Source organism: Diceros bicornis, chromosome 6 (assembly GCF_020826845.1).
Source record: "Diceros bicornis minor isolate mBicDic1 chromosome 6, mDicBic1.mat.cur, whole genome shotgun sequence".
Classification (NCBI taxonomy): Eukaryota; Metazoa; Chordata; class Mammalia; order Perissodactyla; family Rhinocerotidae; genus Diceros; species Diceros bicornis.
Window position 1 is genome coordinate 79,486,209 of NC_080745.1, and position 119,328 is coordinate 79,605,536.

General features: G+C 36.3%; 1 protein-coding gene across 1 annotated transcript; it reads left to right on the plus strand.

Moving 5' to 3' along the window:
* Positions 1 to 1,986: 1,986 nt before the first annotated feature.
* On the plus strand, positions 1,987 to 56,247 carry CCDC172 (coiled-coil domain containing 172). Its single transcript, XM_058544078.1, has 9 exons — positions 1,987 to 2,306; positions 2,461 to 2,605; positions 2,807 to 2,892; positions 20,163 to 20,279; positions 21,481 to 21,646; positions 34,482 to 34,583; positions 34,931 to 35,033; positions 55,280 to 55,367; positions 56,187 to 56,247. The coding sequence occupies exons 2-9, from the start codon at positions 2,527 to 2,529 to the stop codon at positions 56,220 to 56,222; spliced, it is 777 nt and encodes a 258-aa protein (XP_058400061.1). The 5' UTR covers positions 1,987 to 2,306; positions 2,461 to 2,526; the 3' UTR covers positions 56,223 to 56,247.
* The last annotated feature ends 63,081 nt before the right edge of the window (positions 56,248 to 119,328 follow it).

Genomic DNA, 119,328 nt, shown 5'->3' on the forward strand with positions numbered 1-119,328 from the left:
GTAATCAGCATATATGTCTATAAGAACAAAATCTTAACACTATATAAAGTGTATGAATAAAGCTAGATATAGGATAGCAATATTTTAATATCTTAATGTGTTACTTTTACTCATTATTATGAAACATTTTTAAAATCTAATTGTAGGCTTGCATAATCATGTTTACTTCAACAAATAAAATAAAACAAAAAACCATGCTAATGTCTATAGCTGTGGTACCTCTAAGAGGACTCAAACTTGGGATTTAAAAGCACTGAAATATTCTGGGAAGTGAAGAAAACTGCAGAAGATGAAGAAGCCATTTCTCCCCATTTCCCCTTCCCAGAATTTCCAGCAGCTCTCTCTTCCATACTCCTGTTGAGTGAGGCGACTGGGGTCCCTAAAGGCTGCCCAAATTTCCCTCTGCCAAGTTTCGGTACAGAAAGAGCGTGTTAAATAATAAATGTGAGTTTGAGTGTAACTAATAAAATTGGAATGTTAAAGAGCAGCATGCTTTTGAAAACCAGCCTCCTTGTGAGGGCACTCCCTGTGTAAGTCCACAGGAAATAATTCTGAAGGGAGTGATATTAATTAGTAATATAATTTATCTCCCGGAAGCCCTTTCCTTTGATGGCTGCCGTGGCACAGTTCATAAGCCTCCAAATGAGTCCTCAAAGAAAATGATTCAAACCACAATTTCAGCTTTGTTTTCTGTCCTTAAACAGATAAAAGAGTCAAACTTATTTCAGTATATCTAAATTTTACACATGCATCTGTATGTCGGAGGATTATCAAGTTATAAAAATGTATTTATGAAGAGTTTTCAATGCAATGATAAAACGCTTGTGATGTAATAAGAGGGAAAAGGAGTAGAATCCAAAATTAAATTCATGGTCTCTGGTCTCAGATTTCTTGCTTTCAGATCTCACTCTGCCATATACTAGATAAGCAACCTTGGCAAGATACTTAACTGTTTTGTGCCTCAGTTTCTTCAACTATACTATGAAGGTAATAGCAAAAATCATCTCAAAAGGATGTTTAGTGTTGAGAATAATGCCTGGCCAATACTCAATAAAAAATAATAATAACTATTACTATTACTTATTTACAATATTTTCAAGTTTATAAAGGAAAAATGCAAGGTGAGGAAGATTACCTGGAAGGCAATAACCAAAACGTTATTAATATTTGCTTCTGAATGATGTTTGGGCAATTCTTTTTTACTTCATTACACTTTTCAGTATGTGTCCTTCTATAATAAAGTTTAAGGATTAAGTTTTATGCATACATGGCTTGATGAAAATTAAGGTGGAAATTTGGAATAGGTCAAAATTTATAACCAATTATACTACAGCATTAATAAAATATTAATTAAGTCTATTATACAGGTGATGTGACAGAATTTACATTTACCTTCTTTTACTTAATTCTAAATACATTCTAGCTAGAAATTACTTATTAAAGTTTAGCCAATGTCAATTTAACAGTCAGAAATAAAGTCAAATGTTTGTTATAATCTTAATATTTTGACCTACTAAAACTAATAATATTTTATTTTTTAATTTAAAAAATTCCATGCCAAAGTCCCAAAGGTGCCTTTCATGTTTAAGCTTTAATTAGCAACCACGTTGGTCTCTGACACATATTGCGCAGATATTGAAGTGTTAATATTACTGCAGCTTGATTACAAAAGGCAATGATTAATTTTAAAGCAGACAAAGAAGATATGCCCTGATTACAAAGGAATGATTAAGGCGGAATGTCAGACATTGCACATTTATAGCAGTCTCTGCCATAGGGAAAGGAGAGGACTTTGCAAAAGTTTATATTTAGAATCATGAGTACTTTGTACTTTATAATAGTGAGTGTGCCTTGCAGATGGATCACCCCAACTCCAACTAAGGCCTGAGACCTTTGGGGGCCACACGGCCATAGCAAAACACCTGGACGCAGAATGTGCCCCACGAGACGCCGTAGATTCAGTTCCCGCCAGGCGAGGCCGGCCTGAGGCGCTGGTCCCAGCCTTCGGCCAGGTCTCCTGCGCGCCGTGTTGTTAGCAAGTGCACATTTTGCTGAGAGACAGGGCAGTTGGAAGACTTTCTGTCTGCAAACAGAGGGGACTGAGAGGAAAAGCTGACCACAGAAAGGGCTGCTGCCCAGACCGGCTCTGACGCGAAGGCCCTGGGCCTCCATTTTTATTTGCCGCCAGAACAGGGACGGAAACCCGGCGAGGGCCCGGCCTCGGCCGAGGGAGCTGCGCTCAGCCAGGGGAGAGGCGCAGCGTGAGACCCGGCACGGCTGGACGGAGGGCGCGAGGGAGACGCCGGGTTTGTCCACAGCAACAGAGGCAAGAAGGCTGGGTCTGCAGCCCGGGGCCCTCGGGCCTCACCGCCGCCTGCGTGGCCGTCCTCGGTGTGGGCGCGGGCGGGGAGCCGGCCTGGGAGTCGCCCTGGAATAATCCTTCTTTACTGTGCTTTCCAGGATCCTCGGACTCGGTTATAAAATATTTAAGGGCGAACAAAGGATCGGCGGGAGCCCGGGCCCGAGATGAGTCTGGAGTCGTTGTTTCAGCACATCATCTTCTCCGAGCATCGGGCCGAGGAGGGTCGCCGCCTGATGCGCGGAGGTCGGCGCTGGTCGCTCGCGTGGGCCTGTGGTCGAGCTGGGGGCTTGGAGCAGAGGGAAATCCCGAAGGCAGGGGCAGAGCGGGTAGGGGCCTCTGCTTTCCCCGCCCAGGGAAGGACAGCTGAAAGGTGGCTTCTCACAGACTGCAGAAACGGGGACTTGCGAAAGATTGATGTGTTTAAAGATTTAATTTGTTTTACAGTGAGGTCGGAAATTAACAGATGTCGTGAAAGAATTAAGAAAGCAACAGAGGAGCTGAACGAAGAGAACGTCAAGTTGGAATCTAAGGTATTGACACGTAGAGCATGCTCATTATCACGTGAAAAAGTCTATTTTAACTTGACTTTTTGAGGATGTTTACTGTTTAACTAGTGGTCCTTCAAGTAGGAAGCAGACTACTCTGCTGGTTAGTGTCGTTCCATGTTGTCTGGTAATGTTTCAAGTTCTGAGTCCAGTGACACCTTCGGTTCTAATATGAACTTGTCCTGAAGAAACCAGTGTAAGTAATGAAGAATTCATCGTCCATGTTGTGGGATGCTTGACGTTTTAAAAGAGCACAATGTCATTGGAAAAATAATTGTTCGGTAGGTAGTTGGTGCCGTATATATAAATTTTGAATAATAAATAGTTTAAGAAGTGTGCTTTGTTGATGTAACACCTGAATGTAACTTTCAAAGGTCTCTCTGCCTTTTGTTTTTTAATTCTCTAACGTATTTTGGACATATCTTTCATCCAAAAGTATAATTTTTCCGCTAGCATTTCACTTTTTTCTGCAGCATTTGTCAAGTTCTGTTATTTTATATAGAAGCAAGGGAATCTGATGGCTTCCTGAAGGAGGATTTTGCACTGGTGGGTAGAAGTTTGGAGAGGCAAAGAGAAGTAGTAGACGAAGCACATTTGAGGCAGGGGGAGGATATAAACAGCAGGGAGATATGGCCAGGGCATAGTAGGAGGGAAATCTCCCAAAGCAGAGGGCTGATGTCTGGGAATAGAAGGAAACCATTGCAGGTTTTTGATCAGGGAGTGGTGTGATAAAAGCGGTTTTAGAAAGAGCCCGCTGAGCTCTGGGAGGATGGAGCTAAGAACATCATCCAAATCTGTCACAATGAAGGCCTCGCTATGGGCTGGGGCAGACAGTCATACCAAAATATTTATTCAACTACTGAAGATAAAATAAGCAAGCAGTGTGCAATAGGAAAGCTGTTTGAGGAAGTCTGTTTGCTTAAAACGTCTATTTTAACTTACCACTGTGAGGAATTTCCAGTCTCTTTCTGAATCAAATAATCATAGATTCTTTCTCCACCTGCTGATCTTCTGCTCTTCCTTCCAAGTCTTGCTCAAACATTACCTGGGAAGCCCTCCCTTGGACAGCTTGGAAAAATTTTTTATTATGGCATTCAGCCCATTAGCTTACCATTAAACAACAATAGGCACTTGTGTTTGTATCCCTCGAGCAATATATCTGGAATTTTTTTCTTATGCATATTTTATCCAATGTATCTAATGCCTAGCACATAGTATACATTAGCATTTTAAGTGAATTAATGAGTACTAATAGTGAGATCATAGGGAGAGTGCTGTCTTAAAATAGAATTTGGAACTATTATTCAGTGAGACCTTAGGTCCTGTTTTGCCTGTGAATAGCAGATAAGCTAGCTGCTAACAATAATGCTATAAACTGATGGGATGGGCAAAGCATTAAGAATGTCATGACGTGCCTTTCTTTTTCTTTAAAAAGAATTAAGATAGCTTCAGGATTGGTAACTAGAAGCTAATAGAAGTAAGAGGCAAACATACACAATTAGGTAATGCATAGCTAACCCTTCCTGAGCACTGGTATGCTGGGCCCTGTTCTAAACACTTCACCTGTATTAGCTCCTTTAATCCTGCCAGGGATCCTGTGAGGAGGCACCATCATTAATCCTCCTTTATAGGGGAGGAAACTCAGAGGTTATAAATGACTTGTCCATGGTATATAATTTAAAAAAAAAAACAATTCAACTACCACCGGTGAAAGTAATAATTGAGTAATGACAGCATATTTTATTAAAACAGATTTCTTGAGCTCATCTTAAACCTTTTTCTTCAGGAAATTCACATAAAATAATGTATCTGAAGCTTTTGCATCTAGTTTAGGGCAATATTTTTAAAAGGTCACTGATGTAAGTTTTTGTACAAAATGTATTTTTCCTGGATTCGTGAGGATATTGACCTGACAGATAACAAATGTTAAAAAAAAAAAAAAGAAAAAGATTTACTCTTTGAATATCTTCTTTGGAAAAAAATAGATTTACTCTTTGTAATATTTTCTTTGTTAGTAGTGTATTTTGCTGAAAATGGAAATGTAATTTGTTGATATATACACATACATAAAAAATGTTGATTCAAATATTTATACTAGAGAGAAGACAGAGCAAATCCCTAACGTTGTTTATAAACAATAATTTGCTGCAATCACTAATTAATATAGACTCATAAATGTGCATTGCTTTTTAATCAGCTTATATACATGGGTAATAATACAATTGTATCTTACTAATAAAATTAACATATGAGGTTCACAGTTCATACGATACTAATTTGTAATTGAAATAATTTGATTTGTAATATAGTCAAGATTGTGTGTGTGTGTACAAAGATTTTAAAACTGGAACCACAATTATAATGTAAATGACTAATGAGAAGAGCTGAAGAAGTAATCATAAATTGATGTCTTGTTTCTTTTATTCTTAAACTTAATTATATGTCTGCCAATAACAAGGAATATATTTACTTGAATATTTGACTTGGCATTTATTGACCAATTTATCAAGTGGAAGCAGCATAAGGAGAAACTAGATCATAATTTGAATAGGCTAGTGCTTGAGCTATTTTTATAGTGATAACATTCAGAAAATATTTTGGGCATTTATTTTGGAAGTTGCTAATGGTCAAAAAGTGTATTTAGTAAGTGCAGTATTCATTTTTTTTTCCGTTCCGTAAAACCCAGGTAGCATGTAATTAGAACTTGAATGATAGCATTTGCCTTTCAGGGCTCAATGAGTCCTTTAAAATATATGGTTGCAAAAGTCTCACATTATATAGTATGAGTACTTCGTGAATTGGAGAGCTACAGTATGCCTGGTTAGGTTTGGTAATATGAAAACAGAAAGACGAGAACATACTTTGGATTTGTATTAATGCTTACCAATAAACCTAAAGCTTCTGATAATCAAGGAGGGGTTTTATAGTATTGATGATAGAGAAAATCAAAATTAAGGACTCACAGAACATTTGTAGTGTCTTTTAAGCATCTAAAAGAATATTTTCTGTTTTAAACGGTAGTATATAGTTAAAATTTGGGCATTTAATTTTTATAAACATATTACATAAAACCTAATATAATACCATACTCCCTCAAGAGGAAGTAAATGGAGTCAAGTCTGAGGCTGTTTTGTTTATTTTTGCTTCTCCCAATTTTAATTTATTGCATGAACATCAAAACAATAATAAAATAGTATCTGTGAATTTTTAAAGGAAAATTATATTGAAGTAAGTAACTTAATATGTTTAATGAAGTTATTAATAAGGTTATTTCATCTCTTTGTTCCTCTGCTTTACCAGTTGAGTAGCCTTATGCAAGCAAGGTAATACCTTGAGTTTGCGCAAGTTTCCCTGTAATCGTGTGGGCTACTCATTACTAAAGATTCATGCCAGTCAGGCAGCAGGTTAGGATGAATAATACATGGCCATTGCCTTTGAGGGACTTAGAGTCAAATCAGAGGTATTGCCCCTTCCTTAGAGTGGAGGCTCTGTCAGTTTAGGGTGCTCTTGGTTCAGTTCAAAATGGCTTAAACAATATTGGGAAACTATTGACATATATTTGAAAACCCAACATTTGATTAAGCAGTTATATCGGTTGGAATTGCATCAGGATGCTTATAACAAAAATCTTGCGATGGTGGCTTTACCAAATAAGGGTTTATTTTCTCTCGTGTAACAGGAAGTCTGGAGATGGGCAATCCAGGGCCATTTATTAAAGCTGCTCAATGAAATCCTAAAATAACCCAGCACATTCTGTCTTTCTGTTCCACCATCCTTAGCATGTGGCTTTCATCCTCATGGTCACAGGTACTGCTCCATCCCCAGGCATCATATCTGAGTTCCAACTAGTGAAAACGAAAGGATGAAAACCAAAAGGCTTCTCCTCATGTGACTTTATCACTGTTTTGGTAGTCTCCAAGGACTTAGGCCTGCATCTCAAGGATTAGAATTTTGTCATGTGGTCAACCCTAGAAAATGGATTCTGGGAATATGATTTTTTTCTTTTCAGTTTTGAGCACTTTGCCATAATAATGTGTTCAAACATGTAGTGCTTAACTGTGTGTCAGGCACTGCTCTAAATGCTTTACATATAGTAAGTCATTTAATCCTCACAACAGCCCTGTGAGGTGGGTGCTGTTTGTTAGGAAATTGAGGTAGAGAGAGTTTAAGTAATTTCTCTAGTTAGGAGGAAGTGCAAGGTCGATTCAGACCTAGGAAGGCTGGTTCCAGGGTCCCTCTCATAACCCCTCACACTCTACTGCCTTTTGTGTCTTTTATGTTGCCCAAGTATCTCTAGAACTGGACAGTTGCAGGGCCAAGGAGAGCCAGCAAGCAGTGGAGCACCTGCCTCTCTCTCCTGCTTCAGTCCTCGTCTTTGCTCACATAGACTTTGTCTCAGTTGGATATTTTTAACTGGATATATTACTGCTCTGAACAAAATGGGCATTTTAATTAGTAAAGAAGAATGGTAGAATGGCTTGTTGTCCTTGTGTTCCCCAAATAGTTACTAACAACTCCTGGACTCACATGCTTTCTTGTTCAAAATCAGGGAGAGAAGGAAGTTTCCAGAAGCTTTCTCTGAAAAGCAGGGACATTATCCTTGTCGGAAACCTTCTTCCATCTTATTTCCATGAATTGTGACATATGACTACCCATGAACCAGTAACTGTGGTCAAGGGTAGTAACTTCTCCCAAATTCAATGGGCTCTCTGAGAATGGTGCAGGCTTCCAAAGATAATGAAGTATTTACCAAGGAAAGAAGGAATGCATGTGAGGGAGGCAGCCGCAGTGTCTACAACAAAGGCTTGAGTCCTTAAAACCAGAATGGCAATGTAGAGAGTGCCTGTAGTGGGTTGAAATATTTAAGGTTAATTATTGATTATGTTTATCATTTAATGTGAGTATGATTTATCATATATGACAGAACATAATGCACAGTTTTCCCCTCTAAGTTATCCCTCAGTCAGAAGGAATTGTTTTATGTTGGAGTCCTTAAAAAGTCTTTCATGTTATGAAATGCACTTTAAATTCCTTTATTTTGAACAAGAATTCAATTAATGATAGTTTGGAATGCTTGGAGAAACCACTTGATTGAACTGATAAAAAAGTAGGTAAAGACAGTTAACAGATTTAGTTATTATTTCCTGGGAGTATGACCTCAGAATTCTAAGTGCTGGATGTCATTATAAAAAAGCCACTTAATGATGACCTAAAAAAGGAATTCATAAATCTCTAAAACATAATATTGTGATAAAAAAGCAACCTTTAGAAGGTACATAAGTATGATACCATTTAAAAACATGGAAAACAATAATACGTCTTGTGAGGGATTTATAAATATATGGTGAAAGTATAATGATGTGCATGGGAGTGATAAATAGCACATCAAGATAGTGATTATCTCTGAAGGAGGGGGAAGATAAATGTAATCAGGGAAGGGTATACAGTGCACTTCAGCTGTGCATGTAATGTTTTTTTCCTTAAGCTGGAGTTGGGGACATAGCTGTTATGTTGCTTTAAAAAATAGACATTTTAAAAGTTACAGAGCCATGGCTTTCAGTCTATTCAAAAGGTTGTACAACCATCACGATCTAATTCCAGAACATTTTCATCACCCCAAAAAGAAACCCTATACCCATAACAGTCACGTCTCCATCCCCCTCAAACCCCACAAGCCCTAGGTCACCACTAATCTACTTTCTGTCTCTGGACATTTCATATAAGTGGATTCACACAATATGTGGCCTTTTGTGACTGGCTTCTTTTGCTTAGCATGTGTTTAAGGTTCATCCATGCTGTAGCATGTATCAATACTTCATTCCTTTTTATGGCTGAATAATATTCCATTGTGTGGATATACCACATTTTGTTTATTCATTCATCAGTTGATGGACATTGGATTGTTTCCAGTGTTGCTATGAATATTTGTGTCCAAGGTTTTGTATGAACATGTGTTTTCAGTTGTCTTGGGTATTCCACCTAGGAATGGAATTTCTGGGTCATACAGTAATTCTAGGTTTAACTTTTTGGCAAAATGCCAGACTGTTTTCATAGTGGCAGCATCATTTTACATTCCCATCAGCAATGTATGAGGGTTCCAATTTCTCTATATTTTTACCAACACTTGTTATTGTTATTTTCTGGTTTTTTATTTGTTTATTTTGTTTTTGTTTTATAGCCATCTTAGTGGGTGTGAGGTGGTATCTCATTTTGGTTTATATTTCTGGTTCCCTAATGACATTAATGTTCAACATCTTTTCAAGTGCTTTTTGGTCATTTGACACATCTGTTCCTAACATGAGCTGCTTGATTAATGGTCATGTACATGGTTACAATTCTTCTGTGGGGGGGCCTGGTCTCTGAGAAGTAGCAATCTCTCTTCATATTGATAGAACTGAAATGATTACATTTCTAAATGAAGTGTAAAACTGTACATGTAGCATTCATTGAACTCCTTTTTCTCAACTTTGCTTTCATGATCTTAAGAAAATCTGAAGAATATTTCATGGTAATAGCAGTTTAGAGCAAACTCTATAACAATATGCTGGATAGCCTTTCTGTTCGCAAGTGCTTATAAATCACAAAAGTTGTGCCTTTCCTGGCTTAAATCCACAAAGTGGAAAATCTAATGCACTGTTTCTAATTGTAAAATCTACCAGTGTACCTCTGTTTCTCTCTTTCTTTCTTTCTTTTTTAAAGAGCTACTTTAAATAAATTGTTTAGCCTGAAATGTTAGAAATGTTTTGAACACAAAAAAATGCTTCCTTTCCCAGGAGTGAGAAAATGATCCTCATGTAAAGAATAGTAACTTTGTGGCTCAGTATGCAGAAAGCATTACATTAAAATTTAGTATGCTAACCTTGTAAGACTATAACAGCACAAAAGAATGCCTCTTAAAAAGTTTACCTTTTGATTTGTGATTTTTTGGAAATCAATTAACTATGTTCCTCACTTCTAAATACTCTTCAATCACACATTGAATAATTATTCATTCAACAAACATTCGTTGAGCAACTTCTAAATCACATGAATAATTGGCAAATAAATTATATAACAACTTTCTGCGTTGATTAGAGGGTTGACATCAAGCAACTTCAGCTATATAAATCTAACTGTAAAGTCAAAATTCTTGATGTTCTCATTTAAAAAAAAATTTGTAATTACTTTTAATTTTCTCTGTAATTCTATAAAGAAACCCTTATCACATTTGTCACGAATAATTACTTAAAAGTAATTGACAGGAAATAGACAGAAGAGGTCACTGAATGTCCTTTGAATGTAGCACTGGGCATTTTCTAGTAGCCCACCTGCCTGGGGATAATCTGATTTTCTAAGGGTGTGTACCTTTTTAATGGGTTCTTTTGTTTTTAATTATACCAACTATTCTTCAACCTCAGGGCCTTTGCACTTGCTGTTTTCGCTGCCTGAAATGCTTCTTCCATCAGCTATTAGTGTTTTATGCACACTCACTTCCTTTAGGTCTCTCCCAGTAGGATAGCCAACCATTCTACCGGAATGTGAGACTTTCAGTTTTAACTTCAGGACAGTCCCATGTGGTTCTTGATGGTTGGTTACCTTAGGTCTCTGCTCAGTTGCCACTTTAGAGCTGTGGTTCTCAAACTGTGATCTGCAGATCCATAGGAGTCCCCAAGACTCTTTCAGGAGGTCTGTGAGGTCAAACTAAATTCTTCATAATACAAAGGTATTGTTTGCCATTTTCGCTGTGCTGATGTGCACATTGATGGTGCAAAGGCAATGGTGAGTAAAACTATTGGCACCTTACCACAAATCAAGGCAGTGACACCAAACTGTACTAGTAGTCGTGGTATTCTGCTGCTGCCATGAACTCACAGTCAAGAAACAAAACTCACCACTTGCATGGTATGCCCCAGTTTAAAGTATAAAAAATATTGCTTGTTTTGAAGCTGACCATTGTGTATATGTGTTGTTAATATTGTGTGTGATGAAATGGAAAGTTCACATAAAGGACTTCTGTATTCCAGGATGCAGTGATTGTCTCAAAGGAGAGCACTTGTGTGATTGTTTGAGTTGCGGTATGAATTAGCTATTCTTTTTCTGAAACACAATTTTTACTTGAGTAATTAACAGTAAAACTGTAGTTATTTAAACTTGAGTATTTGGCAAAATTTTTTCAAAATTTAATAAAGTGGCCCTGACATTTGAAGGCAAACAACTGATAATATTGATACTATTCAACCTTTCAAACAAAAATTAGAATTTTGGAAGACTCAGATCTGTCAGCATAAGCTTGACAGTTTCCCAGTACTTAAAGATTTTTCTGATGAAGTTTGTTGGCATTATTAATGAATGTTATTTTTAATGTTGTATTATGAAATGTATCAACTTTTAGAGAATCTGAATAATTCAGTGAAACAATATTTTCCAAATGACCAGCGTGTAATGTTACAAAACCGTGCGTGGATAAAAGATCCACTCAAAGCTCAAGGTAGACCCATGGATTTTATTGTAGCAGAGGATGGAAAGTTCATTGAAATGGTTTCAGGTTCCACATTGCAACTAACCTTTAAGGAACTTCCTACCACTTGTTGAGTTTGGATATGGTATCAAAGAAGAAGACACACAATCATTTGCAAAGGATATTAAAATACCCCTCCCATTTCCAACTACATATCTGTGTGAGGCCAGATTTTCTTCATATACCAAAAATGTTTTCTTCAACCAAAAAACATATTGCAAAAGGTTGAATAATGAAGCAGATATGAGAATCCAGCTCTCTTCCATTACGCTAGACATTAAAGAGATTTGCAAAAAATATAAATGCAACTCCTCTTACTATTATTTTTTTGTTTTGGAAAATACTATTTTTTCATAAAAAGTATATTTATTTTAACATGGAATAGGTTTGTTTTTGTTATTCTTAAGTGAATTAAATGTTTTTTAAATTTCTCAGTTTTAATAGCTATAACTCACAAAAACAATCAAACAAAAAAGTTCTGAATAATTTATGACTTATAAAATGTTAAAGACCAAAAAGTCTGAGAATGGCTGCCGTAGCAGACCCTCCCTGACCTTCGTATATAACATAGCATCACCTCATCCCATCTCTAGCTCTTTTATTCTGCTTTATTTTTCTTTGAGGCACTTATCACCTCTTGATGTATTTTATGTTGATGTGTTTATTATTTGTCGCCCCTCAGTGAAATGTGAGCTCCACAAGGAATACATCTATTTTGTTCACTAGGGTTATTCCCAGTATCCAGAACAGTGCCTGAATCAGTGGGTGTTAAATGTTATTGAATGAATAAATTAATTTGACATTTTTCTCATAGAATTTTCTGTTTTCTGTTTTCCTCTTCTGTGAGTTCTGCTTGTTTCATCTGATGGCTTTCTTACATAGTGGTATATTTTCTTACGAGTTCTAAAATTTTTTATTGTGAACTTACCTTTAGCAGGGCTTATCTTTTCTAGGAGTACTACATATTCCTTAGTAAAAAAGTTTCACCCCTGCTGCCAGGTCCTTGCAGATTTCACCTCTTCAGGACCAGTTTTTATGTTAATTTCTGAGCTCAGAATTTCTGCACTACGTGGATAAGAGATATTTGAATCTCGCATTCATGGACAGTTCAAGCTTGGGGTTGGAGTTTCTCGGGTATGACTCCTTTTCCACTCATGGCTCAATGGAGGCAGCTCACTTACATGGTGCATCTTTGAGCCGATGGATGGAGGTTTGTTACTTCACTTGCGGAGCTGACGTAGACACTTCTTGGTTCCTGCCTTTATCCAGTGAGCCCGGTTCCAGCTCCCTTTGGTCTTGACTTTTGGTCTTATGTGGGCATTTAGAGCCCTAGCCCCTGATGCCTGTACCAGTCTCAGATACCCCGAATTCTAGTACACCATTCTTACCCTGAGTTACCTCTTTGTTTCTGGCACAATGATTTCTCTCTCTTGTTTTGGCTTAGCTATGTAAATGATACATGTTTTAAACACAGTCATATTTTATCCAGCATTTCTCTATATTTGAGTAGAAAATGGGTCCTTCTCACATTTGCTTAGACTGCCATATTAACGAGAATTCTTCACTTTAAAATTCCTTAATGCCTCAACTTCCTCATTCTTAGGTTCTTATTTTTGATTTATCTTTTCATGAGTCTGTGTAATTGTTCAGGTAATTTTTTGGGAAGAATATGTACATGATGGACTTTCAAAGCCACTAACATCTTAAATTTCTTTCTATTGTTTTCACACTTGAATGAAAACTTGTCTGTATATAGAATTCTTGACTCAAACATGTTTTTAGAAGTTTTGTAGATCTAGCCCTATTGTCTTCTGAAATTTATTAATGCAGAAGAGAAGTATTGAAGTCAGCCTGATTTTTAAAAATCCTTTTTAGGTAATCTGTTTTGTTTCATTTTTCTTCCCTGGTTGCTTGTAGAAATTGTTTTTTTATCCTTATAATTCCATATTTGTGCACAGGTCTATCTATTAATTTTGTTTAGAACATGGGTGAGCTTCCCATTTTAGCCTCAACTGTTATCTTCTGGTTTCTTTTTCGAGTACCCCTATTTCTTAAAGCTTAGATCTTCGTTCTCTGTTCTCTGAATCTATTGTCTTCTGTTATTTGCTAGTTCTCAGCAGCCTTGGAGAACTCTTTATACTTTACATCACTGACTCCATCTTTTGCAGTGTTAGTTCTGCTATTCAATACTCTCTGCTGTGTTGCCTTCTTACTTTTTTACATTTCTTGAATTTTCTGTCTGTCTTTTTATCTCAGCTTGTATTTTTATCTCACCCTTATGTTCTTACTTGCTCTTGTGTTTTTGTGGACATCTTTGCATCTGCTTGAGGACATCAAGTAATTGATTAATAAAACTTTTCTCTTTGCACCCTATAGTAATATGTTATAGAGATACACAGTACTCTTTCTCTGTAATCTTTTGGGTAATTCTCTTTTTCTCTTCTGTTACAGTAACTTTTTGGTAGGGTTTATGCTGTTTTTCTGTGTGAACTGTTCAGACTAACAGTTTGCCAACAGATACAATATATAAACTGTTCTTTGTTCCATTCCTGTTTTCTTGACTTCTTGAAGAATGAACTGTCTTCTTAAAGTGAAAGCTGCTGGTTGACAAGTTGATGTGAATATCCCCAACCCAATTTCTAGTATTCTTGTAGTATTCTTGACTGAGGTATGATCTTTTCTTGCTCATGTGCCAGATTTTCTTATTATGAGGAGGAAAATGTATGTTTTAAAGAATCTGACATTTTACAGTTCTTCCATTAAAAGCAGTACATGAAAAATCGCTACTCTCAGCATTCCATTGTTTTATGTCCTGACAGAATAGGAAGATGCAGTGATAGGTAAAATAAGGTACTGCCTGCTGAATTGTCAAATAGCATAGAAGTCACCTTATTTCAAAGCATCTCCCCAGCAAGTGTCTTTCAGATTAAGAAGTATCATTACAAAATGTTCTTGGCTTATCAGTATTTGTGCTTTACTGCTCTTTCCCTAATCAGATTAATATCTAGCTGAATCAGCAGTTCTCAGGGAATGGGAGTTTTATTTGAGGAAAAGGGGAAGAGTAATTTTGGAGTATGAGGGTTATTTTGAGAAGGGTAGATTTAAGTCGGCTATAGACCAATGGATTCAGGAGAGATGAATGGAAGACGTCAAAGGCAAACTGGCTGCTTAGAGCTGTGTGTGATCTCGATGCTGCTGGAAAGAATTTCTCATATAGCCTTTGGTGCTTATGTGATCTTATGAATTGTTATTACCTGAATTAATATTTTAAGATAAGTTGAAAGGCTGCCTACCTCAGCTTCTTTGATTCAGACTAGTTCACATGGCTTTAAATATAGTCCAGTTTCTCCTGGTTAAAATTCTAATCAATTCCTCCCAAGAGAAGATAGAAAAGAGGAAGGAATGGGAGATATGTGGCCACCACAGTAGGAAAATAGATCAGATTGTTACTCTAAAGTGGTCTTTTTCTCTGTAGTATGAGCTCCTGCTCCTCTCCATCTTTATTAGGAGCACTTGCTTATGTTCCTACTGGAAGAGTGGGTTATATTCTCAGGAAATTCTGAGGGCCTTTTACCATTATATGTGGTGAACATTCAGTATACTTTTTTTTTTTTGCAGAGTTGAACTAGCTTTATTGTTTTAACTCTTCGTAAAAGTAATACACGTTTATCGCTAAATATTCCGAAAATAGAGATAGGCAAAAAGCAGAGTGAAGGCACTCATAGTTTCACTGTACAGTTAATATTTTCGTAGGTTTTTTTTCAGAATTGTTTAAGTGCATGTATTTTTTCTTAAATGATTTGCTTTTTTCCATTTATTATATCCTGGATATCTCAGTAAAGGTATATCTAAATAAGCAATTTTTGGTGATTGAATAGTATTCCATTAAATATAAGCTATACTATATTTTAGCTAATTTCCTATTGATAAATATTTACTATTACTATGTAACGTCACTGTGATGACAATCTTGTACATAATCTTTGTGCACTTATTTTTTAGGATAAAATCCTAGAAATCAAATTGCTTTCAATCAGTGGGTAAAAGTGCCTATCCATTTTCGCCTGGGTAAATGTCAAATGTTCCTCATTGATTAGAAGCACCTTCTATATGATATAGTAATGTGTGTGTGTGTGTGTATATATATATATATATATATATATATATATATGTTTGTGTCTGTTTCTAGATATTTTGTACTATTGTATTAATCTGTTTATTTTGGCACCAGTATCATACTTAGTAAATTACATTAGCTTTAAAATATCTTTAACTCTCTGGAAGGACAATCTCTTTTTCATAATTTTCCTGATTCTTTTCAGTTTTTGTTTGTTTGTTCTTCTAGATAAATTTGAGAATGATTTTGTCAAATTCCAAAAAAAAAAATTAGTGGGGTTTTAATTAAGATTATACTAAATTCATGTGGTAATTTGGGAAGGGCTGATGTATTTACAACTCTGACTTCACATTCAAGAACACAGCATGTCTTTCTATTTATTTGTATCTTCTTTTATGTTCCTCAGTACAGGTTTTTTCATATAGCTCTCAGATATTTCTTTTTAAGTTTATTTGTGTTTTCTTTGTTTTGTTTTTGCTGTTATGAATGGGATTTTTTCCATGCTTTTTTCTATTTATTGTTGGTAACTAGAAAAGATACTTAGTTTTTGGTATTTATTTGTTACTAGCCTCTTTACTGAACTCTTTTTTATTTCTAACAGTTTCTCGATAGATTTTCTTTGATTTATTAGGCATATAATAATGGCGTTTGCCTAAACAAATAAAAGAGAGAATTGTGTGTTAGCTTTTTTGGTAATTACATCTCTTATTCTTTTTTCTTACCACATTGCATTAACAAGAACTTCCAGAACAAACTTAAATAGCAGTGGTCTTATCAGGCATCCTGATAACTCTCAATGAAAAGGTGAGAGATGAGCAAAGTCTTGACTGAGGTGAAGGAACAAACCAGGAAGAATCTGGGGAAAGAGATTTCCAGGCAGACAACAGCCAGTGCAAAGGCCTTGAGGAGTAACAAGGAATAAGAAGGAGGCCAGTGTGCGTGGAGAGGAGTGATTAAGGAGGAGACCGGTAGCAGATAAGGTCAGAGAGGGAATAAGGAGTGCAGATCCTGTAAAGCCTTAAGGCTGTTGTAAGGACTAATATTTCCTAATATTGAACCTTCCTTGCTTACTGTATTAGGATTACAGTGTGATAGTGAGTTATTCTTTAAGCATTGCACCTGTGGTTAAGAAATGTATTTATTTAAAATAGATTTACTTTTTAAAAAAATATTAATATCTGTTATTGATACATATTCACTAATGTACTCATGTTTAAAATGTCTTTTATCATAGTCGTAATAAACACATTCTTTCCCCATAATCTTATGAATGTGAAATCTTCTACATAACTCTCTTTATGTTTTCTTGTGTAAAGATGCCTATTATTACTATTGGAAAGAGTATTTAATCAGCAATATATCAGTTTCTAGAGGCTGAGATTATTTTGAACAACAGCAACCATAACAAAGAGTAGCTTTGCTTACTTGGACCCAAACGTTAATTTAAAATCCTCAATCATTTTCAATTTTCAAGTTTTTCTGATAGAAAAATACCTAAAGGCACCCAGGCAGCAAGAATAGTGGAGTCACAAATCATGGCTATGCTGAAACTGACCTAGTTGAGCAGATAAGTCAGCTCACTGGGAAAACTGTAAGCTCCTTTGAAAAATCAAATATCCCAAGAGGAATAAAATAAGTAAAGGGAAAAAAAAAACTTTATTGCTAAGAGAAGCAGAATTACTAGAGTGTTGGCACTGCTATAAATTAAAATTTTCCAAAACAACAATATTTTCTGACAAAGCTTGGCTATTTGATTCTAGAATGTAACTTTAAGGCTGCATGCAAATATTTTTCTCTTCATTTGTAGTCAGAGGAAAGAGAGAGATGAGAAAGAGAAATTTGTTGTTACTACTGCTAGGAGACTTCCACCCTTTACTTATTGTTTGTAGCCCCATAGGATCCCTGGGTAACTCAGGAGATAGAGGCAGTAGTGTCAAAAATATTTGTCACAATTTTATCTTTCTTCTGGTATCTCCCAATTCTGATCCCCACTCGTGACTTTTGCAACAAAGGGGGCTAAGAGAGGTTTCTGATGATAATTTATTCTGTCAAATGACCTCATCCTGTGATCCTATCAATATGTTCTGCGTTATATTTGGAATATTTACCTAAATTTTACACATCAGTAGGTCTGGTTTTCAAACACAAGAATGTGAAAAATAATTTAAGAAATTAGTTGTGATAACAGAAAGAACAAAAGGAACAATGAGAAATACATTCAGCAAATAGGTGGCCACAAGAAGCTATTTTAGTTCCTAAGAGTTAATAATTTATACTTGGTAGAGAGGAACTGGGCAGATCCAAAAGTTTTTGTCCCTTTAGTTCCATTAAAATATGAAGGCTCTCTATTAGTAATATTAGACCCCGTGTCGTTTCTGCAGCCCTAACTTACTGCTGTCTTCAACATGTGAAGCAGCATATTGTAGGCATCTGTTCTTTCTTGACCTTCCTGACTTGAGCTTTCCCAAATTCCTGCCCCTTTCTCTATTATGCCAGTTTCCCCTACTTGCCAATTCCTTTTTGTATGAAATGTTTTTTTCACAGATCCTAAGTAAATTTAAAAATTGTTACTGTAATTTTTCTGTAGTTATTGACCCTTTGGGATTTTTTAAATTGATTAAAAGAGCAAAGCGTGGAAGAAAAAATAAAGGCAAGAGTGTAAGATAGGAAGTGGGACTGAAGAGGAGAAGTAGATTAATAATAAAAGCGAAGCAAAAAAGACGTCAAAGTGGATAATTCACATAAGATTATAGGAGAAGAGGAAAATTATAGATCTTTGAACAACTATCTCCTTTTCAGTTTTGGGTATATAGGTTTCATTTTTCAGGTTATGGTAAAATAGTTCAGTTCAATGCTGGTATATCTAATAGCTTCCTTTAACATTGTTATTTCCCAGTTTAAGAAAGAAGAGCTCAGTGGTAATTTTAGGTCTTGGTTAGTGATAGCTGGAACAGAACACCTTAATTTCTGAGTCCTTAACGTAAGACTTTTCTGAACTTGAATAATAAATTTGCATAAGTCTCATTTAAAAATTCCTCAGTTTGATAAGTAATGATTTCTCCATTTTTGGGTATCAACATAGGTCTTTTTCAACAGATCACTGGCAGAAACAGAATCAGAATTGAGGAATTTTGATTCTGAAATGCATAATACGTGAAATACCTTATTGGGTTAAACCAAAATTTATCCAGCCCAGTATTTCATCTCAAAGCATGTTCGCGGATGTTCATGGTTACTGTCCATAACAGCAACTCTGAGAGTTAGGCACAGACTGCAAGCAGCCTTCTCTCAGTTAGCTCTGATGGACCCCGTATTCGATAATTTTTCTGTTTCTTAAACTTATATGCTTTCAGTTTATATTATTATCAGAGACTGAGTCCCCTTTTAGTTTAAGAAGTATCTCTTTATTATTTTGAAATAGTTTTAATATTTCCATGTTAACATCATGATTTAGAAGAAAGGAAGTCAGAAGACTTGGATTTTAGTCCTGGGTATGCCCCCTAATTAGTTATATAACCTTTGTTAGGGTATTTAACTTCTCTGGAACTCATTTTATTCTCACTTATATGACAAATACTAAATAGTTCTCAAGTATTTTCTTATTCTAAATAAATGTGATAGAATTCTTGATCATACTCTTTTTTTGCCACTGTTATCAATTTCTGTATGATTTTATAGATCTGGCCATATGTTTTCTCATTTCTGTCTTCTCAGGCAGTAAAATACTAACTGCCTTGTTCTCCCTTCTCCCAATTTTAAAGGTGCTTTCTGATTTCCTTTGGTCATGTAAATTGCACCTTTCTAATATTCCTCTGTTGATGTCTTTCTTAAGTTAGAGTTGGTGAGAATAGCACTAAGTACTGAAGATGTGGGCAGATGTGCTATGATATTTTATAAATGTAAGATCATATTTTCTGTTTCATTGTGGCTACTTTTTTTTAATGCCAATATTTCTAGAACATTTTAACCCTATTATTTCAAAATGTCTTTTAGGCCAACTCTTTGCCTCTGGACTAGACTATTCCTAAGCTTTTTACTATTCAGTATCATCTGAGACAGATTTCACAACCTGTCTCTCACCTTGAGGAAGTTCTTATAGCTAACATAAATCTTGCTTTCTGCAATTTAAGTTGAATTTAGTTCCTTTTTCTTTTCTCTGTGGAGAAGGGAACAGCCCCAAACTAGAAATGATGCTTTCTTATGAGGGCCATACTGAATATAGTGGAAAGATTATTTCCAGTCTGGCATCATTTTTAGCTTTTATATATCAAAGCTTCCTGACTTTCATTTCAATATTCATGGTCTTAGGAGATGCTATTCTTTATGACCCAAATGAAATAACAGTTACATATCTAATATTAATGTTTATTATATTTTTTGCTAGTCAGAACCAAATGAGGTACTAAAATAAAAAATGAGTTCTGAAAACCCATTTGTGGACTTTAGCAGATTTATGTTATATTTACTATAACTACAGTCATGGAACTGTAGTTATAAAATGAGATTTTACTGTGAATTTTATTTTGCATTTTAAAGATTAATACAGAAAACCTTTTATACTATATATATCTGCTCTATTAACTAAGTCATCCTAAAATGTCTAATTTGTTTCATTCTGATATTTGTTTTTTCACTTTAAAGGTTCAGGAGTTTTCTGAAAAATCCTTCTTCTTACAGCTTTTGAAAACTCATGAAAATGCCTTAGAAAGACAGTGCAGTGAAATTACAAACCAAAGGATTATGCTTCTCCAAACATTTGTAAGTCTCCAGTCACTTAGAAAAATCTATTTCAGTAACTGTTTCAAAAAGTATTTAAATATACTTAGGTGTACTTTCAGAAAATTATCCATATGCATATTGGCAGGTAGTGCTGTTCAGCTATGGAAAAGTATTAAGTGCTATTTAAAACCAGTTGGTAAGGTAATATAGTTTGAAAGAATTCTATTGGCAGGGATGCAATATAGAAATTATTTGCAATGGTAATAAGCATGAAAGAAACAGTGAAACTGATTTGCATTGCTCAGGCTTTGAGACCTTGGTTTTAATGGTTTTGAAAGGCAGAGAGGTACATACTTAGGCATATTTATGGATGTGGATGAAAAGATAGATTTTGTTTATCTTTTTATCGTAAGTCAGAGCCAACAGCCTCAGTAGTTTTAAATAATAGGGCAGCTTAGCAATATGACTTGTAGTTAACTGACATTTCAAAGAAAATATATTTTAAAATATTAAAAATATATATCTAAAATTAGAATCAACAGAATCAACCACCAGTGGTTATAAATGACATTGCCAGTTTATGAATGTTGCTCATAATTAGTTGACATTCCTTAGAAAAATACAGTAATGTTTAGGTTCTAGCATTGTCAAAAAGTTTAGTTTCTATCATTGTCCGCAGTTTTTGGAAATTCTTATTTCTACTCTATGTTGATATTTTGTAAAATGTAAACTGTTATTTAGAACTGAATTTGAAATGAATATATAATTTTAACTTCATTGTCTGCATTTTAAAAGGTTTCTTTGGCTTTCCTTGTTTGTTTGTTTGTTTGTTTTTTTCTATAAGGCAGTAATTCCTTTGAGTGCAGGTTTTCATTTTCAAGTTTGGTCATTTAATTATTTTATCACTCAATTTTATATTGTAATGACAAAATGGCATATATGGTTGTAAGTTTAATACACAAACACATATATAATGATGAGTGGTAGAATTTCTACATCAATAGTTCTCCCAAAACATTAAGGATAAATCTTTCATGTAAAAATAGTTGGTTGTTATTACCTAATAGCTTCAGTTTTTTATTAATATTGCTGGAGGAGTAAAGCATTTTTGTGATAATACCAGGAAGTATAATTTTACATTTTTGTTGTTAATATTCCAAATGATTGCATTTTAAATAACTAAAGAAAAATATTATTGCAATTAACACCTATATTTGATACTTTTATTTCTGTTTTTCAGGAGGCTACAAAGAAAAAAATAACAGAGGAGAAGGAAAAATTTATTAGGGAAATTACAGACTTCAATAATGAGTATGAAATAACAAAGAAAAGAGAGCTTTTGATGAAAGAAAATGTCAAGATTGAAATATCTGACTTAGAAAACCAGGCAGACATTTTAAAAAGGGGTATGAATACACAGTACCATCTCATTTAGCTGGCATTAATGAAAATAACTTATTTTGAGTCAGTGGATTTTCTAGAAATTTAACTCTTTAATAAGCAAATTGGGTTATTGCATAGCTATTCTTTTACTTTTTATCTTAATTGTCCTAATAGTTATGTATCGTTTATTGTGAGCAGTCTTAAATTCTTTAGAAGTAGGTGTGACATGAGCATTTGGTCATTCATTCAATAAACAAATATCTATTTACTATCTGTTGTATGATAAGTACTGTTCTAGGTCTGGGGGATATAAAACTAAAAAGTGGAGGAGTCATATATGTAAGCAGATATTTATAGTACAATGTGATAGAAGCTATAGTACGGATAAGACTGGTGCTATAATCCTCATTTTACCGTCAATCCAGTTTAAACCAGGAAACACGGTTACACAGTGGGTTGGGGAGAATTTCATTTGAGGAACACTAGTATGCCGGTATTGCAATCTGTGATAAGATCCTGAACTAAAGAAGTTGCCAAAGAGAGGAGAGAGCGAATTAAAGAGATGATAAGGACGAATGACAGGACTTTGTCACTGATTAGCGTAAATAGAAATAGAGAAAGTCAAGGACGTGTCAGTTTTCAAACTTCAGAGATTGCGTAGAATTTGGTACCAGGAAGAAGAGGAGAGGTGGAGAAGCCTGTCTGCACTACAGTCTTTTTCTGGGCAAAAATGTCTATGGCATAAACAGGTGGAGATGTCCAGGTGGCGGCTGGAAATTTGGTTGTGAAGCTGATAAGAGAGATCAGAGCTAGAGTATTAGGTTCGGACTGAGTCCAGGGGAGTTGGTGACATCATTCAGAGGGAAAATGTAGAGGGAACATAGAGGAGGACCAAGGGCCAAAGACAGAAACTGGGATAGCATAGTAATTAAGGAAAGGAAGAGAAGAAGAATGAGACAGAGTAGTCAAAGAGGGCAAAAGGAGAACCAGCAGAGAGGAATATTTTGGAAACCAAAAGCAAAAGTAGTTTTGCTCAAATGATTAGGAGTCAAAATAGGACATTAATTTGACCATCAGAACATGTCAAGAGCAGTATCGTAGAGTTGAGTGGTAGAAGAAGACTGGTTGTAATAGATGGAGGAGTCAACGAGAGTTGAGGACATGGAGAATGAAAATATAAATGATGTTAAATGGACAATGAGTTTTTAATGGAAGCTTTTCTAAAATGTACTGTTCCTTTGATGCCTTTAGTAAGTGGAGGATAATAAACACATTTAACTTTTTTATTGACTTGAAACTATCATTATGAATAATTTATTGTCATGCTTTGAATATGACAATTGTTATTATTATTGTAGGTAATATTTATTAGGCTTATATTGTATAAAAACTACCATCCTCAAGATTATAAACGCCAAAGTCATGTTGACTGAATTTAAATCTTAGTTTCACCACTTAATAGCTGTGTGATTTGAGGTAAGATGCTTAACTTTTCTTTGCCTCGGTTTCCTCATCTGCAAAGATGAGGGATAATAATAATGACCTTAATAAGGTTGTTGTGAGGGTTCAATGAAAGAATAATTGGCACATAATTAAGTTTTCAAAAATGTGAGGATTATACTTTTTTAATAGGTCTTATTTTATAAATGAAGGAAATGAAGTTCTCAGAGATAAATTACTTTGGGTAGAAAGTGTAGGACAGAGGTTCTTAACCATAGATGCACATCTTGGAAGCTTTAAAAAAAGATTAAATGCTTGAGTCTCATCCTAGACCTATTGAATCAGAGTTTCTGTTGGTGAGGATAGGGAACATATTTTTTTTAAAGCCTCTTAGGTGATATTGATATGCACAGCTATTTAATAACCATAAGTGTAAAATACAAAGTTAAATAGTATTAACTTTAGGAGATACTCTGAAACTAACTTTCCTTAAAAAGTCATAGTTATCATCACTTCTATTCAACATAGTGTTGGAAATTCTAGCCAAATCAATTTGGCAAGAAAAAGAAATAAAAGACATCTGAATTTAAAAGAAAGAAGTAAAATTATCTCTGTTGCCAGATGACATATTCTTATATATAGAACCCCTAAAGATTCCACAAAAAAACTGCAGAGCTAATAAATAAATACAGTAAAGTTGCAGTATACAAAATCAATACACAAAAATCAGTTGCATTTCTGTGTACTAGCAATGAGCAATCCAAAAAGGAAATTTATAAGTTCCATTTATAACAGCATTAAAAGAATAAAATACTTAGGAATAAATTTAACCAAGGAGCTGAAAGACTTGTACACTGAAAACTATAAAACATTGCTCAAAGAAATTAGAGAAGACCTAAATAAATGGAAAGACATCCCATGTTCATGGATTTATAAACTTAATATTATTAAGATGACATTATTATCCAAAATGATATACAGATTCAGTGCAATCCCTATCAAAATCCTAACAGCATTTTTTTCATGAATAGAAAAACCCATCCTAAAATTCAAATGGAATCCCAAGGGATCCCAAATAACCAAAACAATCTTGAAAAGGAAGAACAAAATTGGAGGACTCACACTTTCTGATGTCAAAACTTAAATGCCGCAGATTTAAAATGCTACAGTAATCAAAACATCAAAACAGTGTGGTACTGGGATAAGGACAGACATATAGAACAATGGAATAGAATAGAGAGCCCAAATATAAACCCTTGTGTATATGGTCAAACGATTTTTGATAAGAGTGCTAAGAGTATTCAATGGGAAAGGACAATATTTTCACCAAATAGTGCTTGGAAAACTAGATACCACATACAAAAGAATGAAGTTGGGCCCTTACTTTACACCATATACACAAATTAACAAAATGGATCAAAGTCTTAAACTTTAGAACTAAAACTATAAAGCTCTTAGAAAAAAACATATGGGAAACACTTCATGACATTGGATTTGGTAATGATTTTTTGGATACCAAAACCATAGACAACAAAAGAAAAAATAGGTAAATTATATTTCATCAAAATTAAAATCTTTTGCGCATCTAAGTACGCTATCAAGAGAGTAAAAAAACAACCCACAGAATGGGAGAAAATATTTGCAAATCATGTATTTGATAAGGGATTAATATCAAGAATATATAAAGAAGTCATACAACTCAGCACTTAAAAAAATAAACAACCCAATTAAAAAATGGGCAAAGGACTTGAACGAGACATTTCTCCAAAGAAATGGCCAATAAACACATGAAAAGATGCTCAATATCACCAGTCATTAGGGAAATGGAAATCAAAACCACAGTGAAATACCACTTCACACTCATTAGGATGGCTATTATCAAAAGAAATTCAGAATCTCTACAACATGATATTCATAATGTTCAGGATGCAATCCATAATTACTCGACCTATGAAGAATCAGTGAAATATGTGGCCTAGTGTCAAAAGAAAATCGTGAGATGCCAAACCCACGGTGATCTAGATATTGGGATTATCAGATGAATATATATATTCATCTATATAATACTATATAGCAGCTATTATAAACTGTGCTCAATGAGTTAAGGAAAATACATTTGTAATAGATGAAAAGGTAGGTAATCTTAGTGGAGAAATAGAATATGTTAAAAAGAATCAAATGAACATTTTAGAGTTCACTAACGAAGTGGGGTGGGAAGCCAGGGGAATGTGTTTAGTGGTAGTCCTTTTTTCATTTTCTTTTTTGAGATGGGAGATATTTGAACATATTTAAACGCTGATGGATTGGAGCCAGTGAAGAGGTAGTGTCGAAGATCAGGAGAGAAACGAAGTCCCCAGAGAAGTTGGGAGATGGTGCACAAGATGGCAGGACTGGTGGTGGTTTGAGAAGAAAACAAAACAAAATAAAAATCAGGAAACAACCATCGATAGAGCCTTCTAATTATCTGAGTATATATCTCATTATACTTTTTCAATATATTTGGGTGGTAAAATCTATTAACAAAACTGTTAGATCAAAGGAAAATATTAGAAGATTTAATGCCAAATTATGCTTCTTAAAACCCTGAATTAATTAATTTTCCTCCCAACTGTGAAGGAGAGTACTTGTTTTCCTATATTATTACTCATAACATTAGCTATATGGGCATTATAAATAACTTTAATCTTTGCCAGTCTGACAAGTAATAAAGATGTTATTTTTATTGTTAGTTTAATTAACGTTTCTTTGATTTCACATGACGTTGAATTTATTTCTCTGAATTTATTGACTACTGATTTCTTTTTCTGTGAACGATTTGTTCATGTTTTTTGTTCATCTTTCTGTTCTTGTGTTCTTACTGGTTTATATTAGCTTCTTATAAATTAAGAAAGTTATCCCTGTGTTGTGTTATAAATCTTATTTCATAGTTTATTGTTTACCTTTTGACTATACTTATAGTGTGTGTATATGTGTATGTGTGCATGCCCACCTGTGTGTGTCTGAATGCCATATAGAAATTTTAAATTTTTACAGTCATCTTAATGAGTCTTTTCCTTTATGGCTTCTGGATTTTTATCTCCAGCTTAGAAAAGTTTTCTCTGTGTAACATGAATAAAAAAAATTCAGCTATATTTACTTGTAGTAATTTTCTGTTTAATTTTTCCCATTTATATTTCATATCCATCTATAGTTAAATTTAGAGTAAGAGGTCAGGGATTAAACTTTGTTTTCAAATGACTGGTCAGTTATTTAACACTATTACATAGTTCATCTTTTTCCAACCAATTTGAATTTCTATATTTATCATATGTTAAATTCATATTATATGTGTGTGCATGTGTGTGTGTTTCTGTACTCTTATCTTCTCTGCCTACTTTGTTTTGTCACTATTCTAGTTTCATTGTATGATTTAACATCTAGCAGAGCAGTCCTCTCTCCTTACTCTTCACAATTGATTGTCCTGTGTTTATTCTCCTAGATAAAATTGTCTCATTTTATCAAGTTCAAAAAATCTTGTATTTTAATTAGAATTGCATTAATTTTATTCATGAATTTAGAGAGAATTGATAACTTCACAATCTTGAGTCTTCCTATCCAAAAACAAGATACATATTTCAATTAAGTCTTTGCCTTTCTCTTCTTAATATTTCTCTAAGTATTACTAACTACTGTAAATGGGATTTTTCCTTTTGTTATATTTTCTTGCTGGTTGTTGGTTATTTATAGGTAAAATACTTGTTTTCATATTCTAATTTTCTAATAAGCCACCAGAATGAATTCTCTTGTCAGTACTTGATTTCACTGAGTTTTCTATGTGTACTTGGGTCATCTTTAACTAATGATAGTTTTGTCTTTGTTTTCCAGTATTTATTACATTTTAAAACTTAGTTTCATTGGCTGATACTTATAGAGCACTGTTAAATATTAGTGACTGTGTTAGTCTGTCCAGGCTGAATAAAGAATACCGTAGACTGGGTGGCTTATAAACAACAGAAATTTATTACTCACAGTTCTGGAGTCTAGGAAGTCCACGATCAAGGTGCCAGCAGATTCCTTGTCTGGTGAGGACCTGCTTCCTCTTTCATAGACTGCCTTCTTTTGCTGTGAGGTAGCTCCTCAGAGTCTTTTTTATAAGGGCACCTAATCACCTGCCAAAGGCCCCGCTTCCTAACCATCACACTGGGGGCCAAGATTTCCACATATGAATTTTCAGAGGACACAAATATTGTCTTTAGTAGTTGTGATGTTGGATACCCTTCTTTATTACTAATTTTCATGGAAATACTTCTAGAGTTTTACTATTAATCATGATGCCAGATTGAAGCTCTTTCTCTCTTTCTTCTCCTCCTCCCTCTTTCCCCTCTTCCTTCCTCCCCGCCCTTCCTCCTCCGCTACCCTCTCCTTTTTGAGATCATCATATGTGCTTTTCCCACTCTCATCTATTAACATAGTGAACTTTATGAATAAATATCCTATTAGTAACCTTACTTAGCTGTGGTCTCTTAGTCTTCTAATCTATTGCTGAATTCTGTCTGATAATATTTTCTTTAAGATTTTTACATCAATATTTATAAGTGAGATTCATCTTTTCTTGTGTGTGTGTTGTTGACTTAACAGAAAGAATGTAAAAGGTGCTTTCTTTCTCCGGCTGGAAAAATGTAAATACTAGAATTATCTGTTCCTTCAAGATTCAAAAGAATTCACCTGTGAAACCGTTTCTGGTGAATTTTTTTCCCTGGGGATGGTGGTGGAGAAAGCAGTTGTTCACATTTTAAGCAGGTATTAGGGGCCGTTTTCTTCCCAGAGGCGTTTTGGTTTCCATTTGTGTTCTTTCCTGTCAGTGATTGCTCTTCTATTGCTTCTTCTAATTGGTGCCGTGACTTTTGTTATTTCCTGACTCTTGATTTCTCTCCTCTCTCTTCCTTCTTCCCTTGGCTTCCACCTCTGACCTTTCCCATTGATCTTTTAGCCCATGACTTTGATTAGTCAGCCAGTTTCATTGGGTTTTGAATAATATTCATCCTCAGCTCTCCATTGCTTTTTTATTATTTTCTACTACTCAGAATGTTTTTTCCACTTCCAGACATCTTATTTGATTTATTAATTTTTAACCCCAGAGTTCAATTCTGTTCTCATTCCTTGAGGTTGCCAAAATATGAACACCCATATATTTTTTAAAGAAATTATTAGTCCTAGATTATTAGAGTGAACCTCATAATTTAGTTATGTTCTGTTTAAAAATGTCACCATAAACGTAGCAAACTAAGTTCCTAACCTTGTTTTGCCATCCCTGCACAACCTAGTGTTTCTCCACCTTCCAGCCATACCCAATGGCCCTTGCTCTTTGTGCTAAAGCCAACTTGCCTCTTTTGTTCCTTAGATTGTGCCATGCTTCCTCCTGCCTCAGGACTTTTGAATTGCTCTATTTGGAATACTTTTTTTATCCTTTATCTCCTTGGTCATTCTTCTGATCTCAGCTCAAATGTTGCTTCCTCAGTAAATCTTTTTCTGACACATACCCCTTCATCCCATATTAGGTCAGTTCTTCTGGTTGTATTCTCTTCTGGTTCTCTATACTTTTTCTTTAGAGTATTATAATTACTTGTTTTATTATTTGATTCATACCTATCTCCCCCACTAATGTGTAAACCTCCTCCAGGACAGGAACTATGACTGTTTTGCTCACCAGTGTATTTCTAAAATGGTGCTTAGTGCATTCATTCATTCATTCAATAATTTTTTGTGCGTTTTTTGTGTATCAGGCACTGTTCTAGGCATTGGTGATACTGCAGCAAGCGAAAAAAAAAAAAATCCCTGCCCTCATGGAGCCTACATTCCAGTAGAGGAAGACTGATAAAAGTTCATTAATTAATTAATTAAAATACTGTTAAATAGTGATAAGGGCTGAGGAGGAAAAAAAGGAAAGGAAGAGGATAGATTAGGGGCAGGGCTGGGATGCTGTGTGTGTGTGTGTGTGTGTGTGTGTGTGTGTGTGTGTTACAGTTTTAGATGGATGTCCTGGGAAGGCCTCACTGATAGGTGAGTTTTGAATAAAGAACTGAAAGAGGTAAGGGAGTGAGTCAAATGAATATCTAGAGTAAGAGCGTTTCTGATGGAAGAGATAGCTCATACAAAGAACCCCAAAGGGAGATTGCCCCTGATCTGATTTTGAGGAAAAGCAAAGAGCCTAATGTCACTAGAGTAGAAGGAGAGGTAATGAGGTCAGAGAGGTGACAAGAATCCAGATCATTTAAAACTTTGTGGGCCATTCAAAAGACACTTGCTTTTACTCGAGTGAGATCAGAAGCCATTGAAAGGTTTTGAGCAAAGGAGTGAAGGGTGTCACATATTTTTACAGGATCGCTCTGGCTTCTATTGAAAACACACTTAATGGAGGTAAAAGCAGAAACAGAGTCCTAGGAGACTGACAGTAATGGAGACCAGAGATGATGATGACTTGGATCAGGGATGTAGCAAGCGACATGGTGGGAGGTGTTCAGATTCTGAATGTATTTTAAAGATGAACAAGCAGGATTTCATGATGGATTAGATGTAGGGTGGGAGAGAAAGAGACATCTTAAAGTTGAAGCCACGGTTTTTGGCCTGAGCAACTAGAAGTATGGAGTAATTGGCATTCAATGTATGTTTGTGGAATTACCAAATATTTATTCATTTTAAACATCTGGTAATTCATAGATAAAGGGGTCCATCACTTTTGGCTTCAGAATTGTGACTATAATGATTGTCATAACATTTTTCTCAAAATGTCCCCCTTACTCATTTCTCCCAGTTGGTGAATCAGTTTTTCTTGGATGTTAGATAAGAAGCATATTACACTCTTTGCTTGCTAATATCCTTTAATGATAGGCAGTGTAAGTCATATGAGAAGGACAACTCATATGTCAAAAGATGGGAATGAATTTTCATTGTCTTAATTTGGTTTAATATTCATAGCCATAAAACCTAGCTGTTGATTAGAACTTTGTGGGTTTTAGGCAGTGAAAGGAAGTCAAATGTTCTCACCATATCAGTTATACCTCAGTAAAACTGTAAAATAAAAATGATAACAAAATTAATATGAGACAGTAGAAAAGTGGGGAAAAGGTTATTACCACAAACAGATTTTTTTTCCTGTTATGTAAGCTTCATGAGGAATTGACACATTTACTTTTTCTTGGAAGAATCAATTTTGGGATTATGCCTTTTCAAATTAGCCTAGAGAGTCAGGACTAAGAAAAACAATATATTCTCTACCTCAGGAATATTTACATCCAAAATTTCTCCATCATTCTTGCCTAAATTTTACAAAGATATTTTATCATAGAATGTCTAATAAATCAACTAATAATGAGTAAAATATTGCATCATTTTTTGTCTCTTAGAGATTATATTATGATATCATGAAATACTTCAATTAATAGCATGTAGTTATGTTTGTATTTTAAATTTTTATTTTTTAAAGGAACAGAAGAACAAATGTGAGTCTATTAATTTTCTTTTCATAGAATTGTCCATTTTTAATCATCTACATTAGTTGACAAAAACATTGTGGATAATAAAAAATCTTTAAAGTCCATTATATGATTTATTTTAGTTCAGTTCAACATGCTTTCTTGAAAATACACTATGTGCCATGTATGTGTGTACTGTGCCAGGCACTGTGCAAGAATTGGGATTTAAAGATGAATGAGGCGTAGTTCCTGTTTTCAAAGAGCTTGTGGTCTAATGTGGAAGATAGATAAGTAAAAGGATAATTTAAATATTATGTGTAGAACTTCCGCTTATGATTATGAAGGAGCAATTTTATGGAACTTTCCCTCGGAACACAAACAACTAGAAAGCTGGAGGAAAAAAATGTGAAAAACTATTGATATTAAGGACAAGAGACAGTGTAAGACTGTGATCCCTGAGAGAAGGGAAACAAATGAGGTAAGCTCTATGATTACCCCAGCTTTCTAGGTGGATGCAGTTTTTGGACAACAGCACTGGGAGGAGGAACTTAAGCAAAGGAAAGTGGTCTGATTGAGTTGAGGATACAGAGACGGGAGTTCAGGGAGGCTGAGTTAGCTGGAATTTGCAGAACAAGATACCTGAGAAGAAAAAAACTACACCAAGGAAAACCTCCAGAAATATGCATAGAGGTTGCTTTGAGTCTTTCGCTGTATATTACTCTGTGCATACATAAGGAAAACTCCACCAGGCCAAGCGAAGAAAAACTACTGCAGAGTGATCAAGTCAACAATTCTAAGAGCTCACACAGGACTGAGAGACATTCATGTTTCATCCTGTCAGAATGGAAAGCTCTCATTAAACAGAAGAGTCCTGCCTTAATAGTAGGATTAAATTAGCCTTGGATTTAAGGCTATACTAGACCCACTCTTAAAAAAAAATCTTAATTGAGCCAGCCCTGATGGCCTAGCAGTTAAAGTTCAGCACACTCTGCTTTGGCAGCCCAGGATCAGTTCCTGGGTGTGGAACCACACCACTTGTCTATCAGTAGCTATGCTGTGGCGGCAGCTCACATAGAAAAACTAGAAGAACTTACAACTATCTGCTGGACTTGGCAGGGGATGAGTGAGAAAAAAGGAGAAAGATTGGCACAGATGTTAGCATAGGGAGGATCTTCCCCTGAAAAAACAAACAAAAATCTTAAAAACAAGATTTGAACCTGATTCACAAGTTACTTAACTGCCTGCTAAATAATGAGCATCAACATGCTTCGGGGGAAGATAGCAAAACTCAAACATTCAACAAAATAGTAAACACAATGCCTAGTATCCAATCAAAAATCACTAGACATGTGAAGAAGCAGCAAATTGTAACATAGCAAGGAGGAATTTATGTTAATATAAACATACCCAGAAATGACAGAGATGATGCAATTAGCAGAGGAAGACTTTAAAATTGCTCTCATAAATATTATAAATATTCTCAAGGACATGAATTTAATAAAGAGATAAATGGAATATATACAAAATAATCAAAGACAGAAAATGCATTTGACAAGATCTAGCACACTTTCGTGATTAAAAAAACATTCAATAAACAAGGCATAGAAGGGGCTATCCTCAACCTGGTAAAGGGCATCAATGAAAAACCCAGAACTAACGTCATCCTTAATGATGAAAGAATGAAAGTCTCCCACCTAAGATCAAGAAGAAGACAAAGATATTGACTCTCACCACTTCTGTTCAACAGTGTACTAGAGATTTTAGCCGGGACAATCAGGCGAGAAAAAGAACTAAAAGACATCCAGATTTGAAGGGAAGAAGTAAAACTATCTCTATTTGAAGATAGTATAATCTTGTGCATAGACAATCCTCAGGAATCCACAGGAGAACTATTTGAGTTAATAAAGAAGTTCAGCAAGGTTGCAGGATATAAGATCAATGTACAAAAGTCAATTACATTTGTATTTGTGAACAAATACAATTACATTGTTCACTAGCAATGAACAATTTGTAAATGAAATTAAGAAAATTCAATTTACAATAGCATCAAAAAGAATAAAATACTTAGGAATGTATTTAACAAAAATGCAAGACTTGTACACTAAAACTACCAAAAACATTGGTGAAGAAAATTGAAGAAGACCTAAGTAAATGGAAAGACATTGTAAGTTGATGGATTGGAAGATTTAATATTGTTAAGGTGGCAATACTCCTAAAAGTGATGTACACATTCAATGCAACCTCTATCAAAATCCCCAGCTGGCGTTTTGTAAAAATTGACCGATGTGACCCTAAAATCCATTTGGAAATGGAAAGGACCAAGAATAGCCAAAACAATCTTGAAAAAGAACAGAGTTGGAGAACTCACACTTCCTGATTTCAAACTTACTACAAACCTGGTGTAATCAAGACAGTGTGGTACTGTCATAAGTATGGGCATGTAGATCAAAGGAATGTCATTGAAAGTCCAGAAATAAACCCATACATGTATGGTCAATTGATTTTTGACAAGGACGCTAAGACAAGTTAAAGGAAAAGAGTAGTCTTTTTAAATAATGGTGCTAGATAACTGGATATACACATGCAAAAGAATGAATGTGGACATCTACCTCACATTATACACAAAAATTAACTCAAAATGGGTCAAAGATCTAAATTTAAGCGCTAAAAACATAAAACTCTTAGAAGAAAGCACAGATGTAAATCTTCATGACCTTGGATTAGGGAATGGTTTTTTAGATATTCACAAGCAACCAAAGAATAGATAAATTGGACTTCAAAATTGAAAACTCTTGTGTTTCAAAGGATACTACCAAGAATGTGAAAAGACAACCCACAGAATTGAAGAAAATATTTGCAAATCATCCATCTGATGAGGAACTAGTATCCAGAATATATAAAGAACTCTTACAACTCAACAATAAAAAGAAAAATAACATGATCCTAAAAATGGACAAAGGATTTAAATTGGCATTTATCCAAAAATGGTATACAACTAATCACATGAAAGATGCTCAGCATCATTAGTCAGTTGAGAAATGCAAATCGAAACCACAATGAGATGCCACTAGTATGGGTATAATAAAAAAAGGTAGACAATAAGAGTGTTGGAGAGGCTGTGGAGAAATTGGAAACCTCCTACGTTGCTGATAGGATCATAAAATGATATAACTGCTTTGGAAAATAGTTTGGCAGTTTCTCAAAATGTTAAACCTAGAGTTACCATATGACCTGTCAATTCCATTCCTAGGAATTTCAAGAGAATTGAAAATGTATGTCCACACAAGAACTTGTACATCAATGTTCATAGCAGAATTATTTAGAGTAACCAAAAAGTGGAAACAACCCAAATATCTATCATGTACTGATATATGCCCCACCTCCAAATACCATCACATTGGGGATTAGGTTTCCACATATCAATTTGGAGGGGACACAAACTTTGAGTCTGTATAAATGTGTAATTGGAGTCCCAGAAGGTACAGCAGAAGAGAAAAAATATTTGAGAAATTAGGAGATGAATCTTAAAGGATGAATTGGAGTTTGTTGTGGGGATAACAGGAAGAAAGGCATTCTAGGTAGAGGAAACAATATTAGCAATATTGTGGAAGCTTGTAGCCATATACTGTAGTGGGTGCTATGCAGTGTCATTTCAAATATGCTTTAGTTATGAAGGATAGAGTTTTCTTATTATCTCTTGGGAAGTTTGTTTTACTTAGTGATGTTACATTATTTTGAATTCTCTTTTGGTAGTCTAACTATCACGTAACTTATTCTTTTGTATCCAGTTATTGCTTAATGAATTCTGCGCAGTTTATTAGTTTCCAGGTGGCCAAGGGAAGCCAGTTGGGGCTTAAAATGAACCATACGTTGCTTAAATTTTTACTACATGAGAAAAAGTTAATAATTGCTGACGTATTTAAGGCAAAGCCTAAATAGTTAAAATATGGTTTTTGTTTATTTCTAGAAATGAAGTCAATGGAACAAGATAGTGTCCAGTTAAATGAACTTCAAAAACAAAAGAGTGAATTAATACAAGAATTATTTACTCTGCAGAGGAAACTTAAAGGTATTACGTTTATGAGTTAGTTAATTTTACCAATGAGTATAGTTATATACACATGATAGGGCCATATTATTCTTTCAAAGTGTATTAACCTATTGGAATATTATTGGTATAAAAAAGGAGTAGGTAAAACACTGAAATGATCAGTGTTAGATCTGGTATTTTTAATGTCACAAATTTTGTTAAGATCTTTTTTCTGCCTTTAATTGCTATATTAAACTAGAAAAATAGAAATCATTAGTATGTATATTTTACATGAAGCACCAAACATTAAGAGTATTATTCTTGTGAATGAAGATAACCTTTATGTTTAATTTTTAAAAGATTGTAAGAATTTCTTATTTGTTTAGTTTTTGAAGATAAAAGGAATGAAGCCATTTGTACTACCAAATACCTAGAGGCAGAAAAAGTAAAAATCAAGGAAAAGCCTCAAAATGATGCTGAAAGCCTAAGGTAAGAATGGCCTATTATTCTTTGTTATAAAATCTGGTAATTTTTCAAGTTGTCAAATGGATTTCAGCATAAAGCTAAATGCATAGATTTTTTTTAAAGTTCCAGATGAAGACATTATTTCCTTCTCTGTGTATTCTGAAACATGCTAATAAGCAAACACTTCACTGGCTAGAAAGTGCTACACCTAAGTTTCATGATGTATTGAGTTGATGATACTGAAATCAATTTTATCTTCTCTTATACCTCATGGACTCAGCGGTATTCACATCCTAATAGATTAAGACAAAGTATTGGTTCCACAACTCTCCTTTCTGTTTGTTATTCCTAACTTAAAAAAAAAAAAATGTTTGAAATTGTTTCTTATCTTTCTAGATTTCTGGAGAAAAAAATCACAATCTACTATTTTACTTGAAATGTGTTACTCTGGTTTTGTGCCTAAAGAATGAAAGTGTATTTTCTGTATGGAATATTTAGATGCTTTTTATGTACTTGGGTAATTAAAGAATGGCTGATGTTTGAAATGACATAGTCATATACACAAAGAGAAACTCCCCCCCCCCAGTTCATTAATTTGCCTATTATTTATTAATAGTTCAGTGTTGTAGTTGCTGGCTTAATGTTAAAGAAGTTCCTATACTATCTAGGCTTAATATAAGAAAAGAAACCTCATTACTGAATCTATGAAGAAGCAAATGAAGCCTTCTTTCACATAAATCATGTAGGAAATATGTCCACTAGAGCTGAACAAATGCTTCATATTAGCAGTGTATTGCCCTGGCCATAATTTTAGTAGATTGTGAGAAAATATTTGCAATTTAATTTTATGTTAAGTTTTATAAGCATGAAATATCAATCTCCTGGGTGATATGTGTGATGCAGAATGAGTTTCTGTAATGACAATCTGCTCATTGATTTTTTTAACACTTGAAAAAATGGTAATGCCCACTGGTGTCATTATAGTTAGTAGTGTAAGGGCTTTCAATATGAACTCCAGTTTTGTGGGTTTATCTTTCAGTTATAAAAATTTGCCCTGGGTTAAAATTAAACACACAAAGTCTGTTACAGAGTGCTTTTTCCTTCTTAAATGGTGACAGATAGAAAGAAACATCAGTCCACGTACCTACTCCAGTTTCTTTACATTTTAGGAGTTATTAAATGAAATGCCAGTATTTATCAATTCCCACTTTAAATTCTTTGATATGTGTAGCTTAGTTTCCCTACTGGTATGTTTCATAAAGGTTATTTCAAATGTAAAGAGCAGAGTCAAAGTACTGAGTATGAAGATTTTAGGAAAGAGGGCCTTCAGACCCATAATCAGTGCAATAACAAGAAGCTAATGATGGCAAGAAAATGATATGACATTTATTCAACTTTATCATGAAGGCAAAAATTAAGTTGATTTTATCCTTAAATTTTGGAATAGTCTTTATCATCTGTGTGTTCAAATGTATACTGAATTCTGTAATAGTTGCCTTTTTCTTATTTTTTCAGGTTTAACTGCTACTAGTGTGGGTGCTATTTTCATAGCAGGGATTCTCAAACTTGGCACTGTTGACATTTGGGGCCAGGTTATTCTTTGTGGAGGGGGACTGTCAATGTAAGACAATTAGCAGCATCCCTTGCCTCTACCCACTAGATGCCAGTAGCACCCACTAACCCCCAACTGTGCAACCAAAAATGTCTCCAGACGTTGCCAGATGTCCCCTGCGCAGAGTGGGTGTGGGCAAAATCGTCCCCAGTTGAGAACCAGTTTTATTTTAAGGTTATTATAATTATACTTTTATTAAACTTTAACCAGTAAGCAAGTAAGAAAGTTCACCTCTATGAACTTATTGTTTCTACTTTTAGTGATTAGAAAATTTTGATACATATTTTATTCTGTCTGTTTTATTGAAATTCTTTTATAACAATTATGTTTTTTTAAGTTAATCTGCCATGTTTAGGTTATTTGTTGGATTCTGTCTTGATGCCACCCATTAATGTAGAGAACCAGTACTTTACATTCACAGTGGTTTAATGGTCTCTGCTTTAGGTAAGCTTTCCTTATTTATAAATACCAAGATGTCTGTTTATTTAAAAGATTCTATTTTGAAGAGTATGGGATCATTAATTAGCACATGTTAAGGCAGCTAACTTGTAGAATATTGCTATGATTAACAGTTAAGTCAGAGGTTAGATTAATTCATAAGAAGCTTCCCAGAGAATTGTGTAACTATGACTGAGCTAGTTTTTTCATATAGTCTGGGGAGGAGAATGATAAAGCTCAGAGTCTTGAGAGGCCGTAAGCATAGAGGTTAAGATTTACAAATCTCTTTGAATCCCAGCTCTGCTATTTACCAAGTTAGTGACCTTGGACAAGCAGTTTAACTTGTCTATGCCTCAGTCTCCACATCTTTGAAATTAGGTTAATAAGAGCACCTACCTCACAAGACTGTAGTAAAAATTAAATGACTTTATATATATAAAGCCCTTAGAATAGTGCTTGGCGCACAGTAGATGCTCTATAATTATTAGATATAATTTTAATTATATAATTACTCATGATTTCAGTTTTATTTCATATTATCCTTGTGGATTTCATATTCAGTCTTCTTTATTATTTTAAATTTTACCTATCCCTTAAATGCAGAGGGTCCCTAAAGGTTAATCATTGTTTGTCTTCTTAATGTGTTCTCTCCATGGTCTATCTCATCTAGTCTAATGATTTTAGTTATCATCCGTAGATAATTTCCAAATCTTTGTCCCTAATCCCTTTTTCCTAATCTCCAGTCCTGAATTCCCAACAGTCTAATATAAACATAGAAATAGATCTGAAGTGATGCTGCCCTGCTTGAACAAACAAACAAAAACAGAAACAAAAAACCTTATCAAAAGTTCAAGGGCCTTTATAATCTGTGCCTATCCATTATCTCCCTGCATTTCTGTTGCGTACCCTACACTACTAGTGCATCAGAGTACTATTTGTGGAATTCTGAATGTGCCACAGGCCTTCACACCTCTCTATCCTTCTCCTTTTCTTCTCTTTCTTCTCCATTAGCTAAAATCCAACTCGGGCCTCAAGGCCCAGCTTACATGTCATTTTTTGGGGCATATTGCTCAAATCCAAAATGTAGCAGGCATTTTTGACATGTCCACAAATCTCATCATTCTCACCCTACCCCAGTCCATCACCAAGTTGAAATTCTTCCACTTCTTGATCTCCATTGCTAACATCCTAATTCTAGCCACCACCATCTCTCACCTGGATCACAGTAACAATCTCCCCTCTTCTACCTTTCAATCTCTTGTAAACTGAATCATGTCATCCCTCTTATTAAAATCATTCAGTGGCTTCATAATAAACATAATAAAACCTGAACTCCTTAGCGTGGCCTACGTGACTTGTCACAATGTGGCCTCTGACCACATCCCCGATGTTATTTTCAAACATGGTCCCCTTCTCGTTCTGCTCCCTCAAGCACTCCAAGCTTTCTTCCATCTAAGGACCTTTGTACCTTTCCTTCTAAAATTATCTGTTCACCTCTCTGCTTTCCTGTCTCCTGCCTGGTGGGACATACGGCATCCTTTAGGTCTCAGTTGAAATGTTTCCTCAGAGAAGCCCCCCTTACCCTGTGATCTAAATTGCATAACCTCTGTTATTTTCCTACTAGCACCCTGTATTTTTTCCTTTATAGCACAGATTCCATTTTGTAATTACATGTTTATGTGCTTTATTTTGTTAATGTCTCTCTCCACCGTGTGCTCAATATGAGCAGGGAGCCTGTCTACTTTGTTTACCATTGTAGACTCCTGGTCTAATACTTTGGTACATAGCTTGGCATATAGTAGGTGTTGAATAAATAAATGGAGGAATAAATGAATGTGATAAATTATGAAAGCTTTCCTCTACTGTTCCTTTTTCTGTTCATAGAGAAAATAGTTATAATTCTGTTCTATCATTAATCCTATTTTATAATAGTTATGTGTATCAATCTATCCTACTGGACTGGGAACTCCCTCCACTTCTTGTTCATTTTTTACCAGTTTCTGCATCTAGCACAGTCAGGGGCACATAGTGTTGAACAAATATTTGTTCCAGTGATTGAGTCTACATATAATTTTATTTTCACTACAAGGAAGATAAAAGTTCTTCATATATTTTCAGTGTTATTTGCAAAGACATGGCATATTCTAACCACTAGGATAGCCCCATGGAATTCTTTCCACTCTTGATTTTGTCTTCCATGTGGAAAAAGCTTTACTGGTTTAACCTTCCTGGCCCCCTTGCCCCCAACACCCTCTTTTCTTATTCTAAGATCAAGAGGAATGATTCAGTCTGATTGGTGAGTTTGGAAGGGTAAACTGGAGCCCAGCCCCTTCCTTTTTCCTATCTTTTTGGAAGTTGGCCTTCCTCAGAGAGTGTGTGTTCCACTCTGCTCCTCCATCCCTTAAGTTTTACAGTGGTAGGACTCCATGAGAGAAAGCCTGTGGCATCCAATTCTGCCGTTAATGGTGTAAGTAAGGTTAGTCTGATTCTAGGGTTCAATGCTAGTAAGTCCTTTGCTTGCAGATGTAAGCCACATTCTCCTATATCTGCTATATTAGTAGTAAATGTAACATCTTGGCCTCCCTTCTGCCTTCTTTGTTTCTCAATTGGGCAGAATTTAGTCAGGAAAGATGAGTGTTAAGTATTGGACCCCTTCAAATTCCCAACACCTATTATTTTTATTATTATTCAACACCAGGGTCACCAAAATACAGTTCTTGATCATGACTTTTTATTTACTCCAAATAGTAACATACCAGACAACTTGAAACATTTCAGGCATTTTCCTTACCCACAAAATTCTTTCTAGAATGGTTTAACATTTTTTATAACCAGTGTTTGTGCCTGTTTAATACAATAGGAGGTTGGTTTCAGAAATGAAGCTGCAAAGTCAACAACATGAGGTTTTCCTTCTGAACATTTGAAGATAGTGTGGTTTTGTGAAGAGCATATTTGCAATGGAAACTGCACCAAAGTTAATATACACCTGCTACTGAGAGACTCTAAATGCATTTATATGAAGTAGTAAATCAATGCTGTTGCCTCTTCAGTGAAAAAGTCATCCAGTTAAGTTGGTCATAGAGGTCACATTGATGGTCCTTAAGATTTATAAGAAAGCATAAACACATGATGGTATTAAAATACTTCCAACCTCTCTAAAGGATACACAGATAAATACGTATACTTACACATGTATATATTTTTTATTTTGCCAAATATGTATAGACGTTTTTAAATTATGAGAGTAGGCTATGTTCATTGAGTAAATAATTCAAACACTACAAATATGTAAAACATCAAAGTCTCCTCTCTGATCACCTCACTCTAGAAACCCTTGGTGTAACCATTGTTAAAAGTTCAGCATGTATTCTTTCAGAATTTACCTATCTCTGTGTGTATGTGTGCATGCATACGTACATGTGTATGTGTTTAGCAAAAAATGAGATCACACCTACTGGTCTGTAATTTGTTTTATTACTTAGACATTTCCCATGTTAGTTTGTACTGATCAATTTTGTTCTTTTTAATGCCAGTGCATGGAGATGCCATATTTATGTAACTTGTCTCTCATTGATGGATTGTAAGAATTTCTAAATATTCATAATTAGAAACATTTTTATAAATGTATCCTTAAACACTTGTGGGAGTGTTTCTGTAGCATTACTTAGAATAAGCATCATTTAATAGAGTAATAAGAATTGTTATCCAGGCTATGTTGAGAAAATAACGCACATTTACTTTGCAGTGCTCTTTGTTATCAATAAGAATGAACTCAAAGTGGACAAGTGTAACAAGATCTCAGTACTAAAGTTTCTGGAAAATACTGATCAAATAATTATATATCTATAGCCAACCTGTATCATCCCTCTCTTTTTTTAATGTTTATAAAATATGAAAATCCCCATTTAATTCCAGGATCATTCTTAGCTATGTATTTTATTGAATATTTCTGTTGACTCTGCATCTTTTCTGGTAAAACTTCATCATTTATTCATTAACAGAAGTGTCTCTGCAGCATTGATTATGTAGCCTTCAGGCTAATAGAGATCCCCTGTTTTGTGAATTCCTGGCACATATTATAGTTATTAAAGCTTCTAAGTAAATACAGGGGAAATTTTCATGATAGAATCAATTGATTATTTTAAAAGTTATATTCTGATGTAAATGTGCCTGTTTATAAAAGTCCCTAAACTTTGAAATAATTTTGCTCATTGTACAAGCCATATATAATATTAAAGTAATGATTTTCAAAATTCATTAGTATCTTTGATATCATAATACAGTTTTTTAAAATTTTCATATGTTTACCTTTGTAAACAACCCCTTTTGGTATGCAGGTGGGGAAGATGATAAAAAATTTGTAGTAAAAGCAGATGCCTCATCCAGTCAACCCAGGACTTGGAGTAACAGAGATGCTGGCAGGACCCCTCTCTCTTTTACCTCCTTCTCAACAGATCTCTCTGGTCAGCCTTAGACACCTGTGAAGGTTCTTACCTGTCTGCTGGTGGCCTGGACTGAGGGAAGGCATGATTAGAAAATTGAAATTCTGCTTTCACACATTCAACTGTCAGACCTACTTTCAGAAATAAATTGTATATGAAAGAGGATGACCTATGTGTCTTTAAAATAGTATTTTTGTGTTTAAATGGCACTAAAATAATTTTCATATGAATTAATATAGAGAAATAATATTAAGAAAATCAAGCCGTGGAAAAAGTAGAAAGGACTACTTATTAAACCTCTAGTGTGATTAGGAAACCAAAAAAGATAAGATTAATAGACTTAACATGTAAGATTTAAAATTCCATGTGTCAAAAAAGTCATCGACATAGAATGATAGACTGGGAGAAATTTATAGTAATTATAACAAACAAGGGATAACAGTTTATCAAATAATCAACTGATAAAAAAATCAACAAGAAAGCACTAAAATCAATAGTTTTCCACTCATGTATTTATCCAACAAATGTATGTTAAATGCTTACTTTGTACCATACACTATGCAATTTACTAGGGATACCAAGATGAATAAGGCAAGGTAATTCAGTTATCCTGCTTATCAACTAAATGCAGATTAAAACCACTAAATATTATTTTTCTATCAAATTTTGGCAGACATTCTTAAATGCCGTAATTACAAGTGGCAAGAGTGTAGTACAGAGGTAATTCATACATTGCTGTGGCAGTATACAATGCATATATTTGGAATGCAATTAGATGTATATAAATTATTGTAAGCATTTAAAAAATTTTTATGCCGTTTGACCCAATAATTCCACTCATGAGCTCTATCCCAAGGAAAATAATTCTAAGTACAGAAGAAGCTTTATGCACAAGGTGTTCCTGCAAATATTATTTATGGTAGGAAAAAAACAGGAACAACTTAAATGCTGTACCATAAATGAATGGTTAACTGTACTGTAGCCACTTGGACTACTACGTATTTATCTTAAATGGTATTAATTGGCATGTAAATAACTGGGGGAAATGTATATGATAGTGTTAAGCAAAAGAAAAAACTAGGAGGCAAATTACATAATCACTATTATATGGAAACACAAGGCCATGATGAAATATACCTAAATTTTAATAGCATTTGAGTTTGTGTACTAGGACTTTGGGTGATAGTTTCTTTCTACCTAAATAGTATTTGTACAGTGCTATAGCTAAAAAGAGTATTCTTTAGTTAAGGCTTTTCTATGGCACTTAGAGGTAACTGAAAAAAATTTGGAATGATGCAGGAAATCATAAAAATACACAGAACATAAATTTTAGTAAACTAACTAGTAGTGTTGGCCTCGTCCTCGTCATTATTTGATGTTTCAGAGAAGTGACAATAACCAGTGCAAACTGCCCTTAGTTATTGTGCAGTAGGTGAAGGAAGTCCTTCTTGACTCCTGTAGGCAATCAGTCTATGCACTGAAGCATGAGATCTGCTTACCATTATACAGCTTTGGCTAGCTGCAAATGTATTAATATTCATACTATTATCATCTAGCCCCTTTTAAGGCTAGCAACAGCAATCTTTTCTTTAAGTGCAGATCTAAATTCTACAGCTTGATTATATGCTGAATAGTGAAATACTTCCTATAATTTGCTCTAAATGTCCTCTTGAATTTCAGTAGTCTCCCATTCTTGTTATTAGCTAACCAAAGGGGAAAGTGGTCACTGCCCAATTCCAGTGGGCATGAAAGATCTTACAGAACTTACAGTCTGTTTGAGCTGAAAAAGGGGAGGGGCAAGTGTTGATGGTATGGTGGGAAGAAAGATCCCTACCATTTTATTTGAATAGATAAACATATGAAAATGAAGCCTTAAATACATTGTATAGCAGCATCTACAGTACATTGTAACTCTCCTTTTAACTTTCCACTTATTCTTTAAAAATATTTATTACAAGGGATTTTATGCTTGTGTAAAAATCTAATGCTCAAAATTAATAACTTGTTCTATCTTTCCCACTTGAGCATTCCTTCAGAATTCCTATTTACTATTACATTTCTAAAAGTTCAGAACACAATGAACTTCACATATATAGGATATTGTTTCCTCGTCCATCCCTATAGCTATTGTGTTTTTCTTCCCTAACTATATGTAAGTTCTAAAGTATAATAACGTAATGAGCATCTGTGAACTAAACTAGAACATCCCCACTAACTTGCGTTAGCTGTGGGCTCCTCCTGTGTCCCATACTCTTCCTTTCCCCAAATGTAATTACTGTCCTACATTGTGTTTCATTTTCTTGTGTGTGTGTGTGATATAACTTATTTGATTCATTTTCTTGCTTGTATATAATTTTCTTTAAGTTATGATTTATTTAAATTTATGCCATATATTTATATTTATGAGCCGCCTGTTATATATATGCATGCCAAAATAATATATTGGTTTATTTTTTCTTGTTTTTGAGTTATATATAGATGGTATCAGACTGTCTGGGACTTGTTTTTCATTCAACATTGTTTCGAAAATTTACCCATGTTGTTGAGTGTATATGTGTGAATATACCACAATTTTTTTTCTCTTTTTAATGCACATTTGGATTGTTTCCGGTTTTTGTTATCACAAACAGTGCTCTTATCATCCTGGTGCACATGTGCAAGAATTTCTCTAGGATATGTGCCTGGTGGAATTGCTGAGTATAAGTGTATGAATGTTGAACCTTACAAGATAATGACAAACTATTTTCCAAAGTGATTAAACCAGTTTATACTTGCATTAGCACATTATAAAATTTCCCATTGATCTCCAGCCTCTTCAGTACTTTATTTTCAGACTTAGTAATTTTTGCTAATTTCCTGGATGTAAGATAGTATTTTGTGGCCTTAATCTGCATTGCCCTGACTACCTATGTGATTGAGCATCTTTTCTTCTGTTTATGGGCCCTGTGTTTCCTTTTCTGTAAATGCCTCTTAATTATTCTGCCACTGGGTTGTTTGGGTAATTTACTTTTTCTTAGTTTCTAGAAGTTTTTTATTTTCAGTCTTTTAATAATTCTGGATTTTGTCTGTTAACGCATTGAAAATATCTTCTCCCAATTTATGAGGTTTTATTTTTGGTGCTCTTTATGCTGTCGTGCTTGAATAGAGTTCCTACTTTTACTGTGGTTGAAACTATCAGTCATTTCTTTTTATGGTTAGCATTTTTGTATCTTGTTGAAGAACTTTTTCGCCACCCAAGATCAGAAGGATATTCTTCTGTATTTCTTCTAATAGTTTTTAAGTCTTGCCTTTCATATTTAAGTCGTTATCTGAAATTGATTTTTGTTTATATGTTCAGTAAGATCTATTTTTATTTTTTTCCACATGGATAATAAATTGTCCCAGCAGCATTTATTGAGTGGTTTCTCCTTCCTCTAGTGATCTACAATGTCACATCTTTTATAAAAAAATAATAATATATTACTGAATCTTTTTCAGGATTCTATTTTCTATTCTGTTTCATTGGTCAATTCATTCATTTCTGTTCAAAACTGTCTTAATTACTTCTAAATGCATATTATTCAGTTTTAATTATTTAATTACTGATACTTTATAATGAGTTTTTTTTAGGTGGTTGTTTTAATATTAATAGCACAGTAACCAATGCAGACTTAAGTAATAATGAGTCTTGATATAAGGTAGGACACTACTCTTTGTCCTTTGTGTTCATCAGGACTGTCTTGACTATACTTGGCTCTTTGCTTTTTATGTACATTTCTGAATCAACTTATATCCATGAAAATATGTTGTAATTTTGGTTACGATTCCACTCACTCAACAAAGACTTTACGTCTTTGTTAAACTGAGACTTCCTGTCTGTAAACTTAGGGTATCTCAATTTATTTGTCTTCTTTAATATCTTTTGATAAGACTTTACAATTTTCTGCTTATCAACCTCATACATTTTTTGTGAGTTTTAATTTTAGATACTTTGCAGTTTTAATTGCTGTTGTAAATCATGTTTTTTTAATTATTATTATTGCTGGTGCATGGAACTATAACAGATTTTTGTATGTTGACTCTGTGGCCATTATCTTTGCTAAACTTGATTTAAAAAAAAAAATTATTATAGAGCCAGCCCTGATGGCCCAGCAGTTAAAGTTCTGCGTGCTCTGCTTCTGCAGCCTGGGTTTGGTTCCCGGGCACAAAACCACACCACTCTTCTGTTAGTAGCCCTGCTCTGGCAGTGGCTGGCATAGAAGAACCAGAAGAACTTAGAACTATACACAACTATGTACTGGGGCTTTGCGGGGCGGGGGGGGAGGGGGGTGCGGGGGAAGGAAGGATGAAAAAGTGGGGGGAAGATGGGCAACAGATGTTAGCTTAGGGTGAATCTTCCCCGGAAAAAAGAAAAACTTATTATAGAAGATTTAAAGCACATTCAAAAGTAAAAAAAGAAAAACATAATGAATCCTATGTACTCATCTCTCAAATTTAATAGTTATCAATTTATGGCCAATGTTGTTTCATCTATATCTCCACTCATTTTTCTCCTGTGTTACTTGAGGAAAATCATACACATCATATTATTATCTTATTATGTCTCTCTAAAACATAAGAACTTTAAAAAATCATAACTAGAGTCCATTATTATGCATAAAATAATTAACAGCAATTAACTGATATCATCAAATATCCAGTGTTCAAGTTTTCAATTATTTATAAATGTCATTTTTTTGTTTGTCTGAATTAAGTTCCAAATAAGATTCACACATGACAATCAGCTGATATGTCCTTTAAATCTCTTTTAATCTAGAAGCTTCTCCTCCTTTGTTTTTGTTTTCTTTTTTTAACTTGTAATTTTAAGTTTTTTATCCTGTAGCGTTTCCCACAGTTTGGATGTGGTTGATTATATTCCCATTGTATGGTTAAACGTGTCCATTTGACTTACAGATTTTCTGTAAATTGGTAATTGGATCTAGAGGCTTGATCAAATTCAGGTTGAATTTTTTGGCAAAACTATACCAAAAGTGGTAGTGTGTTTTTCATCAAGAGGCTCATAATGCCTAGTACCTGTCCTTTTTTAGATGTTAGTGGCCATTGATGCTCAATTATTTAAAAAATTTTTTTCTGTGGCTTAGACTAAATTATGCTTCAGAAGCAGTCAACCCCAAAATCTCAGTGATTTACAGCAGATGTTTATTTCTTGCTCACACCACATGTCCATTGGGAGTGAGCCACACTTTTCCTCCTCATCTTCATTCTGTGACCAAGTGTGAAGTAGCAGCCCCTAGTGGGATATAGTCAGTTTCACAGCAGAAGTGAAGGAGATCATGATGAAGCATGCATCTGCTCTTAAAGCTTCTGCTCAGAAGAGATACAATTACATGTGCCCGTATTTTATTGGCTAAAACAAGTCATATGGCCAAGCCTGACATCAGTAGAGCAGAAATGTAACATCCTGTAGAGAGGAACACTGACTATAGGTGAACAGCAAACTATCTGCTACAACGACATCTGTAAATAACGAGTTTGTTCTTTCTTTATAGTCATTATGCCTTTAAATTCTTTTCTTGTCTTCTTGTGAATTGGGGCTCCAGTACACTGTTGAATAAAAACAGTGATAGGGAGCATCCTTGTCTTGTTGCTGATTTTAAAGAGAAAATTTCTTGTTCTTTCCCTATTATGAATGTTTTGTTGAGAGTTTTATGGATATACTTTACGTGATTAAAGCAGTTACCTTCTTTTTCTAGCTTGATAAGAGTGTTTTTTTTTGTCATGAATAAGTGTTAAATTTTATCAAAATTTTTTCTGTATATATTGAGAAAATCTTATGTATTTTTCTTTAATCTGCTAATGTGGTGAATGACATTTGTAAATATACAAATATTAAACTATCCTTACATTCCTGTGATAACTCAGCTTGGTTATGGTGTATATTTTTTAACATACTGCTGTTTTTTTTAGTAATATTTTAAGATTTTGCATTTATATTTATGAGTGAGATTGACTTTTTTTTTTTTCCTTTTTGTACTGTTATCGTATGATTTCAGTATCAAGACTATATGGACCTTATAAAATGAGTATGGGGATATTATTTCTTTTTCAGTTCTCTAGAAGATTTTGTGTAAGATTAGAATGATCTATTCTTGGAAGTGTGACATTTTTTAGAACTTACTTCTAAGCCCATCTGAGTCTAGGGTTTTCTTCGTAGGAACTTTTGGACCAGTTATTTGATTTTCCTTAAGTTAAAGTACTGTTTAGTCTTTCTATTTCTTCTAAAATAAATTTTGAAAGTTATATTTTTTCTAGAAATTTGTCCATTTTGCCTAAGTATTCAAATTTATGGCATAAAGTTGTTTACTATATTTTCTCATTTTGGGGAAAGGACACTTTTTTTAATCTCCAAATTTTATTTTGAAAAAAATTAAATTTATGAAAAAGTGTAATAGTTCAATGCACAACTGTAAATTTTTTATCTGTCTGTCTGTCTATCTCTCTATCTTGCTGCATCATTTTAGGTGGTGTTGCAAATATAACAGCACTTGATCCCTAAATACTTCAGCATGTATCTCCTGAGAAAATGAATATTCTTCTACATCCCCACAATATAACTAACACACTTAAGAAATTTAATAATGTTATAATACTGTTATCTATTATACAGTCTATATTCATATTTCTCCTTTTATCTTAATAGTATTCTTTATAGTTACCTTTCCTTTTTTATTTTTTTAAGAGTCTAGGCCAGTTGTTTTGTAGAATGTCTCTCAATTTATATTTATCTATTCCTTTGAGATTAGATTCAGGTTAAACATTTTTTTGGCGAGAATAAAATATAAGTGATATCGTGTCCTCAGAGCATTACATCAGGAGGCATATAATGTCAGTTTGTTTCATTTTTGGTAATGTTAGGTTTGATCCCTTAGTTAATATTGTGTTTGCCAGATTTCTCCAATGAGAAAGTATTATTTTCCATTGATAATTAATAAGCGATATAGAGAATGACTTTTTGAGACCTTGTGCATAGCCTTTTCCTCAATAACCTTTCACTCAATCATTTTAGCATCCCCTAATGATTCTTCCCGGAATCAATTATTACAGTGGTGGTTACAAAATGGTAAGTTTCTAATAATGAGATTCCTTCTTCATTTATTAGTTGGTAAAATTCTGTAAAAAAAAAAAAAGAGAGAGGTGTTCCCTTTTTCTCCCCACCCTTTTAATTTCTCCTATTTAAGATTTTCTGTGGACTCATGGATTTCTTTTTTATTTCATGTGTTATAATCCATTAATCCATTACTGTCATTATTTTTGATGTTCAGATTGTCCTAAATTTGGCCAGAGGCAGCCCTTGAACTCAATTTCTGTGCCTTTTGACATGTTGCCATCAGTTTGTGATCATTTCCTTTCTTTCTTGTGCAACAAGGTATTCTAGGCTCACCTTATATATTACCTACCTCAGCCCTGTGACCAGTTATTTTTTTGAGGAGTCCTGATATCTTTTAGTTGGGAATGGTATTTAGAAACTAAGATTAGCATGCTAGATGTGCTCATTGCTACTGGGTGTCATTGCTTCTGAGCATGTTAAATGGACATAAATAAAAATACCATTTTTTAAAAATTATAAATTTATACTGATCCCTTCCAATGCAAATCCAAAATGACTGTTTTCTCCTCCCTCCGTTCTGTATGTACATCTTTCTTCTTCTAGTGAAAACTCTGATTCTTAACAACATCAATGTAATTATCCATTTCCTAAATCCTACAATATTGCAAAAATAATTTTAGATTTACTAGCTGTATACGTCCATTAACGACAAAAGTACTAAATAAGATTTAAGATTCCTTTGTCATTCTTATTGCCTTACGACATATCCCAGTGAGGGTGTATAGACTACTGTGTTTGAAAATTACTTGAGTTAATTCTTCTTTATTTTTGTCTGTGATTATAAATTTGAAATGCAGTTAGGTTTATTTGTTTCTGTTTGTGTTTAACTGAAGTGTCATTTTGTGTCAAATTTTATGGTTCTTTTTCTCAACTTTATTGATTTAATTTTATTTGTTAAATATGTAAATAAATCATCTGCATGATTCAAAAGTCAAAAGTATATAAAAAGATATACCCTGAGGAGTTTCATTCCATTCCATATCTATTCCACTCTATTTTCACTCACTGCTGTAGGTAACCATTTTCCCTAGTGTCTGGTTTATGCTTCTTGTCTTTCCTTTTGCAAAAATAAGCAGATAAATATATATTCTTGTATCCCTCTCTCTTTCACGTATGTTAACACACTATATATAATCTTTTGTATCTTACTATTTTTCACTTAACAATATATCCTGGAATTTACTCCATATTAGTTAAAACATATTAGAATCATCTTTATTCTTTTTATACTGTTTAATACTCCATTATATGGATGTACTATAGTGTATTCAACCAGTCTCATAAGAATAGACACAGATTGCTTCCAGTATTTTATGATTACAAATAATGTTGCAGTAAATAACTTTGTGCATATATTGCTTTGTGTTTATAGGGTATATTACTGATGTGGAATGGCAGGGTCAAAGAAAAATATAAATGTATTTTTGTTAGATATTGCCAAATTCTCCTCCATTGAGGTTTAACGTTTTGAATTCCCACTAGCAATGTTTGAGTACACCTGTTTCCCCACAGCCTTATCAAAAGAGTTTTATCAAGTTTTTGAAGTTTTACCAATCTGATAGATGAGAAATGATATCCCTGTGTAGTAAATTTGCAAGTTTTTATTATGAGTGAAATTGACCATTTTTCATATGTTTAAAATTGATTTGTATATTGTTTTCTGTGAACTGTCTATTTATGACTTCTCCCCATTTTTATATCAGAGTTTTGGTCTTTTTTTTCCCCTTGATTATAAAATTTCTTTATATATTATGGAGATTAGACTTTTATCTGTGATATATGCGGCAAGTATTTTCTCCCAGATTGTCATTCATCTTTTGACTTTACTTATGTTTTTTGCTTTTCAATTTTTTAAAATGTAATTGAATTTAATACTCTTTTATTGCATTTATATTTTGAGCCATAGTTAGAAAGTCTTTGACCACAACCAGCTTATGAAGGAATTTACCTATACTTTCACTTTGTCCTTATATGGTTTCATTTTTTACATTTAAATCTTTGATACAGTTAGAGTGTATTTTTGTATATGCTGTGAGATACAGATGCAATTTTAGCTTTGACTATCCATTTATATCCACATAGCAAATGACTATCCAGTTTTCCCAACATGGTTTATTAAAGAGTCCATCTTTTTTTTTCCCCAAGAGTCACCTTTATCATATACTAAATGTCCACTTGTCTTTTGGTCTATTTCTGTATTCTGTGTCCCACTGCTCTATTTATATGCCAGTAGTGCGCTGTTTAATTATAAAGGATTAATAGTATGATTTAATATCTGGCAGGGCTAGTCAACATTCTTTGTGTTTTCTTTTCCAGGGCTTTCAATGAAAAAGAAAAACATTCAAGAGCTTTCCTAGAATGTTTATTTTTTTTTAGTATTAACTTTAGAATTGATTTGCCTAGCACCAGGTTAAAAAAAAAAAGGTGTTAATATTTTTATTGGGATCAAATTAAATTTTAATTAACTTGATGATAATTAACATTTCTATGATGTCCTATCCAAGAAGAAGTCATGTTGTCACAATGCTTGTGACATTGATTCTCAGCTTTTCCAGGTATATTGTCAAATCACCCAAGAAATGAGGTAGCTTTATTTCTTCTTTAAAATTCCTATTCCTCTACTTATTTTCTCAGATTAATTTCAGTGGCTAGTTCCTCCATCAAAATATTAAAAAGTAACAGAGACAGTGGGCCTCCTTGTTCCTGAACTTAAGGGGATTGACTTTAGGATTACCCCACTAAGATGCTTACTTTAGGACTGACATGTGTTTTTTATCATATAAAAACAGTATCCATTAACTCTGATTTTTATTGAGTGTTTTTATCAGGAATAAGTTTTGAATATTTCAAAGCTCTTTTCAGCACCTCTGGAGGTGATTACATTATTTTTCTCCTTAGAAATATTAATAAGGTCAATTATATTAATGAATTTCTAATATTGAACTATACATTCATTCCTAGAATAAATCTTAATTGGTCATACTGTATTATTTACTTAATGTGGTTTGAGTTCTTTTTGCTAATATTTTACTTAGAACTTTTGCATCAGTATTCATATATTGGCGAGTGTGTGTGTGTGTGTGTGTGTGTGTGTGTATTATCTTTCTATCTTTATCAAGTTTAGGTATCACTATTACACTTGAAAAGAATTTGACTATTTTCCTTATTTTTTATACTCAGGACCAACTTATATAGTATTGGTATTATCTGATCTCTAAAACTGTTTTTGCTTTTTATTGTTAGTATAGTTCTTTGAAAACTTAATCTGTTTCACCTATGGTTATTAGGTGAGAGATAGTACTTGGAAGGGGCTACAACCTTTAAAGACAAGAAAGAAGCAAGAGGGGAAATTAAGGGCCCTGGAGAAAAAAAAGAAAGTCATAAAATTAAAAAACACAGCAACCCTTACACCCCCAAAATAGGAGAGCCATTGATTTAAAACTTCCTTCAATTCTACAAAGCCAGTACTCTCAACCGTGAGGCTTCAGACCTGTTCTCAGCGTTTTCCTACACAGAGTGAGACTTTCTCTTTCTGAGGGTCATTTAACCTGTGTTTCATCACTCCATATCCCCTTCCTTTTCTTTCTCTTTTCTTCCATTTAATTGCTGCTTCACTCTCTGCATTGGTGTAGACTTCAGAGCTGGTTCTGCTGGATATAGATGTTTATTTCCCTACTTACATGTAATTTCAAGTTTCTAATATCTTTTATTTCCTAGTTAGCTTGTAGGTATGGCTTATGGGTGGCCTTATTTGGTCTTCTTTTTGAGAGATAGTTTTTGTTTAGGCAGTTGTTATTATCCTATGGGAACCTGGATTACTGTCATTGTCTTTTTTTTAAAGACAGGCTTATTGAAGCATAATTTACATCCAGTAAAATTCACTCTTTTTAGTATACAATTCTATTAATTTTGGCAAACACATTCAGTGATGAACCATCACCACAATCAAGATAGAGAATACTTCCATCACCCCAAAATGTTCCCTCTTGCCCATTTATAACCAATGCCAGCAGTCTGCCCTCAGCTTTTGATCTATTTTCTTTTCCTAGTTTTGTCTTTTGCAATATGTCATATAAAATGGAATAATATGCAATATAGACTCTTAGGTCTGGCTTCTTTTATTTAGCATAATGCATTTGAGATTCATCTGTACTGTTCCATATGTTAGAGATAATGGCAGAAAATTTTACAAAAATAATAAAATACTTTAACGCACAGATACAAGAAGCTCAAGAACTCCAATTAGCATTTTAAAAAAGCAAACATGTATGCACATCATATTCAAACCTCAGAAAAACAAAAATAAAAGGGAAAATCATGAAGGCAGAAAGAGAAAAGAAAAGACACAAAGACACATTACACACAGAGAAATGAAGGTAAGAATTACAGTAGACTTCTCATCAGAAATTGTGCAGGCCAGAACATAAGGGAATGACATCTTTAAAGATTGAAAGTAAGAACTGTCAATTCAGAATTCTCAGCAAAAATATCTTTCACAAATGAAGGCAAATTAAGATATTTTTAAACAAATACAAGTTGATAGAATTCCTTGCCAATAGACTACGTTACAATAAAGCCTGTAGTAAGTTTTTCAGGAAGAAGGAATATAACAACAGATAGAAACTTGGAGCTACACAAAGAAATAAAAGCTCCAGAAATGGTTAAAATGATGGTAAATATAAAAGCATTTTTTCCCATTTTTAATTGCAAGATAAATTACTCCAGCAAAAATAGTAATAATATATTTTATGTTTGTAGTATGTGTAAAAGAAAAATGTATGATAACAATAGAACAAAAAAACTGGAGGGAGAAATTGGAAATATACAGTTGTAAAGTTCTTATACTGTAAGTACAGCAGTATAATCTTATTTGAGAAAATACAGTAATAAATTGATGATGTATATTATAAACCCAGTGCAAGCATTACAAAATTTTAAAAATATGTATGAAAAATAAGTCAGTATAGGAGATAAAATACAATCATTAAAAAAATCAATTAATCCAAAAGCAGGCAGAAAGAGAGGGGAAAAAGGAGCAAAGAACAGATGGAACAAATAGAAAACAACTTGCGAAATGCTATATTTTTAATCCAGCCATATAAATAATTATACTAAATGTAAATGGTCTAAACACACCAACTAAAAGATAGAGATTATCATGTTAGATAAAAGAGTAAGACACAACTATATGGTTTCTACAAAAAACCCACTTTAAATATAAAGACATAGATAGGTTAAAAGTAAAAGAATGGAAAATGATATCCTATGCCAGCAGTGTCTGAGAGTTCTAGTTTCTTCATATCCTTGTCAACACTTGGAATTGCCTGTTTTTCATTTTAGTTATTCTGGTGGGTGTGTAGTAGCATTTCATTGTGTTTTTCCTTTATATTTCCTTGGTAACTAATGAAGTTGAGCACATTTTCATATTTTTATTAGCCATTGGTATCTTCTTTTGTGAATAACCTGGTAAAGGTTTGTGTGTGTGTGTGTGTATGCGTGTGCATGTCCATTTTCCATTGTGTTGTCTTTTTCTTATTGACTTGTAGTTCTTCATATATTATGGATTTAATCCATTATTTATTGTCTCTGCTGATTTTTACTTGTAGTGGCTTGCATTCTTATGCTTGGTGATCTTTGATTGTGAGCTCATTGTTTGCTCTTAATCTGTGAGAGGCCTGTGGGTCTAAATATGTTAAACTTTCCTTCAGAGAGGATTTTCTTTTGCTTCTGCTAGTATACAGGGAATGCAAGTGGCCTAGGACCTCTTCATCCTTCTTTTAAGTGGTGGGACTCAGAAAAGGCTCAAGTTGATCTATACATTTCATCTTGTGGCTGGCCCAACTTGCTTAGGTTTGTGAGAGCAATGTTACTCTTACTATCTGCCGTCAGTATCAGCCTCACCTTCCTAGTTGCCCAGTCTCAAGCCCTAGTTCTCTACCCCTCAAGCCATAGCTCATGGCTTTTGCTTATGTTTTTCTTTTTGGAAGGAATGTTAGTCATAATGCTAGAAATGGAAGACTGTTTCTTCACTATTTTTCACATTAAATGTAGATATAAAATAATTTTTGAAAAAAAGTAATTTCAGAATATTCATAGGGTTAGAGACTTAATTAGGAAAAAGGAATATTGATTTTAATTTCTCACTTTTAAATTAAAATATATTTTAATTACATATGTGCATTATAAAGTTAATGTCTAATTTTAGAGCAAGAAGAAATCTCAGAGGTCGTTTTTTTTCTGTACTTAAAATTTTTCAGGTGAGGTTCAGAGAGGCTAAATGATTTAGCCAAGGTTATTCGGCTTGTTAGTGGCCAGGACTAAAACAGAGGTCTTCAGACAGTACTATATTTTTCCCACTAAACCATGTTGCTCTTTTAATTAACCTAAAATTATTGTGTCTATTATTTATTCAGTCTATCTACCTTATTTTCTTTGTAGGAGTTTGGGTTTTTTTTCCCCAAAATTTTATATAATCATTACAGAATTATAGAGAACTAAAATTTCTTTCCAAATTCTTTAGTGTTAGCTTGAAATTCTGATGATAGAAGCTGCATACCTGCCACTATTCATGTAATAAAAGATTACTATAAAAGTTTCTGAACTAATAGGGTGAAATTTTCTTTTAAAACAGACTTAAAAGAGAATTAGAACTTTATAAGGAAGATGACATGCAAAGTGTTTATGAAGCTCTCCAAACAGAAATAGAATTTTTGGAGTTGGTAAGCCATTATTGATTCTTTAACTTCCATTCAGCATTATTTTACCTACTGGTAAGAGTGGTTTTACTGGTGCACATATCATTGAACTAGTGTTTAGCCCTTCACATGGATTTGTACTAGATACGAAAAACAAAATAGCAACAACAAACAAAACTAAAGTCAGAATATAAATCTGTGAAGTGTTTTGAGTTCCTGGAGAGTTAGGTGCTACATAAAGCAAGTTATATTCAAAGAGAATATGTACAATTTCAAACTAAGTTAAAAAAAAATTCAAACCTGACCTCACAACATTCCCCTGACTGAAACTGTTATTAGAGGATTAGTGCACTAAAGGAGTTTAACTATCGTAAAGCTTATAAGCTTTTTGTTTTTGATAGGCATAAATTATACTTTTATTATATTTGATCCTATGATCTCAAGAACTTTGGATGCAGTTATTGGAAACTTATTTTCGGGTTGTGTGGGGGCACTTTAAATTGCTTTTAACCTCTTACTTTGGTTGCTTATAAAAAGAACACAATATTTGCCATGCTCTATTTTAATAGAAGACATATATAGCTAGCTTTAAAGTATGCTAAAATATAGTTTTAATTTAATATTTTACTTGCTTTGTTTCATGTTTATTTTCTATGAACATTTTTTGTTTAAAATGTTCCAATAGGTTATGTTAGGGTTTATATTTTTTTATAAAAACTTTCAAAAATAAAATTTAGAAATGCACAGAGTTATTGTCGTGCTAAATTTACATAAATTTTATGTAATTTCTTTATTAAAAATTTCATTTTCCTCATGAATAATTATTATATGTTTTCGTTTCAGACATTGGCACAGAAAGATCTTCAGGAGAACAAATAACTTGTGGAGAATTGATTAGCTATCTAAGATTTGATCAAAGCATCTTAGAATCAAATCTTCATGATAGATACGTGAATGATACCCATTACAACAGATTCTTGTGAAAAATGTGAGGTCCAGAATGTTGAAAGTTGTTAATACCTAGAATTGGTTTATTAGCACTTTTAAAAAATAGTTTTTTGTTTTGTTACTTGCTTGAACTTTAAGGGTTCTTTTGTGGTTTGATTTGCTTTCTAAAGGAGGAAAAAGAAGTAGATACCGTGTTCTCAGGCTTCTCATGTGTCCCTGACCCTTAAGCTGATCTATACGTTCTGATGTTGTTCATTCTCTCTCTGTTGCAGCTTACCCCAGGTCCAATCAAACACGCATAGGAAGAAATGCTCAGATTATTGACCCAGTTTTGTTGGTGTCATTTCCACCATCAAAGTTGCTTGCTTTCGTTTTAATCCTTCTCTAACCATAAGATGTCTATTGACAGAGGTCCTCTGAGGTTTTCGTTTGCAAAAGCCAGTTTTCTCCACTTTTCTATAGATCTGTCTGTTGAGTTAAGTCTGGGGCATCTGCAGCCATTTTCCAGCAGTTTGTGCCCGCCAGTTTTTTTCCTAATGCTGGTGTTGGTTAGCAAGAAATAAGTCATCTGCTTGGGGAGGTACATAATCTCCTTACAGCCATCAGGAGTCATTTTCGCTGGTGATCTGAAACATTGCAACTGAAAACAGTGTACTTATGTTTAGATCAAACTTGGTATTGCCACCAAATTTCCAGCATCACATCAGTATCTTTCTGCTGTTAGCAATCTTGACTAGGAAGAAACTAGTATATTTTCACTAGTTTCTAAAAAAGTGTGTTGAAACTCTTAAAGGGACTAGATTGCAATAGGTGAGGGAGGGGAACAAAACCTATTGGGGGATATATTTCAAAGTACTGAGTGCAAATGTTAGAATCATGTTTTGTTTTGTGGCTGTAGTCGAATTAGTTTAACATCAAATATGGGATGTTTACAAATGTCTTATATCTACTGATATTAAGGTAGAGTACTTAAGTCTAGTTTCAGAGCAAGTCTTATTTTGGCATAGCTTTTTTGTATATGCGTTTTACACCCTTATTTTTTAAAAATTAGCAAAGTTAAAACTCTCCTTTGAGATGTGTAGCAATTGCCATCTGTTTAAATAATTTGCATTTTCAGAAGTGATTTCTATTTTGATTCTTTAAATATTTAACAGTAAATTATTTTTTCTTAAGAAGAAGAAAATTAACGGTACCAGAGAATTGCAATCTATTTTATATGCAAATATAGAGTAGGATATGGTTATTGGGATTAGTCATGACTTCAGTTCTGTCTTATTTTAGTCCATTTATCTACCCACATTCTAAGTTCTAAGTCTCGTGAACATCTATTATTAAATATGTATCATATTATTAATATGCAGATTGAGTTTACACATAAAGCCTTTTTGACTTAGAGTAATTTTTGTTCATTATTGGTTTTGTAGCTAAAATATTAATGTGAACTAGAGACCTGCCATTTATTTGCATAACTAACATACAATGACTTATATGCAGAATAAACTCTTGCTGATGCAACTGTCCTTTCATGTGTGTGTGTCATATAGAATATCTAGATTAAATATTCAGTAATGAAATCAGGACTCATATGAATTGAATTTGAGAAAAAATGGAAGGTTCAGTATTTTTATTATTTCAGAAGGCTTAAAAATGCATATTTTAAGATTTAAACTAATTTTCAAGTAATCGAATGATTATTTTAGCACTGCATGGTAGAGTAATACAGAGCATTACCCATGTGATACCAATCAAAATAACTGGGACTATTAGAATCAATGTAATCAAAGGAACAAGTTCACTGAATAAAGGAAATACAACAATCAATAGAAACCACAGTGTACGAAACTAAACTGCACTGTCAACATAAAATAGCAGTAGATTAGGTCTGTTCTTAGATTTTTAAGAATTAGTTAATTCATAAAATTCTTAAGTAGGAAAAATAACTGAAATTATCTGGGTAAAAATGTGTCTCAGACTGACTTTAATTACTCTGGAAATAAGACTTTGGCTATACAGAAAGGCAATTTTTAAGTGACTGCTCATTCATTAGGTAAACTCACCAAATTTTCATTACCCTTACTTATAACCAAAGCTCAAACTAACCCAGAGTAACACTGATACTGCTCTGAGGTCCCTGGCTTGCCACCACAGTTCTTTTCTGTAACAGAAGTTCTTTCAGAAACAACTTTTTAATTCACAGCTCTCCGTGGAGGATAATATTGGGATGTGTAGATAGTTTCCTGCATATTTTTCTAGCTGATTAATGGAGTTAGTTGGCTAGAGGGAAAACAGCAACAAAATTATAGGATGTAGATCATGACCACTGGACTAAAAATTCCTTTCTTCCTTCCCTGGCCTAATTATTGAGATGGGAGGAAAAAGCAAAGAGAAAGAAAAGCTTTAAGGTACAGTATGTACAATCAGGAATATTTCTATACTACTCATTGTTTTGTCATTAGTTGTGTTTTCTTCTGTAAAAGAAACAAAAATTGAGGAGCATTTTGTCTGCCTGTCTTTTTTTCCGTGAAACTTGAAAAACCATGATGAGATTCTTAAAAGTCCAAAATAAAGTTGAAATTACTGTATTGTAATGAATTGGAATCTAGAAATGTCTTAAAACAAGAGTCAACTGGGATTGGTAATTTATTGTTGAGTGGAAATTATGCTGTGAAAAATCTATTGAGTCTCTTACCAGAAAGGCAATCAGTAATTCAGTCGGCTAGCTGCAGATGGACAGGGAGCATGCACTGGACAGACCCTGTTCTAAGCTTAGGCTGAGGACAAAGTCCCTTTCTATTTCATACCAATCAATCATACATAACTGTGTCACATTATTATGAATAAGTCATTTACTTGCAGTCCAGAAAACAGTAGCAGTTCAGTGACATGATTGGAAATAAATATGATATGATTTTTAATCCTAGATGTACGAGGGTAAGGTGTTCTGTCATTCAAATATTTATTTATAGTTTAAAATTAGAAATTTGAAGTTGTTCAATGTACTAACAAGTATTTTAACATTTGAAGCTGATCTATTTTAGGTCAATTTTATGTTTCTTCTTGACTTTTTCATCCTAAAATCTCAAATGAAGCAAATACGTTTGCCTCTCAGTGTCTGGTTCAGAACATTTTCTGTGAAGGGAATTTTTTCAGGATGTGAACTAAAAATGAAAAATATTTTTTGTCATTAGCCTGAAGCAGGGATTAGGTCTTGGAGTTTTGTGGCCCTTTTATCTTAAGACACAGATTTTTTTTTTTTTTTTTAATGGAAGAACGGTAAGGATGAAGTTATTTTTGAAAATGTTGGAGGTAGGAATGTATAGTTAGTTGCATTTGTGCTTTCTAAACATAATGTTTTCAAGTTAAGTAAGTTTTTGCTTGGCCTGCTAATGATCACATCATACCAGTGAAGAAGCTTTATTTTCTTATTTACTTTACTGACATTTGACAAAAGAATAATATTGAGATGGCGTTGACGAATATATGAAGGAAATAATGTAATAACTGCCTGTTCCATAAGGGAGAATCAGGATTTCATTTGTTTGTTTTCTGTTGTTCGTCGTACTGCGAGTTATATTCATTAAACATGAGGAAAAATTTTGCAGGGTAATGCTGGTTGTAAGAACATATTTACTTTGATTGGAGGAAAAAAAGAAAAGCATAACAAAGAAAGCCATGACTGATGGTAAAACGCTCTCCTAGCTGCTGCTGTGAAAAGTATCAAGAGCAAACCTGTCAGAGCCACATGCTTATTTAAACAACTGCTTTTGATACATAGCAAATCTATCTTTAAAAGACCTTTATGAAATTGACAGCACCAGAATTCAAATGTCTGGGAAAATAAAGAGTAAGTAAAAATGTGAAATTAATAACAATGACTGATGTAAGTAGCTATGCAAAAGGAGACCCATAGAGTGGGAGAAAAATGATTTTATTTTTTTCTTACAACCAGAAGAACTATAGTACTCAATTAATTCTGAGTTAATTATTTTCATACTTGTAATAAATTGTCATTCTAATTAGTTGGTAAATAAAATCTTGTTAAAATAAAATCCTCTTAATCTACATTTAATAGATGCAAATACAATTACCATGGAATATTTCTGGATATGGCTTTGTGATTGCTGAGAGAAACAAAGTATTTGCAAATTCAAACCACCATTAAATGGTGTGGTTGTTGACAGTTTTCGTGGACTTTAGACAAAGAAGCTCCTGGTTGGAAATGGGTGACATGGGAGTAATCATAGGGTCAGTGTAATGTCAGCTCTAAAATCTGGTGCCAATTAAAATTTGTAAAATACCAAGGTTATATTTATAAAAACATTTTTATCCAATAAAATCAAAGCTCTTTATTGAGATTCTAGTTGGAGACCCAGCATATATCCCAGTTTCTGCAGAAGGAACTGAGATTATGATTGATGATCTGATTTGTGTGAGGTCACAGGGGGCAGTGGGCCTCTTTATTTACAGTTTAACTGCTTGGGCTTTAGTTCGAACAACGTTAAAATATATTGCTTATGAAAATTTGCTTGTAATAAAATCTTACACAACAGGTAAATATTAGAAGATAAGAGAAATTTGACAATCATTTAAATCACCCTTTTGGTATCAGAAAACATTGATTAATCCGAATCAGCACATGTGAATCTTTAATTAACTAAGAATGTCTTTTATAGTCCGTGAGGAGAAAGGGGCAAATCAGTACAAAACAGACTCAAATCAAGTATTATTGAAAATTCACCTTCTGGGTATCTCTTGAAATTAATACCTCTTCACCCCCACGTTATTACACTTTCTACAGATTTTTTTTTTTAGTGCTACCCCGTGGTCGTTGATAATTTAAGGTGATAATTTGAGGGATAGCATTGTCTTAAAATATCAAATAATAAGAGTTATATTCATTCTTCAGTACTTGCTAAGGTAGGAATGTGGACTAACGGAAAACTTGCAGAAAGATCAACATGGAAAAGAATCTGTGATTAACCTGAAATGTGCACTCTTGCTCATTTCTTTCTTTTCCCCTTCTCTTCTTCCTTCCATCTGTTCTTTCATCCTTCCGTCCATCCGTCCTGGCTCCTGGCTTCTTCTTGGAACTCATGTCATACCGCTGGCCTCCTGGCACATTCCTCTCCAGCCACTCTGGCCTTCTCTCTGCTCCCCACATAGGCCCGGCTCACTCTGGCCTTTGGATCGTTTTGGGAGCTGCGTTCCCTCTGCCTAGGATGCTGCTCCTCCTGATCTCTGTATAGCTGTCTGCTTCTGTCATTAGACGTCAGCTGAAACATCACCTCCTCGGAGAAGCCTTCCTTTAAGCAGTCAATCTAAAGTAATCATGTGGTCACATTATCACATGCTTTAATTCTCTTCATACTACTTGTGATTTCTCATATCTTTCTTGTTTGTTTTTCTTCTCTATTTATCACCACTAAAGCATAAGTTCCATGAGAGGAGGGGCGTTGTTTGTCTTATGCTCTACTTTTTCTCAGAGCCTAGAACAGTGTCAGCATATAGGAAGTGTTTAATAAATGTGTGTTGAAATATGACTTGAATTAACTTGTTCATTTAACCTGTATTTATTAATTGAGAATTTAAGTATAAATTATTGATTCTCTAGTTAAAGAAACTGGATTCGTTTAATTTTGATTCACTTTTTTGGTTGAATTACCCTATCCTCTCACTTCTTACTCTTTCTGAGCCTCTGTTTACTTAGCTGAAAAATGATAGTAATAATGTTTGCTAATTTCAGAACCTATGTTGAACAACCAATATAAGCATTGAAAAGAAACTAGAAGAAAATAATGATCCCGTATCTCATCATGAAAAAAGTTTGTGAGTCTCTCAGTGGTCACAGCTTTCTGTTATCAAGCTGTTGATTGGCAGGTAATAGTTACGAATGCTTACTTTCCACCAGCTGCTAGAATAGGAAGTGAAAATTGTAAGTTGCTTGCAAGCTATGAATGTGCATTAGAGTAGCTTAAAAGCATTATTTCTCCATGGTAATAGAAAATTTAGAAATGTGTTTGCTTCTGACTATGATTTATTAAATCTTTCTGGTCTGAAAGACAAAGTGTAAGCAATCCTGTTTTTATTCAGCATCATATTTAGAAAAATGTATGAGTGCCATCTGCTGGATTTCTCTGGTACTACCTTGAACAAGATGATAAAATTGGAGGAAGTTTGGGAGTGACAAATCCTTATAAAAGAATGATCATTCTTTCTTTCCTCCCTCCCTCCCTCCCTTCTTTCTTCCCTTTCTCCCTCCTCCCTCCCTCCCTTCCTTCCCCATTTATGTAGGTATATATTTTAAATCCCTCTATGTAATTTTCAATTTTTGTTTTTTTGTGTGTGTGAGGAAGATCAGCCCTGAGCTAACATCCATGCCAATCTTCCTCTTTTTGATGAGGAACACTGGCCCTGAGCTAACATCTGTGCCCATCTTCCTCGACTTTATATGGGATGCCGCCACAGCATGGCCTGATAAGCGGTGTATTTGTGCGCGCCCAGGATCCGGACCCGGGCCACCAGCAGCAGAGCGCACGCACTTAACCGCTACACCACGGGGCTGGCCCTACTAATCCTATATATACATCCAAAATATAAATTTTGTCCACTTTGCTGTCTATCTTTCCGACTAGAACGTACGCTTCATGAAGGTAGGGATTTTTGTCTTGTTTGCTGCTGTCTCCCCAGTGCCTAGAACAGTGCCCAACACATAGTATGTACTCAAATAGCTTATCTCATAAATAATGGGTTTGCTTTGAGTGATTTTATTTTTTCTTCAATAAATATTTTATAAATTATATTGGTAGGGACATATTCTTGGTGTTTCTGTCAACTCTAATATTTATAATGCTAAAATAAGTATAATCTTTTCATCATTGACACACACTCAGTTTGACTGTATCTCACTCTGTTTTAAGGTGAACAATTAACACCTACTAAACAGGATATCGTGGTAGTTGTGGCATGGGCCCCAAGGAGACCAAGACATGGTCCTTGTGCTTATGGAACTTATACTTCTTCTTCCTGAGGGTTGTTAAGGGGTTGTTATGAAATGACAAAACAATTCACACTCAGAGTTGCTAGATTTATTCCTCAGTGAAATAGGAGGTGAGTTTAGTTTTATTGCACTTTGCTTTACTTTTCTGAAGGGCATCAGTGAAACTTGGCAATGATTCTTGAGGAGTTCTGTATATTTCCTAATCTGTGAGCACTTGACTTGTGTGTGTATTGGTGTTAGAGAGTCCGAGTTCAGAATTCCATCCTTGAGCTTTCATGCGAGGTGCTTTACATAAATCATCTCTAATCTTTACCACTATCCTAAAAGATGAGAAGGCTGATGATTGTTTTACAGCCAAAGAAGCAGAGGCTGCAAGGCTAAGCAAGTTACTAAGATAATACAGCACCAGTTTCAAAGCAGATTTGAACCCAGGACTACCTGAACTCAGTACTCTCTAATAAATGCTACATTTCCCATTTCAGAATACCGGGGGACTGATTTGCCTGGGTTTGGAAATGCAGCAGCGAGCCATCTCTTTCATAGATGTAGAGAGCCATTTACTAGGTACCAGGGATATTTAAACTGCTTCTTCTCCAATGGAGGCCACTACTTCCTTCTTCCCGGCAAGTGTGGAGGTAACTGGAATAGATATATTCATTCCTCTCAGATTTTACACAAGAGTTCCTTCCTCTGCCAAGTGTCATCTGGTACCACCAGGCAAATTGAGCATGCCTTCTGGGCCCCACAGAACTTTTTCTGAATGTGTGTTATAGTATTATCCAGCAGGGGTATAATTATTAGTCTCCTCTGGATTGTGAACTGTATGAAGGCGAGAATTTTCATTCATCTTTTCATTTCGAATCCATACCAAATGCCTTACACATAGTAGGTACTCAATAAATGTGGAAGATTTCATGCATATAACTGACTTCTACTTCACATACTTAATGGGTTGATTAGGTTTTATAGACTGGCCTGGAACCTAATCATTTTTGATACCCTGGGTGAGGGAAGATGTATGCTAAGATTTAAATAACTTAATGAACATTAACTTTTGAACACTAAGGGCCTACCTTTATTTCTTTCTCGAATTCTTGTTCTGGTGATTTTTTCCCTCAGACTCAGGTTTGTACTCAGTACATCCAGTTGCTGTTTGCCATTCACAGTAGCACCTTGATAGTGTTGAAAGGGAAAAGGGGAATACTTACTAGTATGGGAACATTTTAAAAGGAATGGGGGAAGCTTCTTGAAAGAATAGCTGATGACAGACTGCCAGAATGAGAGAAATAGTGTATACATACGGACCAGTGGAAGCAGTTCTTCTAAGGAAAGGATGTTTTGGGTAACTCCATTCTGCAAGTGTAGAAAAAAGCAGACTTGGCCAAACTAAAACAGTGTTATGCAATGATGATGATGTGCTAAACGGGCTACATGTACATGTTTAATTCAGTTCTAATTTCTGTTTTCATAAAACCTCATTAATTAGGTTTAACTGGGAATGTACTTATTTGAAATAGTGGAAAACTGAGTCAGTTTTTGTTCTAACAAAAAAATGTGATGATTTTATTTTTACTTTGCACACTAAATTAATGAGGGTCTATTGGCGTGCTTTAGAGCGTACGATAAGACTAACGATGGGTTTATGTACATTGGCTAGTCAATTGTATTGCTGCTGTGACAAATTACCACAAACTGAGTGGCTTAAAGCAGCACACGTTTGTTATTTTACAGTTCTGGGTCAGAAGTCTGATGTGGATCTCACTGGCAGAAAGCAAGGTGTTGTCAGGGCTGCATTCCTTCTGGAGGCTCAGCTGGTGAGCAGACTTAATTCCATCTGCACCCTTAATTCCTCCTTGCCATGTGACTTAGCGTATTCATAGGTTTTGGAGATTAGGATATGGACATCTTTGGAGGGGGTCGTTATTCTGCCTACCACATCAGTGGTAGATTTGCGTTCTCTAAAACAGGTTAAGCTGTTTTCTAAATTGTGCAGCATATTTTGTGTTAGTTTTCTAAGCAAGTCCTTTTAAATTGAGTGAAAAATTCAGTATTAATTAGTGACATGTTACTCTTTATGTTTCTGTGGCCCATCTCCTGGCCTGCAATAAAGTAAAAACATAATGTAGTTGAGTGATTTTTTTTCCCCCTCCCAGGAAACAGGGTCCTGTAGTCCTGTAACAGAGGCTTTTTGTGGGCAGTTGCAAGCTCGATCTTTCTTTCCTCCTTCTCCATCTCCTCCTCCTCCTGGTTGTTAACATCTCTGCTTTTCCTTTCCGAGCTTCTCCCAAACACGCTTTTGTAATTTTTTCTCTTATTTTTCACCTCTACTCTTGTTGCCCATACTTACTGTTTTATCTCTTTTACTGGATTTCTTCCACTCTTGGGTAGTAAGTGAAGCTGTGTCCCCTTTGTGTTTTAGATTTTAAAACTTGATGATTACTCCCTAGCTGAATCTCCCTTTTCTGGTCAAAATCTTCATTTGGGTAAAAATGGTCCTAAAGAACGTAAAACCTCAGAGTGACCTATATAAACTAAAGCAAAAATATCCACCCTCAAAGTATCCTTTGGGAAAATCACCTTGTTGGTTCAAATGTTTGAATCTGTTTTTATTTAAAAAGACAGAAGATACTGCCAAGTAATGTTAAGTAACAGACCTGTGTGTCTCTGAAGGGTTTCTGTCCTGTTGATTGCCTTGGCAGAAATCCACCTAGTGACTTACCATATGTATCTATAATATTCTTGAGTAAACTTGTTCTTGTGCATTATTCACAGAGCTTTTAAGTATATTATCACAGTCTTCAAGTTAATGAGTATTTTTTTGAAGTTTTGCTCTGGTTGATGCTGTGTGGGTCGCACACACAAACAACCAGATGTGGTCCAAATCTGTGAAAAGCTTAAATTCAAGTATGCTGTGTTGCATTATGAAATCAGCTTTGGTTTTTCTTCTAAATAAATATTTTTATTTGCTTTTAACTCACCTTATTTCAAAATGGTCATGTGATAGCTTTAGAATAAGGCCGACTTGCAGTCCTATTCTGGCTTTGCCCTTCCCCTGTGGCCTTGGGCTAGTTACTTAACTCTTCTGGATTTCAGTTTCCTGCTTGAGAATAAAAGAATAAAGTAATATTTATTTTATCAGCTTGTTGTAAAGATTCTATGAGACAGAGTATATAAAGGAACAAGCATAATGCCAACATTGGGTATACACTCAGTGCATCATGGTCATTTTAATTGTTGTTGGGCAGAAGATCGTATGGAACAGATAGAGAGTACGTTAGCATGATATTAATGTTTTTAGTGTTGCTCTTTATACACAAAGATGGACTTTCTGGTTCATATAATTTGATTTCTTGCTTTGAGTCACCAGAATTTCGCATGTGTTGCTTGTATTCTGGATCCGTGACACACTTGGCTGTGGTGGGGGAGCAGACTGAAGCTGTGGTACAGATTTTCCTGTGCAAACATAGTAGACATCTTTTGCCAAGTCTGAAACAACTAAACTGACCAGCCTAGTGGAACTTTTGGGGATGGTTCAATTTGCTTCCAGGCAAATCCTGTTTGTTTTATACTCTGAGATATAATTAGAGTCTCGGAACATGGTTTACTGGACACTAAAGACTCTTCTAACTTCCTGTTGAAGGTGGCATATTGAACACAAACTTTTACCTCTGCATCTTCCCCCAAACTCCACTAATACAATAGTAAAATGATTTTCTCTTAAAGACCTAAAGGGCAACGGGAAGATAATGTAGAGGAGTTGATAGTGATACGATTTTGGAAGCTGGGAAGTAGATGGATGAGTGGGAAATGCCTTAGCAAACTTGAGAAAGTGGATTCCAAACCCAGAGAGAGAAAAATAAAACCGTCTTGATTTGCCTCTACAGAATTCTCAAAACACTTGGAAATTGGCAGTACTAGATACCTCCAGAGGTGGAGGTGAAGGTGGGACTGAAAACAAAGGGATTAGTTGAATGTATGTTTAAGAAACACTGAAATCCTCGGATCTTATTCCTCATTCCAGCAAGGGAACAGCACCCCCCGCCCCCCAAACCTGGCAGAAGATTTTAGATTTATTTTCTAGAGAATATAAAACAGAAGGTCTCTGGACAGAGGGCACCAGGCACTGTTGGGGATAGAGTATAATTACTGAAAACAGAGAGATTGAGAAAAGCTTACATTCTGAATGTTGTAATCCCAACCCTTTACTCTAACTCCAGTCTCATTTGGGGCAATCAAATTTATATCCTTCAGGCCAGCCACTGGTCTCAAAGTATGGTCCCAGGAGCATACCAGCAGCATCAGTATCATCTAGGAACTTGTTAGAAATGCAGATTGTGGGGCCCTGTCCCAGAACTCCTGTATCAGACACTCTATAGGTGGGGCCCAGCATCATGTTGTAATAAACCCTCCAGGTGATTCTGATGCCTGATACAGTTTGAGAACCACACTGCTCCAAACAAAAGGTTGGAATATTCTTCTCTGAGGAATTTCACAAGCTCAAAAGAAAAGGCTTAAGGAAAGAAGTTTTTCAATGAAACACTTCAGCCGGATGACGCCAGAGTGAAGCTCACAGTTGACAAGCGCCACCCATATGTCCAGAACTTACACTTAACATTTTATAGCCTCTTAAATGGAAGCAGTCAATATTCACAAGACATACCTTTAACATGAAGAAGACCTATCCAAATAGGGGAAAAGCAACTTGGAGGAAAGAGATTACTCAGGGTGATGAAAACTTCTAAAGAATCATTGATATCCTCAGAAAGAGAAGATATTTGCCATTGTAGGATGCAAATAAATGAAATTTAAAATATGTTAGGAGAAGTTTAAAAAAATAAGATTTAAAAAATAAAGTTAGGGAAATCTCCCAGAAAATAGAGCAAAAATACAAAGAGAAGAAAAATGGGAGAGAAAGATAAGGTTAGAGAATCAGTTCATTTTGTTCAACATCTGAATAATAGGAGTTTAGAAAGAGAGAGAAAAAACAGAGAAGAGAAAATTTGCAAGAATTAAAGGATGTGAGGTTTTAGATTGAAAGAGCCCATTAAGGGCCCAGTGGGATCAATGCATTAGACCCACTGTCCAAGTGACATCATCACAAAATTTCAGAATATGGAGGACAAAGATAAGATCCTATAAACTTCCGAAGTAAAAAATAGGTCACTTCCAAGGGATTAGGAGTCAGAGTACTTTGGACTTCTCAACAGCAATCCTTGGATAACCAATCTAACAATTGGTTTACCAATTCACAAAAGAGGTGATGAGAAACTCATAGGTATGGGGAAGATAAATCCCAGGATTGTAACTGTGTACCAGGCCTAGAGAGCAACTAATTCAAATGAGAGCAGCCTCCAGAGAGGTGTTTCCAAGAAGAGGAAATTGCTAGAATATTGCTAGATATGTTGGAACTATTAAGAGGAAATTTAAGCAATTGGGATAGAGTTTTGGTAAAAATCACTAATAAGTACATAGAAAATTAAGCAAATGAAAAAAACAAACCACAAGAATATCACATAACTCCAGAGAAAAGAAAAAGTTGTGCAAGGATGGAAAAGTAATACTAAACATAGTACTAGACAGTTCAGCTGTGGATATTTTCATAATCATATTAGTGTAAACACTGAATATTGATCTAACTGAGTGTGTAACATGACGTTGGAAGGATGGGGTAGTGAAAAGTGTATTTATGATGGTGGCAGACGTTTTGTGAGAAAGAACTAAATTCATATCTTCCATAGTGGAAATCAGTAGATTATGCTAAAACTGGAAAAAATAAGTAGCAACATAAGCATGTTTTGTAGTGACATGAAGGCAAATTCAAAAATAGATAGCCAAAAGAGTTGAAATTATTGCCTGGGAATAGGAGTAATGGGAAGAAAAGGGGAGCAGAGAAGGAGGTACTGATAGTCACCATTAATATAAATAATCTTTGTAGAACTATATTTTGGAAAGTTTGCTTTGTTTATTGACCATAACTCTAAACTTGACATGCAAAGCAAATCTTTATTTTAATATAAATCATAAATCCAGTGGTATGCTAGTAAACCAGGTTTCTGCAGTGGTGGGTAAAAGGGGTAGGGAGCCCTAATTTGTAACATGTTGTAAAGAATTCTACCATGGCCAATTTCAAGCTAACAGTAGTTTAACAGCTGGCTCACAAAGTTCCTAAAATTTAACAATCAGATCTTGCAAGGTGGTGTAAATCAGCTTATAATGACGTCAATAAAAATACATGTTTTTTTTTTTTAGGTAAAAAAGTCCTCTCTGGCTTACATCAAAAGCTCAGGGTTGCTATGTGAAATATGATTCTATATCTTTCTTTGCTGTTGTTTTTTTCTTTAAATTTAAATCCATTTTTGGGATGTAATTCACATACAATAAAATGCACAGATTTTAAGTGGACAGTTTGATTAGTTTTGACAAAGGTAAACACCCATGCAACCACCACCCAAACCAAAGGATAGAACAATTTCATCATTCCAGAAAGTTTCCCAAGTTGACTGCAAGGAGAGTTGCCTGTTCCCACCCCTGCCTCTGCCTTGGGTAACTACTGTTTTGATTATATTTCACTATAGGTTAGTTTTGCCTGTACTTGAACTTTATGTAAATAAATCATAAGGTTCATTAGAATCTGGCTTCACACAATGTCTGTGAGATTCACCTGTGTTGTTGCCTGTACCAGGGGTTCATTCATTCAGTGTACTGAGTATTTCATTGTATGTCCACACCTCAGTGTTTATGATTTATTGTGGATGATGCATTGTAATGAATTTGGATTATTATATCTTCCTTTAAAGAGTGTGTCCTCTTGTCCTGACAGGCATTTAGAGTACTGGTGAATTCTTTTGATCCTGTTAGTCTTGGTTTTGGGCGGTTCTATTTTCATTCTGAACTTAGTCTTAGGGTGTGGTCCCTATACTAAGGCCTTTCTGAAGGTCTTAACTGCACCCCTACTCCCCCACTCCCGCCCGCACCCCCACTCAGGCCTCTGCTCCCACCCAACCACCTGTTTGCGTGGCAGCCTCTTCGCTGGCTGGTATACTGTCCCACAAATTCCAGCTGCTTCAGCTGCCTGGAATTCGAGTCCGGGCTTGCTCAGCTCAGGGAGAGCACCTGTCTCACCTGTCTCTGCTGGGGGCTCACCTCTCTGTGCAACAGGAGCAAGACTGCCCCAGGCTCACCTCCTGCGGTGCCTGTCTCAGAGACCCTGATGCTGCTCTGCCTGTCCTCAGTGCCAGAAAAAGTTGTCTCATATATTCCGTCCCATTTTCTCATTGTTTTCAGTGGGAGAACAAGTCCAGTGCCAATTACTCTCTCATGACTAGAAGCAGAAGTGTGTAGAAGGATTTGACTCTAAGCTATAACTTGGATAAAACTAAAACCTGAAGGGAAAAAAACCAGCTTTTCTCCCTTTCATTGCCTCTTTTGAGAAGAGGCTTCAAATGGAAACTGAGCTTCTATAGGGAGGTGGTGCCTTATCCATATTCGTATTCAAGGACCTAGCTATGGACCCGACACTGTCAGCTCTCAATGAGTGATTTATACTCATGCTTCACTTAACGACAGGGATATGTTCTGGGAAATGTGTTAGGCGGTTTCATCGTGTGAACATCATACACTGTACTTACACAGGCCTAGATGGTACAGCCTACTACACACTCGGGCTATCTGCTGTAGCCTATTGCTCCTAGGCTACAAACCTGTACAGCATGTTACTGTACTGAATACTGTAGACAATTGTAACACAAATAAAAAATACTTACCATTGTGTTACTTTTTGCTTGGTAAAAATTAAAAAATGGTAACTTTTTTACTTTTTAAAATTTTTAATTTTTTTACTCTGTTGTAATAACAGCTTAAAACATGAATACATTGTGCAGCTGTATAAAAATATTTTTTCTTTGTATCCTTACTCTATAAACTTTTTGTTATTAAAATTTTTTTTCTTTTTTTACTTTTTAAACATTTTTGTTAAAAACTTGACACAAACACACATATTAGGCTAGACCTACACAAGGCCAGGATCATTAACATCACTGTCTTCCACCTCCACACCTTGTCCCACTGGAAGATCTTCAAGGGCAATAACACGCATAGACCTGTATTGTCCTTTGATAACAATATCTTCTTCTGGAACACCTGCTAAGGACCTGCCTGAGGCCCTTCTACTTTCAGAAATATGTCCACGGTGGTTTGCTTGGCTTGTTTCTTTTTCATCATAGATTTGCTTGTAAGCAGATGATGAGCGATGAACATTCCTCTCCAGTGATGAAAACCTCTTGGTGTTGGGGTCCATGTTTTCAAAGTTTAAAGGAGCTTATTAGAGTCTGCAAAAGCTTCTGCTAAACCCTTCACTGTGAATTTTGTTGGAGATTCTTCTTTTTCTTCTCCTGCAGTTTCCTTTTCTCTTACCTTTTCTTCAGCTGTGCATTCCTGTTCCAGTTCTAACAGCTCCTCATTAGTCAGTTCCTCAGGAACCACCTCTAGGAGCTCCTCAATGTCATCCTCATCCACACCCAGGTTAAAGTTGTTTGCCATCTCAACCACAGCCTGGTTGATTTTTGCAACCTCCTCATCCTTGGCAAATCCTTTGAAGTCATGGGCAAACCTCTTGAGTGTCTTCTTTCAGATGCCCATTCATACACTCCTTGGTAACGTCACCCCAAGCCCAAGCGAGGTTCTTGATGCAGTCATAAATGTTATAATCCTTCCAGAATTGCATCAATGTCTTCTCAGTGTCTTTCTAGGCTGGGCAAATGTCTTCTTCAGATCGTAGGCCTTAAAAACTGCTATAACTCCTTGATCCATTGGTTGGATCAAAGAGGTGATATTTGGAGAGAGAAACACCACTTTGATATTGGGATGAAAATCGCCAATAAAAGGAGAATATCTGGGAGCGTTATCAACAATAAGCAAAATCTTGGAAGGTGTTTTATTCTCCGAACAGTACTTCTTCATTATGCTGGCTTAGCAATTCAGGGGGGCATCTTGGAAGAGAAGCTGGGTCAGCCATGACTTCTTATTCCTCATATAGTACACTGGCAGTGTGTGCTCATTGATATGCTTGAAGGCCCTGGGGCTCTCACTGTGCTAGATCACAAAGGGTTTCAGTGTTTACCCTGCAACGTTGCCCCCAAGCAAGACTGTCATCCTGTCCCTTAGGCCTTGAAATCCGGCATCGATTTAGCTTCCTTATGGATGAAAGTCCTTTCAGGCATTTGTTTCCAGATTAGGGAGATTTCATCCATATTGAATATTTGCTCTGGCAAGTAATTTTCCTCCATAATCAGTTTATCCAGAGTTTCCAAAAATTCTTCAGCTACCTTCACATCTGCACTCACAGACTCACCACTCACTTTCACATTATGTAATGAATAATGACTTCTGAATTGTTTAAACCACCCAGAGCTAGCAGTAAATTCAACATTGTCGTTGGGTCCAGGCTTTTATTCAACACTGCAAACAAACTTTTTGCTTTGACCATGATCATCATGGTGCTGAGAGGGATATACTTCTGTGTCTGATCTTCAATCCAGGTCATTAGAAGTTTCTCCGTGTTGGATATAGGCCCTTCTCAAATTTTTGTTTGTCTCATTGCCTTCAATGAAGCAGATCTTCTAATAGCTTCCATCACTTTGTTCTTGTTCTTTAGGATCATAGCTATGGTGGAATGGGACATGCCTGACTGGTGAGCAACCACTCATTTTCCACCTCCGTAGTTCTTAGTCAATTTTAATTTTTTTTCTGGGTCAATCACTTGATGTGGCCTTTTACTGGCAATATTAGCAGTGTATTTTGTATACCTAGGGTCCATGATGAACAAAACAATATGAGATTAAATCAAGCACAAGAAAAAACAAGCACAAGAAAAAACAATGCAATCAAGAGATGCAGTAAACATGAGATGTGTGAGGCTGCTGCCGGCATAACATGGCATACTGTTTTACAGTAGACATTTTTTTATAAGTAGAAAGAGACACTGTAAAATAATGACAAAAAGTATAGGATAGTAAATACATAAACCAGTAACATAGTCATTTATTATTATTATCAAGTATTATGTACTGTACATAATTGTATGTGCTATACTTTTATACGACTAGCAGCACAGTAGGTTTGTTTACCCCGACATCACCACAAACACTTGAGTAACGCATTGCACTACAATGTTACAATGGCTACAATGTCACTAAGAAATAGGAATTTTTCAGCTCCGTTATCATCTTATGGGACCACTGTCATATATGCAGTCTACTATTGACCGAAATGTCATTATGCGGTGCTTTACTGTGTAAGTGAATGAATGAACAAATGACTGAATGAATAAATATGCAGCTATGCTAACAACCTTGAAAAATATTAAAGCGTGATGTATTCTTTCTTTGATTTCCCCTCCCCCATTCCATAGGATAAATGAAGATAAGGGGCTGGCTGGTTTGGCTGGAGTCTAGAGGTAGCTAGTGTTAGGTGGTGAGGAGGCAAGTCTAAGCATCATTTACCTGTAAGAACAAGGAATGAAGACTATTTTCTTCCTTGTAGTATGAGAGGATTAAAAAAGAAAGCCTTTGCTAACACAGCAGTAGCCAGTCGTGGCCTTGGAATCCTGGCCTGCATTTGGCCTCCATAACAACCAAAAAGAATTTTATCTCATTAAAGAAAAATGAGTATGTCAAATGAATCTCCTTGGAAGATGATGTCATCAGTGTGATCTCATAACTGTACTCTTAGAGAAGGTGGGTGTAATTAAGATCTTGTCTGCAAAGATTGTGTGAGATGGCAAGGCTGTTGAGGTACCCCATAGGTAGCCTGGAAAAGGTGTTGTGTCCCTTAGGAGGTAAAGGCCATCTATAGCTGAGAGACTACTGAGATACGCACTGAACAGAACATGTTAGCCAAATATATAAGGGCAAAATATTTATAGTTGTTAACTGGATGGAATCAGTCATTTTAATAATATTGGATATTGGGTATGGAGCCTTCATGGATGGAACTGCAGCGTTAAGATTGTAGTAATGCACCATGGGGTGCCTTTTATTTTTTTCCAAGCAAAATTTTAAGAATAGGCAAAATTGGGCTATTAAATGGAGAATCAGTGGGGATGATCAACACTTTATTAATTAGGTTTTATATAATAAATTGTTATCCTTGAAACTTCTGTTTTAATTTACATTGGGACATATTAACTATTTTAACTGGGAGTCCATGAGGTCTTTATCAAGCCAGTTTATAAGTGCCAAAGACTTACTTTAATTTTTATTTATTTTTCAATGTGTTAGAGCATCTATACCCAATATGGGATATTTTAGGACAATGGGTACTATGACTATGGGAAATTTAGGCAAAGCTATAGTTAAAGTGAGGAATATCTATTTTTCCTTTATTTTTATATTTAGTTACCTTAAGATTGTAGGGGGCATAATGTCTAAATTTAGTGGAATCCCCAGGTGTAACTAAAATTTGAGCATCAGTATTGATTAAGTTTATGAACCTCTGTCAATCAGTGCATTTTAGCAAATGCTCAAGTTAATTTGGAACTTAGATTGTACAACAACAGCAAAAGACAAACACGTAGATATGGAGATTGGATTGGTGGTTACCAGAGGGGAAGAGGGGAGGGAGGAGGGGGAAAGGAGTGACTGGGCACATGTGTGTGGTGATGGATGGTAATCAGTCTTTGAGTGGTGGACATGAAGTAATCTATACAGAAATCAAAATGTGGTGATGTACACCTGAAATTCATATAATGTTATAAACCATTGTTACCTCGATTGAAACAAAAGAAGAAGTTGTAGAGGTACAAAAGCCAATTGGTGCCCTTTTTATATTTTTTTAAAATAAATTCTTTAGTGTATAAGTTTTGGATTTCCACTTAAAAAAATATGTGCTGGAATTAAGACTGTCTAAGACAGAACTACATTTGAATTACATTAAGAAACAGAAATGAGGTTTCGTGTCTTTAGAAAATTTGTGACATTGAAATTACACAAGATAAGTTGAGAAGACCTAATTCAATAGATGTGTAATTTGATAATGCATTAGAGGTAGTAAAATCGTGTCATCATGAGTTGGCATAATGCATGCTGTTTGAATATAGCACAGGTTACGCAAATCTTTTGGTTATAAATTAAGAATAGGGATGGTTTCCTGGTGCTCGTCAAGAAGAATGACATTATAATGGTTGGTTTTAGGATTGATTCTAATAGCTTAATATAGATATAATAAATGAGTTCTATAACGTTGTCTTGAATCTTTTTGTTCAGAACGTGAACAAAATACATAGCCTTCTTTGAACAAAACTGGACAAATCATTCCTTTATAATGTACCGTGATTCTTGTGTATGACACTGAGAGATGAAGAAGGAGCCTTCAGATAGGTGCCTGAAGAGACATCAAAAATCTTGCATCTGCGGGCTACTGAGAACAGGAATATATATACTCTCTTCTATTTTTAAAAAAGGTTAAATTAAGCTGTCTAAAACTTAATTTCTTCCTTCGCTTATGCTGTTTATTCCTTTGATCTAGAACCTTGTCTCATGTTTTCTGCCTGTTAACTTTGTAGACATTTGAATAGATATTTATTGAGCACTGAACAAGTTGGTAAAATTTTACTTGCAAAGGACCAGGTATCCAACTCAAATGAGCTTAAAAAGAAAAAAAAAATAAAAAAGGAGTGTGCTGTCTCACTTAACTAGGAAGTCCTAGGCTGCATCTTGACCCTAGGCACGGCTGGATCCCAGGGCTTAAACAAAGTCGTTAGACCAGTCCCTCTCTCCACCCCACATCCGTTTTTCACTCTTCCAGCTTCATCTTCAGGCAAACTCTGCCCATGTGGTGGCAAAGATGCCTACTGGCAGCTTCGGGCTTTTACCATCAGTTTAGCTATCCCCACGGAAGGAGAGCACCTCTCTCCCGTAGTTCTAGCAGGTCTCTGAACTGGCTTTCACTGGCCTGCCATGGACTAAGTGCCTATGCCTGAACTACTCTCTGTGATTCTGATTGGTCAGGCCAGCCTGAGGGGTAGGGCAAGGAATGAGATCAGCGTAATGCAAACCTCGTGCACTGAGAAAGGGGAAGCATATTTCCCGAAAAGAAAATGGGAGTGCTGTTACCACAAGAAGGAAGGGTGTATGCTGGCATTACCAGCAAAAGCACTTACTGTATTCCAAGCACTCTGAATGTCTACTTATGCTTCAAGGTTTGGTTCAGGTGTCATTTTCTCTATAAAGCCTTTCTGCACCCTTCTCAATGTAAGCAAAATTAATCAGTCCTTTAATTCCCTTTTAACTTTTACATATACGTATGTTGTGACACAATTTGTGCTTAATTCTAATCAATCATTTTGCCTTTCTGTTTCCTCCAGGCTCTTTGAGGGCAGAGACTATTTTATTTTTGTTTGAATCCCATTTATTCATTCATTTAGTCAGCAAATATTTATTGAGTTGCTACTATGTACCAGACATGGTGCTAATGCAAGAAAGATAGTGGAGTCCAATATACACAATATCCCTGCACTAACAAAGCTTATTTTAATGGGAAAGATAAATTAATAAAGAAAGAATTAGAAAATATGTGTTGAATTTTATGATACAGGTTTTAAGAGTACAGTGATGATAAAAATGGAGAGAATGAAAGAGTTAGCACGATGAAGGGTGGCGTGGAGGTGGGAGATGACTATCTCAGGAAGAGGGAAGGGACTGTGTGAAACCCCTGAGGTAAGAGCAGATACCACGAGTCTTCAAGGAACTGAATCTCATATCCTATAGAAACAGTAAGCTTAGGCCAGATCTTGGAATGCATTATAAGCTGTTTCAGCTGTTTGGATTTTACCTGAAGTACAATGAACAAAGGATTTCAATAAGGGGAAGAATATGACTGTATTTATATTAACTCATTCTTTCTTACTACGCTATGGGAAAGAAATGAAAGAGGAACAAGACTAAAAGGCAGGGAGACTAGAGGCTATTGTAGTAGTAGGAAAATTTTTATTGTAGTAGTAGGAAATTTATTGTGGTAGTAGGAAATTTATTGTAGTAGTAGGAAAAAATTTAAGCCCTAGAGTTAAAAGGACTTCATGACTGGTTGGATGAAAGAAAGTGTAAGGGAGAAATGAAAATGACAGAGAAATCCAACATGACTTCTGGATTTCTAACTTGAACACTAGGTTACACGAGAGTACCGTTTATTGAGATAGCATGTCATGGGACAGTGGCAGGTTGAAGGGAGGTGAAGGGGGAAATGATAAGTTCCAGTTTAATTATATGAATATGAGGTATCTGCAGGATATCTAAGTGAAGAAGCCTAGAGGCAATTAGATATGTGATCTGTCACTCAGGAGGGAGACCTCAGTTGGAAATAAAGATTTGTTGTCAACATATAGACAATAATTGAAGATTTGGAGATGGATGAAATGACCTGGAGAGAGTGAGTAGATTTAGAAGGAGGCCTATGACAGACTCTGGAGGAACTACCAAAATTTAAGGGTCAAGTAGAGGAGGAGGAACCAGCAAAGAACAACGGAGATTGCCCTAAGTCGTAGGAGAAGAAAACAGGTGAGTGTGACACTGAGGAAGCCTAGGAAGAGAGCTTTCAAGAAAGAAGGAATGGGCAACTGTTTCAAATATTCTCAAGAAAGTTAAGGATTAAAACATGTTCATACTGCCCAGCACAGCACCTGATTTCATTCATTCATTTATTCATTAATTCCTTTGTCAAATAAATGTTTATTAAACATCAACAATTATGCTAGGCTCAGTGCTAGGTACTAAGAATACAAGAGTGAATAAAAATTTTTAGTTAGTGGCTAATAGACATTTGTTGAATAAATGAATGAGTGAATGAACTGTTTTTGTTAAAAATTAGATGAGGCTGCTTGAAGATGGGGTAAAACTTAGAAAGATACACATCATTGTAATGCTAACATTCACCCAGCTTTCTACTTCTCCCAGTGGCTGAACAATCTCAGTGACAGACAATTGGCTTGGGCTTAATTAATCATTGGTAGGTAGAGGACTACGAGCCTACCTTGTATTAGTAGAGCGTATAGGAGTAGTTAGAGTCTCTCACTTAGAAGGCCTTGTTTGCAAGTGTAGTTAACTGTCAGATCTCACACTCCCTTGATTCCTCGTGAGAGCGCTACCACTTTTTTCATCTAGGTTGACATGGAGCCTGTGATTCTTTTTAAAAGTGCCCATCTTATCTAATAGAACCTGCAGAAATTGTTTATATCGTTATGCCTACTGGACCAAGCCAAGCAAGATAGTCCACTAAAACTTTTCCTGTGGTAGAAGGTGCACAGATAATACAGTGAATTACGTCAACATTCTTCATTTCTTGTCCAGGGTACATTATTTCTCATCAGGGAGCACTAGACGGTGACTACAAGGCTGACCGACACCTGTTAAACCTGTGTTTCATTGTCTGAGGACATTTTGTTCTCGAGAATGAGTCATAAGAATTTAACTTATTTTCTGATGCTTCTCATGAAAAATGGTATCAATGTTTTAGTGTGAGTTGGATTGGATTATTAAAACTCAATTTCCTGTAGAAGATTTACATTTAGCTGGTTTGTTAGCAAGTGTGGGAGTAAGAAAGCAGTAGTTCTCTACCACTGGTGTGTGGGGGGAGGAGTCTCACATAAGTCGGAAGTGTATAGAAAATGAAACATTTAGCTTTCCAAAGGACTTCAGGAGTACAGACAGACAAGGTAGGCTCATAGTATCAACCATTCACAGGACAAGATTAATAACGATAGTTTCAGTCATTGAATGCCTACTATGTGCTGTACACTGTGCCAGATACTTTATAAACATTCATCTAATTCTAATACTTATAACAAGAGACATCCAATACACACACATACACACATATACACAAAACTGGAAAAATATATTTGCAACAGTTGAATAAGTGAAGAGTTAACATGAATAATATAGAGCACTTCAAAAAATTAATAAAAAAGGAATCAAAATATGGGCAAGAGATATCAATAATTAATAGAAAAAGATACAAAGGCTAATATTCTTATGAAAAAATCCTCAAACTCATTTATAATTAAAGAAATGCAAATAAAAATAAGATACAATTTTTCCTGTAAATTGGCAAAATTAAAAAGATTGTGACAGTATTGGTAAAATTAAGGGGAAAGGGCATGCTCTTACATTACAATATTTTTGGAGAATCTATCAACATGTTAATTTCATAATTTATAACCTAGCAGCTACTACTAGGTACCAGCATAGGTTGTGTAAATGTTTGTGAACAAGAATACAATATCGGGCCGGCCCCGTGGCTTGGTGGTTAAGTGCATGCGCTCCGCTACTGGCGGCCCGGGTTCGCATCCTGGGCACGCGCCGACGCACCGCTTCTCCGGCCATGCTGAGGCCGTGTCCCACATACAGCAACTGGAAGGATGTGCAACTATGACATACAACTATCTACTGGGGCTTTGGGGGGGAAAAAAAAAGGAGGAGGATTGGCAATAGATGTTAGCTCAGAGTCGGTCTTCCTCAGCAAAAAGAGGAGGATTAGCACGGATGTTAGCTCAGGGCTGATCTTCCTCAAAAAAAAAAAAAAAGAATACAATATCATTTGTAGTTTTAAAAAATTTGGAAATGGCCTAAATATGGAATCAAGGACATATTATGCAACTATTAAAAATTGGGGAATATCTATATTATTAATTTTGGAAAATGTCCATGATATATTGTTTAGTAAAAAGAGCAATTTAGAAAATATATGACAATAACATTTAAAAAACTTGTAACATGGAACTTACATATGTACATATAGATAATATGTATAGATGGAATAGATGGATAGATGGTGATATATTTCATTAGTTTCCTATTGCTGCTGTGACAAATTATCACAAACTTAGTGGCTTAAAGCAACATACGTTTATTATCTTACAGTTCTGAAGGTCAGAAATAAGAAATGAGTCTCACTGGACTAAAATCAAGATGTCAGCAGGTCTCCATTTCTTCTGGAGGCTCTGGGAGAGAATTCATTTCCTTGCCTTTTCTAGCTTCTAGAGGCTTCTTTCACTTCTTGGTTTGTGGCCCCATTTCTCCATCTTCAAAGCCAGCAGTGTAAGGCTGAGTCCTCAGGTTATATCTCTGGTTCTCTCTCTTCTGCTTCCCCCTTCCATTTATAAGGACGCTTGTGATTTCATTGGGTCCACATGGAAATCCAGGGTAGTCTCCCCATCTCAAGATCAACTGATTAGCAACCTTAATGCCATTTGCCACCTTAATTCCCCTTTGCCATGTGACATACGTATTTACAGGTTCTGGGGATTAGAATGTGGATATCTTTGTGGGAGCATTACTTTGCCTACCACACATCTATACTTTGTGTAAATATCCCTCCCCAAAAGTCTGGAGGTATATACACTAAACAGTGATTTCTTCCAAGAGAATATATTTGAATATAGCTTGAAAATTAAATGTTATATATATGTTAAATATTAATAATTGTATTCAATATAGAATTAATGTAAAATTGTAAGTGATAAACCTTGGTGGCAGCATATCCACTGAAGAGTAATATCAAAAGAATTAAAAGCAAATATGTCCCTGTCTTGATCCATGACACTAAAGAAAGAAAGAGATAAATCTACAATCATACTTGAAGATTTTAACACCTTATCTCAGTAACTGATAAAACAAATAGACAAAAATCAGTGAGGAAATAGACGATTTGAATAACACTTTTAACCAAGTTGACCTAATTAAAATTTATAGAACTCTACACCCAACCACATCAGAGTACACATTCTTTTCAAGTACAGATAAAATATTCACCAAGATAGAGTAAATGATGGGACACCAAATACATCTCAATAAGTGTCAAGGAATTGAAATCATACACAGTATATTCTCTGACCTTAATGGTGTTAAATTAGAAATCATCAGCAATAAAATATCTAGAGAATCTCCCAAATATTTAGAAATTAAATAGTGCACTTCTAAATAACCCATGGGTCAAAGAAGAAATCAGAAGGGAAATTAAAAAATAATTTTAACTGAACGATAATGAAAGCACAACATATCAAAATTTGTGGGACGCAGTGAAAGCAGTGTTTAGAGGAAATTTGTAGCTTTAAATGTTTATGTTAGAAAACAAAGGAATAAAATTAGTTATCTGGGTCCCCAACTTAAGAAGCTCAAAAAAATAAAGAGCAAATTAAACTCAAAATAAGAAGAAAGGAAATAAAAATAGGAGTAGAAATCAATGAAATAGAAAATAGACAAAGGAGAAAAAGAATCAACAAAGTCAGAAGATGATCCTTTGAAAGATTAATAAAATTGATACACCCCAACAAGCCTGATCAAGAAGGAGAGGTGACACGAGTCACCAATATCTAGAATTAAAAAGGGGACACCACTACAGATTCTGCAGACGTTATAAAGATAATGTGACTATCACAAACATCTTTATACTAATCAATTTGGCAACATAAATAAAACAGACAAATTTCTTGAAAAAACATAAATTACCAAAATTTATACAATAAGCAATAGAATATCTAAATAACCACATACCTATTAAAGAAATTGAATTAAAAGCATCTAAGATTTTGTTTTTGGTGCGAAATAATCCTCTTATTTATTTATGGGATATTTCAGTGGCATCGCCTCTTAGATTCTGTTGTTGCTGTGCAAAGATAAATCAGGGTTCCCAGCTACACACACCTTCTTTTAATCCCTTTTCCTGTAATCTTAAGCCTTCCTACAAAGAGCACTACAGCCCCAGATAGCTTCATTAGTGAATTCGACCAAACATGGATGGAAGAGATAAAACCAATCTGCACAAACTCTTTCATAAAGTAGAATAGGAGAGGGGCCAGCCGGTGGTGCAGCAGTTAAGTGCGCACGATCCACTTCGGCGGCGGGTTCACTGGTTCCGTTCCCCGGGCGCTCACCAACGCACCGCTTGTCAAGCTGTGCTGTGGCGGCATCCCATATAAAAAACAGAGGAAGATGGGCATGGATGTTAGCCCAGGGTCAATCTTCCTCAGCAAAAAAGAGGATGATTGGCATTGGTTGTTAGCTCAGGGCTGATCTTCCTCACAAAAAAATAAATAAGTAAAGTAGAATAGGAGAGAATACTTCTCAATTTGTTTTATGAGGCTGAAATAACCCTGATACCTAACAATGATATTACACAAAAAGTAAATTATAGACCAATAACTCTCATGAACATTACACAAAAATTACAACAACCCAGTAATATATACAAAGGATAATATATCATGACCAAGTGGGGTTTATTCCATGAATGCAGGTGGATTTAACACTTGAAAATCAAATCAATGTAATACACTACTTAACTGAATAAAGGAGAAAACTCATAATAGATGCAGAAAAAGCACTTGATAAAGTTCAATATTTCATCATGATAAACCTCTCAGCAAACTAGAAATAGAGAAGAGCCTCCTCAATTTGTTAAAAGACATTACGAAACAACCTACAGCTAACAACATACTTAACGATGAAATGTTAAATCTTTGTCCCCTTGTCTTGGAAACAGGGCAGGGACATTTGCTCTCACCATTTGTATTCAGCAGTGCGCTAGAGGTTCTTGCTAGAAGAAGAAACAAAAGACATCTAAACTGGAAAAAAAGTTGTAAAATTCTCGTTATTCACAAATGACCTCAGTGAGTATGTAAAAAGTTCTATAGAATCATCCAAAAACATGGTTGAACTAATCAGTGAATTTAGCAAGATCGTAAGATACACAGTCAATTTTAAAAAATTGTGTCTCTACATATGAGCAATGAACAATTATAAAATTAAATTTAAAATGATACTAAGTACAAAGGCATCAAAAAACATCAAATACTTTTGAAAATATCTTACAAAAGATGTACAAGATTTCTACATTGAAAAATATGAAATGTTACTCAGAGAAATTATAGAATGCCTGCATAAATGGAGAGGAATATTATGCTCAGTGTCATCTGGATGTCAGTTCTCTCCAAATAAGCCTATTCACTCAATGAAATCCCTATTATATTACCAGGAGAATTTTGTGAAGAAATGCACAAGCTAATTCTAAAATTTTTATCAAAATTCAAAGGATCCAGAATAGCCAAAAACAATCTTGAAAAACAAGCAGTGTTGGTAGAATTACACTGCCTGATTTCAAGACTCACTCTTTAAAGCTTAAATCAAGACATTGGTATTGGCATAAAGATAAACATATAGATCAATGGAACAGAATAGAGAGACCAGAAGTAGTCTTACATATATGTGATCAATTGACTTTTGACCAAAATATCAAAGCAATCCAGTGGGAGAAATGAAAGTCTTTTTAAACAAATATTGCTGGAAAAACTGGATATCCATATACAAAAAAAATACACTTAAACCCCTCTCTCACTACATACACAAAACTTAATTTGAGATGGATTACAGACCTAAATGTAAAACCCAGAACCTTTTAGGAAGAAAAGATGAGAGAACATCTTAGCAACTTTGGGGTAGTCAGGGTTTTTTTGGACAGGGCACAAAAAGTGCTAACAACAACAACAAAAAAGACTGATAAATTGGTTTTCATCAAAATTAAAAATTTCTCCTCATCAAAAGTTGTTATTTACAACATGTAAAAACAAGCTACAGACTGGGAAAAATATTGATAGCTCATAATTCTAACATTGAACTTGTATCCAGAATATAAAAAGAATTCCTATAAATCAATATTAAAAAATGAACCAAGAAAAAATTAGTAAGCTAGACTTCATTAAAATTAAAAACTTCTGCTCTGCAAAAGACAATGTCAAGAGAATGAGAAGATAAGCCATAGACTGGGAGAAAATATTTGCAAAAGAAACATCTGTTAAAGGACTGGTATCCAAAATATACAAAGCTCTTAAAACTCAACTATAAGAAAACAAAAGACCCAATTAAAAAATGAGCCAAAGATATTAACAGACACCTCACCAAAGAAGATATACAGATGGCAAATAAACATATGAAAGGATACTCCACATCATAGAGGAGTTAATGTTTAATAGGTACAGAGTTTCACTTGGTGAATATGAAGAAGTTCTGGAAATGGATGGTGGTGGTGGCTGCACAGCAACGTGAGTGTACTTAATGCCAGGAACTGAGCACTTAAAAATGGTTTAAATGGTAATTGTATGTTATCTATACTTCACCACACAAGAAAAGAACTCATTGAAATGAACACTAAAGATCTGTATATTTTATTTGATGTTAAACATACCTCAATTTAAAATGTTTTTAAATGAGAGAAAAAATGCTGAATAAACAAAACAAACAAGCAAACAAAACTGATGCCAAGTCTTTAAAGCTCCCCGAGTAATTCAGCTAAGCTTAATATTCAGCTACGGCTGAGAAATACTTTAATGGTTCTGGTATTATTGAGTTCCTTGGGGAAATATTTTCCATTTGGCCATTCCGGAATTGTTGGCCCATCTGCACACTGTGCTGTGTATTTCAAAGTTAGATTTCTCAGTACCCATGGCAGAAAACAACTCTGGCAACTCCACAGTTCTTTGCAAAAACCAACTTGTTAAAAAATGAGCACATGATAGCTACAGGAAGGAAACCCTTTAGGATTGTCTTGTGAATTTTCAGAGTTAGCTTGACAGCTGAAGCCAGGCGAGGCACCACCCCGTTATTGGACAGTTTTTAATACGGGATACATGTGCCTGGAGTAATTAGAAACCCGGTGAGTCTTGATGGCAATCTTCTTCGATGTGATGATCTTTGTTATCTACATCATCCTTTCCACCTGACCATTTGCAGGAAGCAACCATGAGGGCAGGTCAAATAATCGCTTAGTTGACAGACTGCCCAGTATCAACCGAGACAAACTGAGCCATTCATTCCGACTCAGCGTCAGAAACTATCCTATCTAGTGATCTGTCAGGTGCAAGTAACTACCATACAACTATGCTTGTGTCATAAAGGTCTAGGTTGTTGCTGGTGGCTCAGAGCCAAAGATAATTACAGTCGGCACTTTGTGTCCACGGGTTTCCCGTCTGCAGATTAAACCAACGACGGATGGAAAGGCCTGTGATGGTTACGTCTGTACTGAACATGTACGGACTTTTTTTGTTGTTATTATTCCCTAAAAAATTCAGTATAATAACTACTTACATAGCATTTGCATTGTGTTAGGTATTATAAGTAATCTAGAGATGATTTAAAGTATACGGGAGGATGTGTGTAGGTTATATGCAAATACTATGCCATTTTGTATCAGGGACTTGAGCATCTGCAGATTTTGATATCTGAGGGGGTCCTGGAACCAATCCCCCATGGATACGAGGGACGACTATATTTCATTTTTCACACCTTTGGATTGCACTCCTCTCTAGACTATTGTGGAATTTGGGGAAGTATGGAGTATACTGATGTATCTCTGTAAGATGGTTTTTTTTTTGCAGTAAATCTCTAGTGTTTGATTCTCTTCCCCCTTCCTGGTCTCTTTTCTATTTGTAGAAAAAAAAAAAGTTACTGGCTACTGTCCTGGCCACTAAGCCTAGACGTTTTCTTCTAGATACCTCCTCTCCATCAAGGCACTGACACCTGACTCCATGTGAATAAGGCTAAGATTCTCCCTGCTCTTCCTGTCAGAAAGTTCCAGTTGTATTTATCCAACCACCTGTTTCCTACTCCCACCAGGCTTAACTCTTCACACCAAGCCCTTTACTATGGCTTCTCTCTGTCCACAAGTCCAAAACATACGTGTCCTCCTTGTAGGCCAGAAAGCAACTGTAAATTATAGAGACATAATTGTAGGCAAAATCCTAGACCTTCTTGACTCTGAGGTAGGATCAAGGGCTTCCTTTATTCGCTTCCATTTTGTAGATGACATTGTCCTTTAAGAAGGAGCATTTGCTCCCTCAGCACTGTCCAATTTCTTAATGTGAAGCAGGAGAAATTGTGGTTGTGTTTGTAATGTTCTGGCACAAATTCAGGACTCAGTACTACCTGCTTGATATTCCAGAAAACATCTCTGTGCTGGTGAATTTAATATCATGGAACAACATTTTTCTAGTGGATTATAAAATGATTCAGCAGTAGTTCACATTTATTGAATAAAAATATGATAAAAACTGAGTAGCTTGTAATCACTAAATATGGGTGTTTATTTGATGGATCACTGGTTTCCTCTCAAAACGTTCCTGTGGCTTTAGATTTGGGATCTTTTTGAAGGGACTTGGTGTAGCCCACTGGGGTTGTCCCCCTAGGTTGAGGCCCTCTTTTTTCATTAACTTAATCGGTTTTTAATTTTTTCCCCTTAGAACAAGAGATACACATTTTAGTTTTCAAGTAAATTGGTATAATGTCTGAATGCAGATGGAATTATACAGGTTTCTTTTTATAAGCTCCCAGTTTCCCCGATGATATTTTGGGAAATTTGTCAACAACTTGCTGAGGCCATGTTATCAATTTATTGTATTCTGGATTATTTTTTTTTTGGGTGGGTGAGGAAGACTGGCCCTGAACTAACATCTGTTGCCAATCCGTCTCTTTTTGCTTGAGGAGGATTGTCGCTGAGCTAACATCTGTGCCCGTCTTCCTCTGTTTTGTATGTGGGTCGCCACCACAGCATGGCTTGATCAGCGGTGTGTAGGTCCGCGCCCAGGATCCAAACCCGTGAATCCCAGGCCGCTGAAGCAGAGCGCCCGAATTTAACCATTATGCCACTGGGCTAGCCCTTGTACCTGGATTCTCAACGATGTGAATTACTTCTTTCCCAAGACACTTTTCTAAGCTGTCCCCATGCCTGGGTTGCTATGCCCTTCTCTTCGCTGTTTCTGACTGTATCGGATATGGTGCTCCTCAGTACCACAGACCATGTGAGGAAGCATTCACTGCTCATGGACTCCCAAGAGCTGCACTAGCCACTGCCAAGTCATGGCCATTTCTGAGGCTACTGCTGATGTTTCCTTGCGCTGAGGCCTATGCCCTAGTGTGGACCCTTGTAAGACCCTTTTATTGTCAAGATCACATAAATAGTCACATCTAGTCATGGAATTTATTATAATATTGCTAAGTCTTCATCCTAATGGCAAGTTTACTCAAAGTGGCACTTCTTAAGGAAGTGTACAGATTGTAGCCTTGAATTTGTAGATAACGCTTTGGATACTACACAGCCAAAGCCAGATTTGGCTTGTCTCCTTGTATCCTGGTGCATGCATTTCCTGGTTCTGCTAACTGAGGGTAACAGCTTTCTGCCCGTGTAATATGGACATTAGTATTAGAACACATTTCTTTAATTATTGTGATGCTTGGTTGTGTAGTCTCACTGGCTGGGGATTTTACTCAAGCTGAGGTTATTAGTCAGAAAATATCTTAGGAGAAGTTTATTGGTAACTCCACATTAGATTTTGTCCTATGTTACCTAAGAAATGCAAAAAATTGAAATGTTGAAATGGATATATAGGTCTTTAACAGAAGCAACATAGTTTGTGGTTCCTTTTTTGAAGGGATAATCTCTGAGGAATGTCTGATGTTATGGCTCTAATAATCAGTGAGACTACTCTAAGTGAAGCAATAATGATGGAAGACTTGATTAAAATACATGAACAGGTTCCATACACTGCTCAGGAACATCTATATCTTTTTTGCAAAGGAAAGCCATCAGTGAAATCTTGGGACGTATACTGATCAACGTCAAATTCATCAAAGTGTCCCAAAGTGCTCATTTTAAAACAAAGGATCTACTTGAGTACCAGGATGGAGATCAGGATTATTGAGAATGAGTTAATTATGCCCTTTCTTATCCAGTTTTCTTTTCAATAGAATCTCACCTTTGTCTCCAGAAAATAGATAGACGATAAGCCAGTTTTTCCATGTAGCTCTGTATTGGGTGAAAAACAATTCTAACCCCACTTCACTCTAAAATATTGCCATACGCAGCACACTAATTCAAAAGGAACAAAAATTCCAACAATTGATCAAAATGGTCCTTGATATGCAAAATGTTTGTTTAGTTCCTAATGGTATTTCTTTCATCCCTATTCTATAGTCAATGATAAACTAAGCCAACCTTTCAGATCTCAATAGATGAATGCAAATTTTTGAGTGGCTTTCACTAATTACTTTCTATATTTACAATAATCTGTAACAATGATTACTCTTATCTTTTCTTTGGGGGTACCCTACAGTCCTAGCTAATGAGATGTTGTCTTCATTTTTCTTCTAAAGGGGTTTACGTCTGTGGCTACAAATAGAATCTTAATCATTGGCCTTTCACCCATTTGTTAATTCCTTCAACACTCTTACTAAACTCTTCCTCCTAATTCCCTTGCACTGTGCTGGATACTGGGAGTAAAAAGATGAGTAAAGTAGGGCCCCACCCTTGAAGAACTCACAATACAATGGGGGAATTAGACTGTGCACAACCTTGGTTCCTACCAATTAGGAGCTTACAACTGAGAGGTGACGAGAGCACAACTTTTTTTTTGAAAATTGGCTGGACTTGATTTAATTCCCTGCATTCCTTTTCTGCCCTTTTCCCCACACCCACCCCTTCAATTAAAAAAAAAAAAAAAGAAAACGAAATCTTTTTTAAAAAAAGTTCCTAATGGTCATCTGTGGAAAATGATATTACTTTCTAGAGTGATAGAGTAGGCGAAAGAATGTTCCATTTTAATTCTGCACTTGATTTTGTAGAGCCAGAGGGAGATAACTGGTGAGAGCTATTACTGTTCTATTTAGTATTAAAACAACCATATATTTTCATCCTGTGTTTCTTAAATGGTGGAATCACATTTGTTTACCATTAGGTATTTCGTATTTTACTTACACATTTCATAAACAGACATAAGTGCAAAAATGGACAGATTAATTGGATGGTATGGCTATAAACCCAAACTTTTCACTAGTGAGAATTTATAGTTTGAAACATAATGCAAACATTTAAAACAACTTAAATTCTAATCACTTCCATGTGTAATTCTTTATTTAAAATGAAGATATGTCTGTGTAGATTTTTAGTTTTATATAGATACAGTAACAGAACTTAAGGTAGAAAATGAGGAGCCCATAGATTATATGACATAACATTCCTTTTCAAGAAAAATAAAACAGAAAAAGCCTTAGCAACAGTAGCTAAGCAACACATTAAAGAGCACGTTGATTTTGAGGAAAGACACCTGCTCATTGTTGTATACAAGACCTAAAAATTTTAGAATACTATTATTTAATAGTAGTATGTTATGTATTGATGATCCATTGCTGTTTTATTCATTTGGTGCTTACTTTAACTAAAATTCTAAGTTTATCCTCCAGGTTGACAAAAGAAAAAAAGATTCCATTAGAATAAAATATCATTTTAAAAGATGTTCAGAAACATCCATGTTTCTCTAGCACAAAACATCCTAAAAGTGTAAATTTTCACATTTTTTGAGCTTTGACTGGTTGAGTTCTTTTATTTATTTCTACACAATTAAAATTTAGATGTCATTTTTCATTTTCATGCTTTAATAGTTTGAAATTATTTTAATATGAAATTATCAATTAAGAAAAAATATAGTATGAAAATTATCATGTTGCAGGTGATTTATTTTTCTTAGAAAGCCTTTTAACTAGTTTATTTTTAAGATGAGAAATTTCATTACAGTGATTACTCTTTTGAAACAAATTTGATCTATTTTGTTAAGCAGGCTGGATCACATTCCTTATACACATTGATTATCCTGAAAACCACTAAAATCTTTATTAATGATGTGGTTTTTCTTTAGGAATTTAAAAATCTTATGTACCCTATATATTCACTAATTCATGTGAAACTTGCAAGAAAACATATGAATAGGTGATACTGTCTCCATTTTATGTGTGGAAAAAAAGAGTGATTAAGTGTGTTGCCTGAGACCAATTACCTGTTGAGAATGTCACTAATAAAATTGGAAGGTTGGTCACCTGACTTGTAGGGTAGATCCCTCAGCCATCTGAATACCTTGATTGCTTTTGATATGCAAGTTTGGGGGTAGAAGTTGTAAAGAGACATAGGAAGGGCATAATACAAGGAGATAAAGTTGGAGTTCCTGGGACAATTCAGGAGGGAGGTTGTACAGAGATGAGAGAGGGACAATGAAGGGCCCAGAGAACTAGGTAGAAGTGGTGACATTTCATAGGTTCCTTAAATCTTCAATAATTTCTACTAAATTTCCAAAATGCTTGGCGTGGCTGTATTTTTTGTGAAAATGGAATTTTCCATAATCCTGATTTTCCTTGAGCATTCATTTACTTATTCAGTAATTAGTGATAAACAACTATATGCAAGCACTGCCCCTTGGTGCTGGGGACACGATGACGATGAGACGCACTCCTCACCCTGATGGAGGTTGTGATCTACTAAGGGGTCAGCAACCTCCAGCCTGCAGGCCAAATATGCCTCACAAGCTAAGAATGATTTTTAAGTGGTTAAAAAAAGAATAAAAAGAAGAAGAATATCTCATGATGTGAACATTATATGAAATTCAAATTTCAGTGCCATTAATAAAGTTTTGTTGTAACACAGCCACACTTGTTTGTTTTTATATTGTCTATAGCCAATTTTGTACTAAAAGGCAGAGTTGAGTTAGTTGTGAAAGAGTCCTTCTGCCCCAAAATTTCTAAAATATTTGCTATCTGGCCCTTTGCAGAAAAAAGTTTTCTAAATCTAGTACATAAAATCGATGTTAAATAAGAGATTACGATTAGATGTAGTAAATTACAACAGAGAAAATTCTGGATTATATGGGCCATATAGCTAGCCAAACAACTCAGATATGATAGATAATGTTAGTTATCTGTACTAATCAGATCCAGAAACCCACCCTAAACCAGCCTGAGCCAAAAAGAGAATATATTGGTTTATGTAACTAGGAAGACTAAGGAGAATTCTGGCTTCAGAAATGACTCGATTCAGCAGTTCAAATGATATTATGACCAATTTGTCTCTTTTCTTCCAGTTTTTGGTTCTGATGTCCTCCTCCATGTTGGCATCATTTTGAGGTAGACTTTTCCTGTGTGGTTGGCAAAAATGACCATAAACAATTCTAGACTTCTTTGTACTTTCAGTTGGTGAGCCCCAAGAAAAGAGAGTATCTCAATCATTTAAACAAAAACCTGGGGAGGTTTCTGACTGGCCTGGCTTGGGTCACGTGCCCATCCGTAAATCTCAGAACTGTGGCTGTGCTGCATCACATGACGTCCTCTCCATGATGGTGGATGCAGGGCCACAGTTGACATCCCTACTAGTAGGGAGAACCTGTTGAGATAATAAAAATAAGAGATTCACACTATAAACTCACATCTATAAAAATTTTTGCAAATGTTTGAACTGTTGGGGAATATGTAGCATTCAAATTGCAGTGGTGGTTGTTGTCTCGGAAAAGTAAAATTCTTTGAATAAATATCTAGCACATTAACACAGAGATTGCATACTGATTGCCCATTGGGGCTAATTCAGTCTGTTGACCTATTCTGTCTGTCCTCTTGACCTATAGTGTTTTTGTTTTTGTTGTTGTTTATTAATTGAGCCAATCATGTTCAGCTTCTCTTTTAAAAATATCAATTTTGGCAATATTAGACCCGTGTTCCTCTATGAAAATAATCAGCCACCTTTTTATATGGAGCAGCAGCAACTATTCCCTTAGATGGAGCATTTGCTCTTTCATTAGCCACAATCACCATCACTCTCTATTGTCTCTCTGACACTGAAACTGATTTCAGTTGCCACTTGCGCTTGTTTCTCCTACAATAGAGAATTGCTTCTCTATCTCCTTATCTCCACTGAATGTGGGAAAAAGATGCTTGATTCAGGCACAATGCAATAGATCATCTTTCCCCAATGGAGTGAAGAATATTCTTCCATAGGTAGTATGCAAATAAAAGGTGTACATATCGAAAGAACCACAACTTAGGAGGTTGTGAAATATTAAATAAATAATATGAAACCATTATGAAATAAACCATAATAAGATCTATGACTGGTATATGGAGAAGATGAGAAGTGAAAACCTTAACCTGAAAACAGGACTGAAATGTCAACACATAATTGTTTTCGAATATGAATAAAATATCTGATGCTACTATAAATGAGCTTACATATTAAGTGAGAAAATTGCCCAGACAGCAAAAGCTTTTATAGATGGCAAGTTTATAATAGCATAGAATAGAATCCAGCAGGAAATTATGTGTTCTACACAGAGACAAGCACTTGTAAATTTAAATCTTACTGGAAATACTGTTGACCAGCATATTGAAGATATGTCTTAGCACTTATAGAGAAGTATAAAACAAGTTAAGTTGGTGATACTATTTTCTATTGCAGAGGGTGAGAGCACAGATATAAATAATATCACATAGTTAGCTATATTGAATTGGTGATGTTGAAAAGAATTTTTATGTGTCAGAAGATAAGAGACTCTGATTGGAACTCAGCAAATGATTTATTTTTGTATGTAAGAAAATTTGCAAAATGTAATGGTCAAAATCAATTGGTGTGATTCAGCTCCTGCAATGGACAGTGTTAATGTGAAAACTTAAATTCAAGAAGGGAACATTTTCTAAGAGACAGAATTTAGGTCTCCTGATTACATCATTTGCCAGGAATTGCACTGTATCAAAGAATTTAAAATGTAATATACCATGAATGTACAGTAATTAGCATTGTGAACTGGATAAAATCCCATAGCATGAAATCCAGATACTCTAGGGCTTCTTTTTATGAATTAGATGTACACTATGGAGGCCTGTTGAAGTACATGGACTTTTGTGGCTGAGTGCTGAGAGATATTTTTAGACACTTTTAAGTCATTCAAGAGAAAATCCCTACTCAACCTCTAACATTGAAAAGTGGATCAAAGTCTTGGCATTTTGGGTTGACATTAGAACCTATCAACTTTAGGTAGTTCTCTGCAAAGGCATTTACAAACAGCTACACAAATGTATGATTCAATTTGCTCACTTCAAGTGAAATTGTAACTTTAAGAAACTAATTTGGCAAGAAATAATCTGGCCCATTATCCTACAATGAAATCATTTTCCTGAAATGCAAATCATGGCTTGAACTACATTACCAAAGCTGTAGAGCTGAAAATGGAATTCGAAAAAGGTTCTCTGATTCTAAACTTTATGAAAATAAACTAACATTGAAACATTAGAAAGTTTACCTTTATAATTTGATATTGATAATATGAAAAAATACCTACAAATTAAAGTTACTGAACTGCAAAACAATAAGTAACTGAAAATTAAATACAATGATGTTGGAATGCCAGAAGTGAACATATGTTTCCAGATAATAACCATCGTGTAAAGAGAGTCTATCCACGTTAATTAGCACTGATGTTTGTAAACTCCATTTTTGCATATGAAACTGAGTAAATCAAATTATTGCACCCAGTTGAAGGATTTGTGGTTTAGGTTTACATGGCCTGATGATGATATCTTATGTTAGGTTCAATGACAAGTCAAAAAGTAACAAATTATGAAAGAAAACTTCGGTAATAAAATATTTCTATCTTTTTCAATGTTTTTTTTATTTTAAAACTTTAGATATCTCTAAAAATATCATACACAACTGTTTGTACCATGTTCAAGAAATATAAATTTGGTTCATTTTCTGACACGACTTTTCTCACATCTCATCTGATTCACTTACTTCCGTGACTAGCTGGCCCCTGTAGGCATTTGAATGTGTAAACCCTGCTTTGACCTAAGCCTCTATATGATGCTCAATCATCCTTTTATGAAAGACTATATTAAAGAGAATGACCAGTATGATGTCTACAGAGATTCCAAACAGCAAGAATTTGTCAGAGTGTCTCCAGCAATGTCTAGGAAACAAATGTACCCAACCAGTGGCTTCAAGGATATTGTTACTATGGAGATAGATGCATTGGTCTTCTCCTAGATGGATAACAGTAACCATAAATATTATTCAACTAGCTATCGTTGATCAGATGCTATGCTCACCAAGCAACAAGAACATTATTGATCTTGCCTAAGGGAGATAGCATAATTACCAGGCAACAGAGTATCTTTTCTCCTCAGAAGTGAATTTTTCCCTTACACATTAATAAATTTGCTTTCCAGTTTACATAGCAGCCTCTTGCCAGTTTGGGTAGCTAAATCAGTTGCTGGAGCCTTGTCACCCTTGGGCGTAAGAACAGAGTAAGTATCTTGACCTATAAACAATGGACCCAATCCTACTAATTTATTTATAACTCAGTGTTCTAAAAATGGTTGGACCACAACCATTACCATTCAACTGAATTTATTATGAGTATTTAGGAATAATAGTGAGAGAGGCTCACTTACCACAATAATTTAGAAATCAAAGTACTCTTCGAAAGCCCACATTAAATGGATGAGCTGGGGCCGGCCCCGTGGCTTGGCGGTTAAGTGTGTGCGCTCTGCTGCTGGTGGCCCGGGTTCGGATCCCAGGCACGCGCAGACGCACTGCTTCTCCGGCCATGCTGAGGCCGCGTCCCACATACAGTGACTAGAAGGATGTGCAACTATGACATACAACTATCTACTGGGGCTTTGGGGAAGAAAAAAAGGAGGAGGATTGGCAATAGATGTTGGCTCAGAGCCAGTCTTCCTCAACAAAAAAGAGGAGGATTAGCATGGATGTTAGCTCAGGGCTGATCTTCCCCACAAAAAAAAAAAGAAAAAAAAAGGATGAGCTTAGGCATTGGTGAAGGGTTTTGGAGAAATTTTGGGACTATTGAAAGTACTAATCAAAGTTGCCAGTGAGTAGTTCCAAAAAAAGGTATTTCTACTAATGCTTTTTTTTTTTTCTTTATTTTAATCTAATCTAGTGGCTTTACATTTTGAAAAATTTACCCAGTAGGCTAGTTGAATATGAATTTACTGTTCACAGAAATCATATTAAGGAAAAGTAGCCTGGCCTGCAGGGCTCCCAAACACCTCCTGTCACTGAAGCATGTCACTGTGTAAGGGAAAGGCAAAGTGGTTAATGGCCCTGATAAGCTTTTCCACAATAAATTAATTAATGTGGACTTACATTCTTCTGAGAGGCGAATTGGCATTCTCTGACATGTACCCATTAATGTAAGTTATGAGACAAAGTATTTTAATTATATATCATGCCACATAAGGCTTTATAACTTGTACCAAGTCTGTCAATATCAAAGTCAATAAAAGTTGAGTGACTGTGAAATAAGATTCTGAACAATTAATCTTAAAGCTAAAATAGTATGAAGAGTGAATGGAAATTATAGATGTATGTAAGTGTATTATATTAGTCCCATTTTTCTGGCTTGTATTATATAAAATAATTGTTTTCCTTTAAAAAAATCCATCATGATTATATTAGAAAAAATGTTTGTATCTGCCTTTTAAAAATAGTTTTAAATATGCTCTATTGGCTTTTTCTAACTGATTGAATTCTCAGACATGTTTTAAGTAAATTAATTAAGAATGTTTATTCTAAGAACGAGTGTTGGAAAATGACAGTATATAAGTAGAGATGCATTTCTGCAAGAAAAAACATCTAACTGAGATGTGAGTGGAACAGAAAATCAGACAATCCTGATTTTTAAAAAAATCTTCGCTATAGTGACAGACCTAATAAAACCACAAAGCATTTGTTGGAAATGATCTTGAAGGTCATGTAGTTTAACTTCCTACCGGATGTATAAATCTCTCTTACGTCACCCAAAATAGTCACACAGCCTCTCCTTGAACACTGCCACTGACATTGGATTTATTACCTTTCTACTCAGTTAGTAAATTTACCTTCTATCTGGTTTTAGAGTTCTTTATGTATATGTTAAATGACTTCTACTAGACTGTAGGCTCCTTGAGGGCAGATTCAATATTTAAACACCTAATATCCTGTTCAAATGGTTTCCCTGTAATAAGGTTCTCAAATATATTATTGAAGTAATCAATTAATGAGTTCCAATTTGTGGACATTCTACTTATTGAAAGATTCCTTCTTAAACTCTTCATCTTCTGTCAGCTGGTCTTTTTACTTTCTTAGGAGTCTTCCAGCCCAAAGGTGGGGCTTTGAAGGGTTAGGGTTTGACTGCCGTCAAAATATCCTAGCAAAGTGAAACATTGCTAAAGCCGCTTCCAGGGCCTTGAAAGCCCCTGTACTAGTGAGGATCCTTGAAATTCATGGTCAGTCCTTTTATGAATGAGCATTTGAGTTGTTTTGAAATGTGCCTGGCTGGATTTACCCTAACCTGCTTATGCTCTGGTTTTCCTTGTGATGGGTGGAAGTATATGACAGAACGACTAGCCAAGGTCAGGAATGCTGTTGGTTATGAACCAGGAATTTCATAGGAAGTTTTAATCCACACTGAAACAAATCATCAGCCTCCTCCCTCTGCTCTCTTACCTATAAGTCACCTTCTTGTTACCTGTCTTGGGCATATCTTTCTTGTTCTTGTTCCTGAAATCTCCACCCAGCAATCATCCCTTTTCTCATGTATGTGTGACTACTTCATCATGCTTCCTAATGAGCCTGTCTCTATGACTCTCTCTCCCTGTGGTTCATTTCTGTTAGGTCCACAATTCCTTCATAATTACACAAGCTTTTCACATCCAGACTTCCCTGTTGTCATTATCTCCCACGGAAGACTTACCCATTGATGACTCCCCCGTCCAGTCCTGCCTTTCTCCTGGGCTTGTTTGGACAAGCAGCCCAGCCTCTCCCACTGGCATTCATTGAACACCACTCCACAGATAACAGGAGACTGGGTTGGACGCAAGAAAGTAATAATTATTATTATAGCTCCTACTTTTTGAGTGTCTACTCTTTGCCTCATGCTGGGCTAAACTCTTTATGAGCATGATCTCATTTCATCTTCACAATAATACTCTGTGCTACACAATCTCGATATCACAAGTGAGAAATCTGAGGCTCAAAGAAGTTAAATAAGTTGCCAAAGATCACACAGCTGAAGAGGTCCCGCCAGGCTATGAACCCAGATTCAATTCTGAAGTCCAGGCTCCCAATCACCATGCTATATTCCTTCCTTGAGAGCCTGCTTCTGGAATTTAAGCCTTTTCAAACTGTCATGAAGTCCCACACATGATTTGCCAATTCTAGACATAGGTATAAATCCTCTTAACCACTGCTTTCATGCAACTGCCTCTTTGATGGTGATATTTTTCTATATTATATTATTCCAATTACTTTGCTGAATATGGAAGAATTTAAATTAATTTTTCAAGGTGTAATTTTAATATACCACACTCTAGTATAGTAAATTACTCTTATGAAAAGTTATGCTACTTGGAAACTTCAAGTAGCCTTCTCGAGTAACCTGTAATTATAATGAATTCTGTTGATGCTGTGTGCATTTTCATCGCGTATAATTTAATAAGTATGTGATGACTATCTAACCATAGTCTATAGTTCACAGAGTAATACTTTACAACAGTATTTCCTCTGTAGAGGTTATACTTCTATATGAGATGCTTGTTTTATGTCTGCATACAAGTGGTGTATTGCTACAAAATGTGCATACAAATCAAGCCTTACGAAAAAGATAGACTTTAGAAGCATAGTCTGTTTTAGAAACACATTTCCAAAAATTTGCAGGAAAAATTACATTCCTTAATCCAATCAAGCTAAACAAATTCATTAAAATATCTGTATCCTAGCAAACATAGTAAGAATTATTTTGATAATACTCATAAGAGAAAATCTGTTATTCAAGAATAAAACAAAAAAAAGTGAGTAAATTTTTCTGTCTCTGCAAAAGCACTGAGGACTCTCCTATTATCATTGCATCCTTCAAGTGCTAAGTTAAAGAATAGAGATAATAACAAAGGAAACCCTATTGGCTCTACTTCAAACTATATTCTGAGTCGATCCACTTTTCACCACCTCCATTGCTACCCTCTTGGTCCAAACTACTATCATCTCTCACCTGGATCACTGCAATAGCCTCGTACTTGGTCTTCCTGCTTTCCCCCTGCCCTACTTCTGTCTATTGACAACAGAGAGCCAGAATGACCCTGTTACAACCGAAGTCAAACCAGGTCCCTTCTCTGCTCAGAGGACTCCAATGGCTCTCTTTTCTTTGAGAGGAAAAGCTGAAGTTGTTACAGTGACCAATACGGCCTCCCCCACTCTGGTCCCCACCTGCTCCTCATCCTCTACGCGTCTTGCTAGCTCTCCCTCTGCTCCCATCACACTGCCGTTTTGCATTTCCTCAAAGATACAAGACGTACTCTTGCCTTAATGCCTGAGCTCACCTGTGCCTTTGCCTGAGAGTCACTTAGTTACCTCCCTCACCTCCTTCGGATCTTCGCTCAAATGTCACCTTCCCAATGAGGCCTCCCTGGGCCACCCAAATTAATAGCAACCTTATCATCCAATCAAATCTCAAATTCTCCAATCTCTTTTACTCTGCTTTATTTATTTTTCTTCCATAACACTTACACCACCTTTTCACATACTCTATAATTTACTTGTATACTGTATTTATTGGCTGCCTCCCTCATTGTAACATCCAACAGGGCAAGGTCATTATTGTCTGTTTTGTTCATTGATGTATCAATAAAAACTTGAATAGTGCCTGGCACATAGTAGCCACTCAAATATTTGGTGTATGAATGAATGAGTGCTAAGATTACTCAGGTATTTGTCTTAGTATTTCATTCTCTCTGGGCTTCCCCAAAATGGCCATGATGCCAGCCTCCCTGAAATCTTGGGTAATTTAAAGAGCCATGCATTAAGATATAGCTTAAAAAGTGGTTTAAAAATTACAGCCATATTCTCCAGGGTTCTGACATTAATATTGAAATATTCATCACGACATCTTGAAAGGTTCTCTGCTTTATTAAATCCTCAAAATAATTTATCATGTCAAGGACAAAATTAATTGAATTATTCTCTACTCTTGAATCAAGAATTCAACTGATTTGCTGTTTTTCCTCATTTTGGTGTGCTGTCATGTATAAGCACAGCTTTGATTTTGTGATGAACTTTTAAAAGCTATTGTTAACTCATCCTTGTGACATTTTTCAGGCACAACTGCCATGATTTCAGCAAGCATCTATGGATTCACCAGTATCTGATCCTCATTAAATGTAATTGTTCAAGTATAATGAGTCATCAACTCTCAGAATGATAATCTCTCTAGAGTAAGAATTTCCTTGAATGATATGAGATAATGGAATCTGATGCTGTTTTTTTTCTCTTTCAACAAATACTGACCACCTGTCCACCATGATAGATCTATTGCTAGATGCTGGTGCCCAGAGATGAACAAATACCAGTACTTGTCCAGAATGGTCCAGTCTAGTGGAGGAGACTAATAGGTAAATTTCTAACAATATGCTAATTGCTATAGCAGATTCATTGAAAAGTTCTGTGAAAACAGAAGAGAGAGTGGTTTAAAAAAATTCCTGTATTATTATTGTAGATCTTTGTATTTTTTCATTTAAAAAATATTTTCAAGCACATACTAAGTTCTAGGCATTGTGCTTGTCACTTGAGATGCAGACACGAATAAGATGCAGTCTTTGGAGAGGTGCTGCTGCTGCTGCTGCTGTTATTCACGCTGATCCTACATGTGTGGCTGAAAATGTTATTCTAGAAATGCAACTTGGAAAAAATGACCAGTTGTAACTGGTGACGCTTTTAGAGCATGCCTTTTCCATGGTGTAGTTACTGGACACTCAAAGTGCCAGGCCCTGAACTCAGTGCTACTGGAGAGTCTACTCTCTAATTACTGCGTCTGCAAGCCAGGGTGCACCGGCTGCTCTGAGTTCCAGGAAATATTTCAACCTAATAAAGCACCCAAGACGTGTAACTATTCTTGATCATAATCTCTTCTTTATCTGATTCTTGCATAATGTAGCAAGGTTTGTATGAAAAGGCTGAAGCCTCATAAATACTTTATAAAATTTTAATGCTATTATTGTGAGAGGAAAAAATTAAGAAAAAACGAGAAATACCTTCAGCCATCTTCTATGAACATTTAAAAACTGAGAAACTAACTAAGGATATCTGTGAATTGAATTGCTCATCACTTTAAGTTAATGTTGTGGCCAAGAAGGCAAGTTTGCATCACATTAAAGTGTATCGTGAAGCCTATGTACAGTGATGTGAGGATGGAGTTAGTTATATGTGAACATAAATGTGCTCTTATAACCATTAGCATAGTTGAGAAATGGCAGTAATAAAACTAACAATACAGTAGTTCCCCCTTATCTGCGGGGGACACATTCCAAGACCCACAGGGGATGTCTGAAACCGCAGATAGTACCAAATCACATATATACTATGTTTTACCTATGCATACATACCTATGATAAAGCTTAGTTTATAAATTAGGCACACTAAGAGATTAAAAACAATAACATAATAAAATAGAACAATTATAACAATTTATTGTAATAAACTTTACGGTAGATCTTAGCAACCTCAGTATTTTTTTTTCTTTCTACTAAGTCGGGAACTTGCACCTTTTCTCTTAAAGGAAGCACTTTACAGCTTCTCTTTGGCATATCCAAATTGCCAGCATCACTACTCTTGTGCTTTGGGGCCATTATTAAGTAGAATAAGGGTTGCTTGAACACAAGCCTTGCGATGCCGAGATAGCATATCTGATAACTGGGACAGCTGCTAAGTGACTAATGGGTGGCAGGGTATAGTGTGGACACGATGGACAAAAAGATGATTCACATCCTGGGTGGGACAGAGTGGGATGGCATGAGATTTAATCACACTACTCTGAATGATACAGCAATTTAAACTTATAAATTTATTTCTGGAATTTTCCATTTAATATTTTCAGACCTTGATTGATCGTGTGTAACTGAAACCGCAGAAAGTGAAACACGGATAAGGGGGGACTACTGTATCGTACTTAGTATATACTAGATACTATTCGTATATAAGTAATTCAATAACCTAAATGACCCTGTGTGTTAGGAACCATGATTATCCCCATTTTACAGATGAGGAAAGGCACAGCGAGGCTCATCAGCCCAAGGCCACTGCTAATAAGTGGCAGAGCCAGAATTCGTCGTACCCAGGTGATAGGGCTCTGGAGTAGGTGAGGGCAACTGCTGTGTTATACTGCCACACAGGTAAGATGGGCAGATTAGCTGTGTTCATTATTTCACTCATAACATATTTTAGCAGAGTCAGTATGTATTAAGTGGATGTTTGCACTCAGAAATGCGTTAGGGAAAAAATATTCAAAGTGTATGATGGTTTGGGACAATATTACCTTTTAAATGTTTACCTGACATCTTGAAGCCTTAAAATAATTTTCAAGAGTGCCTCAGTTTGTGCTTAACCAAAATTTTACTGCTGATGAGTCAGCACAACCTCAGAAGGCCTAATTACCAATCATGTACTGCAAGGCACACCCCGCTAATTATGTCTTGTAAGGTGAGGCTGGGAGTCTTGGCTACCGCACGTTCACTTTGCAAGACATAGGAATTAAAAGTGGTGTGAGCTCCGTGTTCTTCTGGACCTAGAACTTACATACTGAGTGTTGTCATTTTGAAGAAAACTGCTTAATATTTATAGTGAGGTGACTTCATAAGTAAAAATCTTCAAGAAGATTTTATGCGGATTTTAAAATCAACTTAGATGTTTGGAATTTGGATTGCTGCACTCTTACTCTGTGGTATGTCAACAGGTAAGACTCATAATTTATAATAAGTCCCTTAACAATAATGAGTATGGGGCGGGCCCAGTGGCAGGGTGGTTAAATTTGAGTGCTCCACTTCAGCGGCCTGGGGTTCGCAGGTTGGTATCCTGTTACAGAGCAATGGGCTCGCTCTGCTCACTGCGGCGATCTGAGCCAATTAATCACAATGAGTTAGGGATCGAGAAACGAAGTTTTAATTCAATTAGCCAGCATAACCAGGAAATGGCATGCTGTCTAGAAAGGCACAATAGTGCCTCTCAAAATCCATCTTCAAGGATTACAGAATCTTGAGGCAGTTATATAGGGAAAATGGGCAGTAAGGAGGGGGTCCAAGGATGTTGGTCTCCAGGCATGACGGGCTCCAGGCATCACATTGTTCCATTCTTCTGTCAGCTGTGATGGATACCCTGTAGGTGTGTTTCCCACCTGTGGTCAGCCTGTTCCTGGAGAGACACTCATAGAACAAAGTTTTTAATTTATCAAGCTATCAGGGAATACATATATAAGCAGAGGCCATAAATCAGGAGAACATGTGAATTTTTCAGACTACATGCAGAGCAGCGAGTAGTCACACAGAGGAGGGACTGGGGCCATTTAGTGAACAAGATGGCCTCACTTGTGCTCACTTACAATTTTCCCCTATGTCCATAGTAACCCATAATCTTATGGTCAAGGGAGAGATAGGGCATCGTAATTCTTCTAGCTACTTCCTGCTGAATCAGGGTGTCGTAGGGAGACCATATTATGGAAAAGAGTTACTTTATTCACTCCCTTAAGGTGAGCTGTAACTGTGAGAAGATAGAAGAGATCAAAGTTTCCTTTTAAAGGCATGTTTTAGCTCTCCAAGGGGTTCTGCCACCCACTTTCCACTCCATACAGGTGGGATACTTTCCTGTGATTTGGGGGCTGCCTTGATCCCGGAGTGATGTATGTAGGCTTTCATGCCTGTAAGTTTTACAGATGAGTGAGTGGTGAGAAGAATCTCCAAGGGGCCCTTCCATTTGGTTTTTGGGTGCCTGGTCTTTCCAGGCTTTCAGCATCATGATCACCAGGTCAGAAGGTGTGTAGATGGATCTCAGACCTTTGAGAAGCAAACTCATGGACAGAAGTTAATACACAGCTTAATGATTTAACATAATTAGTAATCATAACGCTCCTTAAAACGTCCAGAGATTCAGTCCCCGGGGAAGATGCCTGAAAGAGTCTCTCATATAGAATTTCTAAAGGACTCAATTTAAGTCCACTTCGGGGAGCTACTCTAACCCATAGCAGGGCAAGGGGCAGTGCCTTATCCAAGTTAGTTGTGTTTCCTGACAGATATTGGCAATGGTTTTCTTTAAGGTGTGATTCATTTTTTTCCCATCTTTCCAGTTGATTGATGTCTCCAAGCTGAGTGTAGTATCCATCGGATGTCTAAGCTTCTGGATACTTGTTGGGTTATTTGGGAGACAAAAGCTGGTCCATTATCACTCTGCAAGATATTAGGCAGACCAAACCTAGGGATGATTTCTTTTAGCAACATGTGAGTGACTTCTGATGCTTTCTAAGTCCAAGTGGGAAAGTCTTTTACCTACTCAGTGAAGTTGTCCATAAACACTAACAAAACCTAAAATTCCCAGTTGCCCGGAGCATCTGGGTAAAGTCTATTAGTCAGTCTTCAGTAGGCCAATTTTCTTTATGTTGGGTGCCCGGATGTAGGGGACTGGAAGTTGTGTTCTTTACACAGGTTCTGCAATTTTTAGTCACCTGTTGTATAGTCCTTTGTAAATGAGGACCTGTGATGTACTTCTGGCTCTCTCTGGTGGCCGGGGCAATGCATGCTAGCTACCTAAGCAGACTCATTAATAGTAACAAGCAGTTTTAAGATTTTAGGTCCATGCCTGATTTTTTTTTCTTCTGCTGTTAAGAGTTTCCTTTCCTTCCAGATTGTCCCATGAGCATGAACTACAGCAAGGCATAATGGGAATTTGTGTATATATTTACATTTTTCCCTCAAGCTAGATCTAGAGCCCAAGTGAGGGCGATGATTTTCACCTTTGGGCCAATGTCCCTGGGAGTAGGGCTTTAGCTTCTAAAGTCTTTTATAAAGTTATGACCACATACCCCCTGCGTCTCTTATCTTGCCATCTGCTGCCATCTGTGACAAGTTGCAAGTCAGTTTCTTCCAGCAGACAGTCCAACAAATCAGGTCGGCTAGAATACACTGTTCCAATAACTCGTAAGCAGTCGTGTTCTAAGGCTTCTGATGTATCATTAAGGAGCAAGGTGGCTGGGTTTAGGGAGGACGATACTTGCATCCGTACATTTGGATTGTCCGAAAGGATGGCCTGGTATTTGTCCATCCTTCCTGTGAGCCAGTATCCTCCTTTTTGTTCTAATAATGTGAGTTCTTGATGTGGCACATATACCGTGGTGGGTTGGCCCAGAGTGAATTTTTCAGCTTCCTGCAGAATGTCGCAGGTAGCAGCCACTTCCCTGAGGTGGCGGGGGCAGCCCTTGATAGTGTGATCCAATTGCTTGGAAAAATAAGCTATTGGCAGGGGGGTCATGCCCGATTTTTGAGTTAAAACCCCCAAGCTTATTTCCTGCCTTTCATGTATATATAGGCTTAAGGGCTTGTCCAAGTTAGGAAGTCCCAAGCCTGGCGCTGGAATTAACTTTGTCTTAATGGTATCAAAGGCCATCTGACACTCCTTTGTCCATTCTAGTGGCTCCTGGTCTAGCCTTTTTAGAGCCTCAAAGGGGGTTTTACTATGAGTCCATAGTTAGGAATCCAGATCCGACAGAAACCAGCCATGCCTAAGAATCCTCGTAGCTGTCGCCGGGTGGTGGCAGGGCTCAGGCAGGCTATAGCCCTTTTTTTGGTCTGGCAGCAGTTCCCTCTGGCCTTTTGATAAAGTAAATCCCAAGTATGTAACTTTCTGTTTGCAGATCTGTGCTTTCTTTTGTGAGACCTTGTACCCACGTTCAGCCAAATGATTCAAGGTCTTTATTGTGTTGGCCAGACGCTGCTCATAAGTGGGGCTCACGATCAGCAAGTCATCCACATACTGTAACAGCAATCCTTCTTGTAATTGTCTCAGGTCTTTAGCCAGGGCCTCCCCAAATAGCATAGGGGAGTTTTTGAAGCCCTGGGGGAGCACTGTCCAACAATATTTTTGAGTAGCCTGAGTGTCTGGGTCACACCATTCAAAGGCAAAGAGTTGTTGTGATTCTTCTGCAAGCGGTATGCAGAAAAATGCATTCTTTAAGTACAAAACTGAAAACCAGCCTTATTCACCCGGAATGTTGGTTAGCAAGGTGTAAGGGCTGGGCACCATAGGGTGCAGGTCCTGAACCACCTCATTTATGGTGCGAAGCTCCTGAACAAACCGATATTCTTCTGAAATAGGGTTGAGTTTTTTGTTTTTTGTTTTTGACCAGGAGAATAGGAGTATTATATGGTGACTGGCCAGGTCCGATTAATTCTGCCGCCAGGAATTGCTGCAGCACTGGCTGAATGCCATCTGAGCCTCCTGTTGTAGCAAATATCGTTTCGGGCGAGGCTTTATCTTTTGGGTTTTCAAAGGTGTATGTATTGGCTGGACATTCTTTGCTTTCCCAGGCTTCCCATCTGCCCACACGTGCTGTCTTACCTCCTTGAGAATCTCCAGTGGCAGCGGGTCCAGAGGTGGTATTTGAACACCTAGCAGGGCCATCTGGAACTGTAAAGATGATTGTTCCAGTGGCGTTTGTACCTCTAGCTGGCCTGGAGCAAAAGTCACTTGAGCATTCAGTTTACATAGAAGGTTTTGTCCCAGGAGGAGAACGGGGCATTCAGGCATATAACATTTTTCCAATTAAAAAGATCTGAGGTAGGGAGTCAAGATGGCGGCGTAAGCAGACTCAGAACTCCCCTCCTCCCGTGGACACAGCCAATTTACAACTACTCGTGGAAAAATTACCCCTGAGACAGAACTGAAAACTGGATGAGAGGAACTCCTGCAACAACGGACAATCCTAACTGAGGTGGAAGAGGCAGAAACTCCCTTCTGGAGAGGAAAAACGCCGCCTTCACAAGCCGCCAGCGTCACGGCCGCCGGGAGCAGCTCACAGGTACGCAGTCTCCCTGGAGGAGCGGGGCCCTGAGCCGGGAGCGCCCCCGCTGTGGGCATTTTGTGGACCCAGCACAATCGACACCAGCAGCATAATATCTGACTGTGCCTGCTGCTAAAACACTGGGGAGCACCCCCAGAAAACCCGGTTCACAAAGAAACTAAAACTGGCTCTTAAAGGGCCCACACGCAAACTCACCCGTTTCAGGAAGCATCCTAAAATCACCAGAAAGAAAGGTGCACAGTGCTTTGGTGACAAGAGACTCACCTAATAGGCCCTGAGTGCATCTCAGTGAGAGGTGAGACCTCTCCAGGGACTGGGACAGTGGCGGCGGCCATTGTTGTGGCCTGGTGTGGGCGTGCTGACACAGACGCCATTGGAGTTCTCCCTGAGGCCTGCTACCCCAGGGTCTGCCCCACCCGCTAGAGCACCGATTTAATCCAGCTCAGCCAGGACAGGCAGACCACCCTAGAGACTGGCCCCACCCAACAACAAGCCCTCAGGCAACTTGTGGGCCTGCATAGATTGGTGACTGGATTCTCTGCAGCCTGGCAACTGAGCCGACTTCAGCGGAGCAGGGTGTGCACAAGGAGCGGGTGGAGAGTGTGGGGCCGTGGCAGAGTGTGTGGGGCTCCCGCCGTGGAGAGACTGGGTCCGCTTGGGGAGGTCGGGGCGCTCACACGGGGCAGGACTGTGTTGACTGTGTGTGTGGACCTGTGGGCGGCAGGGCTTCTCAGCCGCAGAAGACTTGTGCTTCTCAAAGACCCACATAGGAGGTTTGCTCCACCTTCCAAAACCTGAAACAATTATAATTGAGTGCTCCTGTGCCTGAGGCCAGCCCCACCCAGCTGCAATCCTCAGAGAGCTGACAAGAGACCTAATAGGCTAGAGGCTTACAGCAATTGTAAGGCCCTGAGCCTAACAACCTGCCACGGTGGGGGCCTACTCACTTAAAAGAAATACTGCAACACAAATGTGGTATTAGAACTTTCAGCCAACTGTGCTGGGGCTCCCCACACCTGATAAAGAGACTGAAGGGCCCACAACAACTACAAGCAGCTGAGCATTACAACAGCTGGCCAGGAGCATAACTCAGCCTCCCTGGGCACCTACAGGGAAAGCAAACAGGCCACAGCAGAAGGATACATGTAGCCCACATAGGGGTCACCCCTGGAACATTGAGAACTGAGGGAAGCACACTGGAAGCCTCCTAAGCCATCACTTACATAAGGTCACCAATCCAAGAGCAGGAGACATAGCTGACCTACCTAATACGTAGACACAAGCACAGGGAAAGAGGCAAAATGAAGAGGCAAAAGAATACATTCCAAGTAAGGGAACAGGACAAAACCCCAGAAAAGGAACTAAGTGAAACAGAAATGAGCAACCTACCTGACAGAGAGTTCAAACTAAGAGTGTTAAGGATACTCACTGATCTGGGGAGAAGAATAGATGAACTCAGTGATAATGTTAACAACGAAATGGAAGATATAAAAAAGAACCAATCGGAAATGAAGAATACAATACTGGAAATGAAAATTCATTAGAGGCACTCAAAAGCAGAGTAGAGGATACAGAAGAACGGATCTGTGAGCTGGACGAAAGACTAGAAGAAATTACCCGAGGTGAACAGGTAAAAGAGAAAAGAATTAAAAAGACTGAGGACAGTCTAAGGGACCTCTGGGACAACATCAAGCGCACTAACATCCATGTTATAGGTGTCCCGGAAGGAGAAGAGCGAGACAAGGGGTCAGAGAATCTATTTCAAGAAATAATAGATGAAAACTTCCCTAACCTAAGGAAGGAAACAGACATCCAGGTACAGGTAGCACAGAGAGCCCCAAACAAGATAAACCCAAAGAGGCCCACACCAAGACACATCATAATCAAAATGTCCAGAATTAAAGACAAAGAGAGAATCCTAAAAGCCGCAAGAGAATGTTAAGTTACGTACAAAGGAAACCCCATAAGGCTATCAGCTGACTTCTCAGCAGAAACCTTACAGGCTAGAAGAGAATGGCACGATATATTTAAAGTGCTAAAAGGAAAAAACTTACAGCCAAGAATACTCTACCCAGCAAGGTTATCATTCAAAATGGAAGGAGAGATCAAAATTTCCCCAGACAAGCAAAAATTAAAGGAGTTTGTCACCAAGAAACCAGTGCTACAAGAAATGTTAAAGGGACTGATTTAAGGGGAAAAGAAAAGACCACAAATAGGAAAAATTATCTATTTCCATGATTAGAACGTAATGGATACATATGCACAACAAAGAGGTTAGATATGATATCAAAAACATGAGGGAGGAGGGGAGTTAAAGAGTACAGCTTTCAGACAGAGGTCAAACTAAAGTGACCATCAATTCTGTATAGAAGAAGAAAGGAACAGAGAAGGACTACTAAAACACTGAGAAAAAAAAAAAAGTTAAAAAATGGCAGTAAGTACATACTTATCAATAGCTACTTTAAATGTCAATGGACTAAATGCTCCAATTAAAAGGCATAGGGTGGCTGACTGGATAAAAAAATAAGACCCATATATATGCTGCATACAAGAGACACACTTCAGACCTAAAGACACTCACAAACTGAAAGTGAAGGGATGGAAAAAGATACTCCACGCAAATGGCAATGAAAAGAAAGCTGGGGTAGCAGTACTCATATCAGACAAAATAGACTTTAAAACAAAAACTAAAAAGAGACAAAGAAGGGCATTACATAATGATCAAGGGAACAATCCAACAAGAGGATATAACACTTGTAAATATCTACGCACCCAATGTAGGTGCACCTAAATATATAAAGCAATTATTAACAGACATAAAAACAGAAATAGACAGTAACACAATAATAGTAGGGGACTTTAACACTCCACTTACACCAACGGATAGATCATCCAAAGAGAAGATCAATAAGGAAACATTGGCCTTAAATGACACACTAGAACAGATGGACCTAGTAGATATATACAGAGCATTCCATCCAAAAACCGAAGAATACACGTTCTTTTCAAGTGCACATGGAACATTCTCCAGGATTGATCACATATTAGGCCACAAAACAAGTCTCCATAAATTTAAGAAGATTGAAATAATACCAAGCATCTTTTCTGACCACAATGGTATGAAACTAGAAATCAACTATAGGAAGAAAATCAGAAAAGCCACAAATACGTGGAGATTAAACAAAATGCTGCTGAACAACGACCGGGTTAACAAAGAAATCAAAGAAGAAATCAAAAAATACCTGGAGACAAATGAAAATGAAAATACGACATGCCAGAATTTATGGGATACAGCAAAAGCGGTTCTAAGAGGGAAGTTTATAGCGATACAGGCCTATCTCAACAAACAAGAAAAATCTCAAATAAACAATCTAACAATGCACCTGAAGGAACTGGAAAAACAAGAACAAACAAAGCCCAAAATCAGTAGAAGAAGGGAAATAATAAAAATCAGAGCAGAAATAAATGAAATAGAGACCAAAAAAACAATAGAAAAAATTAATAAAACCAAGAGCTGGTTCTTTGGAAAGATCAGCAAAATTGACAAACCTTTAGCTAGACTCACCAAGAAAAAAAGAGAGAATGCACAAATAAGTAAAATCAGAAATGAAAGAGGAGAGGTTACAACAGACACCTCAGAAATACAAAAGATTATAAGAGAATACTATGAAAAGCGATATGCCAACCAATTCGACAATCTGGAAGAAATGGATAAATTCTTAGAATCATACAACCTTCCAAAACTGGATCAAGAAGAAGTAGAGAATTTGAATAGGCCAATCACCAGTAAGGAGATCGAAACAGTAATCACAAACCTCCCCAAAAATAAAAGTCCAGGACCAGACGGCTTCCCTGGTGAATTCTACCAAACATTCAAAGAAGACTTAATACCTATCCTTCTCAAACTCTTCCAAAAAATTGAGGAGGGGGGGAAGCTCCCTAACTCATTCTACGAAGCTGACATTACCCTGATACCAAAACCAGACAAGGACAACACACAAAAAAAAGAAAATTACAGGCCAATATCACTGATGAATATCGATGCAAAAATCCTCAATAAAATACTAGCAAATCGCATACAACAATATGTTAAAAAGATTATACACCATGATCAAGTGGGATTTATTCCAGGAATGCAGGGATGGTTTAACATTCGCAAATCAATCAACGTAATACACCACATTAATAAAATGAAGAATAAAAATCACATGATCATCTCAATAGATGCAGAGAAAGCATTTGACAAGATACAGCATCCATTTATGATAAAAACTAAATAAAATGGGTATAGAAGGAAAGTACCTCAACATAATAAAGACCATATATGAGAAACCCACAGCTAATATCATCCTCAATGGTGAAAAACTGAAAGCCATCCCTCTAAGAACAGGAACCAGACAAGGATGCCCATTGTCACCACTCCTATTTAACATAGTACTGTAAGTCCTAGCCAGAGCAATCAGGCAAGAGAAAGAAATAAAAGGGATCCAAATTGGAAAGGAAGAAGTGAAACTGTCACTATTTGCAGATGACATGATTTTATATATAGAAAACCCTAAAGAATCCACCAGAAAACTTTTAGAAGTAATAAACGAATATGGTAAAGTTGCAGGATACAAAATCAACATACAAAAATCAGTTGCATTTCTGTACACTAACAACGAAGTAGCAGAAAGAGAAATTAAGAATACCATCCCATTTACAATTGCAACAAAAAGAATAAAATACCTAGGGATAAACTTAACCAAAGAGGTGAAAGATCTGTACACCGAACACTATAAAACATTTCTGAAAGAAATCGAAGATGACACAAAGAAATGGAAAGATATTCCGTGCTCTTGGATTGGAAGAATTAACATAGTTAAGATGTCCATACTTCCTAAAGCCATCTATAGATTCAATGCAATCCCTATCAAAGTTCCAACAACATTTTTCACAGAAATAGAACAAAGAATCCTAAAATTTATATGGAACAACAAAAGACCCCGAATAGCTAAAGGAATCCTGAGAAAAAAGAACAAAGCTGGAGGTATCACACTCCCTGATTTCAAAATATACTACAAAGCTGTAGTAACCAAAACAGCATGGTACTGGCACAAAAACAGACACACAGATCAATGGAATAGAATCGAAAGCCCAGAAATAAACCCACACATCTATGGACAGCTAATCTTTGACAAAGGAGCCAAGAACATACAATGGGGAAAAGAAAGTCTCTTCAACAAATGGTGTTGGGAAAACTGGATAGCCATATGCAAAAAAATGAAAGTAGACCCTTACCTTACACCATACACAAAAATTAACTCCAAATGGATTAAAGACTTGAATGTAAGACCTGAAACTGTGAAACTTCTAGAAGAAAACATAGGCAGTATGCTCTTCGACATCAGTCTTAGCAACAACTAATCAAACACCACGTCTGACCGGGCAAGAGAAACAATAGAAAAAATAAACAAATGGGACTACATCAAACTAAAAAGCTTCTGCACAGCAAAGGAAACCATCAACAAAACGAAAAGACAACCTAACAATTGGGAGAAGATATTTGCAAACCATACTTCTGATAAGGGCTTAATCTCCAAAATATATAAAGAACTCATGCATCTTACCAACAAAAAAACTACCAACCCAATTAAAAAATGGGCAAAAGACCTGAACAGACATTTCTCCAAAGAAGATATACAGATGGCCAACAGGCACATGAAAAGATGTTCAAAATCATTAACTATCAGGGAAATGCAAATCAAAACTACAATGAGATATCACCTGACGCCTGTCAGAATGGCTATAATTAACAAGACAGGAAACAACATGTGTTGGAGAGGATGTGGAGAGAAGGGAACTCTCATACACTGCTGGTGGGAGTGCAAACTGGTGCAGCCACTATGGAAAACAGTATGGAGATTCCTCAAAAAATCAAGGATAGAACTACCATATGATCCAGCTATCCCACTGCTGGGTATTTATCCAAAGAACTTGAAAACACCAATTTGTAAAGGTACATGCAACCCTGTGTTCATTGCAGCGTTATTCACAGTAGCCAAGACTTGGAAGCAACCTAAGTGCCCATCAAGGGACGAATGGATAAAGAAGCTGTGGTATATATACACAATGGAATACTACTCAGCCATAAGAAACGATGAAATCCAGCCATTTGTGACATCATGGATGGACATTGAGGGTATAATGCAAAGTGAAATAAGTCAGAGGGAGAAGGTCAAATACCGTATGATTTCCTTCATTAAGTAGTAGATAATAACAACAATAAACAAACACATAGGGACAGAGATTGGATTGGTGGTTACCAGAGGGGAAGGGGGGAGGGAGGAGGGTGAAAGGGATAATTCGGCACATGTGTGTGGTGACGGGTTGTAATTAGTATTTTGGTGGTGAACATGATGTAATCTATGCAGAAATAGAAGTACAATGATGTACACCTGAAATTTTTACAATGTTATAAACCAATGTTACTGCAATAAACAAAAAATTAAAAAAAAAAAAAAGATCTGAGGTAGAGAAAGGAGAGTGCATCCAAACGAAGCCAGCCAGTTGCCCTTGCCCATTTATGCCTATGGGATATTCTCACAGTGGAAATTGCCTCGTTCCAGGAAGGGGCCCCCTGACCAAAATGTGTCCCTTGCCAGGTTCGTGAAGGAGAGAGTCCCTCTCTTAGAACGACTGCCAATACCTCAGGCATTTTCCCCTGGACAAGCCGTGGGCCTGGGAAAAGGGGGAGGAGGAGGAGGAGGAGCCAGGGGACTCCTGGTCCATTGTCCTCTCTTCCCTGATCTAGCTATAGCAGCATAAAGGCTTAAACATAGGGGATTTTATTTTCCTTTCCCTCCTTCTTGTAGAACAATTCTAGCTGCAAGAGCAAGTCATGATTAAGTGACCTGTTTGAGGCCACTTTTCTCCTGAGCCCCGTGTATACTGGGGCCAGGCTTCATTACAGTAGATGATTATCCTTTTCTTTGTCCTGGGCTCATAACTGAAATCAGCCCAATTGGCCAGCATGCACCGTAGTGGGCCTTTGTTTTTTTTGGAAGGAACACAGTGGTGCCCATGGCGATAAAGTTTGTGTCTGACTAATGGACCCAGAAAAGGGTGCAGGGCTTGACTCCAGGCATCCAGGTAACTATGGGACTTAACCAAATCCCACTCCACCAGAGAGTACAGTTTTCACACCGGTGCTAAACAAGCCAAAGACACAAAGGGTAAGATCTAATTTTTCAAGGCCAGTGTAGGAGGGCAGGTGCCTGGCAGAAAGTTTCTGTCTTGCAGGAAGTCCAAGTCCAGCTTACTTTAAGCCCAAACCTAACTTCCACACAATGACAGCAAAGAAGGTGCCAGATAAGACAGATAAAGAGGGTGGTTAGATGGTCGGGCTGTGCTCTCATGGCTTTCACCCAAGGGTTAACACACAAACAGCAGTGCCTGCATTGAGGCATCCAATTCTGGCTTGACACTTGACAGAAAAAGTTGCAATCCTCACGTCCCCACAGATGATGTCACAGCACTGGAAGTGTGCTGTGGGATTCTGACACAGAGAAAAACTGGCACACAGGCTAGTGGAACAACACACACGCTCAACAGGAGAACAGGCCATACAGGCGTGTACACCACAGAAAAACCAGAGACCAGGCTTTCAGATAATATGCTAGACAGTCTGTTCTTTCCTTTATCCCTAAACAATGGTGCCTAAACCAGATGGGCCTTGGCCTGAACTAGGCCCCAGACAAGGAAAAGGAACATAGTACCTGGGAGGTGCACTCGGGAGACTCACGTAGCTGCAGACGCAAGCTCATCAGCTTAGATCCAGTCCTTCGTTTCCCCATCACTGAAGCGTTCGAGGCAGTCGGCTAGTGAGGAAGCCACAAGGGGAATTCCCCGGGTGGTTAAAGTCTCTTGGCAGCTGCAGGGAAAACCCCAAAACAGCTTCTTCCACATCGACTAGCTAGGGCAGAGGCTATGGTCCCCTCCGGGTCACCAGAATTTGTTACCGAGCAATGGGCTTGCTCTGCTCCCTGTGATCAGAGCCAATTAATCACAGTGAGTCAGGGATCGAGAAACGAAGTTTTAATTCGGTTAGCTGGCATAATCGGGAAGATAGCAGGTTAGTGTCTCAAAAAACCATCTTCAAAGATTACAGAATCTTGAGGCAATTATATAGTGAAAACGGGTGGTAAGGAGGGGGTCTGGGGATGTTGGTCTCCACGCAGGACGGGCTCCAGGCATCACATTGTTCCATTCCTCTGTCAACTGTGATGGATACCTTGTAGGTGTGTTTCCTGCCTGTGGTCAGCCTGTTGCTGGAGAGAAACTCATAGAACAAAGTTTTAATTTCTCTAGCTATTGGGGAGTGTACATAAATAAGTGGATGCCATAAATCAGGAGAGCATATGAATTTTTGAAGTAGGTATAGAGCAGTGAGTAGTCACACAGAAGAAGGGCTGGGGCCATTTAGTGTAACAAGATGGCCTCACTTATGCTCACTTACATTTCTTCACTTCTAAGATGGGTATGTAGCAGTAAATGAGAAAATACATACATATTTCTGAATTCAGTACTTGACTTCACAGTAGATGCTCAATAAATATTTGAGTGAATGATTAATGCTGATTGGAACTTCCATGTTGATTTTTTCCATTGGGGTCATGATTTTGTGAAGAGATATTGGTCTGTGTACATTTCTTACACATTAACTCAATATTCATTGACTCGTGCTCTTTATACTGTGGACTCCTTATGCATGTCCTATGTAGCACCTGTTGGTTTTGTCTAGGCTTACCACCCTGGTTCAATATTGTACCTATAAGCACAATACAAATTAGTTGGCATGTTTTAACCAAAATAGAATCAAAGAATTTCAGTGTTTTTTAGTCCCTGCCCTTCAGCTCTCCTCTATGTGATAAAAAAATGAAGGAGATGGAGCTACCATTAGTTTTAGTATATGCCAGGAACTGTGCCCTATTTTCCAGCTGCAGGACAGTCTTGACTGAACGCTGAAAGCAGTTAGACTGATGAGTTCCAGAACAGAATTAAGAAATGAGCGAAGTCTGCTCTGCTCTGTTTTCTCATATTGTCACTTTCTCTTCTCAGGGCATCTCCTCCTTCCAGAGTTTGGTGCCCTCCTTGCTACCTCTACTCAAACCCCACTCGTCAAAATCCTTTCTGAACAAGGATGCTAAAACATGTTTTTCAATGAACAAATACAATCACCTACCATGTGCTAGGCACTGTGTTAAGCTCTGGAGACACAGTTGTGATTGATGAGGCTTCCCTAGAGCCCAAAGGAAATATTTGCTTTTCACTAGGGAGTGACTTCTGCTCGGAGGTTCACTGAAATAAGCACAAATTGTAAAATGGCAGGTACCAGAGGACTGAATGCAAATGCACTCTGTTGCAAATTTAATAGATGCAGTATAGGTAATAATACAAATGCGGTGCAGACTCAATTTTTGAATTATGGCAGCTGTATAATGGATATATGTGTCTAGTAAAAAAGTATATATATATAATCTAAAATATAACTGTCTGTTTTATTAAATTTTTTTTTTTTAATTTGGTAGCTAACTCTCTCCTCAGTTCCCTCCTTACCAATAAATCCCATGGTCAATCATAATCACTCTTTAGCGTACACCTTGGGCTTCTCTGTGCTTTTGCTTCACTTTGCTTAACCACAACCCTGGTTAAATCCAACACTTCACCTACTTTGTGCCTGCATCTGTGCAGCTGAATGTGCCTGGAGGAAAGCACAGACCGTGCTGACTGTCTCACTGGGAATTCGTGGTTAGTCAACTGAAGTGGACCCTAAAGCTGCCAAAGCCACCATACTCTACTTCCTTAGTCCGTTCATTTTCCCAGGCTCCTGGGTTGTTTCATTTTCTCCCCCGACTCAAACCTCTAACACCTCCCTGCCCACTAACACTCTTGGCTGATGGCCTTGTTTCCTATTTCAATGAGAAAATAGAAGCAAAGAGAAGAGATCCTCCACAAGCTCCCAGCACCACATCGACCCAGCTACCTGCATATACCCACCCACACGTTCCGTCCTCTCTCTCACAAGAGATGAGCTGTTCTTGCTCCCAATAAAGGCCAGTCCTTCCTCCTATGTCTTAGACTCCATCTCCTCTCACCCGCTGAGGATAAGAATCAAAAATACTCCTTTTTATTTCTCCTGCTTCACTAATTTTCCTCCTCTTTACTGGATCATTCCCAGCAGCATACAAACATGTTATTTCTCCCATTTGAAAACTCCACCTCCGTGTTGTCTGTGTAAGGTTTCCTATTTCTCTTCCCCTCCTTTCCTGAACTCACTCCAATCAGGCTTTCACCCCTGAAACTACACACATCACAGTCACCAGTCACCCCCATGTTGATAAGCCAGTGTTCAGTTCTCCATCCTCATCTAATTGGACTTCACGGTATTTGATACTCTTGACTGCTTCCTCCCCTGGCAGTACAGTTTAAGTTGCCTTATAGGATGTCACACTCTCCTGGGTTTCCTCCTATGTCTCTGACCAGTTCTTGGCAGTGTTCTTTGCTAGTCCCCCCTTATCTTCCTGATTTCTTAATGATGGAACGTACTAGGACTCAGTCCTTGGACCATCCTGATACCAGCTCAACACAAGGTTGACATAAGGGAAGCCATAATGTAGAAAAGAAACTATATTGTAACTTTGAATGACCTCTGACTAGCTAAGCCAGCTGCATATGCACCCTCCAGGAGATCTAACTGCTCTGTAGATTTTATGACCCGTGCTTGTGCATGTACCTCCCAGCTGCGATAAGATGCTAACTTTGTTTTTGTGAGTTCCTTAGGAATATGATGACCCCCAGACAGAGAGTCTATCTGGTGTGGCCACTCCTAGTCTGTAACACCAGAGGGTCAACATTCCTAACCCCCTCCCCTGTAACCCACAGGCCTATATAATTGCTTCAAGATTCTATGCCCCCCTTAAAATGGATCTTTTGGATATTATTTGGCCATCTTCCCTCTTGCTAGCAAGCTGTAATAAAATGCCCTTTCTCTGCCACCATCTTGCCTCTTAATGATTAGCTTTGTCTCGCAGTGAGCAGATCATGCCCTTTGTGCGGTAACAATCCCTCTTTACCTGCTCACTCCCTGGTGATCTTATCTGTACTCATGGCTTTAAGCACCATCTTTATGCTAATGACTTTCAAATTCATATCTCCAGCTGAATTTTTCCCTGGAATTCCAGTCTCATAAATCCAATTGCTTCTGTGACATCTCCATTTAGGTATCTAATTCATATAAAATCTACATATCCAAAACTGAGCTCTTGATCTCTACCTCCAAATCTGTTCCTCCCAGAGGTTTCCCCATCCTGATTAATGGCAACTCCAGCCTTCCAGGTGCTTCGGCCAAAAACCTTGACATCATCCTTGACTTTTCTATCACACTTCACTGCCAATTAATCAGCAAATTCTTTTGGATCCTCCTTCAATATATATCCAGAACCTGACCACTTCTCACCACCTCCCCTGCTAGCACCTTGATTTTAGGCACCATTCTCTAATCTAGTTTACCTCAATAGCCTCCTAGCTAGTCTCTCTGCCTCTACCCTTGGCCTGAGTCGATCTATTCTCAACACAGAAGCCAACCTCAGTCAGTCCCTGTCATTTTTCTGCTCAGAGCCCTCCAATGGCTTCCTAGCTCACTTCAGAGTAAAGGCCAATGTCCTTCCAATGATCTACCAGGTGTTGCATGCTTTAGCCCTATGTTACCTCCTTTAGCCCTGTGTTACCTCTCTGACATCATCCCCTGCTACTTTTCTACTATCCCTTATTCAAACCCCTGGGGGCCAGAAGCGCTCCAGAATTTAGATGTTATTGAATTTAAAAATGGACTATGTTAAGTATACTGTATCTTACCAAACCCCCAGAGGAATCTGGGGCTGTAGCCGTAAACAATCACACATTATTTCTGTAGTAAAATGTATGACTATTCATATTAAGTGGGATAAAGTCTATATATACAGCCTTAGGTCAGTTTTTGCTGCCAAGTGAGTTTGCTGCAAACTAAAAAACAAATGAACGAAAAACCCAAAACCTCACTTTATTTTCCCCAGAGATTTTTAGATTTTGAATTTATAGAATAAGATGTTGTGGACTTGTCTCTCCTCCCTGTTTCCTCGGCTCCAGTCTGGACGGCCTCCTCATAATTCTTCAGTAACACCAGGCAGGGTCCTGCCTGCAGAGTCTTGTACTTTCTCTTTCCTCTACCTGGAATGCTGTCCCCCCACACACACCCCCCACCCCAGAAATCCACATCCTTTGAATCCTCACCCCCTCAGGTCTGGATTCAAATGCCACCCTTTTTTGTGAGCTCTTCCCTGGCCATCCTATTTGAATTGCAAACCCCTCCTCACCTAAACACATGCACCTTCACCCCTGCCCTGTTTTGTGTTTCTCCAGCATCTGCCACTACTTAACATATACCATATTTTATTTACTTATTTGTATCCTTTGTCTGTCCCCCTCCCCTCACTAGACTATATACTCCACAAGGGCTAGGATTGTTTTGCCCACTGCTGCATCCCCAGTGCTGAGAATAATAGCTGGTACATAATAAGCACTCAAATAAATATTACTTGAATAAATTAATGAATCTATTTTCCAGCTTTTCTATCTCATTGGAAAAGGCTGCTCACAGTAAGATAGAGAAATGACTCATTTAGAAAGTGGAAATTAGGAAAATATGAACTAATATGCCAATTTATATGATTTCTTAACCAATTAAAGCTAGCTTCATGTAATGTGCTATATTTCAGATGCTCCTTTAAAGAACTTTTAGGTCAAAGAGGAAATAAAACACTTCAATTGCAGAAAATATCAAAATATAATGACTCAAGAACTGAAGAAACTAGAAAAAGAACAAGTAATGTTGAAGGAAGAATTTAATTAATAAAAATAAAAGTAGAGGTTAATGTATCAGGAAAAAACCAATATAACTGATAAATCTATGTGGTGGTTGCCTAATAGAACTAAAAAAATAGAAAACAGTCTTGGCAGATTTAAATAAACAAAGGGAAATTACCACAGGTGTGGAAGACATGAAAGTGATTATCCTTTGTATAAATTCATGCTAAAAGAATTGAAATTCTAGATGAGTATCTTACTCTTTACACCAAAATAAATCCCAGATAGATGAACATTTAAAAGTAAAAGAGTGAAGCAATGAAAGTATGGAAAGGAAACAGTGAAATTGTTAATAATCTTGGAGTAAAAGGCTTTTCTAAACAAGACAAAACCTTAAATCCATAAAGGAAAAGATTGATCATTTTGTTGAA

Bases quoted from the DNA above. Each gene is read 5' to 3' on its own strand.
- CCDC172 (XM_058544078.1), top strand. From the start codon at position 2,527: ATGAGTCTGGAGTCGTTGTTTCAGCACATCATCTTCTCCGAGCATCGG. The intron at 2,606-2,806 runs GTCGGCGCTGGT...TTTGTTTTACAG, and splicing joins TCGCCGCCTGATGCGCGGAG to TGAGGTCGGAAATTAACAGA. The intron at 2,893-20,162 runs GTATTGACACGT...TTCACTTTAAAG, and splicing joins ACGTCAAGTTGGAATCTAAG to GTTCAGGAGTTTTCTGAAAA.